At 44.3% G+C, this 110,294-nt stretch overlaps 2 protein-coding genes across 2 annotated transcripts in view; one reads left to right on the top strand and one right to left on the bottom strand.

Annotated features, from left to right (window-relative positions):
- The first annotated feature begins 11,837 nt into the window (after positions 1 to 11,837).
- myo16 (myosin XVI) lies at positions 11,838 to 79,071 on the top strand. Its single transcript, XM_034562370.1, has 35 exons — positions 11,838 to 12,302; positions 16,284 to 16,553; positions 24,836 to 24,906; positions 25,521 to 25,667; positions 31,235 to 31,343; positions 33,307 to 33,431; positions 33,533 to 33,658; positions 36,675 to 36,750; positions 38,741 to 38,891; positions 39,006 to 39,156; positions 39,689 to 39,799; positions 41,784 to 41,849; positions 43,260 to 43,387; positions 44,751 to 44,856; positions 45,815 to 45,932; positions 46,453 to 46,600; positions 46,677 to 46,794; positions 48,462 to 48,579; positions 49,243 to 49,314; positions 49,686 to 49,827; positions 50,429 to 50,501; positions 53,117 to 53,269; positions 53,843 to 54,049; positions 54,648 to 54,723; positions 55,852 to 56,048; positions 56,945 to 57,025; positions 58,373 to 58,578; positions 63,575 to 63,677; positions 64,365 to 64,461; positions 64,547 to 64,820; positions 66,489 to 66,871; positions 66,973 to 68,223; positions 70,277 to 70,432; positions 70,934 to 71,019; positions 78,876 to 79,071. Exons 1-35 carry the CDS (start codon positions 12,278 to 12,280, stop codon positions 79,044 to 79,046), a joined length of 5,892 nt encoding a protein of 1,963 aa, XP_034418261.1. The 5' UTR covers positions 11,838 to 12,277; the 3' UTR covers positions 79,047 to 79,071.
- A 23,904-nt stretch (positions 79,072 to 102,975) lies between these two features.
- The window catches only part of irs2b (insulin receptor substrate 2b), a 12,569-nt gene continuing 5,250 nt past the window's right edge, over positions 102,976 to 110,294 (bottom strand). Inside the window, exon 2 of the mRNA XM_034561237.1 lies at positions 102,976 to 105,517. Coding sequence (XP_034417128.1) covers positions 105,513 to 105,517 — 5 coding nt within the window. The 3' untranslated portion in view covers positions 102,976 to 105,512. The remainder of the gene's footprint in view (positions 105,518 to 110,294) is intronic.

Genomic DNA, 110,294 nt, shown 5'->3' with positions numbered 1-110,294 from the left:
CTGGTTAAGCATTCCCTTTTAAAAATCAATGCTTTGATCTATCCAAGAAGCCATGGGGGGAGTTTACGCCGAGATGAAAGATAACGTCTGGCTGTGATATGTGCGTGTGTGCTTGATTTCAAACATATCATCGCTGACATTCAAGCCAAATCAAATTAGGTCAATACTTAATGGGGCATGATGCCCCCCTTTTACAATGCTATGATACTCTCCTAACTACTATCGGGCTATTCTCCTATGGATCCCTGTCAAACTGTGTCTACAACGCAGGGGATGAGAGAGTTGGAGGATTTGTGGATGAAAGAGTGAGGCAAGAAGCACAGAGAAATAGACTAACACAGCCTGGCTGGTTTGACGGTGGAACATAGTGATGGGGGAAAAAAAGGAGAGGAATCTCGCTGAAGGGCGATGTGATGAGGAAGGGACGATAAAGGAATGTCGTATTCTCTGCTCATTTCTGTGAGGGCAGATAAGCGTCCTGAAGAGAGGTAAAATGTCTCCGTAAAGCAACAGCTCTGTAGATTACAGGGTGCGGGCGTGCGATTTGAACCACTAATCTGGTAATTTCATTCCCCCGATGCACCTCATTTCAGAGATGTAATCCCCTAACTTTCCCCACCTCTCTTTATGTGTTCTTCCACTGTCTCCATCTTCCTTCTCACTGCCCATCTGCCAATTTACCCTATTTCCAGAGTAGCTGGGGTTTAGCTCGACCAGAGCCACGGCCTTACACATACCCCCATGTAGATACGTGAAAGGAAAGTGTTGTTAAATCAAGGTTAAGTCTGTTCTTTGACCTGGCGTTGCAGCCCGGCTACAGCTAGAGCTCCGTGAGAGTGACTGCCTAGTTATTTGTATATGTTACCAGTTTGACTCTTGGCATTAATGTTAGTATTTGCACCAGGGCAGACACATTAAGAGACTTCTGTATGTTGAGTTTTAGCAGTCTAAACTAAACTATTCATTTAGAAAATGTATGAAATTGTTCATCATAGTCTTGCGGTGTGCTGAGCAAGAAAATGTGGGTCAAATTCCTCCAAGGGAAATTGCCCGTAAAGCAGAAGGAGCATGTATTCAAATTTAAAACTTTTATTTGACATTAGTTTATGATGTCAGAATACATCCGTCAACAGCGAAATTGAACCATCGCTCACTTTACATGCTGAGATGCTGGTTGGGTAAAACCACTAATTATGTGTGAGAAGCAACAGATGGATTAGGAATGACGAGCGCGAGATTGATACAGACAGATGGAGAGATTTTCCAGGAGCAAAGCAGGAGAAGCTCATTAAAAAGCAGATGATCTGTGAAGAGATCCCTGTTTATTAGAGAGAACCCGCCCTCTTTTTCGTTCTTTCTTAGGGCTTCTTGATTTACTTGGTAATTTTGCAATTCCTTTCATAACCTCTGCCTCTGTGTCCTTTATCCCACTCCAGACCATAATCTCCTCAGTGACCTTCTGACAAGTGGATGTTTGAAGTCATTACCGCTTTCTGTGTCTTCCTGTTCCCGTTTTTTGATCCGCCCCTCTTCCATGTGGTTGAATATCTTTCAGCGGTTCTCTCCGTCCTGCAGGTGAAGATGAAAGTAGGCAGGAGGGGAGATGCAGATGGGAGATTTGAAATGTGAAAACAGCAAGACGTCGAATAGTAGGAGGGCAGGGGGAAATGGTTTAAGCGAGGCGGAGATGAACGTCTGATGCCTGCAGAGGTTCTGAAAAAATTAACTTGCTGGGTGGCGGTTTCAGACAGGATAGTGGTGTGTGTGTGTGTGTATGCGCGTGTGTCTGTGTCTGTTTGATTTGTCTCTGTGACCACATTTTCCTCCCCCCTTTTCCAAGGTCAACATGGAGTATTAGCAGAGAGGCACCATAGTAATTATGGCGCTGGTCATTAACTATTCATCACCTCACACCACACTGCTTGGCCAAGTGTGTGTGTGTGTGTGTGTATGTGTGTGTCTCAGAGACACATCTCTGCCTCAGCATTTAGGCTCTGTGTTGTGTTGTTTTCCTATTTGTCTGTGTGCAAATGAGACAGCTGGCTCATATCAAAACAAGAGATTTCCAGGAGCACCTATTCAAGGGTTGTTGTGTCTCCCTTGTCGTCCAGTTCTCATTGTCTGCCAGCTCTGTCTTTATGGGCTTGACAAATGCACACCCGTTTGACCACAAACTCTTCAGGGCGTGTTCGCTCCCATGAGGTGGATCCAGGCTCCTCCTCTTTCTGTGTTTTGTTCCCTCCTCCTCGTGTTTTTTTTTTTTTTTTTTTTTTTTACACCAGCATTGTGATAGTGGAGATGGGGGTGTAACTGTACCCCCTCAGATGGAGCAAGTGGGCTGGGTTCACCGGGGTCTGGAGAGGGGGAGGGACGTTGACAGACGGAGAGAAGGAGAGAGAGAGACATATGTAAAAGAATTAGCTGCTCCAAGCGGCAGAGTTGCCATGGCTACGGGGGAAACGGATGAATGAATGACATCACAGTGGCGGGGAGGTGAGGGAGTGTGAAATTGATTTGGTGGCGGCGCACGGGGAGGCGGCTCTCGGTGGGCTTTCGTTGGGCAGACACATTTCTCTCTCCTCCGTACTCTGGTGTCTCCTGTGGACGAGCCAGCACCGGTAAGGCTCCGCTTTCTTCTCTCTTCCATCCCTTTTCATCAGAGGGAAGGCTGATTTTGTGGATGACGAGTGTAGTTGGGATTCTTCACTCTGATAACTGCCTTGACAACATGTGAAACGGACATAGAGAAGACTAAATGTGCGTCGTTGTGCGTAGTTGTTATGTGGTTTCTCAGCGTGCCACTGTGAATGAAAGGAAAGGCAGATGTGCAGTTGTTGTGGATATATATATATATATATATATATATATATATATATATATATATATATATATCTCATGAAATGTTTAGTGTGGAAGAATGTGTGTGTGTTTCAGGTTGAACAGCTGATTGTGCAAGAATGATTTCAATGTGCGATGAGCTTTAACGATAATTATTATCTGTGTATAGGTTTTCACACTTCAGAGCTGTACATGATCATGAATCTGTTTGTGTGTGTGTTAGAGACACACACACACACACCTTGTTGCGATGTTGTTGTCAAGCAACTTGGAGTGCTGATGTCCCACAGGGAGATCAAATCACATGATCAAGTCATTGAACGGCACCTTTGGAGCTGGTAAAGTCTTGCTGAAGAACACTTGAGCACGGAGGCTGGGTTTCCTGACACTGGAGCGTGTATCTGGCTCCTCTGATTAAAGGGTGGTCTAACTCCACATGGCACTACCCTGCTGCCCGTGTGATTTAATTACAAAGTTGACCCGGATTGACCCCTGTGGGACAAACGGCCGGAGGTAAAAGGTGCTGGAGGTCACGGCAAAGCCAATCAGAATGCTTAGCTCAGTCACTCGGCCAGCACCCAGAATGGATGCAGATTACACGGGGGATCAAAGGCTCAAACATGTAGGCTATATTTTGAAAACGTAATCCATACTACAACTATCAACCGGTCTGCAGATCTTTTGGAATGCGCCCAGTTTCACAGTGTGGAGGTGAATTTGGGTTGGTGGTTGGCTGTACATCTTCTCAGTGGCTAATGGCTACCATCATGGCGTGTAATCTTCGGACACTATACTGCAGTCTGCAGGCAATCTACCATCATGGCCTTCTGTGGCAGGTATATTTGAACAGTGCTATCTGTTTGGTTCAAGGGAGAATATGAAAATAGAGACATTCCTAACTAAACTGTCTTGTTCTATTCAGAAAATCACAGCAGCCGGGTACGTATAAGGTTCAAAGCCTTTTACAAGACATGTAACGCATTTACCTGTATACTTAGGGATGATGCATGTTGCCGTTAAGGCAGAACGTTTAGTTATTGTAAATGTTATTGTTGCTATGTGAAAGGGGGAGTGAGTTGGCTTCAAACCCAAGTCCACATTGTGGCGTCATTGCAAGGTTGAGTTTAGCGGAGCAGTTGATGCTGTTAAGGTGTCTTTGAGAACGAGTGAGGCGCTAGAAGTCAATCTGTCCGGCATCAGCACAGGGAGGGGATGAATATACATGAGGCTCTTCATACAGATTACATTCAACCCGTAGAAAAATGTCCCTGGCAGGAGTGGGAAACTGCACCGTGTGTGTGTGTGTGTGTGCATAGTCCGTTTATACACACCATACACATCACACAAACTAGTTGACTTGTTTTATGTATTGTGAGGAGAAATAGGGCTCCAGTACAGACACTACAAAGCAATGCTGGCATGTCTTTTAAGTCAGCTAGCTGAGTGAAAGGCTGTACGTCTCTCAGGTTTTTGGATGGCATAGTTGGGGGCACAAGTGGGTCAGCCATTTATCTGTTTGTCTCCACTCTGAGAACAGAACTGCCCTGTAGCACAACTCAAAAAAAAAAATATATATATGTATTTGTTCATTGTTGAAAGTAAATAATCTGAAGTCATATCAAAGCCACTCCACTCTGAGCCTCTGATCCAACATCCTTTCCTATCCTTATTTATTCTTGTTCATGACTATAGCAAAGGTGGAGGCGTTTCGACAAGGTTGATAAGCTCCATGAGGAGTGTGTGTGTGTGTGTGTGTGTGTGTGAGTGAGAGCTGGTTGACAACGCAGTGGTCTTATATGGTTTCTGGACCGTGACACTCCCACTCCCACATTTGAACATGCCTACAGACACGGACTGTGTGGAGTGGTTTGGCATGTAGGTCTACTTTATGAGTTAAACAGAGGCTCTGTTATACATTACACTTGTTTCAGTAACCTTCACTGCACTGTATGTACTTGTTGAAAGGGAACCAGATGGGTATAGTAACATCCTGATTGCTGTGGCGTGGCCCTCTGGTCATATGAACTCGGTGCCATGAACGGTCCTCAGATTAACTGACGCTCTCCCTCCCTCTCTCTTTGGCTCGTAATCTCTATTTTATGTGTCCTTTTTCTGTTTTCTCATGGCCCCTTTCACTGCATATCTGCATGTATACATTCTCTAGTAAAGGAGCTGGAAGGCTGGAAAAGCTCGTGACTGGAAGGCCGCCCTTTTGGAGTCCAGTTTAATTATCTCATTGAACTGAGTAGTAATGTTGAGTGTCAAATGATATTCCCTGAAAATATTTCAAATGCAATTTCAAATTATGTGCTTGCTATCAATTTTGACAACGTAATTGTGCATCATGATATCTCTATGCATTATTACTTGAAATACGATAACGGATGATTTTGAGTTCAGCCCTATATTTAGCATGCGAGTGCTCTGTCTGTCTGAACCTTTGTGTTCATGTAGTGGAGACGGTCTTATGCTCCTGGAACAACAACGCATTTCCTCACTAGAAACAATGAGGAGGGGGGGAGTACAGCAGCAGCATGCATGGCAGAGACAAACAAAGGAAGCGCTTGAATACACTGTCATGTATATGCACGTTACAAGTGTAGGCATTTAATTACCTTTCAGTCTTCACTCCATTTCTGTTTTGTAGGCTGTAGTTCTCGACACTGAAACGTCTTGAATGGAGCATTCAGTCAGTCTAATCATATCCATAGAAGAACTTTGGATGGGAATTGTTATTAGGGTTTTATTATCATATAATGTAATTGTTTCGGTACTATTTGTACTGCTGAGTTGTGATGAATTGAGATAAAACGTGCTTCTGTTTAAATGCAGTTCTGTACTAAAGTAGAAAAATAAATTATTCAACAGATTTTCTTTCAGGCTCCCTTTTCTTCCCTTTTCTGCACAGCAGCTTTTCCAAAATCGGTTTAGAAGTCACGCAGTTATGGAACATTACATTATGAAGAATGATAAACGACTCTGTGCTGTTGTCTAGTCCTTGTGCTTCAAACAAATCTGTCACTTTTATATTTAAATGAGCATGAATATATCGACATTTAAAATGCTCGCACTGCTCATAGGAAAAGCCTGCGTATCAAATCAAGCGCTTCCTAAACTGACAGCCAGCCACCAGGGGGCGATGGAGTCGTTTTGGCTGCTGCAGTTTCCTGAATGAATGGTGAAGAACAACCTGATTTCAAGTCTTATTTTCATGCAACTATACGACATTAGCAGGAATATTTAACCAACATGGAAATTCTCGGTTATTTAAAAAATCTGCAATATTTTGTCCCTAAAATGTATGAATAGAACAAGCAGCTGGTTAAGTATGATTGTACAGTGTGCTCACATGCACAGCAGGTATTTTATGAAACATTGGTACTTGAATTGGAGCAGCTGTGAGTGTGGCATGATGACATAAGCAGAACGGTGATGTGGGTTCACTGTGCGCGTGCATCTGTTGGCTCTCTGTGAGTCACTGATACAGTGTGTGTCACGCAGTGGTCATGGCTTTCACTCTTAAGTCAGCCGAGAGCAGAACAAGGCAAGAGGCCGCCGCCTCTGTGCCGTGTGGCGCTTTTTAGTTGGGAAGCGTCTCTCACGCAGGACCGGGCTGCGCTTTTGTTTGTCTGGTTATTGATTGTCTCTCGCCGGAGCTCGCAGCCAGCCTTTATGTTCCCATGTTGTCCATTGTGCCCGTTGCTTGAAACTGTGAGCTCGGGGAGACAAAGGCAGAGAGAGAGAGAGAGAGAGAAAGATGGGGTTGACGAGTTGAGCGGAGGTGATTTAGAGGGAGAACCATAATTATAGGCAGATAGTAAGTCATTCTTGAAGTGTGAGTGAAGAGAAACTGGCTCATAAGTTATTGATTCTTATAGCTCTTTGTCTCACACTGCCTTTGTTAGATTCTAAGTTGCTTAATTTTGTCTGTGAATTTGTTCTGACCAATTTTCTTTACTTTACTCCCCCTTGCTCATGATTCCATCATGTCCTTTTTCTTTCTCCCCCGGGCCGCAGCAATAATGTGCTATATCGGTCTTTTAGTGCTCCGTTTGTAGCAATCTGGAAGATGCCACAGATGTTATCTCTCTGTCCTCCCCTCACCACCTTCTTCCTTCCAGCTGTTGACTCTTGAACTGTGAAATTAAAAGAAGTTCATCACGACTTCTCCATCGTCCAGCCGATTCATGCCTCAATGTAGGAGGATACGCCTGCCATCTTATCATGTTGCTGTTGGCTGTAACACCTCAAAGATACAGGAGGAATTATGATTAATCACTTCTAGCCTTTCTGTTTCTTTGCTTTTGGGAATCTTGGTAGTCCACCTTTTTTTTTTGTTTTGATTGTTAGTTTGCGTGACAAATCTTTTCGAAGGTGAAATGATTACAAAGTAAGTTTCGGGAGCTTTTTGCCACGTTTCAGTGTGCATGCAGCAGGAATGGTCTGCCATGACAGCGAGTGTTTGTTGTTCCTCATGTGTGACACGACTGGAGCTGAATGAAGTCTGGCTGTCCCAAAGCAGGGAGGTGGTGGAGGACAACAAGTGTATATACATATTAAGATTGTATTTGCAATCGTCCTTACTGTTAGGGCAGTGTATCATTTGGTATTTCTCAATACTATTGCCAAGACAAAACATTTATTTTTATTACAAAATTACAAAAAGAAGCCAAACTACTAAAATGTTAATTATTGTCGTAACACAAGGAGCCTAACAAAAATACAGTACAGTCTAAATGTGGTACTCAACACTAGGTTTTAATAAGTTTGCGCTACAGACACTAAGGAATGTAGTGAAGTTAAATACCCATCCCTTAGTGGCTAAATGTCTACCTGCATACAATTCGTTGAGATGGAGCTTAGTGTCACTTTGCAGCCACAGGATTAACAAGTAGAGCTTGTTCGTGTGTTTTTCTATTTGAAACGAACGGCGAGCAACGGGAACGTCGCCTCCTGCCGCGTGTCGGGCATGAAGCAGATTTGTTCCATCAGCCTTTGAGCAGTTGAGAGCAACACTTGGCTTTTTAACAACTGTGAGCTTCACCGGCAAAGCTCCAATATCTCTTTAGTGCTGTTGTTTTTTTACACAGATGTCCTTCTCCCCTTCATCTGTCCCCCGGTTTTCCTGTCATGTTTTACCACTCGTGCATTTAAATGTGTTCTGCTAATGGGAGTGACTCAACACTGTGACATGCTGAGCTGGAACTGGAGAGGAAAGACGACTCCATTGGGATGCATGTTGCTTCATTTTCTTCTCTCGATTTCATCCGTAGGCAGTTGTTGTCCATAAGAACTGTATAAACTAATATTGTGTCAAGGCTATAAATTGGTTGTGAGTTTCTCTTCACCCGAGTGGTCATAAACTGCACCATGCTGCTTTAATTAACATCGATATGGACCTGGGCAAGGTCCATAAACCTCTATTTGATTCTGTGGAGTTTCTCGGTGCTCTGCAGCATCATGCAGAGATGCATTTAAATCGTTCCCTTGCAGGCAACAGTCCACCCTGGACTCGACCAATATAGCTGCTATTAACTTGTATTATGAATATTAGGTCGTAATCCCTGCTGCTCAATATTAAACCTGGATTGAGCTGCTGTTTTGGATGAATTGTGGTTGGATTACAATATAATCTATTATAAAGGGTGATACACAGATTATTAATAGATTGCACACAGAAGTCTCAGTCTGCACTAATAGAAAACTGTATTTGTAGTTTTTTTTTTTAATATAGTAATTCAGCATTTGTTTTGATTCATGTGATTTAACATCTAAGCAGGATTGGGGATATGTTCAAATTCACTACTTATACTACAATACCTTTTGTGTGTTTTTAAGATAAGTGTACATAAGCAAGAGGCCATATTAATAATAACTATAATTGAGCCTGAGACAACTGGCACCATACCTTACGGCAGTGGTTCCCAAAGTGGGGGTCGCGACCCCTAGGGGGGGCGCGGTGGTACTACAGGGGGGTCGCGGCTTCATCACCAACCCACACACACAGACGCACACATACACCGGTAAAACAATATGGGGGGGGGGGTCGTCGTCCAATGTTCCTATATCATCAAAGGGGGGCTTGACAGAAAAAGTTTGGGAACCACTGCCTTACGGTGATGTAATGATTCAGTGCATTGCCTGAGAATAGTTAAACTTCCAATTAAACACTTAAACAAAAAAAATAGACCATCTCGCATAAAGAAATAAACAATGGTCTATTTCAAAGTGTTTCGTCAGTAGCCTATTTAACAGAAACAACAACTGTGTTATTGGCAATGTAAGAATAAAACCCAATGTAGTGACAAAAACACAAGCTGTCACCGCAGCTTAACAACCACAGCAATGTGTATGGCAGCAGATTTTATATAGTGAATTATAAAATTCACTGTGTATGTAAAATGATACAACATGAAACAATATAAGGTAGTGTTGTTCCCCACAAATCAACACATTAGGTTTAAATGCCTCTAAATAGCGTGAATAGCCTTATTGTCGTGCTTGAGATCGGTCTCAACATGAAGGTTTGTGTGGATGCAGATGCTCTTCAGCCATTTGCATGGCAATGTAAAGCATTACGTAATACATGCAAATAGTATTCAACATCTTGTAAAATAAATAAATATTTATTTGTGTAAATATCTCACGTTTGATGAATAATTAATCCAAAGATCTCTTTTCATATTTAATGCATCACACGGCAAACTTTCCATGTGCCTTTGGCTTTTCCGTAATTGGGAAAATTTCCTGCATCAAACATGCCGCATTATTGGCGCTGGTTCTCTCATGCGAGCATACACACACACACACACACACACACACACACACACACACACACACACACACACACACACACACACACACACACACACACACACCAGAGCGTTGACCAAATAAATCACAGTGGTAACGCAGTCGTAGCAATGACTGGCACCTCAGGGTGTTGATGGCAGAATGATGGCGGTGTCAAACAAAATGACATTTGTCATCTCCTGTGGGACAAAAGCTGCCGTAATGAGTTTGTCATTGTGGCGTCGAAGCGGCGAAGCACAATCTACCAGCCACCAATCGCAGCATTAAATCTGATTTCTAAACGAGCATGCACAGATATTGTTGCACACGTTTTAGATAATGACATGAATGTAGTTTCTCCAGTAACGGCTGCATTTCTAAGTGGCCTATATAATGAACCACTTCTCTCTATTATTTAACTTGAGTTTCTTCAGTGTACATTATATAATATTCTCTGTGTACCTCACTGTTTAGGTGCCTGACATGAATGTAGTTTTAGAGGGGTAGAAACTGTGAGGACGTGACTACAGGCCCGTTACCCCCTGAGATGACTTTCCTTCTCGCAGGGTGTCTTTCCATATTGAGACCTTGTGTTGCCTTCTGTCCCGGGGCTCCTCTGATACAGCACGGCACATGTCTATAGCTGCAGGCATGGAATTTGAAGAAGCCATTGATGCTTCGCAACATTCGGCTGAAAGAGCACGACGTTCTCATGTCAGATCCACTGCTGTGAGGTCTGGATGTCCCGGGTAACGCGTCACTGCGGTAGTCGTCGTGTAATCCTTGATGAGTGTTGACTAAATGCGTGTGTCTGCAAACCGCGAGTGGTGTTTAGCAACGACTTATTTAGTAGTCGGGTATAGTGCAGTTTTTGCAAGCATTCGGACTCGGTATGCACACACACACACACACTCACACATGCACGTAAACCTGGCATCTTACTTCCCTCAGGTAGAAGCTGGAGAAGTTACTCCGGCAGAGGTTTTTGCTGAAGATGCAGCGAGTTGCTTCGGTGACCTGATTTCCTATGACAGGAATTACTCGAGCATTCAGTCTGAAGCACACATACATTCAGGTCCCACTCTCTCTGCTTTCCTCTCCGTTCGGTACCCTCACAAACCTCACCTGCTTCTCGCGTCCTTTCATCCCATCTCCACATGCCCGTGTTTGACAAGCAATGGGAGATAAACGCTTGAACCCCTTTCACCCCCCCCCCCTCAGAATGTGCAGCGTGCTATATAACCTGCAGATGTGAGAGCACCGTGGCACAGATTTCTCAAATGTGTGTCACAATCTTGCTTTACTTCATTAAGCTGTTTTTCGCATGCCTGCAGTCTTACTGGCTATCTCACTTGGATCTCTTTCTCTTTCTCGTCCTCTTTTGTCTGCAGTTCTTTCACGCTTCTCTCTCCCGCCTTTTCTCTCTCTCTCTCTCTCTTCTCCTCTCTCACCTTCTCGCCCTCCTCGTGCAAATCCTCTTTCCAATGCAAAGCTTTGGTATTCATATATGCAAATCGGCCTTCAAGCACAAAGTCGCAGAGATTGCCCTACTGACACTGCAACCACATAATGGATGGTGCGTCACTTAATACCGTGTGTGTGTGTGTGTCGGAGCATGATAAACGCATGATGGAAAGTGTGTGTCAATGTACTGGTCGCAGCGCCTACCATTCCAGTGAACTATACTCATCAGTAGTTAATTTGTAGCCATTGATGAGCACTTAACCTGTCACCGCACCAAAAGCCGCACTGCAGCAGCTTCTCATTTTCTCTCTATTTAGCTGTCGTTCTATTCAATTTAACACTCTCCCTCTCTCTTTCTCTCCCTGTCTTTTGCTTATTTTTCTTTCTCTTGCTCCCCCTGCTGTATCTGCATTCCCTCAATTTTCCTATCTTCTCTATCCTTCGGTTTTCTCCAATGACCTCCCTTTCTCTCTTAATCCCTGTCCGTTAAATCTAGTATAGGAAGATACAATGAACCCCCCCTTCCCCCCCCCCTTCCTTTTTTTGTCTTTTGGCTGAGATAGTAGAGGGTAGTCCAAAGAGGTGTGCATCCTTATGAGTCACTACGTGTGTGTGTGTGTGTGTGTGTGTGATAGAAGGAGACGGGGACGGGGGTGTGTGAGGAGGTGAAGAGCATTGCGTCATTGGGGGTGTGTTGAGCTGGAGGTGGGCTGAGCCGGCTGTCAGTCAGTGACGCGAGCGGAGCACGTGCGCCGGTCATGGCTGTGAAGACGCTGTGCGGTGGTTATCTGGCTGTGGGCGAGGAGAGCTAGAGACACTGCAGCTCCCCTTGCCGACGGGGTGATTGAGGGAGTGAATGTCTGTGAGTGAGTGAGTGAGTGAATGAGTGTGTGTGTGTGTGTGTGTGTGCGCGTGTGTGTGTGAGTCTGTGTCTGTGCGCATGTAGATGCTGCATGGGCTGCAACTGGAGCTGCTGCTTTTCCTGCTGGCGAATAATGCAGACAGGGAAGCAGAGTTCGGATAGCATGCAGGGAGCCAGATTAATAATGCATCCTGCCGGGTTACGAGCTCTGCATTAGTTGTGCTGGAACCTGTAGCTGCCGACTGTCTGCCAGCCTGACTTACTGACTTCCTGCCTGCCAGCATTTCTACCTGACTGGCGGACTGTCTGACTTAGTCAGAAATGTCTCACCATTTCATCAAATGCTGTAAGTAGCCATTCACCAGCTTTTTCTCTGTGTGTATGTGTGTGTGTGCGCGCCTTGGCTATCGGTGAGTGTGGCTGTTGTATCGGCACTCACTATATATGCAGTGTCATCATCCTGATTATATTGTGAGTTTACATGCTCAAGAATTCTGGTCACTGGCTGCTGTCAGAGCAGCACAATCTAAACGTTGTGTGTGTGTGTGTGGGTGTGTGTGTGCGCAGTATGTGTGTGTGCGCGCGCGCAGTATGTGTGTGTGCGCGCGCGCAGTATGTGTGTGTGCGCGCGCGCAGTATGTGTGTGTGCGCGCGCGCAGTATGTGTGTGCGCGCGCGCAGTATGTGTGTGTGTGTGTGCGCGCGCAGTGTGTGTGTGTGTGCGCGCGCGCAGTATGTGTGTGTGCGCGCGCGCAGTATGTGTGTGTGCGCGCGCGCAGTATGTGTGTGTGCGCGCGCGCAGTATGTGTGTGTGTGTGTGTGTGTGTGCGTGCGCGCGCGCGCAGTATGTGGGTGTGTGAGGTTGCTGCAGAGTGCTGCTGCAGATGTTTGAAGTTGACCGGTGAATGCGGCAGGTACTGGCAAAGGGAAAGACGGATAAAATAGTCCCAAAGATGCAGATCCCATGAGCGTCTGGCATATTCATAACACAGTGACAGACTGACGGAGAGAGAGAGAGAAAGTCATTTCAGAGAGAGAAGGACAGATGGCGCGAAACTGAGGGTGATTTAGTGGAGTGTTGCAGAGAGGGGAGGGGATGGCAGGATTGGGGAAATGGAAAGGAGGCGCGGATGACATATGAAGAATGTGGTCAAGTGGTGCAAAGTATGATGAGCAGATTCAGGGAGAAATCAGGGACAGTGATGCTGATAATTGAGAACAAAGTGAATTCTATCAGAGGTGATGCATGCTGCCACAGAGTCCCTCCTTGACTCTCAGAGCCCTACCTGTCTCACCCCGAAATCTGTACATGCATATATATTTTGCGTGTATTCCCGTGTGGCCCCACATGTGTATATGCTGTTTTCTAATTCACAAGCTCCTGCAGTGTTTCAGTGCCTGGATGGGATGTTCCACATTGAATCAATAACTGATAGCCCGGTGATGGGATGGCAGGAGAAGAAAGCTTCTGCTTTCTGTCCTTCTATCTCTCTCTTTGTGTCTCCTCACTCACTCCATCTTTCTCAGATTCATTCAGCCCTGTTTCACGTTGGCTCTCCTTTCCCTCTCTCATTCCTATTTCATCTGTCCGTTCAGAGCCATTCATCACACCATAGCATACGTGATTATTATTACTATTCCAAGCAGACATTGTCATAGTCTTTTATTTATATATATATATATTATTATTACTATTCCAAGCAGACATTGTCATAGTCTTTTTTATTTATATATATATATATATATATATATATATATATATATATATATATATATATATATATATATATATATATATTAGTAGGAATGATGTGTCTTTTGAAAAATGGGAATTCAAGTATTCATTGGCTGAAGGCAAGTTCGTATTGGTCTTTGCTGTCAGTACTGGCCATATTTGATGTGTTCATCTAAAATCGGAAGACAATGAAATGCTCCTGGGAATGATGTACATTCACAACAACTTCAGCCACATTGCACGTAGCGCAGCACTGCATTAGTAACAGAGTTTGTCATCACCACATATCACAACATGTAGTGCCACGTGTGTGAACTGCTGTGCCGTTAAAGTGAACCCTTTAGCACACTGAGCATACATCATTATTTATTAAGACAAGTGTTTGTTTCATTCAGTTCATTTACTAACAAAATGGTTTTTTTTACGCTAGGGTGTTAAGTTATTCTTGATGATCTTTTTTTATTTATTCATGGATATCCCTGTACTACATACTGTATGCTTCGTGAGTGAATCTAGTTTATGGGGGGTCGATGCGACCGTAGCCTTGAATGCCTGCACAGTAGATGATATATGAGGTTGGCAAAGAGTGTGAAGGATATGGCCAAACCAAGGAAGAGATGACAGTCACAAAGTCAAGGCAGAGATGGAGACGTACAGTTCACCATATCTACATCGTGTGGGGTTAAGCAGTCAGAGCTAGGGTGGTTTATGTATATGCGTGCACGTACACATAGCCTTAACCTCTTGGTGCTCTGTACTGTAGCCCTGCAATGAGCTATGTGTGAGCATACAATAGAGCAGGGCAACATATATCAGTGCACACCCTTGTAAAGGTGTGCACTGTGAACACGGACTACTACTGCAAGTCACTTATCAAACTGGGCTGAATAGAAGAGGCGAGCAGAGGGAGAGGAAAGGAGGCAAGGAGGCAAGGACAAGGGGCCGGAGCAAGCTGGACTGTGGAGAGATGGAGTGGTATGATATTGGTAAAAGCAGTAGGTTGAGTGTGTTCGTATGTGTGTGTGTGTGTGTGTGTGTCCGCTCAATGTGAAGGCAACATGAAATACAGTCGAAGCAGACACCTGGCATGAACGGTACAATAATGACCCCCGTTGTCTGGAACCTGAACACAAAAGAACCTTTTTTAAAAGTCTAACCAGAGCAGATGGCACTGGTGTATTGTGCAGTGTGTGTGTGTGTGTGTGAAACCAGGGTGTAAGGGGCAGGTGTTTGAATAAATGTGTAGATGAGAGAGGCAGCGCCTCCATTTGTCTGCCTGGACGGCTTTGTCTCTGCCCGATAAAGATCTAGTTCAAACACACCTCAGCCCCTGCAGAGAAGAAACACCAGTGTATCGTATTAAGTAGACACAACATGGCAACAGTCCTCCAACGACAGACAGGCGGGGTTGTGGGACAAGATGTAGTACTTCAAAGGTGTCCCTCTAACAATACTGTACACTTGCTAACAGACTGACGTGCGCTCCGTCACCCTACAGAGATGAAATAGAGATATAGAAAACCACTGTAGATCAATGGAGAGACAAAGATACTCCAAGGGGTTACTAGGGGAATGAGAGCAACAAAGTTGATTTTAAAAAAGGAAGAGGGATGAGTTGGTGAGTCAGAAAGGAAAACATTGTTATATTTTACTTGTCCTCGAGGGTGGCTGTGACCTGAATTTATCAAATTGTCTGGGCTATAAATGCCAGATTGATGCACATCCTTTACGTCAAACCTATCTTATGTAATATGTATATTTCTTGTTATGGGTGTCTGGTGATTTTTACTTGCGTACACTTGCGTTGCGTGCATTACCCATACAACCATACCACTAAGTTTACCATACGCATATTTAGTGTGTCCCAATATAGTATGTCAAATGCAGCGCGCCAAAAATACCAGCATTTCCTATTGCATCCGATGGCATTTTGCATTCTGCAAGCCAGCATTGCTTTTCTGGCTATTGTGACCCACAATCTTCTGCACAGACAGGACAGGACCGCTTATTTACAGATATCACGTGTATCAGATATGTAAGCAACAGGGTCAGAGTTCAATTATCAATGTTATGACTAACACATGACCTACAGAAGGGCAGCTGCAGTAGCTACTAAAAGCAAAAGTAAAAACAAAGTATGCGATATGGAACGCAGCCTCAGTGAAACTCTTTCTGAGCCCACCGACTGCACAAGCCCTGTGCATCCAAGCAGACCATAATAGGTTTAGCAGCTGCCTGGGATGAGAGCTGTTTGGCTAAGTTCCACCGAGAGGCAGGGAGATTATGCGGAGTCAGGAGAATCACTGCGACAGGAGAGACGGCACACACAATGCTCTGACGCTACCAGAGGCTAAACAGACATCAAATATCCTTTAGAGTAAATATACTAAATGCCTGCCCACACACACAAGTGCAGACACGCATGTAAGCATACATGTATGTACACACCACAGTTTAACACAGCGGTGCCTGGAGATGGAACTGACAGCGTCTGTGTGTTCTTTCACTTTGGTCCCGTCTCCTTAGTTCAGTATCAAAGTGAGTAAATGCTGTGAACTGCAACGTTTTGACTGACTTCTCTTTTGCCCATCAGGTTGTTTCCAGCTATGTAATGTCTTTCGTCAGAACATGGAGATAGACCAGTGTCTGCTGGAGTCTCTCCCCATTGGCCAGCGCCAGCGGCTGGTCAGGAGGATGCGCTGTGACCAAATACGGGCGTACTACGAGAGGGAAAAGAGCCTTCAGCGCCAGCAAGGTGGAATCAGGGTTCGAGCGCCGCCCGCCCACCGCAAAAAGCACCGCGTCCGCTTCGGCCTCGCCGACGCCATCCAGGATGCCGTCATTCGCCAGGACGACAAAGAAGGTGGGTAGAGCGAATGAGGTTGCATGTGGATGCAGTAAATACACACACACACACACACACACACACACACACACACACACCAAAGCAGAGCTACGGACTGCAAGTCCCACACTTTGTTCTGCAGGAAGCGGTCCACTCAACTGAGGAGAACAGAGTGAAGCTTTTTACCTTCATACTAACTGCTCTCAAGGACAGAGATGTTGAGACTGAGACTCACTTTTTGTACCTGGCTGGTTTATGGTGTACTGTTTGTTTTCATATTTGTGACACAACCACAAAGTAATGCATCAAAACTAATATTAGCATGTTAAAATATTAGCCCAGGGGAAATGAATACTGGCCATTGTTTCAGCCATTTCTTTCAAATAAGTAGGAGTTTGCATATTCTGGGTGTATTTGGCTGATTATTTATTTCATAAATGCAGATGACAATGAAGACCATAATCGTCAACATACATTCACTTATCCTCCGTCAACTGTGCAAAAGGACTCTTGAGAGCTGTCCTCAGGTACGCAGTAAATCATATCTCCCCTCAGGCCTCGGCTGAGACTGCTTGTCTCCCAGTAAAGAGACACTGGACTACTCAAGCTGTTTTTGCAGGATCAAATAGTCAATGAACTCATAAGATTCAACAGGTCCTCACACTTTACTCTGCGGGACATTGATTTCTGTTATCCAACCTCACCGTCTTCTTCATGTTGGCTGTGCCAGTCATATGCCAGCTGTCCGGGTGTATCTGTGTCATTCCTACCAGCAGTCTTTGCAGGTCATTGTGTTAATTTCTGCTCTCCAGCTGCCAAGGAGCTTCAGCTGGGCTCTGTGGGTGCAGCTGGTGGGCCATTGCAACAGCCAGACTGAAACCAGGGTACGTTGGCTTGAACAAGACGGATCTGCCACTCTGCATAATGCCTACTTACCAACCAGGCGCCGCTGGGGCGGTGAACTGGTACCAGGCTACTGTTGCGTTGGTATGGGAAGACCTCTTGACAGTGACACATTCATTTCTAACGGACTCCTTGAGTCAAGGGACTGCTTGAAAGCTTTATGATCCATTTGAGTTCCCCTGTGTCGGCCCGTCTTGTTCTTCTTAAGTGTGGCGGTGTCTATCTCTTTTGAGTGGATCCGTCCAAACCACCTCGACGTAACACTTGGTTACGAGGATCAGCACTTTCCACATCTTGACAGTGGTTCTCGAGCTTTCCTGACTGGTCCTGGTTAGCATCGTGCTAGTAGGGGTTCTCCCCGTTGTTGGCTCTCTTTTCCTTTTTGTACAGAGTGATAGGATTTGCCTCAGGCTTGGACTTTCCCCCGGAGTAATGTGTGAGCATATCTGAATCTTTCCCCCTTACTACAGAGGTATTTGAAGTAAGGATGAATTGTGTACACACACTCGTTGCAATGAGAGCCCAAGGGTTGATCTGGTTAGATCAGAGTAAAAGAATAAAAAATTTGCATTTGACTCATTGTCAATGCCAATATTCTCCAGTCTGTTGCCTGGAAAGCAGACCAACATAAATATTAAACAAACATATGTGAGTGCTGATTTCCTCTTAGTGATGCAAGTTGTGCCCTCACCTGTGTATCTGTTAGCTGCAATACAATGATGTGTTTTAACCTTGATGTTATCGTGCCAAATTAGTATTCAATCTTCAAAACCGTTTCCCTCAGTTGGTGATGATTAATGGAAATAAATGGATGGAAAGACATTTGTGTTTAAGAACGTGTGTGTGTGCTAAAGAGAAAGGGAAAAGATTAGCCAAAATAGGGCCTGGAGAAAAGAACACAAAGAGGCCGAGAGGGAAATGGAATGAGAGAGAATGAGTGAACCCTTATGTCCTAATTAAAGACGTTTTTTCAGTGAGTAAGAACTAGATTCACAGAGAGCAGAAACTCAGTCCGCTGACATACCGCCATACAAGGACTTTTGTTTTATCCAGGAAATATGATGAAGGAGAATTAAATGAAGCGCAGCAGGGTGGAGAACAATGGAGAGGTTGAACATGGTGGGAAAATTGGAAAGCCAGCGAAATTGAACGGCAGCAGAAACGATTCATCCGGTTAGGAAGGATATTGTAGGGTTACGGTGAAACAACTAGCAAGAGCATACAGCCCTCTATATATATATATATATATATATATATATATATATATATATATATATATATATATATATATATATATATATATTAGATCGGAGCATGCTATATTTCCTATCTGTCATATGCAAACATCTGGCTCACTTGCATTTTGACATTTGGTGAAATTGCTTTTTCCCAAACCAATCTCTTAACTTCATCAAAACAAGGCACATGTGGAACAGCAGCAGCTGTTCCTTCGTAGCCATGAAACCGACAATCTCTTTTTACGATATCCTCCTCCTTTCAACACAACAATGATATTAAATATGACATTTTGGTGTCCGTGGCTCTTACTGAGCTGACGATTCCTGGCAAAATGCAATGTGATTAAAATGTTCAAAGTTGATGCAAATGAAATTTGAAGTCGGCGTAAAGTAAAGACCGTGATCTGTTCCATCCCATTGTGATGCCACACGCTGCTTCAGACGCAATTCATGAATCTGAATCATAACATTTCTAAAAATGGAAAGATTTCTGCACCATGTCTCGTGTTGTTCAATGTGCAGCCATACGTGTTGATCGCTCCCCGCCTCCACATCAGTGCAGCAGAGCTTCTGCGCACACAGAGCAGCATACTTTCTGGTAGTTTAAACAGGCCTCGAGCCCCCAAATGCCTCCTAATTCAGAGAAATTCTGCGACGAGGTGCCACTGGTGCTCATTCTTCTCCCTGGTCCTCAATATTTAACCAGGATCAATGTTTAAATCATCATGGATACATATGTTGTGTTGTGTGTCTATCAAAGGAAATGATATTCTCTAAAAATACTCTCTCGTTAATGTAATGAATGTGCAGGATGGCACCATAGAGATGGGGAAATGGGTGAATATGGATGTTAGAGGAATACATTCATATTTCTCCGCGGTTGAGCATGCTTGGATTAAAGGCCTGTCGTGTTTTTGACAGAACGGGGCCTCGGCCCACACAGGTGGGAACAAACGATGTCACGATATCTTTTACTGGAATCCAACATAACACCACAGCGCTCCCTTTTTGATAAAGCAGGGATCCCCGTAATGTAACTGCATCATCAGGCAGCTTATTGAAACTGTTCACTGGCAGTGGTGTTGAGCTCAGCTTCTAAAATTAATCCTTTGGTTCACTTTATGACTCATCCGTGTACCTTTTTTGTTGTTGTATGAGGGGGATCAAAAGATGAATGAGACGGTGATGTCGCTAAGTACGCATCCTGCGTCTGATGTGTTAACATCCCGAAAGTAAACTCTCTATGGATGGTTACAGGGGACGCCCCCTTTTTCTTTTTGATAATGCGTCATGGTGAACAACAAACACGTGCTGAAATAAAAAAATATATATTTTAAAGTGTAGTCGCCATAATATCTCACTTTCAGATTTTTTTATTTTTTTTGTTTAATCTTCAGATTCACACTCAACATGAACACAACCATAATAATAACCGTATAAACATCATGCATAATACCCTGGTGTATATGCTGCAAACATTGTACGACATTGTTTTAGACTTTTAGCACCTGGATTCAATAAAACTTTATCTTTTCTAAGAACTTGCCATACTATAATCTACATTTAGAGTTCATCTGCACCTTTTTTCATCAGGTTTAAAGCCTTGGAAAAATGTCAAAGCTCATTTCAGAAACGTGGGTTAGTGAGGTGAGACGGTGGCTCTGAATGTGTGATGAAGGGCCAACGAGACACGAGCGCTGAGGGTTTTGAACAGAATCTCATGCGAGGCTGCCAAGGAGTCGCGCTGCAGACGGGACGAATGTGCCTCGCTAGAAGAAGACGATTCCATATTGTCGAGAATTCATTAAAGGGATTTTATTGAATTCATGGAATATCACTCGTCGTGCAACAGTTCATAAAACTCCCGGTTCGGATCGTATCACGGATCAAATCGGCACTAAATTTACTTTAAAGATCCCGGATTACATTTTTTTTTTGCCGCCAATACAAATTGCAGATCATTGCTGAGCCGTATTGTCAGATCCAGATCTCTTTGTTGTTTGATTATAGTAGCTGGTCTACAAGGCTCCAGAATATTCTTTTTTTTGTTTGCCACTGACACTAAAACAATTTAAATTGGTCTGAAGTCTGTAAACCATGAGATATTCTAAATGCTATTCTTTTACTTTGTTATAATCATCTATAGTGTTTTTTTTTTTCTTTCTAAAAACTTGATAAGGAAATAAAATATTGCATTCTTATGGATTCAAACAAATGTTGTCATTTAGTAGTTTTTTACGTTGTGTTATAATGTGTAAACGGTTCATAATTCAATTTTCGTGTTGTGAAAATGTTTATTTATTCAAGTTTCTCACCAACACTACATCTTAGGAGGTTACATGTGAACACATAACGTTATAATTTACCTTCGCCAAATTTAAATTTTCCCTGAACAGTGCCTGAACGCATCATGATGTAAGTGAACGGGACCTTTTGTTCGTTAGCCGTTAGCGATGCTGCCGCCGTTAGCGATGCTGCCGCCGTCCTCAGTTTGTTAAATTATTAGAGATCTATGAAAAGCATAAATGACAATGTCCTGATCGCATATTTTACTGAACATTAGCGGATAACGATCGTCAGTAAAACTTAATTTGACACACTGATGGTTAACGTTAAACTTTACGGATCGACAATCGTCCGGTACAACACTAAATATCACGGTCCATTAAAATTAATGAAAGCCAAGACCCAAAAAGAGAAGCTGAAGAGATGTACAGTTAATCTTTTACTGTGTCCTCAGATCATGCTCATACAGCATGTGCACGATATCTGCAATATATGAAGTGCAAATGTATTAGTTTAACTCTCTTCTGCGTAGGAGTGAGGAGCTATATTCAGGTACACGTTACGATACACAGACACACAAGGACTGCGTGGATTTCGAGGCGAGCGGATGGGTAGTCGGGAATCCTAAAAGTACTAATTCACTCTTTCTTTGGCTGTAGAATGTCACGTGCCGATCAATCTGTATCTTATTTAGGTTTCTCTCTCTCTCTCATCCCTGCTACCAGTTCCTATCTGGTTGCCATGGAAACTCCACATACGTCTCGAACAGCTGTTGCCACAAAATGACAGCCGACTGCCTCACGCCCACTCCCCGTTCCTCCTTCAGTATAGCCTAATGGTAGAGGGTCACACACACACACACACACACACACACACACACACACACACACTTGAAATCAGTGTACAATCAAACACCAACTGACAAATAAAGATTTAGCATAGAGAGAAAATGACTGTTGTTGCCATGGGAGTAGCATGCTGTCGCTGTTCTAAAGATAAACATCCTCATGATGGCCGGTGCTCCTTTTCCTTTTTGACTACTGTAAACCTGCAACACCTCCTAAAGACACTCTGTTGCTCCCGATTAGACAGTTTTCCTCATCCACGTTCTTGGATAATACGATATTTTCTAGTTTATCACTAAAAACCGTACGGTATGATAACTTATTTCTAACTGTAGAAATGCCACGTTTTTTTTGTCAGATTTGTTGTCCCTTTTCATCCGCTTTAGAGCTCGAAGACAAGGGAGTCATTCGTATCCATCCTGGTGACCTGCTACTCAACATGCGGCCTGGTTTTGTCCTCCCATCTCTTGTTGTATGGGAGGACATATGTTCATATGGACTACTGAATATTATTTTAAGACACACATGACAACTATGTGAACATATCCTTTTAAGTTACACTAATCTTAAAAGTAAAATTCAAAGGTTTACCTCATACAGCTGTCAAACCTCCTACTTGTGCAAAAGCCAATTAGACACAGTGGACACAAATTAGAACAGTGGTTGGTTCTGACGAGTCCGTCAATGGTACATCAGTACTAATTGATTCCCAAAGGGCCAAACCGCAAGACAAACGCCTGGCTTTTTATTTCTCTACTGCCGGAGGGTCAATATGTAGGTCGTGACCTCCGACCTCTCTTTAGACGCATTCAATAATGTGCTCTCAAACTCTGGTAGGTTTTTCTATCACAGACTTTTAACTGGTTCTAAAAGACGGGATGTTTTACAGTCCTGACCACTTTCACTCATCAATAGTTTATTTTTGTGTAGAAGCAAAGCATGCTTCAAGAACGCTGCTCCACATTCACGTATAAGCAGAGCTATGATTTACTGTTAGACAGACAGGAAATATCATAATCTATTCCCTGGTAAGGACTTCAGTGCTAGATGAGCCTTGATTGGTGGTTTACAGCCTGAGTCCCGACAGTATATGGAGGAGACGGGAGGTAATTGTGCTGATTGACTGAAAGGTTGGCCAGTTTGTTTCTCATCAACCATTTAAAGACCATTAAGCACTGAAGGCCTGTGTGTGTGTGTGTGTGTGTGTGTGTGTGTGTGTGTGTGTGGCTGCATGTGCTTTCCAAATGATTAATCGATACACTGATTAGTCAACCGACAGAATAAACTGATGACGGTATTGACAAATATGAAAGTCATTTCTCAAATAAGAATAACAATACCTGACATTTGCTGGTTGCAGCTTCTTAAATGTTACAATTTGCCATTTTTCCTTCATTCATATATTTTCGTTATTTCTTAATTGGTCAGACAAAATACATGGGATTGCAACACACTCACAATTATTTATATTATAGATTTAGATTAATAGTTTTAGTCATGAATTCATTGTTTAGCTGATTTAAAATTTCAGAAAAAACTGATTAAATTTCTTGTTTTGTCAGACTAACAGTTTAAAACTACGTTGACTTTCACATAAAATATAGAGAACGGCATACGCTCAAATTTTTATGTCCTCCTAATTAACAAATAATGTATGCATCTGTGTGTTTTTATTTTTAACATCTATTATTGTTTCAACTCTCAACATAAGCTACTATAAGCTAGTCCACATGATGATGATGATTTTCAAAATTTCTTTGAAAAATAAATACTACACTTAAATATTTAATACATATTTCTATACTGAAAACAAGCCTTAATGTATTCTATAGTGTAAGTGTGTGAATATGGGGGCTGGGCTTTTGTGTGTAATGTTGCTACGGCACCTTCCAAAGCTTGTTTATAAAGGGTATGTATTGTAATTATTGTGTGTTTGTTGAAATATCTGCTTTCTTTTTTTTTAGGTCATATAGTGGTTTTGTTGTATTGCATTGTATACTGTTATGTATGAGCTCCAGTTATTGTTATCCTCTGTATATAGTTATAGTAAACATATTTATTAGTAGTGATAGTCAGTTTGTTTTACTAACCAGCATCTACTGTATTTAAAACATGCTTTGTTGTGTGTGTGTGTGTGTGTGTGTGTGTGTGTGCAAGGTGGGATTAGGTTATTTAAGCATGCCTGTCTTCATAATGACCCTTTTAAGTGAAAAGACCTCATGGGGGTCATCAGCAGGTTTCATTAGCTTGAATTATTACCGCTATAATTACCATGGTTACTGTCCTCGGAGCCATTTGCTTGGCTCAAAGACTCCAGTCTTTTGGGTGTGGGGGGGGGTGGGATGGGGGGGTGCGTGACAGTGGTGGCTGCTTAGCTGGGAGAAGGTCTTCCAGAGTTTAGTCGGTATCCATCTAGTGCCGTCAGTGTGAGTATAATCACAAATGTCCAAACCACAGCGCTCCACCAACCTCTCTTGTTTGTCCATCCTTCTCTCTCTCTCTCCCTCTCTCTCTCTCTCTCTCTCTCTCTCTCTTTCTCCCCCCCCCCCCCCTCCCTCCTGTTGGGGTCTCATTCATTGTTGGTACATGTTGAATAAATGATGCACGAGTGGTACAGTAAAATCACTGATCTTTTTTAGACCCAGACTGTCTACTCGCGTGTTCACGGCTGACTGTGTGAACGTGTTTGTCGTTGTTGTGTTCAGTCGATCTGTGTCAGTGTGTGAGTGGGTTGTGCGGCTCACTGGAGCTTACAGTGTGTGTGTGTGTGTGTGTGTAAATGTGTGTAAACCAGAGGTTTTCTGACCCGCTGCTGCAACAAGGAGCTACCAAACACACACACACACACACACACCCTTAAGACGGATCCATGCCGACATGTCAAGGACAGTCAGAGGACACTTGACACATTAGTTTGGATCGTGACTGGCACAGGTCAGTGTGTGTTTTCACTGTCTGCCCAAGGCACGCGTCTGTCTTCACACACAGCAGGTGTCGTTAACATTATGGATGTTTGTTTTTGTTGCAGTGTTGCGGCTCCTGAAGGAGGGAGCAGACCCCAACACTCTCACTTCTTCTGGGGGATCCTTGCTACACCTGGTAAGACGCACAGTAGTATACATATAATACTATAGTCCCCACAGCTTGATTAATAGCCCCTCGCACAAATATATACGATGCAACAGTAGAAAATGTTTTGATTAATTTGACAAACAAAGGAGAAATGTCTAAGAAGCTCTAAAATCCTAATCTGCAATATTACTTTACTCTACAGTTGATGCAGCTACATTGAATCTGAGTCAAGGTTTCTGTACTCTTTGCACACAGATGTGTCCATTATTTATTTTTTATATTGCAGCTGGTCCACCTGCCTGACAAACCTCCCGTCTAGACACGTGTCCCTACAGTAGCGCTCTCTCTCCCCAGTTGATAAGAAATGCAAAAAGAAAAACTTGAAAATGTCACGTCATTAGGTAAAAATACGATGATGTCCTCTAACATGATGCAGTCCCAATAGCTCCATGCTTTTTTATAGTTCATATTTTCAGCCCCATGGCAATACAAGTAGGCCTATGTAATTGTTAATATCATTGAACAATACCCTTTTCACACATGTCAATTAGTGACCTCACGTGTGCCGTTTATAGTTAGCGACGCTTCAGGGAATATACATTTCTGAAAACCCACAATAAGGACATCTACTGTGATTGCAGTGTGCTCGCCATGACAACGTGTTCGCGGCGGAACTTCTGATTGAACGGGGCCTGAACGTCAACCTCCAGGACGAGGACCTGTGGACCGCCCTGCACGTAGCGTGTGTGTGTGACCACGCAGACGTGCTGCTGCTGCTGCTGCTGCTGGTGAGAAACGCAACGTGAATGTGAACCCGCGCTATATTGACTCAAATATACACACGTTCACATTTGCACGGACACACAATTTGTACATTTTCTCGTTGATCCTCGCGATTACAAATTAGATTATTGTTCTTGAATACGTTGGCAAACTAACTCCATGTTTCAGCTTTGGACCAGCGGCTGTGTTCACATTAGTCATCCAGAATCTTCTGTCCAAGTGGAGTGTTTTCCATTCGCGAGGGGTTTTGGATTAAAGGGGGGAGGGGGGGGTCTGAAACGCAGCTTGCCATTTTCTCACAAACCAGGCTGAACCGGTAGAAATGAGAACATTTTGAATTTGGGCATTAGCATGATATCAAAGAGAGAGCGCGCTCTTTGGAGGATGTTTCCCGATCTCGTCGGGTCGTTGTTGACGAGCCGCGGCCGCACTGATTAGGGTAACGAGAGCAGGTCCAGCTGCAGGGGAGGGCATGCGCACCCAGTCCAGTCGCTCAGTGGGCTGGTCTGCTGGTGTTGATTGGACCCGCGGAGGGGGGCTCCGTAGAATCCAGTGCAGCCTGCTTCTCCTGATTGGGTCCTGAGTGATTTCTGTCTGTGTGCGGGGCCGGAAAGAGACGTTCCTGAGAGGCATGGGATGCGTTTGAAGAGCTGCCAGGCAAAGGAAGCGTCAGCCTGTAGTGAATGTCGGTTCACGTGACTGTCGGTTCACGTGACTGTCGGTTCACGTGACTGTCGGTTCACGTGACTGTCGGTTCACGTGACTGTCGGTTCACGTGACTGTCGGTTCACGTGACTGTCGGTTCATGTGACTGTCGGTTCATTGCATATTTGCATGCGTTTGAATTCCCTCAAAGCAAAAGATTCATGCTGGCTGCCTAGTTTGTGGAGCACGGGTGTGATATGGATACGGCAAATGCGATTTATGCCGTGAGCTATGCTTTCGTGACGGGCAATAGCATGAGAGGAGAAAGATTTAATACTGCTCCCTGGGAGGCAGTAACTAAATGTCTCCAGTTCACTCCCAAGACACAACCAGTCTCTCAGAAATGAGGTCATATTTCCACAGAACTGAAGAGAGCAGGGGTTCAAGAACAAAAGAAGGAACATTTCCAAGAAAATTATTCTGGCTTACTTAAGCAACGCCGAAATATGTCTTCAGCGTTCACAACTTCAAAGTCCTATCCTAGTAAGCGCTAACTTATTTGACTGAATGTGCCCTTGTGGACGCTTGTGTGGCCGTGAGGAAACTAGACGAGTCGGAAAGGATACTTGAAATGTAATAATTTCCAGAATCGTCGACATTTGCATGCAGTGTTTTTCTTTCTTTTTTTTCCTTCTTTACGCTAAAAAAAAGCACTACTTTTCCTAGTATAATCGCTTCAGTCGAGCCACACTCCAGATAGAGATGCAACCCCCTCTTTTTTCTTCTATTCATTCATTTTGACACACGTCTCCTCAGCCCGCTGCAAGCTGCATCCTTATCAGAGCTGTAAGTGGGAGATCTTTCTCTCTGAATATAACGAGTTTACATTTTAATGAGAAGTGGGACACTGGTGTTGACTGGCAGCTTTATCTTTGATTGGCACAGGAAGGAATAGCGCTGCTAATATGTACTAATCTATGGCGTCCGACTCCTCCATCTCTTCCCCTCCCCTCGTCCTCTGCTCATGTCCTTGATTTCCTGTCTCCAGTTCCTTCATCGAGAAGCAGAAATGTTTTTGCTGACGGAGACGCTACCGCGCTTGTCTTGTCGGGGAGGGGGGAGGGGTTCATTGTTGCTCTGTGGCCGGATTGGCAGTGATGTTTACTTTCTTATCTCTTGCCTCCAAAACAGCAGGAGAAGCCATTTCTAAACCGTCTGATTCCCGGCCCATTCCCAAATACACGCCTAAGCCATTCCTAGCTCAAGCTCTGGTTAATGGATTAACTGTCAGTTTAGAGACACAGAGGATTGTATATATATTTATATATTTCAACATGGTCCCGTGTAGTTAGACTTGGCTCCTACGCATACGTCAGGAAGCCTTAGCAGAGGTTATTGATCTCCATCTTAGCTTGGGATTCAAAGCCACAACCCACAAGATACTTATCAAATTTAACTTCTTATAGTGGCACAATTATGTCTTCCTAATTTGGTTCCTCATGAAACTCTGAACGGAGAAGATTTGAGAAGTGATTAGACTTAATTGCATACTTGCCCCAATTTTGCTTCAGTGTCTCCTTGAGAGAAAGTACAGTGCTCTTGAACCGTTCACCACCACAACGCACTTCGACTGATTTGTTTTTGTTTTGTATTGTTGTTCTTCCTTTTTCTTGGTTGCCATATCGTAGTTCCCTGTGCACTACTCTCTTCCTGTGTCTCAACTTGTGCCGGGGGAAGCTGTAGAAATGCACTCATTTGATCCCTGAGAGACGGCTTCTGTCCCAAAATATTATTTCTCATCTTCCAGTTCAAACCGGGGTTACAGTTACAGAAGTGACCCACTTTCCGTGCTTGTAAATGATGAATTTGAAGCTTCTGAACTTTGAGTCCTTTGAAGCCAAAAGCTCCCGGCGGCATTTCACACCAGTTGAATCTTTGTGGATTTTCTGTTGATAATGTGAACCTCCTCTTCTAAACAAATCAAGCAGCTGCTGCACGCTCACATGCTCGATACAATCTGCGTGAATTGAACTCCAAACCTTCAATTAACTAACAATTCACATTTTCATTCAAAAGCAGAATTGTTCTGCATAACTCTAGCTCTAACAAAATCTGCTATTTATTGATCGTAATGGCCGTGTGAGTGAAGTTATGACGTAATGAATGGGTTGGTTTTAGAGTGGTCAACAATGCAGCACGTCATCTTATCTCAGAATTAGTATCTGTCATTTCATCCAAAGCAAGTATATAATTATATATTTTTTCCGGCCGCCTCTGCTGTTTTTAAAACATAACACAGTGGCGGATCACAGCTGAGCAGATGTTGTGTGCAATCAGTTGAGAAGAATAATTGCTCAGTGGCCTCTAGTTCATCGTCTCTGGATTGCAATTTTTGGGAACATTTTTTGTTTGAACCTTTTGTACACATCTGGCTTAGAAAGACGAGATGGGAGATTTCAAATAATTCATCAGCAAACACAACGGTATGAATTTTAAAGGAGACCTATCATGACACAATCACTTTGTCAGTGCCTTTGCGCGTACATTATTCAACAAGCCATTCAGATTTGGCTGGAGATGTCATATGCAGGCTCATCAGAATGCGTATCAATTATCGGTTTGTAAACGCGCTCTTGTACAAACCCAAAATACAAATCAAAGTATGAACCTGAAAAGGAGCATGATATGTGCCCTTTTTTAAAAGGACCCCTTGCTTTGGATGAAATGACAGGCAGTGTGGCGGCCCCGGGGAATCGTGCATATCGGCTGGTGGTTATTGATTCTGTGTCAGTTACTGCGTGTAACAACTGTCACTATAACCCACGTGCAGCGCAGTATGAACAGATTTCCGACTCCGGGACGTCCGAGGTGGATTCATCATATTGTGGCTGGGGGAGCGTATCGGGGTCAGAGGTCAACGCGTTAACCCCTCGCTGCCTGCGTGGCTGCCGGCTAGCGCCGACTCGTTTATATCTGTCAGCACTTATCATGTTGCCCCAGACACATGATTAATGTCTCTGGATCTATTGTCCACACATCATATTTCCTTCGCCATAATCCGTCTGCTGGTCTTGGACTCTAGTGTGCCATTGAAAGATCTTGAATTATTCCTGCAGTGACCCGTTTGTTGTTGTTGTTGTTATTTGTGTACAACTAGGCTCAGGGGGTCTAGTAGAGCATTTTCAAGTGAATTTAGCACAGTTCATAGTGCATAGTATTATGTTGCCTACTCTGCTTGTGATTTGTTTTCAAGCACAAACGATTGCGTCCTGGTGTAAAATGTGACAAAATGTCACATTTTTACAGAACAATTTTCCAAGCAATTCATACTCTGCTGTGTTTATGACGCAGCTGAGGGAAGGCAGGTAGAGGCGACGGAGCGAGGACCACACCCCTTTACTCCCCACTATACACACACACACACACTAATGCACACAAACCCACGCACAACAACACACACTCACATGTTAACGGAGGCACCCTGAGTGGAGCTGGCGGGTTTACGAGGAAGTTGATTACCGTTTGGGAGCAAAGCACAAATCTGAGGAATGTTGATGGAGTAGGCCACGTTTGACAAGGGAGGGGTGGAGGGGCGGCGGGGGGCATGATAGGATGCACTCTCTCCGTCTCGCTCACCTCATCATTTGCTCATCACAAGCTGCAGCTGATAGTTGTTAATGTTAATTAATTCCCTTTGTTAACCCCTAACTAACCCCCATCAGGGAGAAAACGCTCCCACTAGATGACACAGAAGGCTGCACAATGAAACCGCCCCGCTCACCAGAACACATCCTCTGATAACTGGAATTGACAGCAATGCGCTTTTCGCACTGTAATTGCTCTGCATTTCTTGAATTAATCGTTTCCTTTGAATATCTTCAGAACGTTTTTCACTATATTAAAAACAAAGAAGAACGAAAACCTTGTCTGTTTTTATAAATCAATTTATAATTGCAAGGTTGCACTGATGGTTCCAGGCTCGGTGTCCTTGTGGTCTGGCTGCTCGGTTTCCAGAGCGCTAAGGTTAACGCTTCTCGTGTTGCTCTGTCGGCCGGCTCCCTCCTCGCATTCACGCCCTCTTCCTCCCATTTTTCCCTTTCCCCACCCCTTCCCTCTTTATGTACCTAAGGACGTGGTCATAAATCTCTTTGCCGCACTTGAACTCGGCCGTTAGAATTCTATTAGCTGTAAATATTCAATAAGGATCTTCACTTAGAGTCCCCCTGTCCCTGTTATCAGACCTGGTCCAGCTACACTCGTTACACCCGCTTGTCTTTTACGGTCAAGCCAAACAACAGGAAGGGATTTATGTCTGGATGCTGACAATGTCCTCTTGAAACGATGCATGTTACTTTTAGTACCCGACCCCAAGGAGGGGACCATAAAAAAGGAGAAGGACAGAAGGAAAGTCCACACGAGTACATTTTGCATGGCTTGTACATATTTCTGCTTTAGTGGTGAAGCACAGCAACATTTTCACAAATAATAAGTGCAGTGGCGTTCCTGCAAAGAAGAGCAATTAATCCTAACAATGTGACCCACGACTGCGCTGTCAGAGTAACAGTCATTAAAAGGAGCCCGAGGGAAGGCCTTCCATGTTATCTCGTAACAGAAGACGGCTTCGCCGGGGTCCTTTTAAGTCCACACTCATTAATCTTTACACATGCACACACACGCTCACCCCGATGAACCCAGGTACCGGTAACCAACGCCCTGGCGCTCCACTAGCCCCGCCCCCCCAGGCGGTTATTTAATGAGTTCTTTAATTCACTGTATTGTCTGTTAATGTCTCCATGGTTCTGCGCAGGTAAACGCCTCAGGGAAGCCGCGATAATTGTGCCCACTTCATCATCGATTTCTAGTCTTGAGGAATAAAACTCTTTTTCTTCCGTCTTCTCTGCTTTCTTCTGCTCTCTGCGTGACGAAGACCGGGGTGAATGTTCTGCTGCAGGACGTCAACGGGAACATCGCTCTGGAATACGCCTCCGAGGGAACCGAGACGAGCTACATCCTCCGCAAACACCTGGAGGAACATGGTAAAGCTCTGCGCACCTCATTTGTTCTGCTCTCGCTCAACGAGAGACCGACGGCGACATTTCACATTTCATTCATCATGGGCTCCATGAAAAGTGCGATTCAATGAAATACAGTGGCCCAATTCCATGTTAATTCCATGGCACAGACTTTCAAAAAGAAAACAATTAAGCATTGCGAGAAAAAGTAAATGTTTAATTTTATTTATTTAGGAATTATAGGGATAGTGTGACTGGTTCCTATGGCAGTAAAACAGGAAGTGTTCTCTCTCTCTCTCTCTCTCTCTGTGTGTGAGTGTGAAGTACACCCACAGCCCTAATGATTGGGATTACGATTCGGACACTTGTCTCCCACAGAGAACGGAGAAGGTCAACACAGGGGCTGCGAATAACAGATAAAAACACGGGAGAGTCGGGACGCACACAAAGACCGACGTGGTGGAGACACAGACGTGGAGTGACAGCGGGAGAGGCAGAGAAACACTAAGAGACACGCAGAGGGAGGGGAACGGGGATCATGCTGATAGAGCTGGACAGGAACAGGTGTAGACGACGATGGAGGGTCTTCCCTCATCCGTCTGCCATTGGCCTCGAGTTCACAGGACAAATTGAAGATTCTGACGACAGACCGCTAACTCATCAAAGCTCAGACCACACACACACACACACACACACACACACACAGGCTGACTCTCTGACTCTCTGACTCCTGAGCTGCAGAATATTTTGAGACTTTTCTCTGCTTCTTTCTGCCAGCCCCTTTGGTGATCTCTCCCTCCTGATACCCCCTGATAGTCCCCCCCATCCCTCCCCCCGTCCCCCCCTTCATCATGCTGGGCTTTGCCGCCATGAAACACACTCTTACTCACACAGGCTCACTCTGTTGCTATAGCAACTCGCTGTACGCTCTCTTTCCCCATCAGGTTTGTGGGGAAAGAGAGACTGTCCATGTGTCTCTGCACCAGGGAGAAAAGGGAAATTGTGTTTTTCTTCTCACTGTTGCAGCCGAGTCATTTATTCTTCATGTGATACTGGATTCTTTCAAGTATTGGCACTGTAGAGAATAATAATTATCTCCTGTTGTGGTAATGTTCCTATGAGCATGTTTCCAACAGCTACACACCCTCAGGCTCTCATTTGTTTGTAAAGACAAACTTATTGATTAGCTACTCCAACCTGTCTACCTGGAGAAAGTCCCATTAGTTAGTTCTCGAGAGCTTATCAGAGTGAAATATTGATTGATTGATAATCAATCCACGCTATTACAGCAACCAAAGTCAGATTCTTCTGTGTGAATGTGATGGTGGAGCAGTGCATTGACCTTCATAGTTTGGTATGGATGCCCTTGTAGACCTCTGTTTGGCTGTGTCAGTCAGTCTGTGTTAGCCTTGCTCTTTTTACGAGTATTGGATGACCTTTTTCTTATTGGAGTGTCATCCTCATCAGGATTATTTTTGGCCATCACTGGATTTGCCAGGCTTTGGTTTGAGCGTGAGGTTTCCTGTGTGCTGTCAGTTTGAGGGTGTTTTCTCTGCCAGTGCTGTACACGCATTGCATACTCTGGTTTTGTTGAGACTGCACAACCACTATCGGAGAGCGCCATGCAGAACTCACCCCAAATCCTATTGGGAGATTTAGTTCTGCTAAAACTGGGGAAACTTTAAAGGCAAAACATGTCCGAACCTCGTACTTGAATGTAACGCATCCCCACATGGTGAAAAACTCTGTTTTAAACAATGTAAACATTGAATCCAGGAAGTCGCTGCTCCCCCCAGCCAAGAAGTCCAGCATGTAATTCGAGGTGGAGGCCAATTTCCTTTAGAGACAATCTAGCCGTTTCATCGTTTTTTTTCCGCACAGATATAAGTGCCATAGAACGTTTACAAAATTAAACTTTCTTAAAGCATAACAAATAAATGCTTACCTTAACATCTGGGTCTCAATTGTGTGTGTGTGTGTGTTTTAGGTGTGGATGTGTCAACCGTGCACGCCATGAAGATGCAGAGGCGCAGCACCATGCTCTCTGACGTCAGAAAGCTTGTAGCCACAAGGGGAAGCCTCAACCAGCCCAATGATGACGGGGTCACGCTGGTAAGGACGGCCACATGCGTTGACCTCGCTCTTCCCCTCTGGTCATGAGTTGTTCTTTCTTCAACTTTTTATTCTCTCTCTCTCTCTCTCTCTCTCTGAAGCTCCACATAGCGTGTGCCAGTGGTTATAGAGAGGTGGTGTCTGTGTTGTTGGAGAGTGGAGCGGACCCTCATCCAGCCGACAACAACTTCTGGACCCCTCTCCACCTGGCTGCTAAATATGGACAGGTAACTCCCAGCTGCTCACCAAGATGTCACAATGTCATGGACATTAATTAAGAACTCCCCTAATTTCCACTCATCTAGTGGCATTTATCTGATTGAATTAATGAAATAAGGAGGAAGTTATTGATGGATGAGTGCCTCCTCTGAAGAAGTTGCCTCCAGCTACCCTGCACACACTCAGATAAGATGCTCTTTTTTGGCCTATTGATTAGGAACAGACAAACTGCTGGCACAGAGCAGTACTGCACATGCATTTGTTACAGCGTTTTAGATGAGCAGTTTAACGGGCTCTCTTCCAGCAAAAGAGATTGATTTCCAGATGCAGTGGAGGTGAGTTGTTGGAGCGATGAGACCTGGTGGTTTTGGAGGAGTCCAACTATGAAGGAAGGGAAGTGAACACGTTCAGATCTCGCTGACCCAACTGGATACGCAATTACATGTCTCTGCTGTGTGCTTGGGCTGCTGAAAAGGAAAGAAGTGTTTGGTATTTAGAGTCGCGCTCTACTTCCTTGGTCCCTGAAGACATGTTTTCCACTTTTAGAGTGGGTTTTAAAATGTTGTGCAATCTTCTAAATGGAATAGTAACCTCCTTTCGTCGCTTTGTTTTTAAGTGTGTGTGTGTGTGTGTGTGTGTGTGTGTGTGTGTGTGTGTGTGTGTGTCATAAGTGCATCTGACTTGAGAGTGGCATCCTAGAGGATTGGAGAATCGATTAGTTTCCCCTGCAGTGCTAAATCACCTCAGCCATCGGCTCTTTACTGGTGCCAGTGCTTTGCCTCCTGCATACCAACGACTCCCTGAGCCTTCTGAACACTCGCTTCCTGTCACCGTTCCCTTTTACTGACAGTGACGTGTCAGTAGTCGGGATCTTACGGGTTCAAGATGCCGCACAACTAAACTACTGGTCCCACCGAGAAGAGGCTTTGCTTGATGTGAGGCAGAAGCAAACGGTTGCCTGGAAACACTGCAACGCGAGCGGCAACGTTAAAACCCAAAGACCCCCGTCTGCAGTGCGCCGTACGTACTGCACTGACCCTTTAAGAAGATACATGACCCTATTACCGCAGCTAATTAAGCCTCCCTCTCAGTCTTGTGATGGGTTAGACCCTGGCTCTGGGTGTCCTTGATTTGAGTCTCGGCTCTTCAAGATGTGCTCTCTTTGGGGAAGCATTTTTAATGGTTTGGACTCTGGATTTTCCAACAAAAATGTCAGGATATTAAAGTAGAGCCCTAGTGGGGTTGGAATAATTAAATCAGTTTTCATAATGTGAAAGTCATGGCAACATAGCAACCCCCTGAATCCGTTTCATCTTCTAAAGCTTTAAAGTTAATCTCGAGATGTATTTGTATGTATTCTTTGAATGGATAATTGGGCCTTTTGTCTATCTGAATATGCATCATCACATTTGCGAAACCCGATGTGATGACCTTTTCCTGATTCCCCCTGAGCGATTTAAAGAGTTAATATCTTGTGGTGCCACTGACGCGTCGTCCATATTTATAGGGTGTGAGTACAGCTGACGGGGTTTGTGGACAGAAGCGATGCTTTGGACTCGCAGCCGAACAGCTGTTGGCGTTCGTCAGAGTCCGCTGAATGTGCTGAGCCCGTCTCCTCTGTACTGCAGCCACTCGCTCTGCTGGAGTACAAAGAAGTTCTACGACTTTGGAGCGCTCGTTTTTACACAGGCTGCCCCGTTCTGCCTAAGATGAATAAAATCCTCTTGATGTGTAAAATGATCCTTTTTATTGTTTGTTTTTACTGAAAGGTCTCTTTCAAAAAAGGCTTTTTTTTGTCAAGAATCAGTAGCAGATAGTTTTTAGTTTGTTTTACCAGCTGACTGGTAACTTAACTTAGCCCAAGCATGATGATGTGGTGTATTGCTTTTTTTAATATTCTCTATTTACAAGCAAAAATAATGTAAATGTTTTAGGTGTCCTAAATTTAACGGAAGTTTTCAAGCTTAGTCTTTTAAACTGTTGCTTGTTGCATTGTAGCTAAATGTTGCACTCTAATTAAAGTCTACGTAGGGAGAAGGATGGGGTGGATGGTTGAGTCACAGGACTTTCACCCAGGAGACGGGTGTTTCCCGTGTGAAACCATAACAACTTTTACTGAACATGTTTTGTTGCCTAAACTTTAGCATAATGTATGTTTGCGGCCAAAAGCGTCACAAGCAGTTAAAACACTAACTTTGATGTACACTAGAAATGTTGATATGAAACATATTTCTGGTTCAGAGAACTTTGAGATTCAACGTATCCGTTGTTTGCAAAGACGTACAATGCCAACGTTTTATTCTGGTCAAAGCTCTGGTTGAGGTTCTCCGGTTTAATTATCAGCCACAATAGAGTTTTTTTTATATTTATTTAGCTGCTGAGACGGTTGCTGGGTCATGCAGTACCAAGAAACAATGAAGATTCTTTTCCAGTGAGGAAAAATGAAGTGACGCTTGGTATTCACAGATCACATAGTGCAGCACTCGTCTTGGATTCTTTACAGTCGAAAGACCACGGAGTCAAAGAGGGGCGTTGACGGAGAGAATGCAAAAAGAAGATGAAGGGGCAATGAGAGGGAAAGGAGAACAAATCTTGACTGAGAGCCTGACAGCCTAGAATAAAGGAAAAAAAACCTTGACGGAACAATAGAGGACAGAGGTGACAGCCGTCACATGTCACCCTGTGTAAAAAATAAGTGGGGTTCTTCCACTGTGACATGTGATGAAGATACGCTTATTGTCGAAGGATAGATCGCTTGTATAGACCTGTCATGTGTGACATAAATACGTCGTTCGTCTGTGCAGTATATCCCACATTTACATCTATACATTTACACTGTAGCAGCAAATGTGAGAATATATATCTCCCATGATCTGATAAAAAATCTGCTATGAAATGTTTCTTTTCTTTCTTCTCGCTCTGATGGTTTAAAAGTTGCTGCAGTTAATGGTGCCCTAGAAATGTTAGATTATTTTCTGAGGATCGAATGAAAATGGATGTGGGTGTTTCTCCCGTCTCTCGCAGACGAGCATCGTTAGCCAGCTCCTGAGGCACAGAGCGAACCCGACTCTGTTGAACTGCAACCAAGACAAGCCCTCAGGTAACGCATTAAGACACTCGCACACACAACTATGTGCACGTACACACACACACGCACACAAATGTTGCTGCTGGAATCGGAAAACAAGTTTTTAGCAATCAAGAGTTAATGATGCAGAGAAGCGGAGAAATGGATTTTGACTTCTTCAGCTGCGAATGCATTAGTAATCACTGTGATGAACATAAAACACACGCTCGTAAACGCACACACTCGGTGTGCACGGGGCACGAGGGTTTCGTCACTGCCGAGCCAATCCGTGCTCATCAGAGTGCATCTGCGAAAGAGAACTCATTCATTAGTGAAAGAAAACTTTAACACCGGACTCGTGCCCGTACGCACTGGTTACAATGAGGTGTTAGCGGTAATCGAAAGAGGCTTGTGTGATTAATTTGCTAATGGGCATAAAGGTATCATCAAGAGGCATTTATTCATTCTTTCTTTTTTTCTTAATAATTGAAGCTTACAAGACAGAGGAGATCTGAATAAAGACTATTTGCACTGATATAGTGTGGATGTCTAACAGGATTCTGTCCCACAGTTAAGGGAAGACAAAAATGATACAGCGGCCATCTGAAATATGATACCAACTAGTATTAATTCTAGACCCCCGTTAAAAACCATACCCTCTAAAATTAAATCAAAGGTACCCGTCAATAGTTTTGACCATCAGAGGTGCTGAGGAGCGGAGTCAGAGACAACGATGATGGGAAGTGAGGGTCGCTCGACGCAGACGACTGCTCCAACTCCCTCGGCTTCGGGCTAGAACGTTAGCAAAGTCAGGCTACAACCGACCTGTGTAATCTGCCGTTAGGTTCATATGACTGAACTATGAATACAAATACTTTTTAATTGAATTGGCTGTATAGAAATCGTGTAGGCTGTTAAACAATCTAATTTATTGTTTTGTTTTGGCACATAAGTCCTATCTCAGTCGTATACGCTCACATTCCTGCCAGTTGCAGAGTGCGGTAATGCAACTTGTTGTACATGCAGGGACATAATGCATGAAGAAGATAAACAAATGAAACGCCTCAAACAGACTGGAAACATCTCATCAATTGTTAGCCAGGCCTGTTAACTCAAGTGAGAATGGAAAAGGCGTTTGTAAGGCCCTCTGAGATGCACACAATGCATTCTGAAGAGAAATGTACGTATATTCTAAATTCCCCTCCCTCCCCCACACACACACACACACGCACGCACGCACGCACGCACGCACGCACGCACGCACGCACGCACGCACGCACGCACGCACGCACGCACGCACGCACGCACGCACGCACGCACGCACGCACGCACGCACGCACGCACGCACGCACGCACGCACGCACGCACGCACACACGCACGCGCAGCAAGAGTCTTATGAAGTCATTCTAAATGTAAGCGTGATGGTGATGAAATGTGTCATAAGGAAGAAGGGCTTTGAGTTCCTCGCCATCGTGGAATAGCATACCATACGCCTCTAACCATTTACTCCCATGGCTTCAACACGCCTCTGATTGCCTTACTCCGGCCTTAATCAATAGCTCCTTCTCACATGTAGGCTTAGAAAAGATGTGAGACAAGTCCTCAGAGACTGAGACAATCCCCCTCTTTCTCACTCACAAGCCACGCATCCCTCCTTCAGCGGTCACATGACGAAGGAAAGCCAGAGCAAGAGATGGGAGTCGAGGGGGTTGTCAGTCAGACGAGGATGAAGACGGGATGAAGCCCTGTTAGGGGGATGCTCTGTTAGACCTCATTACAGATGGGGGATCTCATCTCCCCCTTCCCCTTAAGCACAGTTGGATGATCCACACTGGGGTTCACATTGTGCACCAGTGCAGGCTCATCCACACGGATTGTGAAGGAGGGTTGGCATGGTGAGAGGCCAGTGAACAGAAAGGCGTACGTGGTTGTTTTAGAGTGTAGAGTATTATGGTTTGTGGCCAACAATATTACCAATATTATTATTATTATTTTTTATTGATTTAATTGTCACTTTCGCAGACATTTCCCCGTCCGAGCCTACAGCTGATATGCTGCTGAAAGCAGAAGAGAGCTGGCTGCAGAGGCTGAAGGACCCGTCCGCTCCTCTACCCTCCACCGACCAGTGCTATGATGGCGGTTCTCACGACCTCAACACTCCTATCAAGAACTTGTGGGTTAACAGTTTCATGAGCACAATTTTTTTGTATCCCCCCCCCCCCAAAAATCTGCTTCCTGTCCATTTACCTACTTTTCCAACACCGTTGCCCGTTCACCTATCGCACAGGAACCCCCTGGGGCTCTCTATCTCTAAGCGGGACAGTCTGCTGGAGAAGTGTGCCATGTTCAGAGAGGCCGGCGGAGCACTGAGCCGACAGCCCTCACAGGACAACGGCCTCGATGGACACTTTAGCTCTGGCGCCGGCAAACTGGAGCAGGTACCTTGTCGTCTTGAAGCTAATGCACCATAAAAACACAGTCGGGCAGAGAGAGCGTAGATAATCCCAAATGTTTTTAGAGATGAAGAAGAGGCTTGACGCCAAAAAACGCGGCTCTGGACCAACCTTTTTTGTCTATTTCAAATTAAACTTGTTTTTGTAAAATTCCATGCATAGCATTTCACGTCTGCTTTATCAGTATGTAATAACTCTTGTGTTTCATAGACGTATCCGAATAGACACAGAGAGGTTGGAATCTGACAAATGTTATTCAGCAATGATCAAGTGTGTACCGGTACTAGTTAAACAATAAAGTGCATTTGAAGCCCAAGTAGATCTTCTCAAATGTAATGTTGGAAAATAGAGGAAATACATTGGTGAAGAACTTGATTGGAGCAAAGTGCTGCAATATCTTTGTTCCTCCAAAGGAATTCAACTGAAGACCACGGTCCCAGACTTTTAAATTTGTCATGTAAAAATACAGAGAGGCCGCCTGATGGTCTTCACTCTCAGCTTGCAATGCTTTCCTCAGGTCAAGCTGATGCCTCCCGCTCCCAACGACGACCTGGCGTCCCTCAGCGAGCTGACCGACAGTAGCCTGCTCTACGAGATGCAGAAGCGCTTCGGAAACGACCAAATCTACGTAAGACTGAACCAGGAAGTCCCACTCGGCATTCAACATGCTCAACAACACAAAGCAGTCGCAGAACAGAGAGAAACACACACACACACACACACACACACTCTCTTAGGCATAACTACAGTTAATTTGTAGTGGAGTGTTGTGGCGTTCACGGTCTGGGGATTTCATAAAGATCACACCATCTTCATACCTGTGAGCACCGCAGTGGGTTTCCCTCCAGCATGTGTACATGTGGAGGATTCTTGTGTCTGAAGTATAAACGGTGCATTGCAATACTGTACCTTCTCTCCTGAACACTATTGTGCGGACCATATTTATATTTGTGAATAACGTTAAATCTTTTTAGCCTGCAAAGCCCTTTTTGTGTTTATTAGCTGAATCCCTTCCCCTCTCTGTTTCAACCTGCTGAATTGTAAGAGGGGAAGCTCATTCTAACACACACAGACACACGCCTACACACACACAAACTCACACATATACTTACACTGGTGACAATTGCAAAATCAATACCATTTAGATCGATTGGAAGATAAATCCATAACTATATTCAGGAGTAAAGGGGCTTTAATCTCCAACATTTGTCCATTTTATAGTCCTGTCATTTTCTCCCTTCCTTTTAAAACTGTAGTCTGGCCCATGCTTCTCCATGGGGGGTCAGAGCTCTATAAAGACTGGAACCAGATCAATGTGGAGCTATCTGCTGCACTCTTCTCTGTGAGGAAGCGGTAATAGTCGGTTATTATGGAACTCCAGATGGGTGACAGACAGCAGGGTTAGCCACAGCAGGGGACAACTGATAAGGGGTTGACAAAAAAAAAAAAGGCAGCAGAGATGGTGGCTGAAGAAAAGAGAAATTATAATAATTCAGAATAGCGAGGGGCCGGACTTGAGGTGCAGTCCAATTTGAAGAAGACGAGGTCAAAAGAAAGGACAAAGTGCAGCATTCGTGGGGACATTGGATCATGAGTTATGCGCCCTTCTGTTAATGGCGAGGATATTCCTAAATAAAGCCTGGAATATGTTAAGATAACGTTTTCAACATAGTATTCATCTTCTCTAAACCTTCTTATTTTCATACTTACGGTATGACCTTATGCTCATGGAGGGGGGGAGGGGGGGGGGGGGTGCATTTCAAGAAAGAGGTGAACAAAGCAGAGATGTGATGGAGGACAGAAAGAGGGAGAGGACAAAGGCGGTGAATGCTCCATATGTTCCCAGCAGGGTGGTCAGAGATGGGGGGGTGGGGGGCTTTGATGAGTGGTCTGCTGCCTTCTGCCAATATAGAGAGCAGCAAGGACCTGGGGAAGGATGTGACTGTTTTAATCTTGTGACGTCCCGGTCAAACATCCAGCCTTCCCCAGTCAGTGTTTAAGTTTTACTCCGTTTACTCGGTCACTTTTAGTGTGATTTTTGCTCTGTGTCTGCAACCAGTGGGAGTTGGTTCAAGTCATTAACCTTGAGCCCCGGCCCGAAGGACAGAGCAGCGTGTTACAGAACGTCAGCAATGTCTGCGTTCTCCCCGGAGGAAAAGAGCGTTGGCTTTCGAAACATCCTGCAGGGCTGAAATGGGACTCCGGAGGGCTTGCGGTTCAGTGGAAAGGGTCAGGAATCGAGTGTTGGTTAATTTGATCTAAATGGCCTCGGGGATTGTGTATACGTGGCGTGGGAGGGCGGAATCTTTTTTTTTTTTTTTTTTTTGCTTCTTTCTATTGGACAAAGGTTATTGCTGAGGTTATCGTGTCGGAGGTCCCTTTGTGACCTTTCTCTGCCCTGAGATTACCATATTCTTATGTTAATGGAGATTGTCACTGCCATGAATTCTGATGTAAAAAAATAAGACTGAGACAGCACTTTCTTTCCAGTTCAGTGTTATGTTCAGACAGTCTGTCGGTAATTATAAACCAGCTTCAGCCTGTTTGCATGTCAAAATGGTCAACCTCAAATAATAAATGTCTTACATGGAGCTTTGTCTTTACTTTTGTAGACGTACATTGGACACATCCTCCTGCTGGTCAACCCAAACAAAGAGCTGCCCATCTACTCCACTTTGGTAAGCAGGTATTTAGATGACCTCTAGTCTATTTCACAAAGGCTTACATTATACGACAAGCTTTCTCTCTTAATATTTCATTTTTGCGGGTCTATGTACGATGATCCATTCTGAAAACGTGTGACTTTACATTTGATAGGCTCCGCATTTCACATGCATAATATAAAGGAGGTTTGCTGTCTGATATTAATGCAGGACATGAACAGATGAAATGAACCTTGTGGTTGATAAATTATGCAGTCTTCCTGTCAATGATACACAGCACAAGGCTGACTCTGCAAGGGAAGGGAAGTATCCGGTTTAGCTAGCACACACACACACACACACACACACACAGAGACATACTTTAATATCCTACCTCACCGCTTTCAAGAATTCATTTTAAAAACACTAAATCTAGTGATGAAAAGCGGCACTCAGTGAGTCTGTCAGTGAATGACTGACAGACTTTGATGTCATTTGTTTTACGTTGTGATATCAGTCAACAACAGTGTGTGTGTGTGTCACCTTATTTATAGCAGTGGATAACTCATTTTGAAATAGCTGAATTGATGCCAGCTTAGCGCTTGCCCGTGTGGACCCAGGAGTAGTTGGATGGTGGGCGGAGACGTCTTCTCCTGCCATGACAGAATGAAGCCAAAGGCCCCTCGGGCTGTCCCATTCCTGCCTGCGTCTGGATTCACTCCAGGCGTCCACACTTGACTGAGAGGCTGTAGGGACGAGCAGGGAGGAGCCACCGTGAGAAGGACATATGTCGCAACATGTGTGACCTGCTGGCCGTCTGTCACCCCCCCTTTGGTCTGGTGGTCCACAGACCACCCTCCTTTCCTTTTCCACAGACACCAATGCAGTACTGGCACACATCTTGTTTAGAAGGAGGGTGTGAGACTACAGTCACATCACAGTTCAGTTTGACAGACAATGGAGGGCATCCAGTCTGTCTTTCTTTCTTCGGCATACATTGTGCAACATTTAAAATATAGTTTCTGTTCCAGGTTTCAGTGCAAGATTCAGTTTGTCAAACTAAACTGAGAGAACTAAAATATACAGATCAGAACCTCCTTAAAAAAACGTTTGAAGAGCAGAACCTGAGTGACATTCTTCAAACACCTCAGTGGACTAAAGCCTTGGAGTGGAGTGCGAATGGATATTTCGACACTAAACTGAACGCTCCAGACAGCTGATAAAATATAGAACATGGAAGAGAAAAAAAAATAGATATAATTTTGGCACGTGATGCATTATATGGGTTACACCTCTAAAACGACAGAGGAAGAGGGACGCTTATTACTTCTTTCTATTACAATGACGTGGCCTAGTAAGTCGCTTTGGATAAAAGCGTCAGCTAAATGACATGTAATGTAATGTAATGTAATCCAATGTGTTGGCGGGCCTGTCTTTCTCTCACAGGTCAGTCAGTTGTACCTGAGCTCCACGGGTCGTCTGTGCTCCTCTCTGCCGCCTCACATCTTCTCCTCTGCAGAGAGAGCTTACCACATGATGCTGCAGGAGAGACGCCCGCAGTGTTTCATTGTGAGGTACGGCCGCCAAACTCGACACGCAAACACACTCTCACAAACGCCGGACTCTCCGCCTCGGGATTATGAGACAGAAATCTCAACGGAGCGAAATAATTGCGCCAAATTATCTTGATGTTCTGCTGGCCACCTGGTTGGTCCACACCCCTCCCCGCCACACGCCTGTTAAACGGTCCCTGAGGGATTAATAGCGCTCAGCCTGAGCCGAGCTGCGGACCTGTTCAATGTTCACGCAGAGATGGAGGTTCGCTGTGAGCTCTGAAGCGTCTCGCTCTTTGTTCTCGGCTGGACGTACAGCTCCCTGACTGCAATTAAATGACACTCCAGCAATGCGGTGACATTCCCGCTGAGTTGTAACCAATCTGGCTGAGTTAATGTGCCCTGGCCACAGGCTATCCGTCTCACACACACAAACACGCACATGCTCGGACATTGTACAATGCATCCTGATAGGCACGCACCTTTTCCCTTCGTTCTTTCCCTGCTACACTCTTTACTCACACTTTCTTGTTCGTCCACGTTTCCTCTTCATTTCCTCACACATGCACCAAAGAACACGCGTTCACACGTTTACAGGCAATCTGAGGCCATTATCCCCCGGAAGCTAGTGCTATCACAAAATGCCCTTGAAATCTAATAGAAAAAAAAGTGGTAAATGAAAAGACAGCGGAAAGGCTTTTGGACTTTGCACTCAGCGGGGCAGTAAGTAGGAAATCGAGTACCGCATACATACACACAGACACGCGGTGCGGCACACTGCGGTCATTAGTGAGGGCTTCTGACCTTCTGAAGCCATCTGCTTGGTGCTACTCTAACTGTCTCAGCTCTCTGCATATCGGTAATTGTCGGAGCATGTACTGTAGAGGTACCTTATGTCAGCTTTAATATCCACTCAACGCTATTAATTCATTAAAAACGGGCGCCCACGGCCAGATACATTGTGGCCGTAACAGCGTGTGGAAAGTGGGGATCAATGGAGCAATGTTAGTCGAGTCAGACAGAAGGAATAGATTTCAATGGGTGGGGGTTCCTGAGGGGGTGATGTCAGGTAGGTGGAGACACGTAACCGAGGTGACGGATGTGGGAAAGACCCCGATGACTAATGCGTTACACCTATTCTTCTGAGAATGGCAACACACACAGAGATGCTTGATTTTTGTTCTGATATGTTTGCTTTTAACTCTTAAGCGTGATCAATTTGTGTAGTATTTCTTAATGTCCAATATGAACACAAGGAATGATCACAGCAAGCTAAACCTGTCAATGTTCATATGTGGTATTGTTATGAAACAAACATAGACATAAAACATTATAGGCAATGCAAACTAGTAAAACAATGATATCATTTTCTTTCTGCCTCTAGTGGTGAAAGTGGTTCTGGGAAAACGGAGGCCTGTAAGCACATAGTGAGGCACCTGACAGCTCGCTCCAGCCCCAAAGGCTTTGCGCTGGAGCCCAGAATGAAACATGTAAGTCTGGTCCTGATACTCTTCTCTTTTTTTTTCTTTTTTTTTTACACTTCAAACAGTCACCGGGTCTCTTGGAGGCTTAAGTGGTGAAGGAATATCTGATGTAACCACACTGTCCTGGGCATGAGTCTTGACTCCAGGGTTGCTCTCATGCTCTTGTGTCTTTACAAGAAAAATAATGTTATGGTAGACATCTTTTGAATTTCAAATTCAATGTGCAATGCGAATTCACCGACTGGCTCGTACATCCTTCTCTCTCCCCCCCATGCGCACGTCTTTACTGCGCTTCTTGTTCCCCCTCGCATGTGTCATCTCTGATCAAAAATCAGATGACACACATTGTAGTGAGACGGTGGTCATAGCTGCGTAAATGTCTCCCGCGGTTCTTCTGGTTGCCGTGCTGGAGGAGAGAATAGGCGTATGGATTAGCGGACACAGGAAGGGCCTTTACTGGTCCTCTTTTCTCTGCTCGACAGCATTTGAGCATTGAGACCCTGTGTTGTATTGCATCATCAAGATTTCCATTAAGAGGACTTCATTTAACAAGAAAGAAAGCACTCGCATTCCTGCCTCTTCGTGTATTCCCCATCGTGTAGACGTGGTTCATGTCGACATGTTGGTGGTGTTCAGCACACGATTCACGGCTCTGCACTCAGTCTATCAGTCTGGTAACAAAGCAGTGTGGAGCCAGGGACCGCAAGTGACGTGTTTCTGATGAAGTCATCGTTATGTCGTCGATATCTGGGTCAGCTCTCTCTGATCATCCTGGGACACGTACAACACCGGGTTCCCATATAACAGGTGCATATCGACATCTAGTGGTGGAAAGTGGAATCTTTTGATTCGAGTGTAGAGAGAGATGCTTTGTGTCGGTGGATTTCATTATAAAGGCACACATACTGGGTGAGGATATTCCAACTCACTTTTAACATTTCCTCTGGTTTAATAAAATGTGCAGGTTAACTGCATTCTGGAGGCCTTTGGTCATGCAAAGACTCTGAGGAACAACAACTCGAGCCGCTTCATCAAGTTGTTGACCATCCACTATTGTGACAAGAGGAGGACACTGCTCAGAGGTGAGCTACGTTTCTCTCAATGGAAACTGATTGATGGTATTGTCTGTATTTCCCATGAGTTTGTCTCAAAGTGTTAAAACATTCTTCTTAATTCTTTAAAATGTCTATATTCTGGTTTATTGACATGTTTTCTTAACCGATTCTTTTTTTAAACAACATTTTTAGTTTTTTTTAATTTAATTAAATCGAATATTTATTACCAAAATAGGTGAGAAAATAGTCATTGTTTTCTTTAGTTTGGATCGCTACTTCACAATATATCTACAGCACATAACTGTGATGACTTGCTATGGGTGTGGGTACTCAATAGTGAACAACCAGCAGGGGGCAGTATAAGCCTATGAGTTTACTCGTACACGGTTCAATTTGTGCTCCATTATTTAAAGTCCTGTTTACCTTATTTTACCCCAGTTGGTTTAATCGGTCAGCATCCATTTAATGTTCAGTACGACTACTACCGTCTGATGAAATGTAATTCAAACGCACTTTATTAAAGTACTAAACAAATCTGATGTTTAAGCCCGTGTGTACACCCACATGCTGGAGAAGTCTCGCCTGGTCCACCTGCCTCCTCACCAACACAGCTTCAACATCTTTTATATGATGGCTGGAGGCCTGTCACCTGAGGAGAGCAGCGCACTTAACCTCAGCAATGTCCTGGCTCATAGGTTAGTGTCTGTCAGCTGCCGCATGTATATTATACATATATGTGTATACATAAATACATTTCTGTCCTTACTCCAGGTATCTTAGCGGAGGACTTCTGGGGGAGAACCCTCCAGTAGCTACAGCCTCTGCCCAGAGCAGGGAACGCCTGGCAGCAGTCAAACAAGCCCTGCGAGCCCTGGGCTTCAACAAGCAGGTATCGACTGGCACTGCATGCGGCTTCTGTTATTGTTCCTGTTCATTCAAAGGTTATCGACAGCACGGATCATTCAAAGTCTTGATGTTGCAGACCCTGAAGTAGCCACGTATTTGTCCTGACACAAACTGAGTCCATGGGCCGGATCCTCCAAATGATGCGTCTCTAACCTCCCAGACGGCAAAAACCACTGACCCCATTCTATGAGATGTTGTTCCATTTGTAATTGTCAAAGCATATGACTAGAATGTCATCTCTGTAATACCTGGTAAATAATGTCCCGGTCTAAAGTAATGTTCAAATCAAAGAGGATTGATCCATTAAGCAATTGACCACTGCATAATGGATTGAGGGACACTGAGTGATGCAAAGGACACAACGGTGTGTCCTCCCACTCAAGTATTTGAAATGAGACGACCATCATCGGTTTCTAACAACATATTTGGCCTTTTTAATGTTTTGATCTCTTGGGATTGGGACTCATTTCCTATTATCCATCTAAATATCATATGACAACATTGATTTGTGCCTGCTGGGTGCATGTAGTGTGCTCCAGTGTGTGCGGTACAGTCCGTCCTGTTCGCCACCAGCTGTGTTCCCGGCCTATTATCAGATTCTATTCTTAGATTCCCAGTCAGCATCTGTCAGCCGTGAGTGTCCAGCACCTCACCTTTTAATCCAGCAGCAGTCAATACACACAGGCATGGCCTAAAGGCCTGGCGGGGATAGAGCGATAGATAGGCTTATATCAGAGGGCACTAGTGTCCACTGGATAAGAGAGAGAGTCCCAGGGACAGAAAAAGGAGCGGAGGGGGTAAGAGTGGAAGTGATGGACCACCCATTGGTCTCTGTCTAAGTCTAATCGGGGGAAGACTCCCAGCCCAGACCCAAAGGTCAATCGTCATTAACGCTCCCTTTTTGCTCCTTTCCTCTCCCTCGCTCTCTTTCTCCTCCCTTTCTAAGCAGGGGGAGTCTGTCTGTGTATAGAGTGTCGGACAGAGACTAATGCTTGTGTTTATCTCCCAGATATCAGCTCCAATATCCGTGTGTGTGTGTGTGTGTGTGTGTGTGTGTGTGTGTGTGTGTGTGTGTGTGTGTGTGTGTGTGTGTGTGTGTGTGTGTGTGTGTGTGTGTGTGTGTGTGTGTGTGTGTGTGTGTGTGTGTGTGTGTGTGTGTGTGTGTGTGTGTGTGTGTGTGTGTGTGTGTGTGTGTGTGTGTGTGTGTGTGTGTGTGTGTGTGTGTGTGTGTACATATACGCACACACCCTCAGACTCGAGCATCCCCCTCTCAGACATTCAGAGCAGTGGGTAATGGGGTATTCCATTAAGCGTCCTCTACTCAAGGGCACAGAGGAAGGGAGAGTGGGACGGAGCAAAATAAGTGTGTGAATGAAGAGAAGAGGGGTTGATGCGTGTTTCCAAACCGTTGGATTTTCTATTTGTGTATTTCTTTATTTTTCATGGCATTAGTCAACTTTAAGATAAATATAGTATATATATCGCCAGTCCCAAGGTTGGATTTAGGATCATGAAACCATGTCTTCAGCATTTCATGTAGTGCATGTTGGTATTACGCAGTGGGAAAAAGGGAAATTCCTAACTCCAACTTGTAGTTCATAAAGGTTTCCTCTCTACCCCCCCACTCTTTTCTCTCTCTCTCTCTGCTAGGAGGTGGACTCGGTGTTTATGCTGCTTTCTGCTGTGCTCCATATTGGGGACCTACGTTTCACTGCATTGACGGATGACGATACAGCCTTCCCTTCTGACCTGCAGCTGCTAGAGAGAGGTCAGTGCCCTCCGTCACATGACCAGGGTCACATTTCCCGCCCCGGGTGGGGGGGGGGGGTGTCAGTAAGGAGAGGGGAGCATCCCACCCAATCGTCGTGTTTACCTCATCGTCACCGCTCCTCCCTTTCTCTGTATCTTGAATCTCGGCTTGGCGGCTTGCCAGCGCGAGCTAAAGGCCAGACAATCACCTCTTTGGTAAGCCATGTGTTTTTGCCAAAGCGTGAGGAGAGATCCCTCTGAAACCCGCTATTGGTGTCTCTGTTTATCTCTATTTCTATCTCCCCTCATTCCGCAACCGCTACATTTGGTCCTGTGACCCCTGACCTTTAGTGAGATGGTAAACAAACAACATCAGCGCCCGAACGGGAAAGCGCCAGTCGTTGTCAGGGAGATGTGATGTCATGATCTAGTGACGTGAGCGAAGGGATTCTGGTGTTTTCCGTCACCTGTTTCTGCTGCTTGTTTATGGGTTCTGCTCAGAAGTCCACTGATGACTAATTGCTGCCGGCTCTGCTGATCGATTAGATTGCCTCAGCTCGTTGCGCTGGCAGCGGGATGTTGTCGTCAGAGTGGGGAAGAGCACATTTATTTCTGGGATGTTATCAGAGCAACCTTTCTGTCATCCTAATATTTTATATTCTGACTGTTTCCGATCTTACAGTTGCTGGATTGCTGCAGGTGTGCTCCAGTGACTTAAGCACCGCCCTCACCTCTGACGTCCAGTACTTCAAAGGTATCCACTCACCAGCCTCCGTCGTCACTAGGCCTCTATTCTACATGCATAAACGGATTTAATCTGTCACTATGATTTATCATCGGATTAATCTTTACGACAAAGACATGTAGAAGATGTACAGGAAAAACCTGAACCCTCTTTAAGTTATAAATGCATCTTTTAATAAGGTGCAGAAACTTACATTTCAACAAGCAGGACAACCATGTTTAAAACACACTCCTCAGTGTCGTCTTGCAGCAGAAAACAATCACTTCTTTTAAGCATTAGGGACGTAAAATCCCCAAATGATACTTACAGATATGGTTCCATCACTGTGCTATCAACAATAATCATCAAGAAATGTGGTTGCAATGTCCTTTTTGTGTCAGGTGACTTGATCACGAGGGGCCAGACAGTGGAGATGTCAGAGCAGTACAGAGACCAGCTCGCGAAGGTCATCTACGGACGCCTCTTCAGCTATCTGGTCAACAGTACCAACGACTACCTCCAGGGACAAGAGGACAGCATTGGGTATAGCTGTGTGTTCGTGTGTGTGGGTTGCTTTCTTTCATCTGTCATCACATCATGTCTCTCACTCAGGGCCTCTGCACTGACGACACTGATATTGTGACAGACACATAGTTTAGAGTGAAGGTTTGAAATAGTTTACATTGCATAACATGCACAGATAGGCAAGTACACTGAAATGAAAAACAACAAGGTAGAGGACACACCCAAGGTTTCTGTGAAGGTCTTGCGCACAACAACTTAAAAACACACACACACACACACACACACACACACACACACTCACGCTCACTCTTAGATGGAGGCCAATGGATCCTATGTGGTGTTGATGTTGTGAGGTCTTATCACACTCTGTCAGATAACTGGTGCTCCATCTTCTGGAATGTGTTTGTGCTTTGCCTTGTTTACACACCAACCACACAACATCATTTATCTGTCAACCACTCTACCTGCTGCGAACAAACCCTCTTCATGTGTGTTATTGCACACACACACAAACATGATAATTCCTGTCAGTGTGACGCAAGCAAACAAGTCCTCACGTTGATCCTGGAGTCAAAGCAATACGTAATACATTTGCTCTCCATCTGTTCTTTCCTTCTAGCGATCCTGCCTTGGAAATTAGGATTTTGGACATCTTTGGGTTTGAAGAAGTTCAGAGGAATGGATTTGAGCAGGTGGGAAAATGTCTACTTTTATTAGATTTCAGTAAATCCCAAAGACGCGCGTCAATGTTGTTTCCCTCAAGCCGACACATTTCTTCTCCTAATCAAGCCAAATGCATTCATGGCATTCCCTGATTAGCATCATTGGCTGAGAAGGCTGCCCCGAGCTATTGGAATTTCTCTGAATAGTGTGTGGTTTTGTAGTTTCAAACAGATCTTAATCAAATTGTGAAAATATTTGGGACTGTTATCTATTTTAGCCGAGACATTTTAGTCTGTAATTGCAATGAATGAGATGAGGTCTGTGTCTGACTGTGGCGTGATGTTCAGCTGTCCTTAAATGAACTGAGGGCTGACACAAAGGCTCCTCTCTCTGTGTGTGTGTGTGTGTGTGTGTGTGTGTGTGTGTGTGTGTGTGTGTGTGTGTGTGTGTGTGTGTGTGTGTGTGTGTGTGTGTGTGTGTGTGTGTGTGTGTGTGTGTGTGTGTGTGTGTGTGTGTGTGTGTGTGTGTGTGTGTGTGTGTGTGTGTGTGTGTGTGTGTGTGTGTGTGTGTGTGTGTGTGTAAAATTATTTTATTTATAGGTGGAGAAGCAATAGCATTTTTTTTTTTTTTTATAGGAATCGGAAACTTGACTTTCTTTCTGTTCTTTCCTTTTTTCTTTTCTTGACACAGCTGGCTGAGCGTGTCTACGATGCTCTGTTGTTTTCCTCTTGTCCGCGTGTGTATTTACATTGCATAGTATACAGAGTACAACATGTGCAGCTCACTTGTTATGGGCTGTAAATCTGTCATGTGCAGAAAAGTATAGACTGTATTTCACCACACACAAACACACCTACACCTACACACACACACACCACAGAGGCTAAGTGCTTGTTCCTTCTACTCAGAGCTTACGTTTGCTCCCTCAGGAACACCCAATCTCCTCACAGCCTTTATTAAGGCCAGTGTGTGTTTGTCTTTGCTTGCATTCTCGTGTGTGACTTTGGTTTTCGTGTGTGTGTGCGTGCGTGACACTAAGATGTCAGCGGTCTTAGTCTCAATATTCTCTAATCTTAGTGGAAGCGAGGGATCGCGTGACCTTTCCTCTTTCAGTCACAGAGAGTGCAAGTGCCAGAAGGGAAGAGAGGGGCGGGAGGCTAACAAAATAGAAGAAACAAAGAGACACTATATCTCTGGCAGGCGGTGGCGTTGCCCACCTCCCTTTCTCCCAGACATCTCCTCCATTGTTGATGGCGAGCTGCATTCTTTAATATCAGCCTGTTCAAATCTCACGCGTTACGCACCCGGAGGAGAAGCGAGGTCTGGATAAACAAACTCCGATGATCTTTTACAGTAGCTGTGGCACATCAGTGACAAACAAGCACTCGCACTCTTGACATGTTTGTACACACGAGCAGATTCGTACTCGGGCAGGCTCCACATGCGCAGCGTGATCTGGGTCATTAGGGCTTGTTAATTAGAGCTGTGTTTTTCAGAGGTGTGTTGTACCTGCTCAGCACTTTGCTAATGAGCTAACTCAATCAACCACCTGCTGGGACTAAGCCTTTCCTCTACGAGACTAGCGTGAAGACAAAGAAGAGACAAACACTGATGGAGGAGAACAGGACGGCGTAACACACCTCTCGATCAGCACTTCTCAATCAGCCAGCCGGGAGACGAAATGTGGGTCATGTTGTGATTGTTCTGATTCAATCGCACAACGGTGCCCAAAGAGAATCAGTGAATGGATAAATAAATGGCAAATAACATTACCCCAAAGCTAAGGGCTGCCAGGCTTTACTTGGGCACTGAATACAACATGAGTAGTTTCATTCTCACTTTATTTGTGAGCTGGTCCTTGTTTACCTGACCCTACAAGATTAATGTTCTTATCACATGGCTGCATTGGTCTGGCATCCATTTTTGTGTCGGTGACAAAAACTAAAAAAAGATGCATCAGATCTTGGGTTGAAAACGGGGACAGGGACTCACTGGAGCGCAAGAATGACGAGTTTGTTCCTAGACTACACCGCTGAAAGAATTTTTTATTTATTTTTTTGCGTTCCACTTTGTGACACATTTGGGTTCAGGAGAAGTTTAAACAGGCCTGCCGCTGCAGAATGCTGTCCTGCGTTGTTCCACTTCATATTCTGTGTTCCTTCTCATTACGTCAATGTGACAAGTCACACTTGAGTCCCCCCCACACACACACACTCACCAGACGCACCAGGCAAACCCCCATTTGATTGACTCCAGTGCTGTGATTGGTCGACTGCTGGGTTAGGAAGAGTTCATGTGTCTCAGCAGGAACACTTTGACCATATTATAATGACATGGAATAAAGGCCCTACATCGGGACATGTATTACTATGTATACTGTTGCACGTGATGTCCCTTTGAGCACCTCTGGGGTCTGCTTATATGAGTAGTCTGTTCATTCGTGCCCCATTGACTTCCCCGTTGGTGCCACAGCAGGTTGCGTTCCAGGTTGTGTTTGTGCATTCATTTGCTTTAAAACTAAAACATATAAGCTTTGTGTCCCTGAAGAGGAATTTCTTAGCACGTACACTGAAGTGTGAGTTTACAGCTTGTGTGTGTGTGTGTGTGTGTGTGTGTGTGCGTGTGTGTGTTGTGTGCATTCCAGCTGTGCGTGAACATGACCAACGAGCGGCTAAGGCAGTACGTCTCTGAGGTGCTCTTCCAGCAGGAGCAGGCTGAGTGTCTGCAGGAGGGCATCGCCATGGAGACCCCTCCCTCCCCCGGCAACCAGCCAGCCGTTCTGGACTTCTTTCTTCAGGTACTGTACACGGCTTGTTTAAACCAGTCCGGTCCAGTTTGGTGTCTCATGACGTAATTCAACATTGCAAGTCCATCCAGAGCGTTGACAAAAAGCTTTTAAATCACACGGATCTAATTCACACTTTTATCACTTAGTTTTTTCCTCCTTTTTTTTTTTAAGGTTGGAAACAATTTCATCTAATTTAATAGCTGTTGAGTTATTTTTTTGTCTTTATTTAAGTTTAATTTAAAGGTTTCTATACAACAAACATGTGACGTACATAAAGGCTGATTGTGTAAAAAAATCTAACTCCAAACTGGATTATTACTATGAGGACTGAAGGTAGCCCAGTGGTTACAACTTGCCTGTTGTTCAACCTTTACGGCATGTTCCCCTTTCACCCCATGTTTCATGTCTGTCTATAATCTCTTATCACTAATGATCAAATAGTTACGTAAAATCAGAGGGATAGCTACACCCTGTAGTGATCAATGAAAGTGTCGTAATGAAAACGTTGCATCACTCTTGTTATCAAGAGTTCTTTGTAAACATGACATAAATAACTGGAGCTTCTGTTTGTTGATTCTCCAGGAGCCTCAGGGATTGCTGTGCGTGTTGGATGAGGAGAGCCAGAGCCCGCGGCCGGCGGAGCAGGCCCTGTACAAGAGGCTGTCGGCCCAGCTGGACTCCAATCCGACTCCCTGTCTCTCTCTCTCTCTCACAACCAAGGATGGCAACGGAAACCCACCGCCCAAAGACCAGGGCCCAGCATTCACCGTCAGCCACTATGCCGGACAGGTCTGTCTGTGTTACTGAAGAATGTATATATTTATTTAAAGGTGGGAGGGGCTGCGTGGTATAACATGAACTCCATCACGACTCATTGTCATTGCAGTAGACTTCTAAAAGCCCACCATAAACCACAAACCTCAATCACAACTTAATGGACAATAACTCAAGTTGAGCCCCTGTGCTCCACAGCTGAAAACTAAAATCTTAACACCATTATTCTCTTTCCACAAACAAATAATATATAACTAATTCACTGAATGAACCATTATTATCTTTCCCAAAAACAACTAATATACTACTAAATGACTGACCGTTGGGTCTAAACTCTGTTACATTACATTTCCTTACAAATAAGGAGTTGGTGCGTGTGTATTCAAACTTAAAAATAAGAGAGATTAAATAAATAGGCTGCAGCTGGAAAACAAATCTATGAAAATGGAGGCTAAGTTTCAAAATGTGTGCGTTCCAAGCACTTAAGCTCCTGGCCCGATTTTGGTGTGATCCCATCGCAAGATGGTCTTTATTCAAAACTATTTTATATTGTATGTAAGATTAAAATGCATCGTTTAAGTGGATGTCTACGTATGATTTGTTTTTCCACCAGATTTCATATGATCTCACAGGATCGCTCACAAGAAACAAGGACTCTCTTCCTCAGAACCTCCTGTTTACGATGAAGTGTAAGTACCCAATAGAGAACACACGGATGACCGCATTGTGGCGTCAGAGCAAACTCAATCACACAGAACCACTCTTTGTCTAAAAGTGTGGTTGTTTTTCTGGATGCGTGTTGCATCCCATATGTAGCAGACGGCTCCGTCTGTGTGTATGTTGTCTGCAGAAGGTGCCAGATGTGGGGTGTTGTGGTTAGCAGGACACAGGCAGTCGTTGTGTGACTGCCAGGCTAGCCTCGCATCCAGCAGCCTAATTGCTATAATTTCTCATGATGAGGCTAATCTTCTAAAGGCTAGCCCTTCACTCACACTTGGCTGTTGTCCCTCCCTCCACCCGGACCGAGACGATGCGTCGTTGCCATTCAGCCGCACACATTAGCATACGTTGTTTCCTCTTAACGTGTGTCATCACCTCCCTGCTTAAAGTGTAAGCCTTAAGCCAACAGGAGAGGAGAGGGATCTACGTAAGTCTATGTTCAGCTGGTGAATGAAGAGACAATTACCCTCGGAGCCGTGTGTAGTTAAGTCCTGAAATGAGTCCAGGACTCGTGTTTGTTTTTCTTTGCTTGGTACGCCTACCTGCCGTCATACCTTCTTTCTTTCTTTCTTTCTTTCTTTCTTTCTCTCTCTCTCTCTCTCTCTCTCTCTCTCTCTCTCTCTCTCTCTCTCTCTCTCTCTCTCTCTCTCTCTCTCTCTCTCTCTCTCTCTCTCTCTCTCTCTCTCTCTCTCTCTCTCTCTCTCTCTCTCTCTCTCTCTCTCTCTCTCTCTCTCTCTCTCTCTCTCTCTCTCTCTCCTCCCACACGCCCACGTTCACACACATGATGTTTGGCTCACTGAATGAGCTCATTGTTGTTGTGGACCGCTCCACGTGTTGGTCCACCCCCTCTTGTTGTCTGACTGATTGTTTACATGGAGCCTAACTTAAAACCTCCTCTCCACACTTCTCCCCTTTTCTTGTTTACTTCATCCCCACTGTTCCTTTCTTCCCTCTTTCCCTCTTTCCTTTATGTCTTTCATTCATTCTTTCTTTGCTTTTCCTTGCTCCCCTCCACCACCCTTTTTTCCACCAATGCTGTTGCTTCTTTTTCTTTCTTCTTTCTTTCTCTGTCTCCGTATGTGATTTGTGCCCGGCAGCCAGTGAGAGTGTGTTACTGCAGCAGCTCTTCCAGTCCAAGCTGACTCAGACTGGTTCTCTGGTGCCAGCAGCCCATGGCCGTGCTGGGCTTAGAGGGCCTAAAGCTGCCCTGTTGCTCCACAGGAGGCCCTCAGCCTCCCCTGTCACTGCCAACATTGTCCCCCAACAGTACCGGAGGTGCTATGAACTCACCAAGGTACAGTACGCTTTTCACAGAGTGGTGAGCGTTGAATGATGTTGAAGGCCGTGGTAATTTTTCTGGTCAACAAAAATATTCTGTCATTTGGTGGTTTACTCATACTAGCTTTTGAAACTAGAACATTGAATACAGGAATTGATGAGCTGAACAAATCCGATCAGTGACAATCAGTCCCAAGGTCTTTGTTCCAACCGGGCTACCGACTGCTGTGCCGATCAATGGACACACAGCGATGGTAATTTTAGAAGATAAAAAACCCAACAATCGAATTCAAGCTACTTCCCAACAGAGTGCTATATATATATATATATATATATATATATATATATATATGGGAATTGGATTAGTTTCAGATATAAACTACACAAGCATACAAACACATGCACACAAAGTCATGTAATCACACACTTTATCTTTTTTTTTTAATATTTACAAAGCATATTGCATTGGTACACATGTGTAACTGGAAAGGCTTGCTGGTTGCATAACCTCCTGGGGGGTCCTGCCTGCTGTCTCTGGCTCATAGCCATCTAGAGAACAGGCTTACACTAGACTCCTTTCACCTCCCTGATCTGTCCCAGCAGCCTTATACGGTAACATTGGGCCATATTGCAGAACCACACTGAGTGTAGAGACGATTTATAACACAATAGAAGACAGTAATGGGCCGAGTTGGACTGTACAGCATATGAAAGCGAGATATTTGGGATTTTCCGAGAAGTGGTATAATGTGGTGGGTTAGTGTGCTTTGCAAACATCCTCCACACGGCCTAACATGATGTTCATACGTGATCATTATGTGGGCATGGTTCCTTATTCCTCAGTTGCTTCTTGAATTAAGATGCAGATCTATCTCGTAAGTGTTTCTCTCCATTATCTCTGTCCAATGCTAGATCTTGAAGAAGAAAGGCTCGAGCTCCTTCCTCCAAAGGCTGGAGCGCTGTGGGCCCAGCACAGTGGCTGTCCAGCTGAGGGTAAGAATCACATTCGTAGTGGGCCTGATTATAAGTCTGAGTTATAAACCATGATGTTTGGTGCTTTTTTCCATAATAGCCATTAATGAGCATGTTGACTAATTGGTTAGCACATGTGGAGTTTGAATGTTCTCTGCTTGGGGTTTCTCCCACACTAATGTCCTCCCACAGTGAAAATGTGTGCAGGTCAGGTGATTGGACTCTAAATTGTCCATAGGTGTGAATGTGTTTGCCTGTCTGAATATGTTAGCCCTGTAATAGCCTAGCGTCCAGCTGACAGTGCCTTTTTGCCCAGTGCATGGATTTTGGAGTTCATTGAAGTCTCTCAAAAAAGTAAATAAATATGAACAAAAACTGAATCTTGACCAGAATACTGTTGAAAAAGTGTTTGTCATTATCTTAACAAGCAGTTTCTATACAACAACCCTCAACGGTGTTTTAATGCCAATCAGCCAATACCAGCATGTTCATGTGACCTTTCCCTCTATTTTACTGAGTACCCGTTCCCTACACAGAGTACCTGCAAGCATCCGGCTCAGATCTCCAAATGAATACAAATATTTGTTAATGAAACTTCCTCCTTTCAAGAAATCACTGCCGGGTACTGTGATTTCATAACTATATAAAGCAACAATACTATTCAGTCAGAGGAAAGTAGTTCAGTGTCTGCTGGTGACGCAAAGGGGCTGAAATGTGGCTCGGTACCTTTTGGGCTCTTGAATGAAGCCAGTTTGTTGCACAATCAGAGTTGTGGGCTTGTGGTAGACAAGTCCCTCAGGGAAGGAGAGAGTGGGCCGAAGAATGATGCTGTACCAGGCCAAGCCTGAAGCCCTTCACATGAATGAATGAACAATGAACAACTGCCACTGTGTGCCGTGCGCACGTATTTGTGTGTGTGTGTACATGCACGTGTTTGGACAGCAGCAACGTAAGTGCCGGTTGTGACTTTGAAGCACGAGGGGTTGATTGATCATTGTACCTAAGGGTGCGCCAACGCTAGACTGACGTCAGTTCGCTGTGTGTGTGTGTGTGTGTGTGACCTTGGATGCAGCATCTGAGTGAAAGGCTTGAAGAAAAACTCGTTCGCACTCGCACACCCTTCGAAAGAGCTCTTTGTGTTTCTGCTTTCTCCAGAGGCGAAAAAAGAAAGAAATCAGACCGCTTTATCTCCAACACGACGTGATCTCACTGCGGTCACTGGGTCTTGCAAATCAAAAGCAAGAAGCTCCAGAGCCCTTCCTCCGTGGTTAAATCAAAGCGCTACATATTGCTCGTTCCGTCATGATCCTAAAATGACGAGTTTGACCATAACTCCTGTTTATCTTTTTTCCCCCCCCCCTCTTTCAGAACTCGCTGTCAGAAGTGATCAGTAAGCTGCAGGCGTGCACTCCTCACTTTGTGGAGTGTGTGCGCCCCAATGCCAGTGGTCAGCCAGACAGTTTCGACAGCATCCAAGTGTCGACCCAGCTGCAGCACATCGGGGTTCTCGAGATGGTGCGCATGATCCGTTACGGATACCCCGTGCGCCTGTCCTTCCCGGGCTTCCTCAGCAGGTCAGTGTCGGAGCGGGTTTCATAGTCAAGATAACTCATCCTCCTGAAGGTATTGCTCTGTATGCTGATCCATTCCCTTCACAGCCCACCCCTCTTCTAGTTCGGCTCCGTCTCTCGGCGGATAGATCTTTAAAGAGGACGGATTCCTGCACTTCCTCCCGCTGATGCGAACAGTTGTACAGATGCATTACCCTCCCAGCAGGTCACCGTGATCTGTCAGTTTATCTGTAACTGGGCGAGCAGGTCAAAGTAAGCCCAAAGCTTGGCAGCATATTCCTCCACTGCATCTGCAAATAAATGCAAGGGCATATACTGGACGGGATCATGTGCTCACATGCAGACTGACACATTAGCATTGACGAGTCGCGCCAACCCTTGTTTTAGAAGGACGACGTGACCTTTTTTTTAGTGGATAACGGGAGTCTATTGCAGCTGATGACTGCCACTATCAGGTTTTCCGTGTCAGCCCGACACAAACACACACACACATTAACCAGACAGTTATGTGTAAGGTCTCTGTGCCCCAACACTTGAATGTCCATCATTATTTCTCTCCATCACCTCTTTTTCATAACTCTTTCACCAGGTTCCTGGCTTTCCTGCAAAGTGGTAGATCCCTGTTCCCCACTTAAACTGTGAATCCACAAATCCATCTCATGTCCTGATCATATAATCTGTTGCTTTTCACTGTCATCTAGCTCTGTGAAGTCTGGGATTAACACATCTAATTTCTTAAAGTTTTCCACTCCAATATAAAAAAAAAAGCCTAAAATTCCTGCCAGATGATAGGAGAGGACAAAGCTGGTCACATGACCCCCCCCAAAAAAGTTTCCACTACCCTGCTGTATATATCATCACCCCACACAAACACATACACCATGACACACACACAATGTCGTTGTGTGTCCACTGATGTCTTAAAAAAATAATGCTCGTCTTAACTCTAAAGATTAGGTATTGTACATATTGTGCAAAATCTGAATCGGAAAAAGATTTATTGTCATTGAGGTTTTCACATGGAATTTTGGTGCATAACAGTCAAAATAATCATAGTAAGAGAAAAGAAGACAACAAGGGATGAGCTGTGCAAAATATACAACCAAAATGTGCAATTGTTCATAGCATAAAGAATATGTGCGAAAATGACGTGTGCTGCATTTGTATTGTCTGACACTTAATATTATCCGGTCAAACATAGACCAAGTGAAATAGATCATTGAATCTCATATATGATAGGTTTTCATAAGAGAACACCTGGACAGGGAATTGAATCTGTTGAATCCAATATAGATTGTAGTGTTGTCCGTCTATAAGCATCTGTTTTGTATTGATACACGCTCCTGTTGTTCAAACTGTAATTGAAAGGTTCCTGCTGATGGTTTTTTGAAAGCTGTTTGTTAAGCCGTGTGCACGTGAGTCATATTCATTTAGGCCTCAATGTGTGTGTGACCAGCAGATAACTGAGCTTCAAAAGGGACCGCTTTTCTCCAGGAACTAAGTAACCGTTGCTGGGTACAAACCACATTGTAAATGTAAAGTTGTTTGTTGGCTTCCTTCTTGGATCTATCTTATTGCCAGTGGACGGCCGGCTCCAGTTCATCTGACATGTCCGCTTCCGAGTGGTTGAGAGTGGTCTGGAGGAGGTCTAACCCAAGCGAAGGCGTAGCATTGCAGCAAAGGCAGGAGGCTGACATGAAACTCGCACTCATCAGGTTTGGTACACTTATTATTTTTGGAAGTATCTCAAAAGTCAATAAAATCTGTTAGGCAGCTGAGAGTGGAGAGAGAGCCGAGACCAGAGAGGAGATCTGTTGTCAGACGTGTGCCGGCGGGGTGCAGGCTGTTACAGTGAGATGTAACGTTGAGCAGGTTTACAGAGTGTGATTCAGCAACAAGACGCACTATGAATAGTCTCAGGTTTATATTTGAGGCCGGTTAGTTGACACACGGGGGGGGGGGGGGGGCTCTGTTCCTCCACTTTACAAGCTGTGCAGTCAACGTGCGGATTGTGCAGAGCGAGACGCAGTTTGTCAAGAAGCTGCATGAACGTGGTCCATCTTTGGTCTGGTCTGGTTGTTAATGTCGTTGCACTCGCTCGGATTGTGTTTATCAGGCTAATGCTAGAAGATGGAGATCAACAACGTTTCGGTGGCGAACTAAAGAGAACATAATTCTGCTTTTAAGAGTTGTAGAAATGCCATGTGTATTTGTTTAAGATAAGATTCATGGTGTTTAAACTGTATCCTGAACATATTTACTGGGATTAGAAACTCAATTTGAAATGGTAATCCTACTGTCAGTGAAAGAGTGATCCCAATTCTATGTACTTTATTCAGCAGTGCGTTGCTGTGTGCGTATGTGTGTGTTTTTGTGTTCATACAAATGGACCTTTTGAGTGTGCCTTTTGTCTGACGTGTGTCCCCGTTCTGGTGTTTATACATGAATGCCATGCTTAATGTGAGTGGCCGCCACTCACAAAGACACCAGTCAGCCCAAGTGCCATTCATATCTCTGTGTGTTTCTTCCACTGAGTTCAACACAGACGTGGCCGATGAATGAACACAGACTTGGCCAAGGAGTGTGGGTGGACTCCACCGCTGTCTTCACGGAGCTCTTTCTCACTCACTTTCTTATCCTTTCCTCACAAGCTCCTTCTTCTGAATCGCCATTTCCGCAATTTTTCTTTTTTCATCTTCATACTTTTCTTTTTCCAATTTTCTTTCGTCACAGTTCTTTTATCTTTCCGTTTGTTCTCTGCCCTCTTTCTCTCATGCGCGCACACACACACACACACACACACACACACACACACACCCACACACACTCCATTGCAGTCTTTCCATTTGTCAATCTTTCCAAAACGAGCCATGGCCCTTGACTAATCAAACTGACGGGACAATAAATCACCTGTTAATCTTGAGGTTGCTTTCTACTCGTGAACACAAACGCACACACTTGCCCACTAGAACCACGCGGGGCCAGTTCACTAAGTCATAGTGGCCGCCTGAAGCAAATGACATTATTGTCCTAGTAACCCGAGTGATTTACGAAGAAATCTATTTCACCGTTGTTTTTTATTTGTCTTTTATGATACTCCGTGTGTTTTGTGGCGGGATTTATTTTGTGCCAATGTGTAAGGTCAAATACTGCCACTTGAACCTTGTTTCCTTCCTAACATCTTCATCCTTACAAAGTGGATGAGAAAGAGGCATCAGTATTCATGGAGCATGTCACACATGCAGCTCCCGAGCACACGGGTCATGATTTCTATAAGCGCACGCATTTGTAGCTTTATTGAGTTACCTCCATCATTTCAGACTGAACACTGTGATGAAAATCCACGAGTAAACAAAGCCAACACGAGAGGTGCGGCAACACATTTATTTGTCCGACAGAAAGGAGCCGCTTCGGGGGAGGAAGCGAGCGGTTTAAATTCAAGCTGCATTGCCTTGACCACCTTTTTGTCACGCTCACTCACAGCACTCTGATGGCCTGTTGGTCACAGAGAACCACCTTAACCGCCCGGTCTCCGTCCATTTAAACCTCTTATCAAAGGAGTTGTTTCACTTCTTTGACTCCATGCGAAGCCTCCTGGGGTCTTGTAAAAGTAGAGACCATCCATGGTTTTCATATCCTCATAGGGGAGGTCGTGGGTTTACAGAGTTCCTTTGTGCTTTATGGCCCATGGGGGTCAGTGTGTGCTGTCTGCAGGACGTGTATTACCATACACAGAGAGGGTGAGGGAGAGTTCAGACGGACCCCACTCCTGCAAATCAAACACATCCCACATTCACGTGCATTTACTTAGTCACTATTGACAACACAAGTGGTTTATGCTTCCAGACCATCTGCTTGTTACATTTTCCTCATATGTGTGACATCATCAGCTCGCTCTGCGTCTCATTGATGTTTATTTACTTGGCTGATATTCCCATTTCGTTCAGAAATGGTCATGATTTCAGTGCACAGTATATATTATCAGTAAAGCAGCTGGAGATGCATTATGTTATACAGCAGTACTCTTGGGAAATACAATCCTATACTTTATTTATGATTAATCATCTGTAAACACGCCTATAGTATTTATTGTGCATAGTATTCATAGCAATGTTAAACACGGGGTTACCAGTGTTACGTCCTGGAGACGTAAAGGTAAACAAAGAGGACGCCACGAGGGTGTCCAGCCTGGGAAATTACATTTACTCATAAACATTAAGGATTAAAGCAGGAACATGAAAACACATGAAAGCAGTGGAAGAAGATATTGCAGAGATTTCTTTTTCATCGAACATTACATTTTTTTAATTTACATGGACAAGTAAATAGATTATTTATTTGAAATTACCTCATCTTGTGAGGAAAAAGGCCTGGAAGACATTCAAATCAGGGAGGAATCTCCTTCCTTTTCTTTTTCTTCCTCTTCCCTGTATGGCTGCTGACTCTTCCTGGAGGAGGTGGAACAGGTCTCAAAGGGGCACTTAGGAAGTAACTGCTTATGAAGGGGGGAATGTTTTATTTTTATGTCACTTTTTTTTTCTTTTTTTTTTTTACTTGTGCTGCAGGCATTAAAATATTTAATTGACTTGATAAGCCAGCTTCTGTCACCCTGACGGTACTCAAACATTCATGTCTACACATTCAGAATTTGCTGATAAAAATATTCTACAAGTTCAAACGTCTACAGTTATGCACTTATATCGAGCTGTATATTTTCTATCGTTTGATTCTGGGTCAACATTTCCCTTGCTCACTCTCCCTTTCAGCCCCACCGTCCCGGGCACAAACAAACCACCGTGTCCATCCAGCTGACCATTCATAGCAACAGTTGCCTGGGGCAACACCAATAGAAACAGATGCTGTTTGGCTGGTCTGCCGTACGACCCCACTGACCCTTTAACCCATTTTTTCTGAAAAGAGGTGTTGCTATGTACCGTCTCAGTTTTTAATTTTAGCATTTCAGCTCTGATGTCTTCCGTTTGTATTTTGTGTGTCTCAGATATAACGACCTTGTCGTCCCGACTTTGGGAGACAAGAAGAAATTGTCACCAGAAGAGAGATGTCGCTCAGTTCTGCAACTGTCCAAACTCCAGGGATGGCAGGTGTGTGTGTGTGTCTTGCCACTTTTCTGTCTCCAGCAATAACAAAAGATTTGCCAAATAACTTAATCCCTGACCCTCTATTTGAAAGATCCCATGGAATCTTTCACAACTCGCTCCAGCTGTCCCACCTCATCATCATTCTACTCACACACACACAGCAGTTGTGGACCCGTCCAACCCCCCGCCCCCCCCTTCCCTGTCCTGTCTGCCACACTGCTGTTGTGTCTGAGTGTGTGACCCCACAGGTCACATCAGCTACCGCCTCACACACGCATACACACTCCTCCACAATGCTCCGCAGACACCTTTTCATGCAGTTCTGCTCGACACACACGAACCACTCCTTCAAGTAGTGTGTGTTGGAATGCATCGTGTCTGTTGAAGTATGTCACCCCCACAGTTCTGTGCACCTGGTATCGAGTGGCCTGTGACGCGCCCCCAAACGCCCTCTAAATCCAGGAAGTTAATGCAGTCAACAAGCGAACCCCCATACCCTCCCCACCATCCACACCCACTTATTGTCATACATCATTGCTACATCACTGCTCTCCCAATCCCTGAGCTAGCAAGTCGCGCTCTTCTCAAATTCTCATCAGAAGGACAGCTGGACTCCCAGAAGCTGATGATGATGATGGCAGTGTAGAATATAACAATGATTACTTGTGTTGTTGTGGTGTGTGTGTGTAGATGGGCAGCAGCAAAGTTTTTCTGAGATACTGGCAGGCAGACCAGCTCAACGACCGCTGCTACCAGCTTCGTAAAAAGATCATCACCTGCCAGAAAGGTAATATAACATCCAATGTTTCTCTTTTAGGTCTCTTAAGTGTGTGTCTTACCCTGACACCTCTCTCCTCTTCCCCACGTCTCAGTGGTGCGAGGCTGGCTGGCCAGACGGCGCGTTCGTCATCGGCTGTCAACGCGGCAGAAAGAGGAGTGCAGTGTGCAGCGTTTCCTGCAGGGGGCAGAAGACATGGGGCTGCGAACCTACGACCAGTTGGTTATCCAGAATGCATCCGACATTGCACGAGAGAGCGACCGCCTACGCTGCCATGGCAACAGCCTTCTCAACACCCTTAGCAACAGCCCACCGCTTGGTGAGAGGCCCGAGCCGGTGGGCAAGGAGGAGGATCAGCCCGTCAGGAGGTAAATTAGAAAATACCCTCTCAATTCGAAGGTAAAGGTACGAGAGCAATATCCCCCATTTGTTATTTGTATTTCTGATGTTATTTTGTCCCCGTTCTTGCAAAAATAATCATTTGATTAAAAAGTTATTTGGATGATAGACTTCCACCTTTCTGCTGATTACTTCACACTAATGCGACCCATCAAAACCATATTCTAGCTGAAGTGGGGCTTTTATTACTACCGACAGTAAAGTTAATTCATTCAACAATCTGCAGTTACTGTCATTCACAGGACGTGTTATGTGAAGGAATCATTTGCATTTGTTTGGGTGTGTGTTTCTGCACGAGTGGGCCCATGTCGGTGCGACGCGTGTCAGCTCCATTAATGATTGTATCCCTGTGCGCTGTCGGCTTTTAATTGTACCCTTTGTGATGGATAGTCAGATAATGAGCAACGTTATCAGACTGTATTAAAAGTGTGTTGCACTTATTGTGTTATCCTTACCGCCACCTTACCTCATCCTAATATAACATACCAATGCCTGGACCAAATAGCATAACACTAGAGGGCTGAATCGCAAAGGGTTAAATAAAAAGTAATAAGAAACTCTTACGGGGTGCTAAATGATCAACCTTTTGAAAAATGACTTGTGTATGGTAATACCTGAAATATGACTTATGCATTTCAGCCCTGATAAGCCTGCATACATGTGATGTATTGCGTGTGCTCCATGGCCCACTGCATAATTAATGCATTTATTATTTTAACACCATGTTTTTTCTCCGCAGAGGAAGCATTACCATTTGTTAATATTGACTTTCATCTCGGCCTGACAACCACTGGTTAATAATATGCTAATGTCTCAATACGTTTTGAGAAAATATGTGTTCGCTAAACTTTTTAAAGATTTGTTGTCTGACTCGATGACACATAAGTGTTTTTGCTTCTCGCTAACGTCAACTTGAACCTGCCTGTAAAAGTGGAAAACGACATTTTAATGCACAAGTTGAGACACATCGGCGCACTGACACTTTTAATATGGTTTAATGAATAGGTTAAGGGTCTAGCGTTAGGGATGAGGCAATACATCCAAAAAGATGAAAAGAAACATACACACGCGTGATTTCCGTGTCCTCTACGTGTCCTTGTACGTGGAGCATCTGGAGAACAAAAGACAGGAGCTTAGGGAGGCTTCCAACAGGACTGGTGTCAGTAGCCGGACTGGGAGAGGAGTCACGGTTGTCTCATTGTAGAGGGGATCATATTCATCCAAACTCACCTAATTTCTCTGCAGGTTTTTAAAATGCCTTCCTCCCCCCCTCATCTACACACATGCTGCCCCTCCCCCCCTGCCTACAATCCTGGGACCAACAGATGGCTCATACAGATTAGCAAACGAAATATCAAACTTGATGTTATCACTGGAAGGAGATTAGATTTAAAGCATAATCTCTTTTGTCTTTATCCTCCAATTGGCCTCCTTAGCTCATATTTGTGGCATGACAGCTGAAGAAGGCCCGCGTTGAATTTGAGCATACTGATGATCTAAATTACATCATTAACTCAATCTGGATCAGAAAACCATTGGGTTGTGCACGTTTCTTTTATGCTTCCTTTGGAAAAAATCAAACCCAAGTGATGGAAATAATAAAAACGGTCAAATACTTTTCTCTTTCCAATTTGTAGGGTTGTGGAGAAAAGCGGGAAGGTCTACGAGAGTCCTGTGAATGGGGGCAGTCTAGTTATTCGCCACTTTCGGTCCAGCTCCGTACCCATCCCCCTCGCCATGGAGAACATGGCCCATTCCTTTGGCAGTATATCCATCAAACCAGCCCTGCAGCAGGTAGCTCATACCAATGAGGACGCAGCAGGCGGGGGAGGTCTTTCCTCTCCCCGGAAGCAACCTCCGCCCAAACCAAAGAGGGACCCCAACACTCGTCTGAGTGCATCCTATGAAGTCGTTAGTGCAGGGTTGACGATGGCGGCCAAAGAGTGCCCCACTCCAGAGGGGTATGGTTCGCCTGCTGGAAGCCCTCCCAAATCCCAGCTGTCCCCCACAGACCCTGCGGGTAAATCGCCTCTACTGGTCTTTAAAACGTGCAACAGATGATGCTTTTCCGTGCCTCGACTTTCCCTGTATTTAATTGCTTCCTTTTTATAATTTCCTCAGCCCTGTCCAAACCCCGTCCCCACAGTGATGACTACACAACCATGAGGAAGGTGCCACCCCCCAAGCCGAAGCGCAGTCCCAACACTAAGCTGAGCGGCTCGTATGAGGAGATCAACGCTGCAGCCCCTCACATTCACCAGCTTCGCCCTGCCGATGTAAAGCTGGCCTTGCTGTCCCGTGCCGGTGGATTTGGAGGGTTTGCTGGTTTGCTGAAGAAAGCAGCCTCTGTGGATGCTCCACGAGGGTTAGGACTGAGCCTGTACCAGGGCCAAGATGAAGAGGACGTGTACATCGAGATGTTGGGCTCCCAGGCGCGGGCTCGAAGTCTCCAGGAGCCCCCTGATAGTCCAGAGCTGGCTGACTCCGAGGCCGTCTATGAGGAGATGAAATATTTTCCTCACGAGGATGGTGCAATGCCTGCCACTGTGGTTAGCAAGGCAGCCAAATTGGAGGCACTGGGCTTGGGCCTGGTAGGATTGGGGGCATTTCACGCTCAAAGCGGGGACACCAAACGGATGGCAGCAGGGCTGACCGCTGCCCTGGACATTGCTCACTCACAGAGCACGTTCAACACCGGAGTTCCCAAACCTCAGCATGGCAAAGATGGCAGCTGTGACATCCCTGCTCCCTTCCCCAACTTGCTTCCCCACCGTCCACCTCTCCTGGTGTTTCCCCCCTCTCCCGTCACCTGCTCTCCTGCATCAGATGAGTCACCCCTCACCCCACTAGAGGTTAAGAAGCTGCCTGTGTTTGAGACGAACCTGAACTATGCTACTGGCCCCGACAGCCCTCTGTCCCCACAGTATGCCCGCCAGAGGGCTGACTCCTCCCCTAGCCTTACTGTGCTCATGCCAGAGAATAAGTCCACGCCTCCTCTCACCCCTCCACCTCCTCCCCCCAATGCCCCACCTCCCCCCTACAGACCTCCCTCATACTTCCCCTTCCCACCTGAGGCTAACTTCCTGGCTCTGACCCGAACAGCATCTGTTACAGGGAGCTCGGACTCCCCCAAAACCTCGTCCTCTCATAGGACAAGTGGGGAACCACTTGGGAAGCCACCTCCCTACTCCCCCGTGAAGATGTCGCGTCCTGAGCCCCGGAGAGCACACTCGTGCTCCTCCTCTCCCCTGCTGTTCAACCCAGCCAATGGCAGACCCCTGACCAGCCCCCTGGATGAGCTCAACACTCTGTTCAGCTCTGGACGCAGCCTGCTCCGGAAGTCCAACTCTGGGCGCAAGAAGCGAGATGGAGGTTTGTCAGTAATGTACACACACACACACTCACACACACACACACACACACACATCTAAATCACTAGCAGAGGAAATGCATCATTGGTCAATGGTCAATTTGCTGTTGGGATAACTTGGGGCGTGTGTGTGTGCACATTTACACACACACACACACACTCTGTGTTTGAGTGGTCAGGAGGTGAGATGGAGGCAGCACCCAGCAGCCGTTCTCATAAATCCCCCTTCTCTACATTTAGAAACTCCTTCCATTGATCCAGGTGTTGTAGCCACCCTCCGTGGCCCATTCGAGGCAACCCATTTGTTACGGTCTCCAGTGCCGTGCCCTTTGGCCGCTGCAGCTGCCTTCTAACATGTTACCTAATGAGCTAGCTGTGTTGCCCATTTAGCATCATGAGGAAAAGCTAGCTGGGTTTGTGTTGTGGCTCAATGCGCTACATTCAGAGCACATACAGGCTCTCTGACATTGATGCACGCCTTTGCAAAAAGAGGCCAAACATATGCGTCACACTTAGTCAAAGAAAAGGGAGGATCCTCAGGTCACAGGTTGCAAACACACAAATAGATTACTTTGTAGTGCCTTTTTTTTTATTTAGTCACGTCCCATTGATTCTTCAGCTTGAGAAAGCTCAGGCAAATGAGAGAAGGTACAAGCTGTGTTGTCCCACTGTTTTTGTCTGAGTCTGTTTCCTCCAAGTGTATTTGTTGTGGCTGGCTTTAATAATACATGAGCAGTCGAATGATGAGGACGGGTATCAAATATTTAACAGCTCATTCATGTTCTACTGAAAGCAGTGTCACTGCCCAGCAGCAGTAAACAGGACACCCTGAACAGTTGCAAAAGTACTATCTAGTGAAAGTGTTGGTGTCAATAATCAGTCATCTTGCTGGAATCTCATATTACTGTGGATCTGCTTAATTTATACCGGACAACGTTGTGCGTCTCATACATCTATTAACTTAAGAAGTTCACGGGGCAGGAAGCTGAACTCCGGTGAGAGAGACATCTTGCTCTTGCGCTGGCGTCGTGTAACAGACAGGTGAACCTGGCACTGGGGTTCTTAACCTTGCTGTTTATTTTGAGTGGGCAAAGCAAGGCGGCGCCTTTTTAGATCAGAGCGCAGAGGGATGCCGATCGGCTTAACGGGATGGCCTACTTCCGCTCCCTTTCGGCTGTTAATGTGATACCTGACGCTGTGGGAGTGGCCAGGGGTTACAGTTGCTATCCCAGACATCTCTGTGGAGAGCAGCTGCCTTTCACTCCTCCTCCCCTTCCTCGTCCTCAGGGAATCAGAGAACCACAGGAATGCCAGGGGAAGGTTGTCTTCAGGCTTCAGGAAGTTACTGTCGACACCTCCGTGCCTCGACAGCGACGTACAAATCTGGCCAAATTGGATAAAAGTCAAACTTTTCCCTCCATTATAGTCTTTTATTGTACAAATCCAAATGCTCACCGTGTCTCGTCACGAGCGTGCAACGCTCACGTGGGAACCCTCCCTCTACCTGGCCTTTTGTGCAGAAACACACACCTGCCCCGTGGGACCGATAGTAAAGTTTGCTGCGGTTATATTTAGGCGCCTTGTGACCATGGGGGGACCAGGAGGCACACATTCTCAGTGTGGGGCGGCAGCTGACGAATTCCCATTCACACTTCTGTGCACATATGTACCCACAGTCTTTGACTCATTCGGTGTGTCACAGCATGTGAGCCCCGAGGAGCAGCAGCAGGGCCAGAGGCAGGTCATGGGGAGTCACCTTCCTGCCAGACAGAGCAGATGAATCATTTTTAAAAGGCTTGACGGGATAGGAGGAGTTGGAGTAAGTGGTGCGAAGATACGGGAAATTAACACATGATTAGCTGAATTATTAAATTGTAATATATTACCAAAATTTTTTATATAATAAAACCAATTTAAAAACAGACTCCCAGTGCTGTTTTATAATCCCCCACAAATACTATGCATGATTTAATCTAAATCTTTATCTGATGTCTCGTGTGTATATAACATGTACTGACATGTATTGTGTTGTCCTTTTGACTATATTTTTCCCAGGATTCAATTCTAACATCAATCTGCCAAGGAGGGAAGATTGCGGCTCTGCCCCCACTTCGCCATCTCTGCAGCTACAGGACAAGAACGCTAACAACCACACACATCCTCACTGCCCAAGCCCCGCCCCCGTAGAGAACGGCAACCAGATCTCCAACGGTAACAACTACGCATATTGCACATTAACATGGATAATTCACTAAGAAAGAAATGATCAAGTCCAGGTTGAATGTCTGTGCAAAGATAAGTGACTGTCCTGTGGAGTGAAGAAAGTAGCTGTTAGCTCTCATTTTGCCCTTTTGCCCATGTCACAACATAATTACATCAGCACTTAGGGATGCTGGAAATAAAAGCACTGCACGGTCACTGAAGAAGCGGAGGAGAAGAATTGCGTAACATAATGACATGATCTGAGAAGTAAGGAGAGAAGACCACAGATATCATAATGGATGACCCCTAAAGAGTAATCAATGTTCTTTAAATGCTCCGAGAGAGTGACAATCGCAGTGTCTTTTCTTGACATTTGGTCCCACCTGAGAAATGCCTTTTCAACCCTTGCTTGTGTTTGCACATCCTCCCACACACACACACACACACACACTCGCCCATCAGGACCATTTTTTTTTTCAATGTAATGTGCTTTTGATTATGTGTGTTCAGGGTCTCTGGAGGATGAGAGTCACAGCAAGTCCAACTCATCCACCTCCAGCTCTCTGCACAGACACATGGACAGCCATCATACTCAGGTAAACACGTAGAAAACAGGCACTTAACAGCTCAAACGCACACTAACGCACAGACAATAACAACACGACTATATCAGGTCTATATTTAGTTGTGGGTTGGTCGACATTTTGAGTGGACAGGAAAGTGGCCTCCTTTGAACAACATGTCTCACTCGTGACATTCGATCTTTCTCTGGCTGTGTAGACGGGTGTATGGTTACACACAAGCTCTCATGCAGAAACGCACACACACGGCCATCAGAGTTCTTTCAATTGCATTTATCAGAAGTGGAAACCATCGTGAGTTAAAGAACCTTTTGAAACCATCATTTATCACCACAAACTGATGAATGCATGTATTTTAGAAAGCCTTAATAATGTATAGATATAAACATCCAGCTTGATCACAGTCACATGACTAACATAGCAGGCACTAGCTCTTCAGGGACGGCGTCACAGCATAGAGCCACAAAGCTCTCATGACGACTACCCTGTGCTGCACCCTCACCTATAGACATTCAACAGGATTGTTTCTTATGAACAAAGGTCAGCTTCATATTCTCTTTTGATCTGTGGTTTAAGTCGTATCACCCACCCTGAAGAATTAGCTTGGTCAGCAAATAATTCTGTATGGGATGTATAGCTTGAATTGTTACCACCAGAGATCTGGTTACAAATGATAGCATCACTCCTGATGTACACTGGATCCGACTGCTTCGCTATCCGGCTCCATCACGGCTGCTGGAGACAATCTGCTGCCATAGTAGCCTGTGTAGGTGTGTGTGTGTCTCTTTTGCCCGCTCAACTATCTTTACACTAAATGCATTTGTATGTATGTTTCCAGCTCATTATTACTATGCTAACCAGCAGTCATTACCGGCAGCTGTAGATAAAATCATAAAATCGTCACAAACACGGGTTAATGCGGTCGGCTTTTTATACATATCTCAATATGCTCCAAATGTGTTTCTAAAACATGAAAGATGTGGGCGAAACAACTTTAAACTATATTAGAAATGTGGCTGCTGAGCACGGATAACACACACACACACACACACACACACACACTCAAACTTCCACTCTGCTTGTTACTAAGATCATGTCCACAGGCTGAGCAGTGAACCCGCAAACTCCGACAGGAAATTAGATTTATTTAAGACACCGGCTGTCATAACAACACTCGATCTACAGATGTTGCCATCGGAGCCTTGACTGCACAGCTGCTCCACCACCACATTGGTTTCATCTGGAAGTCCAAATGAACGCAGGTTGCACACAAGGTCAAAATTTCTTGCATAAACGGCGTTCGCAATGTTAATGCTCTGCTTAATATTCTGCGTCGCCGCATCCTGTATTGCGGGATCCGGCTGCGTTTCGTCCAGTTCTATAAAAAAACGGATTCGGATTCATCACCGACTGCTTCGGTCGAGGATTTGGTATCACTGTCAGCGGTGTGTGAAGCACCAGAATGAAGAAAAGCACACGGTGTCCCACTTCCAGAGAAGCTAAGGACATTCGTAAAATACTGCCACTAGAGATGCACACAATGTACCCACTTCACAATTCTCAGGTTCCCTAAACATTGGGGGTAAACTCAGCCGTTTGAGGCCACCAAAGAAGTCTGAAGCACATTTTATTCTTCTAGTTTTCCAAGTTTTCACTCAGAATATGTGTTTTTACTCAGATTATTGGGCTGTATGGAAATGACTCTGACTTTTCTCTCTCGTCTTCTCTCCCTTTTTTGATTCTAATGATCTTGGCTTGTTACTCTCACTCCCTCCTTTATCTTCCAGAGGGGTCATCTCAACTTTTCTCCGTTCGGTGCGGGGGCAGCCCTCTAAAACAGCGAGGGGGGTCAGGGGGGTTCACTGGAAGACCTGTTCACATGTAGGGACGTGGTGAGTGTTTGTCATTCCTCGCTGTTCTCCACCCTCAAGAGCAGTGTTTTTCAAAGACCCGGTGCGTGATCATGAAAGTAATGATCCTCATCATGCACCTAAAAAGAGCCTCGGAGGTTTTGTCTGAGTTTATAGTAATACCCAAACGTCTGATTTTAGTATGAAGGACTTACCCTCCTGCCTCATGGGTAACGGAGGCTGTGGTCATCTTTAATTCATTTCAGTTGCATGTGATTCCAATAATAACCTGTATTTAAAGGGACAATTCACCCCTAAATACTTACTTACCTGTAGTGCTATTCATCAAACTAGATTGTGTTGGAGAGATGTCTGTCCTCTCTCTTATACAATGGGCGACTATATGGCACTCGGCTCGTGGTACTCAAAGTGCCAAAAGAAATACAAACAGCAATGTCTCTTTCCAGAAATCATGACCCAGTTACTTCTGATAATTCACAGACAGTGTTGTGAGCAGTTTCATTGAACCATGGTTGAAAGAAAATAGTTCACATAAAAGTGCTCTCGCAACACGGACGCCTGTACGGCGAGATGGCAACTCGCATCAAAACAATCTAGATTAATAAATAGCAATACGGGTAAGAGGGAAAAATGTGTGTGTTTTTGATTTTGGGGTTGAATTTCCCTTTTTAAAATTGGTGGTTGTTTTAATCCAAAGATTCAAATCTTCTGGTAATGTGGGGCCCTCAGAGGACAAATCTTGAAAACCACTGCTTTTTAGCTTCACCAGCTCCCCCTTGTTTACTGTGCTCTTTGTCCTTTAAACACTGGTCTGGAATCAGCCCAGCGGGTCTGATCCGAGAATCTGTGACGCTGCTGCTTTCCCCCTTGCTTTTCTCATCCCTCATTTCTGTCAGGAAACTGCCGCTCTTGGAGCTAGCTAGACTAGCATCCATCTGTATACCTGCTCATCATTCTTTCCTTTTCATTCGAGGCCATCTTCATTGTTTATTGTTCACTGAGACGCTTTTTAAGCTGCTAAAATCGAGAAGATCTCCACGTCGGTTTCTCCATGCAGAGGGTTCTCGTGTGAGAGGATGCGGTGCACATGATCGGTCAGCATATCCATATGACAAGATATTATTACATTGGCACTGATATTGCACCAGCCATATCAGGTATAGGATGTGGATGATTCATCTTGTAATTACAAGTGCTCACGTGTGGTTTACATGTATTGGAACTCTAACCTACTATGACGCTGACAATAATTCTTCAGTTTGAATACAGCAAATTTCTCCCATATTCTTTATTGCTTTTTTAGTCAATATATTTTTCTTTTGACACAACAGGACAGTCAGCATCTTACTTCAAGGTTGCAACTGCCTGAGGAAGAAAATGCAAGAAATAAACATTTTCTACATTTAAGTCGAATTGCTTTTGTTCTAAATTATTGTAGAAAATGCAGTTTATTAGATATTGTGATATCTTTTTTAAATATATTGTGCATTCCTAAAAACGACAGGTGTCTTTAGGAAGACCTTTGCTGTCACTGGTGTTACTGCTCACTAACTTCAGAAGTCATCCTCATGACAGTAAACACACATCTGTAAAAGTGTGGTCACTTGCCGTTATCGTTGTATCTTGGTTCCTTACTTCAGTAATCTGGCGTGTTGTCTGGAACAGGTTCATTACCACGAGGTCATTCAAAAGATGGGAACAACTCTGTGACCCAGAATGCCTTTCAATTAGCTGCATTCCAGACCGTGTTTATATAGGATTAGCGGATCTAATGGGATAAATGAAAAGGAGAGGATGAAGGAAGAAGAGGGGGTGGGCAACTCCATTAGGAATGAATGGACTGGCTTGTTTTGGTTCCTGTAGTTGGTAGTCAACAGCAGTCTAGACTAGTCATCTAAAGAATAGGTGGACTGTCTGCCAACTGAATGATTGGATAGTACAGACATTAATATTGTCAGTTTTTTCTTTCCTTCAGACAAAATTGAGGCAGAAGTAATTATTTTTTAAAGTGGAAGAAGGACTGCAACATGATTGCTACTCAGAATAACGTCACTACGGATGGGAAGGACAGACAAAGACGGAGTGTTGGTGTCCCACCCATGACTCCCCCACGTTTGTGGGAATAAGGTGCCAGAGTAGCTTCTCTGAAATCCCCACGTCACCTAACCCATCGGGTAATTTCCAGGAAAGAGCTCACACATAGGTCATCAATGGCCATCGATATCTTGACCTCTAAGCAGTCCCATTGCTTTTTACTCCTCCCATCAACAGTCTGGGTAAAAGGGTTCTAGAAATACACACTACTTAGTGAGGTCTCTGTTCTAGCGTCTTTGAAAAAGATGGAGCGCAGGTATTGGTTTTTTTGTTCCCCTTGCCTTGGCGTTGTAATGATTATTAGAGGCACCGACATATTGTAAATGATTTCTGTTCTCTGCAGAGTGCACCACATGTGCACGCATAAGGAACCATCAATCAGAAAACATACAAGCATGTCCTGTGTTAGTGGGGTTTCTGAGGAGGAGCTCAGAGGTTATTGTCACACTCTGTGGCCTCACGGCGTTCTGAGTGACAGCTTGGAGTGACCACTAGTCTTCAGACATTACCATATTATTAACATAACATTACCAAGTCATTAACATGTTGGTTTGGATATGGGTTCCCTGCCCCATGAGCAAGGGCGCGGTTAAGATGTCCGATGTATCGGGATGTTTCAATGGAGGAATGGAGTCTGTGTTTCCTTATAGGGATGTTTTTTTTCTTATTTTGGCTAATTGTTACAGCAATTTCATATTTTAAATCGCTCGTATGAGTTTTGGTAGATGAGATCTTATTGAGGAATACAAGTAGAAATGCAAGGGGCTGGTTTTGTGGGGATGGAGGTGGTGTTTCAGGTACCAGTGGGACAAAAAAAATAAAATCTGTATAACAGATTTATGAGTTTAAACACTCAACAAAACACTTTGAATAATCTACCAGCAATGTACATATATTTGATTGGCCAACACAGCACCTTGTTAAAAACCTTGACCTGGGCCCATTTAGACCTTTTAAGCCCCAAGCTATTTTCTAGGTGTAGCTCTGCAACCACAACGGCTATTTGAATAATGTTGGTGTTATAATAAAGGCAACACATGTGGGCTTCTGTTCAGATGTGTACATATTAGTATATATGTTACTGGTTAAGAGTAAATAAAGATGAAAGACAGCAAAAGTTGAATTTCCAGGTTCGCCTAGAAAAAAAGCACTTTCAGGATGATTATCTCTTAGAAGGATGCACAGAAACAGCAAAGCACATTAAATATCATAGCACAATATGTGAACAGTCTCTCTGCAAAGTTTGACTTTGAAAAAGTAAAGCAGAACAAAGTTAGAGAGGTTTTAGTACAGATAAATTAGGCGAAATGGGTATTTGGGCAATTTGAATTTTCTCATGTACCAAACCATATATTTCACTTTCATATTACTTATGGTGTTCAATACATCCAAATATAGCAGTCTTTGTTGATTTAGAAGAAGAACAATTATTTTTTTCCCAAAAAAAGCCAAAGATAAGCAACATTTGTGACTAAGTGCTAAATCGATTTCATGTTGCTGTGTTCTTTGGCTCATATCTCAGAGATGCTTTGGTGCAGAAGAATTTTTTTTTTTTGATGTATAACATAAATATATTTGCTCATGTTTACAGTCTAACTATGATGTGTAAATCTGCGCCGTGGGGCTTAAAATGTTATGTGGGGGCTGTTTTGTCGCAAAAGAAATGGCGGCTTGGCATACAGCGATAATTCCACTTTTATTTGTAACGCAGACCCTAACGTCAACGTGACACACTGCCGTATACTTTTGGTCTGAGGCAGTCTTCGCTGGTTTGGGCTAGGCTCCTTAGTTTGAATTTAAATAATTATCAATGCTGCGGCATACAAGGAATCCCTTATTTAAGGAAACCACGTCCATTAAGACACGGCTGCATGAGAGCAAATCCCTGCTGCCAGTTTCCAAGAAGTTGTTATGGCAGCATATTATTGCCCGTGGTTTTGGAATGAGACGTTCAACAGCCACACATAAGTGTGATGTTCAAGTGCCCACATACTTGCCATAAGAGAGAGGTTTAAGCATGAGGGTAAATGTGACTTCTAAATGCAGCAATGCCATCTTACTGTGACACTCCAAAGATGAGTGACAATTATGTACTCTATATATTCAGGCTACGAGGTGTGTGTGTGTGTGTGTGTGTGTGTGTGTGTGTGTGTGTGTGTGTGTGTGTGTGTGTGTGTGTGTGTGTGTGTGTGTGTGTGTGTGTGTGTGTGTGTGTGTGTGTGTGTGTGTGTGTGTGTGTGTGTGTGTGTGTGTGTGTGTGTGTGTGTGTGTGTGTGTGTGTGTGTGTGTGTGTGTGTGTGTGTGTGTGTGTGTGTGTGTGTGTGTGTGTGTGTGTGTGTGTGTGTGTGTGTGTGTGTGTGTGTGTGTGTGTGTGTGTGTGTGTGTGTGTGTGTGTGTGTGTGTGTGTGTGTGTGTGTGTGTGTGTGTGTGTGTGTGTGTGTGTGTGTGTGTGTGTGTGTGTGTGTGTGAGAGTCTGAGAAGGACACGGTGTTCCTACTTGTCTACTGTTCCAGTAGCTGGTGTTCCTGCTGGCGCCAGAGCAGAGAATAGCCTGGCAGGGAGGTGTAAATTATGGATTAGGTCGCTGAGTATCGTGCTTGTGCTGGCAATCAATGTGTGTTTGAGTGCATGTGGACACTCACAGGTATGGGGTTGTCCAGATATGTGCACGTGATCATGCCTATGTGTGCATTTATTGGAGAGAGTGTGTGGCAATGTCTGTGTGGAATGCATCACTAATGTACTGTATGCTTGGCAATATGCAGAGAAAATGTGGCATTTTATGTACCGCAAACTTGAACTGCAGCAGAGATTAAAGAAGAAGGGGAAAAAAGTGAAGGGGGGGGAGAAGAGAGGAACGGCCGTTAAAAGAAACTAATTATGAGGGAAACTGAGATCACACCACCGAGTCAGGTTTTAATCAGTTTTATGAGAATTTTGAAAGATATGGCTGGTGATATATTTTCTAGAATAAAACTTAAATCAAAAAAGTATTTCTACTACTAACAGTGTGTAGGATACAATGCAGCCTGTCATAGAGCATCATTGTTTAAAAAAAAACCACATTGCACTGGATGACATCACGATGAACATGGTCACTGTAGTTTGTTGTGACTCGGTTGCACAGCAACGGCCATCAGCTGTAATCACTCACCAATGCAACAAATGTGCATTAATCCTCTGCTGAAAATAGTCTGTGACAAACGTACCGGTTGCTCGCTTGAGTCACATGTATTGAAAACCACAGTGCTCATGTGTTTTAGGAAATTACTGAACCTTTTTTTTTTTAATGAAACTATATATTCATGTTCTTTACACAGAATGATAACCGTGTGTGCACCTTTTGGTCATTTGACCCCGAGTGTCTCTGAGAACGAACAGGAGCCCACTTGAGTCCCTTAAATGACAATAACTTCTTTGAGGGGATTTCCAGAGGGTCCAGACACAGAATATGGAAATGAGTCGCTGTTAGAGCTGTCAGTCAGAGAGGGGATCCTCCCCCACCCACTGCTTCCCTCTGTATCAACTGTCTCATGAGATGGCCTGGCGACGGCTCCAGATTCAGCTCCGTGTCCTACTTTGAGAGGAGAAAACAGCCCAGTGGCCGCTGCCTCTTTCAAGATGATGGAGCAGACAAAACGGAGCGATTTCTTCTGGCTCAGCAGGTGGTCGTCTTCGAATAGAGACATGATGCTATTTGAAATACTTGCTTTTGCAATGGCAGTGAGATACTTTTTTTCTTTTTCTTTATATAAAACCACTGCTTGTCATTCACACTTCCCTCCGTCCTCCAATCACAGCCTGGTCATTTCAGCTTTGTCATCTGCGTGTCGCTCCGTTCTGGAGAAATGTATTTGAACGTCAACGTGCTGAGTCTCTTTCCCTCGCCTCTCCTCTGCTCTCCAGGTGTTCCAGCGGTTACGTCTGTCCAACAGGGATGAGAGTGCCACCCTCGGGGAGCTTCTGCGATGGCGGCGAGCGCAGTGTGAGGGGCGGGGTGACTGGAAGCACCGTCCTCCTCAGACCCCGACCCTGCCCCCCACGCTGCTCTGGACCAACAGGAAGGCCTCTCCATGACAGAGATGACGTGATGCCCTCACATGTTTTGGCCCTGCTCTTCTTCTTTTCTTTTTTTTTATGTGGACCATGTGACCTCAATGCCCAGGGGCTAGGTCGAAGCTCCAAGCCTCGTCCCTGGGCTGAAGGTCCTGCCTCCGCGCCTCTTGACCTCGACTGTGGAGGATTCCTCAACCTTTTGTGGTAGAAGATCAGCTCTCTGTAACACGGACACGGGTTGTCTACGAACGAAATGTGGAAGTCAGACACAGTAGGGGTCCACGAGGTGCTAGTTCTGTGATCAAAGATGTTATTAACAAAAAGAGACAGTCAGATTATTATTTATTTTCTGAGACCATATGTATGATGTCCATCAATGGGAGGCTGATTTAAAGATCAGACGAGCAGTGTTCTCATAGTCAGATATTAAATGGCCCTTTTAGTCTGTCTGTATCACGTTGTTCTGCACACAGAGGAGTTCCACCCCAGAATATGGTGCTGATTATACTTGATGTGCTTTCCGGGGATTTTCCCACAAATGCTTGTGTGTGTGTGTGTGTGTGTGTGCGTCACCGAGTCTCAGACCTCTCTGAAGTTTACATGTCAACCGACGCCTTCGTACACCTCCAGTTTTTAGCATCAGTGGACGGGCTTAGATATGGGACCTTTTCATCAGGTACAGCTCTCACTTAGCTTCTCGTGTTTGGGCTCTTAAGTGCTACTGCGGCCCTGGCAACGAGCAACCAGGGGTCAGGGTAACCTCAGTAATATCCCATGGTGCACTTCTCTTCCCCATTGTTACCACCAGCCTTTGAGGAATAAAATCCTCCAGCTAAAATGCAACCTACTGCGCTAACCTTTAACAATCCCGCTTTGGTTTAAGGTATGAAGGTAAAAGCCAAAACCACGTAGCTTTAGCTGACGGGTAAACGGTTCATGTTGTGGACGTAAAACTCTGTGCCAAAGTGACACACCTTGTGAAGGATATGTCTAAACAACAAGTATAGTTATACAATCAGACCTATACAAGTAGTCCCCATATATCGACATGTACAGACTGACATAAATGACCAAATCATAGCTGTCACTGTGATTCAGTGGCGAGTCAACAGTCTGTTTTCTAGATGGATCTGAAGAACATGGCGAAAAGAGGAGGGAGAAACCAAGTCTACGTGTGAAAGGTAACGACTTGACTCTCACTGCGTCTCAACACCTGAACAGTCTCATGTTGTTCAGGTCATTGTGCAGAGCTCAGGAACTCGACCACTACAGACGCCTCCACCGAGGCACGGACCGACGTCACCTTCCACGTCCTCCCTTTATCTGCTTTCACTCCCTTGACCCCGAACAAGCAGACCCCTTCTCCCCCCCCCACTTGGTCTTTGACCCTCCCCCCACCTTCCTAATGGATCAAACCGGCTCTACGGGTGTTTCCATGGTAACCGCTTTGTAAATAGTGACCAGTGTTGTATGTTCTAGCTTTTACTCTCGCAGAAAAGCACAGGGATTGAATTAGAAGATGAGGAGGAGATGAGATAATACTGTCTATGATGGTGAAACTGAGATTTAAGAATGTCTTGGGTTAGATGCAATGACTAAGGTAAAGAGAAGAGGTTTATTTTAGAATGTGAATATCTTTTCCTTCTTCAGAATGATTGTTTATGGTTATGAAGTTCTTTATACTCTATTCATTATTAGTTGTTTTGTTCCCTGTTGACCCAGTTGTTATGTTCCTATGATGCAATGCAGATGTTTTCATTGTATATGGATGTTTTATTGCACAATGTTTATGTGGTGTCGTGTTGACTTCTTAATGGGCTGGGCGTGTCTCGACAAGCTGTTTGATCTGCGAAGATCGTTTTGGATTGTTAGAGCCACAAAGTATCAATAGCTCCGATTGATTTCTCATTCCCACTGATCACCCACAATGTGTCTGATTGATTCAGCCTTTACGAATTAGCGGCCCCATCACAGGGTCGATCTCGGCCGCTGTCGGTGCGCCCGATATTCAAGAGGAATTGGAGAAGATCGACGATATTCACGAGAGATGGCGACTCGGCCGAGCTGCGTTTCTTTTTTGACTGACTGGCTGAATGTATAAATGCAAAGTTTTCATCCACCGCCTGAAACCCCGTGTAACTTATTACTGGAACATGCGCCTGTAGCTAAACGGTGTACCTGACTCCTTTTTAAATGTGATTATTGTCTTCAGAAGTTATGTATGCAGTTCTGTTTTTAAAGCTTGTTAATAAGGATGCGGCATTTTTGATAAAAGTATTGATTTGCGCCACACCTCGATTCACACCTTGTGCGCTGCGATTGGGATTGCATGAATAGTGCAGTACTGCAATGCAGAACTATGTCCAACGTTTTCATCATAGTAGTTTTTTTTTTTTTCGGCTCACTCACACGAGGATTCAAAATGTATCTGTGATCAAGCAAAACAGAAAAGGAACCAAGATCAAGCTACTCAACCTTGCCAATGCCAATGAAAGAGAATGCATAGCCTCTCTATTGGTCCTTTTATTATGATCAGGGTTCTGGTTGCTCGTGTGCATTATGGATTTATCTTTTGCCATGTTTACTGAAATCATGAAATGAGGAGATGAATGTTTTTTTAATTAATTTTTTTAAAAGCACATCAGTGCTTTTTTACCTTGCATGGCCACATGTTGGGCCCGGCCCTTTTTATAATGTGCTCAAGCTGAAAAGGTCCAAAAGGCTGTCTAATGTGAAGAACTGCTTCTCCCTGCACTGTGAATCATTGCACTGTCCCCCGTTTATCCATCTACGTCCACCTTTTAACCGGACCGATCTGCGCACATAATCGGCTCCATCACATCCGATGCCCTGACGTGGCTCAGTCTGTTGTAAGCGTTACTTCACTCCGGAGTCACTGCTCTGAGATCAGCTCTCTGGTGCTACAGCCAGTGCAGATTGGCCATCTTATTGTCCCCAGTCCATGTATAGTTGTTTGGAGACACAATATTTAAGCACCTAAACAGGGGCATCTCACTGCCTATTCATAGTGTTGTTTTTTCTTTTCTTTTTTTTAAATTGTAGTCTTTCTTTACACGACATCCAATATATTTTAACCGGCATACATACGTGTTTGTGGAAAGAAAAAAAAAAAAAAAAGATTGTATGTGATATTTCATCATTATTATGTTCCCAATGTTTTATAAGTACTGTACCTGTACAGCAATAAAGCACAATTGTGTCAATGCCCGTGTTAATGTGTTGAGCGTGCACATATGAGAATAGTGCATGTGAGCTCCAGGACTCTGATGTATTAAAGAGTCTGTATGCTTTGTGTAGAGTTTCAGATCCTTTCATTATCATTAGGTGTGACAGGCGGTGGTTACTCTTTATTATCATTCTGCTGCAATAGAAACTTAATTCAAACTTCAAAACATTCTGCTCAATTAATTAGGACATTATTACTTTTATTATTCATATCTTTCCTCACACGGACATATTCCATGTTTAACTTGGAAAAGTCAGCATTCAAATAAATGAATGGAAACTTCAGACTTTAAGCATAAAACATGACATTTCAATTGCAAGTCAACTTGTATGTGGTCATTCATACTTTCAGCTAGAAAATCTACATTTGGCTTTTTTTCTCTCATGATGATAATAATATTTGGGGCGATTGGACACCACAGACACCATGGCAACCTGTGATTGCAGCTGGAGACACACAGCTGATTGATATGATTTTTAATTAGTGCAGTTTTAAAAACAAATATACCAGACTTGGAGATTGTCCCACTCCTTCAGCGGCTTGTTGACGAGGAGGAAGAATGCATATTAAAAAAAATAGTTAATGTTAAAGCATTTGAGAACTATTTTAATCTGAAACGTTACTAGGAACCTAAGTTGTCAAATACATGTAGTTCAGTAAAAAGTGGTTCAGAAATACAAAGTATAGCATACAATGTAAATTACTTAATTTGTAATGAGAGCTGGACAGTCTATTGCACTCGGCTGTACTGTGGCCAAACTTCATTTCATCATTGTTTACAAACTGTAAGAGGCTCTATACTTGAGTAAATATACTTGGCTACATGCCACCACAGGCTTGATGTGTGTGTGTGTGTGTATCACTCATAAACACTCACACAAAGTCATACATACAAATTGCCATGTGTGGAGTAAAATCAGCAAAACAGTCGTAGCCATTAATGTTTTACAACATTGAAAACTGGATTTTCATGACATAACTCTCTGGTGATTCTGCTTTATTTCTTCAGACTTTGGATACTATTTCTAGACTATGGCATCGCTAGTGAGAAAAATATGCTTCTATTAAATTGAGTTAAGTTGAATATGTTTGCAGGGCTCAATAAAAAAGTCAGCGTGGAGTGACATTTACCAGAATGAGGAGGCTCCTGCGTCTCCCAGTTATTTACTAACCTGCGGTGGTTTCTGTTTGGAATCGGGTCCAGACAAGCACAAGTCAGCTGGAACAACGGTGTCTTCCCACATTGATAATCCGCTAGAGTAACTGAGGAATGTTTGTCCTGAGCAGTAGTCACTGGAAGTGTGGGAGTTTGAACTTTATCTGCTGTGTGTGTGTCACAGTAGACATCTTCTCCCAGAGGGTGTGGACTCATCCGCACCCAGGTGTGTACAGGGTTCGCTCTGACCTTTTACCAGATTAATACAAATTTAAGAGGTATGAAACTGACCAAAAAAAAGAGTTTAAGCCGTCAAGTTAACAAGATTGATTGACGTGTTTATATTATAATAAAACTTAATTTCCCATAAAGCGACTTCCTGTGTCATATCTGGGAGATTAACAACCTGGGATGCCACAATAATCAGCTCTTAAACTTTAAATAAACCCATATGATTCATTATGATACCCAGATATTTACAGCAATGAACAACCTCTTCACTGCAACAGACGAACATACAATTGCTAATATGAGTTTATTTATCTGCACGCTGGTTATAGGTACTCGACAAGCTCAGCAAGTGTAAATATGTGTACTACTAATAACTGCAGGACATGTTTGAGGCCTGCTGGATTCATTGGGTGCAAGTTGTTCTGTACAAGCTCAAGAACATAAGAAAATAAATGTTTAGTGTACATTGCTCACTAATGAGAATCCGTCAGAGGAGCCACTGACTTAACACAGCTCCAGGAGATAGCTGGCATATGTTTGTGAATATATATATAGATATATATATATATATATATATATCTATATATATGGCTGATTTGGGAGCAGTGAAGTGCTGTGGGGGAAAGAATCTGATCCAGTCTTCCCATCGCCACTGAGGCGATGTGCTTCTTTCTCCGGAGGTTGTTCCTTTTCTTTAATTCCCTGTATCTAAAACAAATATTCCCCAGATTAAGTGCGTTACCTATAATATGGACAAATAAAAGAAAGATGTCATCCCATTGGCATGAGTCTGCAGTCAGAGCCGGAGGTTGTTATGTGTGGACCCCTGCTAGATCTCCCTTAAGCCTGTTTAAACCTGTGCAGTCTGTCTCCCGCCGGATTGGTTTCATGTGCAGTTGTAACAGTATATAACACTTGCATTACTTATTTTTTTTTTATATCATTGCTACTTGCACTACTGATACACCTGCCAGTGTTTATTTATTTTGTGAAACATTGGTTTTCTAGTTTAAATCAAATGTAATCATTGGCACTTTCTTATTTTGTCATCACTTTTATTTACTTTGACTACGTTCCTGAAACAAACGCTGTGCAGCTGCAGCAAGACAATAATGCATAACCACATACAGCCACACATGTCCCAACACAGCACAGCGTGCTTTTCTTTCCTTGTCTGATTTTGATGATCATCAGTTTGCCTAAATTCAGATTTTTCACAATTTAGTTTCCCATTTTCTCAGAATTGAGAAAATAGTAGCAAGATATCCGTCACTGAGTGTAGTTGGATGCAGATTTCAGATTGGAAATGTACTGTAACAGTTTCTGTAAATTACGTTTTACATTTAGAAGACTATAGTCAAGTCTCATCTGCACTGTACAGTGCTCACAACGCTTCCACTTACACAACAATTGTTTTTCTCCTTTTACAAAAAAATCCAATTCCCTTTGAACCACCAGCACCGGAGGAGGGTTGTTTCTTATTGCACCCCCACCACTAGAAATGGCAACGGGGCCACTCTGTCATGTGACCACAGCGAGACCTTGTCAGTGGCCGAGAGGTCATTTGGACCAAGCTGCCCGCTGATGCAACACCAACAAGCCTTTGCTCTACATCCTCAGCTCCTCCTGGTTCTCTTTGGCCTCCATCACTCCCTGAGGGCTGGTTCTCCTGTTTCTACCTGGGGGTCTGTGTTCTTAAGAACTGAACAACAACAAAAAAGCATTCGCTATATTCTGGAGTGTTGGCGTTCTGACAAATGTATTTATCACTGGCCAATCGGTTTGAATCATGTCGAGTTGTTATTGTTCCTCGGAAAAGCACAGAGCGGTTATGCCCGACACAGTGGGCATGCGCCATGAGGAGGAGGACGCGGCGAGATATTTTATCACGCGCTCGAGCTTTGGCGTTCGAACCACCTTTAAACGAACACACACCGACCTCCGGGACTGTTTGTCTGTGTGGCCACACGTGCATGTGTGTGCTTGACAAAGAGAGAACAGCATGAAAGCAGCGGGAGCCCTCTCCATCTGAGACACGTCAAAGGCCACGGAGCACCGGAGTAAACACGATTCCACCCCGCTATTGATTCCTCGAGCACTGGTTGTAGTGTTTGTGGGTTTGTGTTGACGTACAAACAGCCTGCAGACTGGCTGGCTGTTTGTCTGATCGATGCGGCAGAAAGAAAAGGCACAGGTCGGAAGGGTCGTTCCCTTCGCTGTGAGCCTTCACTGTGAGCCTAAGATGCAAAAGATGGTGGCTCTTTATCAAGCATTTAAAGGCCTCATAATGTCCATCTTTCCCCTCATGATCTCTTTCTCTCCTACTCTCGCCCTCTCTAGTCCTCTTCCTTCACCGCCCCCCCCCCCCCCCCCCCCCCCCCCCCATCCCATTTCTCTATCCTCCTCTGACCCCCACTGCTGTTTCCTCATCACCTCTTCACCCATTGGGTACGGACTTCCGTACACTGCTCGCTAAGAGTGTGGAAATCAATAACAGCATCTCTCAACACTGCCTCAATTTTCAATTAACGACTTTGAGGTCCGTCTCCCAGACACATCCATCACATCCCATCAGATCACCTTCCAAGCACCAGATTAGACATGAACTCACACAAGCCGTGAATCTTGCACACACACACACACACACACACACACACACACACACACACACAAGCACACAACCGAAACAAAAAAAACTACAATAGTGTTCCTAAAGCCGCACAATGTGTTAGAAAAGCAATGGATCAAGGCTATGTGTATTATGAAAAGGGCCACGAGCAGTTACAGATTATTATCTTCCAACTCTGCGTTTATTCTCATCTGTCAGCGTTTTCAGCATTTTGGTTGATGTGCTGTGATGAACACATAACAAGTAAACAACTAACCATAGTGGAACAATTAGCTGCTTTAGAGCCAATTTAGTGGAGACAAAGCTATTATAGGATATATACGATAATGAATACTGGACTAGGATTCCCCAGGTGATCAGAAATGACTCCAAATACTCGCTCAAGTGTTTACAAACGTATCAATGTTATAAGGTGACAACAGGTCTGCTGTGTTTTCACACACTTACTAATTGTATGTGCAAATGAGTGCATTTCCCTCTGCAGCGTATGGTATTTGAGTTATTGTACATTATCACCTTCCACTCGGACGACTGCCCCGACCAACACTGTTGTCGTCAGCCCCCGTGCAGAAGGCTTTGTTGTGTCAATAGCTCAACAGACATATGCACTCTCAACATTAACCAACATGAAAAATGTCCTTCCCCCATCCGAACTGGATGAACAGCCGGCGGACTCCCTTGCTATCTGCGTCTTGATATAGAACCGCGGCGATGCAGTGCTCATATGCTTTTAGAACAGGAAAAACAAAGTGATAAATCATTGACAGCAGATCAGTAACAGAAGATGAATCCTGTAAGCTCCGCCCCCCCCCTGAATCCAGAGGGAAGCCAGTAAAATCATCCTTTTATTCAGTTTTTTCCTCAGCAGATTGGCAGACACTGCTGCGGTCTTTGATGGTAAAGCTAATTAACGTGGCAATTAACGAAGCTCTATATTGCTGATGAGGTCAAACGGACCGAGACGTTAATTTTTCCTCATGCACATATCTCTGAGGTAGTGTACTCATTGGGGGTGAACGGTAATGAGGTGTAATTGTGTAGAGAAGTGCAACAGAAACCGACCTCGACCACCAATCCACAGTTCACATGTTCTTGTACGTAACGGTAAAAGAGTTTGGATGTCGCATCGGCTGCTTTGCTGCTAGTCGCTCCGACATGAACAAAAATGATCTATATGTGGGATTCCTGGGAACTCTCTGGAAATTATGTCAATAACCTCTGTGTCGTTTCCTTGGCAACGGGAGGCCCTTGTCAGTGCAGCGTAACCATTTTGCTGCAATGCTGCTTTTTACCCCTCGGGGCGTCTCTTTAAAGATCTCTCTTTTGCTGTATGTCATGTTTACATTAACAACCCACGCCGGCCCCAAAAGCAAACATATGGCACTCTATATAGCGTTCTATAGACTCGCTTGAGAAGGAAACGCTATACGTCATCCTAGCTTGTACGTGTACTCAGTGAGGGTTTGTGAAACTGATCAATTCCATTTATCTGTGCATTAGTAAGGGATATTTCCCGGGATATTTCGGGAATATGCAAATGCACAGCGAGCAACACGGGCCCGGTCAGGAGGGAAGATGTAAGAAGTTGCTCGGCTTCGTCTCGTGGGCCTCGCCTTTGTGTGGTGGCCACGCTCTCCCTTCCTTCATTTGTTGCCGCTGTCAGCGGAAAAATGAAAGATTGGAGAAAACCCCAGACAATTTATACACTTAACATCTGAGGGAGACACGGTGACAAATGGAGAGAGGAAGAAACGCCCTGCCATTTTCTTTTGATCCTCTGTATAAATGGACCTGTGTTTATTTTTAAAAGATCTGAGTACCCATCATGCCAACCCGCCTCCAAGTGTGAGTGACAATCAGCATTGCAGAGTGCTGTAGCACCTTTTCAAATCAAGCATTGGTGGACTATCTAATCAAGCACTTGCCAACCAATTAAATCTCATAATTGCCCTACTTAAGAGGTATCAGTAATTTAATTAGCATGAGTTGGCTCCTCTAGATGGGTGAAAGAGGAGGTGTAACAATAAGACGCGTGGTCCAGCCTAGTTTTCCTACAGCCATCTGCATTTGTTGTCTGTCAAGAAAATTAAAGGTTTAGACCTGACGAGCACACAGAGAAACACGTGGACACGCCCACAAATATGCACCAATCAGTATTGTTGGTTGTGTGTGGAATTGGGAGACCCTATATACGGATATGTGTTCCCATATTGAATACGCATTTGAGGCAACGTTTTTTAAATGAGGGATAGTATTTATATAATACACATTGTGTGTAGGTGGAGCTGCTTAGAGGCAATTAGAGTATTTGGCAGAGAGGAAGATGTTTGTTTTTATTTGTTCCAAACATGTTATTGTAATTAGAGACAGACAAGTTGTTGACGTGCAGCAAACGCCTCAGAATAAGACTGGGAAAACATTAGCATTGACCACGTTTATCAGAGTGTTTGCATACACAGCATAAAAAGTTATTTTTGTCCACGTAGTCATCAGTCTTCCATCCCCTGTTGTGTAGGTGTGGACGAGTACGAGCTCCACTCCAGTTCAAGTCCTCTGAGTTGATGGTTCACATCTCCTCATCGTGTCAGAGTGGTCTGATCCCAATCAGCATATCCCCACTAGATATTTGTATTAGTATACAGCACAAGGCTCTTCTGTTACAAACAGGCAGAAGACACACACACACACACACTCAAGCTATATCAAATCCTCTGCCATCTAATTTCTGTCTCATTGTGATGCCTGCTCTGGGGTATTGGTATGGAAAAAAACATGACATACTTGGGTTTTCCATATTGTACATATCAAAATCATTACAAAATAATACACAAAGATGGAGAGGATCCAGGGGTTGGTAGAGGAATAAAAATGTGAATAACACATTTCAGTAAATGCTAATTAATTTAAAAATATTTGAGAGTTTTGCTTCCGGTATTTCAAAATGTTTAATATTTGCAGGGATGAGCCATCCTCTAGCATGTAAAGTAGTTCAGAGAGACACAATGGAATAACTGTTAAGATCACAGTTGGCTGTTGTGTGAACGCTCACTTGCAATGGAAATTAGCATGAGTGTCTCTTTTTTTTCTGGATATTGCAAGCCAGACATTTTGACAACTTCCGCTCCACAGTACACAAGACAGAATATCAATCAGGAACTCTGTGAATTCAACTCAGGGTTCAATCCAGGTCTACGATGACTTGTTTTGATCCTCTTTTTGTGCTTTGCCGTGGTTGTGAGTCGAGTGTTGAGTGGTAAGGATAGCACCGTCATGTCCCAATATTGTTAGTTAGGCAAGGTAGTTAGTCTAAACTGTGCAGTTAGTCAAAATGTAACTCATTATAATATACCCGTTTTGTCTTTAAATGACAAATATGTTGATTTTCTTTCAAAAATTGATTCAGAATTGAGACATCTTAGAGGTCATGTAATGAGTAAACAGACCACATCTCTCACTCTTGTAAGCTGAAAGTCAAGACCCTCCCCCCCACCTTCCTTCATCCTCTTCCAGTGCATCGATTGGACAAGACCTTGTTCTGTTGTTCTTCCTTTCTCTCTCCATGTTAGGTGTTGGTCAACCCAACCCCCGTCCACATTCCTGAGCAGTCCTCAGGCCTTAGCTCCATCCTTCAGCCTGGTGTTCTTGATTTACTCACATACATTAACTTATTTGGCGGGGGGCTTGATGTCTTCTGGATTCCTTCCACAATCACCTAATACAGACCATAATTCTAACAGCTCCTCCACGTTCAACTGCATAGCCAGCGTGGCAATAATAGGCTGAACTCCCATGAGCTGTCGAAACACTAAGGCTAGTTTCTGGGCCCGTGGCCACATTCCTAAAAGCATTAACATGTTTGCTCTGTTTGCATGCAGTCCTGCCTGTTTATAGCCCCTCTCAGACACACACTTCATTATTTAAATGTGCTGACAAAATAAACGTCTGAGTAACAATGGCGGACCTCGTCAAATCTCACAGTGTTCCTGTATTTAGTTGTTTCCCGAGAAATAGCTCCCCAGATGTCTTGATTGCTGGGGTTTCCATTCAGCTGTTGACCAACATGTTGAATGTGAAGGTAGTCGTATTTTATTTGCAAAGAGCAAACAATATCCCCTCAATAAAATGTGTTATAGTGTTGTGGTTGTGGCCTTGTGGTGGACTATTACCTATTCCGTTAGCTAACTGGGTAGCCGGCGTTAGCTAACGTTATTCTGAGCTGTCAATGTCTGGAATATTCACCATTCGAAAGGCCCAAAAGCCATTATTTTTACAGATAGATATATCACACTTTTCAACAAAAAAAAAGGCTCATCCATCACTTTTCTCCCTATCTCTGTCTGTATATGCCGTTCACATGGTAACGCACACACACTTCATTCACAAGGAGAACGTTGTCCTCTCAGGGCTTGCTCACATTGCTGACATGACAATAGTGGGTCACCTTGCCTCTGCTGCAAGAAGGTGTTGAGAAGCACTCAAACTTCTGTTTGCCAGTGTGCCAGGGGGCTGTTCGTTCCCGGGACGGGAACAGGATGTTACACAGCTGAAGGCAGGTTTAATTTGGACTGCTTCGCACCTTGAGTACCCCCGGGCTGTCAAAGCGGTGTGGAGAACTTCCCTTTCTTTCTTAGCTGAGGAACAGAGTGAAGCATTTACCATGCACACACACACACACACACACAGTATGATTACACACATAGAAAGACAGAATGTTCCTCACTCAAATACCAGTTCATCATAGACAGAAAAGTTTCTGCTGATCAGTGAAGACATCTTTTTTTTCTTTTTTCACACAGAGTACTTCTTTTTATAGAGGTGCCGGTGAACTCAGTGACACGTTCAGTGAGAGTAATTCTCATTGCATGAATTTAATTAAATTTTTCCTCCTTAAGAATTCTGTTCACGCAGCCTGTGATGCTGCCACTGTGTACACACACATGTATGAGTACCCAAATACACACATAAACCAATTGTACTACAATTCATAGTCATGTGCTTTCCATAGCTGAAGAGTGATAGCACACAGCCTTATCTGTAACCATGACAGCGCACCGAATCCACTGCGAAGCCCTGCGACGCCTGTTCTGAATCGGCAAAGTGTCGTGAACGGCGTTTTAGATAGGAACAGAAGCCCGCTGCTGGGGGGAAACTGTAAGATAGCGGGGCCTTTGATAATGTTCCAACCCAGAGGGATTCTGGGTGCACCTTAAGGTCTGATGACCTTGGATTGGATCGTTTGTACGGACCTGAACACCCAAAAAGAATAGCTTCCTCTAATGTGTACACGATGACCTGTATGAAATACAGAGTAACATGCAGAACATTCACTCACGAGCTGCAGTGGGAGATAATGTGACATCTCGGCTGTGGCTGACTTATGCTAATAGCAGTATGTGTTTGGACCTGAAATTTTTATTTTTTATTTGAGTTAGCCCCCTCCTCCCCCCTCACCGCCTGCCGTCCTCTACAGACAGAAAGGTCAGCCGGAGAGCACCATAAAGAGGAGTAGAGCGCGGTCATTGAGTTCCTCTAAAGTTCAATCAGATTCAGCAGAGGCCCACCCCTCTCCCTCTCTGCCGGTTCTTTTTGTGGCTGTATGCGTGGCTGTGTGTGTGTGTGTGAGAGAGCCAGAGACAATGAGGTTTTAAAGATTGTATTTAATAAGCACAGGGGGGTGGATACACTGACCCTGAAGCAGACTGACCCCGGGGTCAAAACAACAGGAAGGAAGTCACATGACCCATTCAAACTCCCGTAGAGTGGAGGGTGAAGGGGTTTTTGGGGGTCCACAGACAGAACACAGAAGAAGAGAGAGCGAGTCGAGGGATGAATGGGCGGGATCTGTTCTTTTGACTTGTTTTTCTCAGGTCTGACGCAGGTGTCTGCAGACATGCTTGGCGCCTGTCCAGGTGTAGATTACAACATCAAGACCCCTACAGGGAAAACAAGAAGCAGGGTGAGACAGACCAAGGAGCGAGTGAAAGCGACAGACTGAAATAGAAAAAGCAAGGCAGAATTATTCCGCCTTTGCATAAGTCTTTTGCATACTCCCTGTCACTATTAAATAACAGTATCTGTTACCAAAATACACGTCATCGGCAGTAACAATGAGGAGATGAAGCTGCCTAGCAACATGAAGCCTACTGTAAACTAATGTCTGCACGGAAAACAAGATGGTTGGTACAGTCATGGGGTTGCACAGTGGAGAGAGAAGGGGAAATGGGTCAATGCTCACTTCCTTTCTTCTTCTTTTTTTACGAGAGATGTCCAGGTCAAGAGGCAGGATGAACAGTGGTCATTAATGACACAAGTTATTGGTCCCTCAAGTCCGAACTGAGTGGTAGTGTGATATTGAGTCATATGAAAGAGGGCTGTAAGAACTGCTGGTTTATAACAGGCTTGTTAAACTCTGGCCTTTGTTTTGATGTTTGCTGTGTGAGATCACTCACAATTACACAACAATAGTGGGTCTACTGTTGCTGCTACCTGTTCATGTGTATCGCAGCTGCTCATAAAGATATTAAAGATATGGCTGGTGTTATTCATCTTCTTTTTTTTTTTTTTTTTTACTGTCGACCGACAATGCAAGTCGTTCCTACCGGAGAATCTTGCATACTTTCTTTTTTTTTTTTTTTTTAAAGGCCAAGTAATTTCCTGTCGAGACAAAACAAAACCATGCATATACCATCCCCCACACGTAAACTGGTATTCATAAGAACAGAATGTTCTCTGTGACGGTATGCATACTTCAGACTGGAGAGAACGCTTTCTAAAAGGGAGTCACGGGTGATGTCAGGCGGAGAAGCAATCACTCAAGTAATAAAACAATGGTTGATTCAGGTTATTAGCAAGTTTTCCTTTATCCCCTATTTGGTTGTTGTTGTTTTGTTTAGTTTTTTTACGCCTAGTGTACGTGCACACACATGGGCTCCGCTGGCCACCACGCTCTGTGTCCAACACAGGAAGGAGATTATTAGCTTCCCGAGGAGCTGATGGGACCGGTGGCGGGACAGAGTGGACAGGATGAGGTCAGCAGCACTATGGATTGGCTGGTCGGAAGCTCCCAGTATCAGTTACAGCACAACCTCGAGACATTTAGAAATTGAGAGGGGGGGAGGGTTGCGGCAAATGTAGTGGACTGGGTGGATTAAAAGACAAAAATAGGGATGAATGATGGGAAACAATGAGGCTTTTGAACCGCAAATCAGTCACAGTCATTCTTGGAGAGTGATGGCTTTGGCTTAGAGGAAGGGGAACGAAAGTGATATTGTTTCCAGGCAGGATGTGGAGGTCAAGAGGCTCTCTGAACCAAGGATAACCATGGCCAAAACACTCCATTAAAACGGGCCTGACCTTCAACCTGCCACTTGTGTCAGAGAGACTTGGACGGCGCCAGTATGTCCAGCACTCCTCTTATCAGCTGTGCGATGATAATTATGTTGCGCACAGCCAAATATGTGCGCGTGTCTTCGTGTGCCGTTGTCCAGCGCGTATGTTTGAACAGCGGACACCTACCTGAGAGTGCATGTAGCAAAAAACAAGGTCACGGTGGATCTGGGGACGTGTCTGTGACCTGGAGTGCACAAGAGAAATGAGACACGTTGGACAAAATGCCAATAATGGCAGGCAGAAGAGAAAAATGTGAGCGGATCAGAGCCAGCGGCGCTTTTCTTCTTAACGCGCGTGTATTTCAGGTCGTGCGGTCGGGACGGAGGCCGCGCAGTATGCTGTCGGTGGTTGAGGGGTGAGCTCGTCACGCTGCCATTACCCACAGAGAAAAACAAGGAGAACCCACATGCGCACAGATTCATGTAAACACAAACGCGAACCCTCTCACTGTCTCTTTCTCTAATGCACAAACACATTTTGCTCAGTCCTGCCCTCAGCACAGCTTTGTTCCAGCGAGCAAGTGGATTTAAAAACAAATGACGTGCTTGGCCTTTTATTATGTTCCGGACTGTTTTTCCTGAGGCTGGAATGCGGACAGGAATGTGTTGTTGCTCTGCTAGCGCTCAGAGGGAGAAAAACCTATCGTGCTTTCATGCTCAAGGAAAAAAAAGAGAGAAAGACGGGCGAGAGAGCAGAGTGGAGCAGTGATTTAAAGAGAGAAGGGGGTTGGGGGGGGGGGGTTGGGAGTGGCTCAGGCCACAAGTAGTTGCAGAAAAACAGCTTGTTACTGTTAAGGGTAAACGGGGGGGTAGTGAATTCTCCCTGGTGTGGTTGGGGTTGTGATGGGAGCTTTTTACTGGCCTACTCTCTCTCTGTCTCTGGTTTTCATTACAGCTGTTATGATGCTCTGTGCTCGGGCCAGGCCAACGCTTGCATAACACTTGCCTGTGATTGGCCTGCTCGTCTGAACTCCGGCTCCGATTCTCTTCTACTTCACCGCGGGCCTGGATGGAAAGTCAGACAGACACTTACAGACAGTTTTTTGCTGCAAGGCTTGCACATACCAAAAAAGTGACGGCGGTAATTGTGAGAAGAAGTACTAAAGAAGGAGGACGTTTTAAACCCTCGTACCTCCCTGCACACCTGGTGCACCGCTGTGTGAAATGGGTGTCAATGTCGGCTTGTCAGTTTCGGAAAAATGCAAGAATTTATCTATTCCGACGTCAAATAGGTCTGGAGGGGAGGGGGGGGGGGGGGGGGGGGGCGTTCGTCCGTCCGTTAAAGCGTACCGACATGTTGTCGTCCTCCCAGTCGACTCCACGGGCGAGAGACACGAGGTGTCCAGTGCTGTCGGCTCTCGTCTGCTCTCCTTTAGCTGCCGATTCAGCTAATCCGAAAAAAAGATTAGAAAGAGGTTATTGGATGGCTGATCAATTGTGAAACATTGATTCATCAATTTTGTGATTTTGAAAAAAAAAGTAATTTAGTGTGAAAATGGTTGCCTTGTTTTGTTCACCTCCTCATGTTGTTGTTGTAGCACAAATACTTACTTGGGTTATTCCATGCAGAATGTATTCAGGCAGTTTGTTATTTGGTCTGTTTTGTACGTGATTGGCCAGAGAAGTCAGAAGGTATTAAAAAACAGTGTTTTTGTCTTTAAATGAATCAGTGAAATGTAGAATAGCATCAGCCTCATGTAGCAACATCGGGGCATAAAGCTTCGTAAAGTGATGTTCTTTGAACCCAGTTCCAGAGTGGCGTGCGACTGCAGACAGGAGCGGCGTTGTGCTCACTTTATTTATCATTCTGCCTGCATGGTGCTGCACTGTGACGAAGATACCGTGAAGACAACATTTTGTTTTGTTTGTCATTCCACAATACGTGTCTTTAAAGATAAAATGGTGTGATCCATGTGTAAACAGCCAATAGGTTCATGGTTGAAATCATTTGAATGGTGCGTATTGCCGCAAGAAAAACATTACTTTCCATGCGACATGGTTTGTGTTGTCCACATAAAGGAAACCACTGTAGAGGACATCTGGCTAAATAAAACACGTAGTAATGGAGCCCATGCCTGCATTCATTAACATGGGAACCGAGTTTGAACATGAGAGTGCATTCGTGAGAGAGAGCAAAGAACGAATTAGCAACGAAACAAATAAAGTGTCTGTATGTGTAACGCTCTCACCCTTCATACAGGGGCGCTCGGGGACCTATTTGTCCCAGCGGGGAGTGGCGAGTGAGGGATGAGGTGTAAAGCCCCTCGGCTTGTCCGGTGCCCAGAGCAGTGCAGGAACACCCAAGATGGATGAGAAAGGATGGCTAAACGAGAAGAGGTGGATCAACGTGAAGCGGAAGAGAGAACATGAGCGAGGACAGGATAGATGGTCGCACGGGGGGGGGGAGAAGATGAGCGACGGGTGGACACTCTTTCTTTGGATCCAGCATTGAGTGATGCTCCATTCAATCTGTTGACTGAGACCACCTGGGGGACTGTGGGGGAGGCTGCGTGTTTGTTTATTAGCGCTGGGCGAGGGGGGGGGGCATCACTCGGCTGTAGATGGCTGTCAGCCTCCCAGCCGTCCACATTAGGGTGATTGAAGGAAACTGATGGCCCACTTCCAGACGGTGTCAATGTCTTTGGAGCGCTCAGTAAACCTGCTGTGTGATCTTCAATGATGGAAAACAGCTTCCATTACACTGATACAGGAGAAGCCAAACAACACAATCTTTTGTAGCTTCAATCCCATTTTTGTTACTGTTGTCAGTGAAATCCATCCACGCCTCAGTTGTACGAATGTTTCTTTTTCCTCTGCCTCCATGTTTTATCTTACTTTGCCTTGAAAAGAAGGAGCCTTGTGTTCTTCAAGCCTGTGTTTCACCTAATTGTTTATTTATCTTCCCTTCATCACTACACCGCCTCCATCATTCATATAATAATGTGGTAATTCCCAAATGAGGCTCCCCCCCCCCCCTCACTGCTCCTCCCACTCTTCGCTAGCTCTGCTTTCTGCTGCCATCCACCTATCCTGTTTATCACTTGCTTGTGTGTTTTTGTGAGTGACTCTCTTTCTCTCTCTCTCTTTCTCTCACACACACACACACACACACACACACACACACACACACACACACACACACACACACGCACGCATGCGTGACCTCATGCAGGGGTCAATGCACAGGCTGCATGTGTCCTTTGTGACCATGAGGTGTTATCACTCAAAATGTAAACGTAAACAATGATGGCATTTTCCCCTCCGTCTCTCATTCTTGTGAGTCATTTCCTGAGATTGGTGACATTGTCTCAGCGCAGTGTAGAAACTGCATGTCCTTGCTCCGCACTGTGCGTCACGAGAGCGGCAAGATAAGACATGAGCCCTGAGATATCTGAACATTATCAGAGATTAAGAAAAAAAATGGAGCTGGAGGAACTGAAACATGTGCGGTCGTCAGTTAAAATGACAAATACATTTTTTAAGCTAAAGAGAGTGCTGAATGGAGAGATTAGCGGTGCAGATCATTGAGACGAACAGCAGTAAAAATACGTACTTTACCATTCATTTCATTTCTAACAAATTCAAGTCTCTGAGATAAGTAATTAAAAGTTCCACTAAACCTGAACACTATAACATTAGTTGTTCTTCATTAAAAGTCCTTCCCTTTAGGATTGTGACACTTTTGACTGCTAATAATGTGATGTTAACAACATCAACAAGCACACCGCAGGGTTCTCAGCTCAGCTGCACTGTTCGCTGTCAAACCTTAGACAACAATGTCAATCATACATCATACGACTGTTTATTGTAACATGTATGCCAAAGGTAAGAGAGTGTAGAATCATAACTGGGTTTTATGTGTCTCTTTGATGAGGGATCTGTGTTTTAGTGGTTTGTTAACATTTAAAGATGTCATTTTTTTAATGAAACACACACTTGGTCACTTTAAGATACTCTGGGATTTAACCGTTATATATTTATCTGGCCTGGTCTAACCATTAGGTTACGTTTTCTAGTGTTACCTGAATATAAAGTGATTTCTCAAAGATATTGCTATGAAAATAAACTTATTATTGACAGTTGTTTGCATTTTGTTGAACTCTCCTGTCCTTGTACCCCTGTAACCCTATGGCTTAATGCATGTCACATATAAACATTTTATTAGTTTCATAGCAAAAGTCAAAAATAAAGTAAATATACCTTAGCAAGAGTCATGTTTTTTTGTTTTTTGTTCGCTAGTAGGCCATTTAGTCCCAATTCCCAGTTTCACCTTCATTTAATTGAACTTAACTTGAAGCTGATACTCATTGCAGAATGAAAACAAATGAGTGAGAATCACAAGTCATGCCCAGAGGCCTACTGGGTTATTTTCTTGTCAATAAAGACATTGAATAAAAACATTTTGTTCCCTGATCTTGACTTTTGGATATTTGACTCATTCATCAAGTCAGATGTTGGATATTCTTTCAGAAAGGAGTATATACGCTCATTTATTCAGAACACTGGCACATTGATACAAACTAACCATGAGTTAGACCTTTTTTTTATGTATCTATCGGATGCTCCAGATCAGAACCCTCTCGTTTTAAATGGATGATTAAATGCATAGCACTTTTTAATTTGGAGTCAGACTAAGTACACTCTTATTTACACACTCGCCAGATGGGGCAATAACACGCAGAAAGTACCCTAGAGGGCTCTTCATCACATCTTCTCCATTGGAAGGTGCAGTTTTTTTGAACATGAGGGGCACCAAAGGTAAATAGACACAGGTCATATCTGAGCCGAGAGTTTTAATACGCAAAATATACATAATCACCAAATGAAGTCCACTCGTGCAGCTCATTGACACTGAGCAGCCAAAGGGTTTTACTTAATAGTCTGTAACTGTTTAAACTGATATAGCGTGTTGTGTTTGTTGTGATGTGTATGATTGTATTTCTATTTGCCAACTGATTGTTTGATGTCTTTGTTCATCATCGTTGAACACGAGATACTCCCTCACTACATCCCAGAGTCTTAAATAAAGGTTTGAATGAAAGAATGAACCAAAAAAAAGGCAGACGGGGTTTCCTTGTAAGGAGCTGGTGGCCGTCTCCAACAACCACATCCATCACTTTGAGGGAAAAAACAGGGAGGGGAGCAGAAGACTTGTATCAGGGGCCCACCCTTGGGAAACCTCTCTCTCATGGATGGAGGCGGTTACTTTCAAGGGACTGCATACTCAAGAGTTTTCCAAATGTGCAATCCTTACGCCATACACTCTGCGGGGGCTATACTGTTTTCTGATTTTAAAAGCCTGTTTTTTTTCTGTTGCACCGTAGTCCCTTTATTTGGCTAATACAGAAACAAGGCTGTTGAAACACTGGTGTGATGAATGGCTCTACCTGTGCTTGAGGAAACATGTTCCCTCAGCAGTGTAATGAGGACACACCCAAAGCTGATCCGCAGCTGTAAACACACAAGCAGACGCACCTGCTCGGCGTGAGTCACGTTACGGTGGGCGGGGCCGGGAGAGCGGATGAGCGCATCGTGTCGGTTCCCGCACATTCCCACATCTCCACCTCCCACGTGCCACATTCCCTCTGTCTTTGTTTTTCCACCTCTCTTATCTGCCTCTTCTTGCTTCTCCCTCTTCACCTCTTTACTTGTCCCATTCCTTCTTGTGTGTGTGTGTGTGTGTGTGTGTGTGTGTGTGTGTGTGTGTGTGTGTGTGTGTGTGTGTGTGTGTGTGCTTATTGTCCCCTGTCCTGTCTTTGCTGTGTGGGCCTCTCTATCATCATAAAACAGGAAGGGGTGTGTGAGAGTGTGTGAGGTGGGTTTTTGTTTACCTGGTGGCCAGGTAAAGAGGCGGGGCCGTGTGTATGCGTGTGTGTTATCTGTGTGTTCTCGCTCTGTTTGTGTGTGTGTGTGTGTGTTTGTGTGTGTGTGTGTGTGCGCGCATGTGTTGGAAGGGATTACAGTCAAAGCAGCCAGCGTGAGAAACAGGAGATGCACAAGAAGCGTGAGAACACTCTACCTGGAAAACAGCTGTGAATGTCTGCGTAACAGGCTGACCAAACACACGAGCACACGGTTCTTGGGAACACATGTAAACACACACTAGTTCATGCAAGTGAGCAACATGCACTCCCACGCTTTTCTGTACAACACATAAAGACCCAAGTGGGACTTCCATACAGACTCATTTCTCAAGGATCGTAGTTTTAGGGCCCTTGTGGAGAACAGAAGAGTTTGAAATCCTAGAAACCTGGAAGATTAAATTGTAATCAAATGTGAAATGCAAATTAAGCATGATGTTTGAGAACATTGTCACCATCCCATCCTGTATATTTCATCAATTAATATACATTCACACAGCCATTTTATTCTTTTAATACATACTTTGTTCTCTCAGTTAGGTCTAATATAGCCGGTCTTTGCTCATGTATGTACAATATACTTATTTAGGCAATTGAGAGAGAGAGAGATATAAGCTGGTGACAGTCACAGTCGCTGGAAACTCATACATATAGGAAGCTCTATTTGAATAGCTGCACACAGTTAAATAAAGATCTGTTACACACACACAAGACAAGAGTCGAATGGGTGTGTCAGGGTACGTATGGAGCTAAATCAATGCCAATAGTTTTGTTCGTTTGAAAAAAAGATTTGAACCTTAAAATTCAAGTTTTGGTCTTGAACATTGAAAAATTCAACAATGTATTCGAAATAAAAATAAGTGTATGAAAGGTTTTGTTGATTTAAATATAATTTAGATTCAGTTATATATTTTTTTCGAATAAAATATATTTTTTCATTTTTCAAGTAGCACATTTTATATTTTCAACTTTCAATCTTTTTTTTCCGGGTTCAAATCTTTTTTTCACTTTCAGATCGTTTTTTTTCAGGTTCAGACTTTTGGCCGGGATGTGGCGTGGGGGGCGTGGTTTCAACTACAGGGGCGTGGTATCATGAGTGACAGCTTAACAAAGAAGGCTGACGACCTGCCTCAACTACATTGCCTTCAAGAAACGTGGATACTGCGAAAATAATGACTCACTCCTTTATATACAGCATATTCACATGATTGGCAGTAGACACAGTTGTGTTTAGCTGTTCTAGACCATACTTGGCATGAATCGCAGTCAAAGAGCAACACACTTTGCCAGGTTGTGGCGTTCAAAAATCCCGCTATAATATCTGACGTTTCGCACTTCCACACACCACCTTGAACACAGTGTGATTCTGCGATGGCGTCTGCTCCCCCCGGTCCGCCTGCTGGCTCCAACGGGCAGGTAAGACATTTAACGTTTTTTGTATCGATACTAGAAACATTAAAATGACGACTGTAAAATAGGGACACGTTACAAAGCATTAACTAGATTTATTGAAATGTGTTTTTTGCCAAAGCGGAAATTAAGTATAGTGCTAGGTAGCATTCAATAAATCTAGTTAATTTGAATGTTTCTAGTATCTATACAAAAAAACGTTAAATGTCTTACCTGCCCGCTGGAGTCAGTGTCACTGGCGTCAATTGTGTCTACTGCCAATCACCATAGGTACGCTCTCTCTTTCTCTATCTCGAACCTGTCATCCATTCTCTCCCACTCAGAATATATTCAGGTATGGTGAGAACAATCCTGTATGCCAAATGTTTGCATTCCTGCTCGTTAGATCTGTGGGAAATGGCTGCAAACCTGAATATGAATGAATATGCGAGGCACTAGACCACATCTGCAGACGGTCTTAGGCCGTCCAACCAATCGGGGAGACAATCATAAGGGAAATGTGGTTAAAACGGAGTTGAAATATAATTTACACATCTCTCTGCTTGCATTATTTCTTTTCTTTTGTTCTAATTTAAATTGAAGCATTACGATCTACTCTTTGCATTGGTTGCAACTTCAGACATCTCTCACAATTTGTATTGTACCGTTGCAACCAAGAATTTATCATGCAATGAACCTGCAGTTATTACGCCGTATGGAGGGGCGTAACGTCTTCCCTCGTGGATTCTCTTCAGTCATCTGCTATAAAGAAAAATACATGTATTTGTGTGTATGTTTACAGTCTGTTATCTATTTGTGTTCAAAGTGGCCTTGCTAGTGCACTCTAGAAAAGATGTTGCACAACGGCCGAGGCCGGGCGCACAAACCGACTGAAGACTGATTGTTGTTGTTGTGGGGGACATGCACAAACCCTTTCAAAAGCACACACACATACACACACACACACACACACACGCTGTGTGACTTTGCATTATCTCACTGTAACAGTGATTGCACGTTACACGGAGGCTATGACTAGTCATTATCTTCTGTTTATCTCTTTTAAAATACAGTAACGCAGGTATTATAATTGTCCTTTTCCTCCTGACCAGTGTTTGACAGTGAGCAGTGAAGGATAGAGGTGACAGACAGAGAGACTAATGGCCTGCAGCGTACTCTCTACCCCTTCTTTACTATTTAATGAGATCAATTAGAGTCTTTAATTAAACTTCGGGAGCAAGGGGGAGAACAGGTGCAATGAGCAGACCAGTGATGGATGAGATTTGGTTTACAGGGAATATGTCATGCTTTGATCTCTGATTCTGCTCTCTCATTAGCCTCCTAGATCTGTCTCATGGAAGGGAACTACCTTCGGGCTACCATTCTGCCCTTATACGGCAGTCGACCTGCACGTTTCTCCACTGTCCCTTCTTTATAGCTGTTCTCGTCCGCCGCTTTCCATCTGCGCTGCTCACATACTTAAGATTTAAGCAGAAACAAGTCATATCCCTTCCCCAGCACATGCAACCTAAAAGCCAGGCCCCCCTCCCATCCCTCTAAGAACACTTAGAACAATATCTTCGCATTAATTACCATTTTAATTAGCAAGGCTGTGAGAATGGATAATCTGACAGCATATGGCTACGGGTGGAACAATCCTAATCTTACCACAATATTATTTATTCCCTCCCAGTTCCAGGGGCTGTCTCAACACGCTGGTCTAATTACTATTGCTGGGGGTGGGAACTGGGAGCGAGGCGATGCTAATGCTGGAGGCAACGCTAGGTTAGAGCTACACCCAATTCCTAATGCACTCTTGCTCAATAGGGAGCATGGCTTTAAACACAAGGAGGGACATGGGAAGTGGAAGATAATCTAGATGTGTCCTCTCTTTCCTCATGAGGGTTTTCTTAATGAAAGAGGCAGGAAACCGAATTGAAACATCTGCTCCGGCGAGTGCCTATTGAAATCAAAAGATGAAAAGCGAGGGCTTGTTTGTGATGTGATGGAGAGGAAAGAGGGCGGAGAACGGAAACAGAGGCGAATGGCTTTCTTAAATAACATCATTATTTATTGCATGTGTCTATAAAGAATCAATACAATCTAAAGCAATGAACTAAGTTTTAAATTATCATCTCTTAGTAGCATCACAATATGCAAGATATGAAATATTCACAATGAAAGACACAGCAAGATAAGCCCACATCGTAACCTTTAGATGCCGAATAAAAACTTGAAACATTATCCAAATGCAAAAAACACTGCTCAAAACACCAAGAGGCTTGATTAGCAAAAAACAAACACAAAAAAAAAAGTTTTCATTTCAAATTTGGAGAAAAATAATGCACAAACAGCAAGAAAATCTGATTTTAAGGTTTAACAAACATTATTAACAGTATTTATACATTTGGTACGTCTTGTAAACTAATTTTTTTCAAAAGTGTAAATATTGCATATATGCCATTTGCGTTGTACCTAAATAACAATAATTAATTTTTGTGAAGTATTGATGATTTCTCTTCAAATCTTTTTTTCTTCTTCAGAATTACAGCGTTAGAAAATGTCCTCGTAGTGGCATCAAGACTATCCCATGACAGTTTAAAAATAAATCTAAGCCAAACCATACCGGTTAGCCTATAACTTAATTAGTGCTTTTGTTGTATCAGAAAGTTCACTCAAACACATAATATGTACAGTACAAACAACATAAGTTATTTAACTTAACATCTCTCAAAGTCTCTCAGCGTTTTGCTTAAATGTAATTTATCTGTCACTATTTACAGTATATAGGCCACGGTTAAGTACCAGTGAATTCAAATGAATCAAGAGAGGCTTGTATCTGCGTCTCAGCTTTCGATTCAGTACCTCTGCATGTGTCGTTGTGGTGGTTGTTGTCGTCGCAGTCGCTGCGGTGTTTGTCGGGTTGCGTGTTTCCGAGCCCGGAACACAGCGAGTACTACATTCAATGTGTCTTGTGTTACAATCTGGATAGTTTGTAAGTGCAAGACCATGCATTAGCTCCGGCGTGTCCCGCCCGGCTCTCTCTTAGCTCAAAGTGGTGTCAAGCTATCGAGCGGCTCATTAAAACAGCCGGTCGGACTGCGTTCGCACGTTGGTCCCCCCGGCGCTGCCTGCAAACGCCGGGGGGAGGGGGGGCCAACCACGCGGCGTGACAGAGCTCCGCGATGAGGCATCAGGTGAGAAAAACTTTTTTTTAAGATTCTGAGCTGTCGAGTCACTTTGTATAAACAACTTCAAACATTCATGTCCCCGGTCCCTTTTTCCTGTCAGGTCATAACTTCCTGCAGGGCGTGTGGGTGTGCAGGATATCACAGGTGAACAGTGGCTGAGTAGGTAAAGTGTATAAAAAGGTGCCGAGACTTGGGGCTCAGACAGGCCACAGATCTGGTGGGCAGGTCGAGTTGGACCTGGTTCATGCTGCAATGTTTGGATATGTGACACCTGCATGCATCTGGGGGGGTTTAATGCAATGTCAAGTATTCCTCTAAAGTCCTCCGATACTCTTGTTAGTGTAGGAATCCTCCATTTCAGGCATATTAATAAATATATTACTCTGGATCTTTAATACATAATCCTGTCATAAATGTTAGATGGGGAGAGGAAGAACCTAATCTCAGAGAGGCTGTCTCTCATTCGGCTCTAATGAACATTCAGTCTATAAGATGATCGGTTCAATCTTTGATATACTGCGTGTTTATAGGTCCAAACTTAAAAAGGTCCATCAGATTGGGGCTGATGGCTTGAGTAAGGCTTTGGATTGGTGATTTAAAAAAAAAAACAACAACAAAAAACATTCACCTCTGAAAATAAATATTTCATAGATTTCTATTGTGTGAATTTGTACCAACCTGGGTTTTGCTGAGGTATTTTATTTTATTTGTTAGCAAAATGTTAACTTTGATTATTAAATATGTTCATAAATGCCAGTTATTTTTGCAGTACAATCTGTATAAAATTCTCACACACACACACACACGTGCACACACACACACACTTCATTAAATGCATACATACATGATAAATAAATAAATAATTATATGTAACCTGTATGCATGAAGTTTTTCTTTTGCGTGTATGTGTGTGTGTGCACACTTTGCTCTCTAGGTTTGGTTCACAGGTTTTCAGGTGAAGGATCTGGTAACTATTGGTTGAAGCCAAAAGACCAGTTGAAAGTGTATGAATGGTCATAATAACAATAGAAATAAGTAAAATAACATTATACTGCAGAATAATTTAGCAGGCCTATGCACAGAGATAAATAGTAACCTATCTAGAGTTAATAGTCCGTTTAAGTTATTGTTATTTGTTAAGTAATCTAGTACCACACCAGCATTAGGGCCTGAATGTTTTGGTGCCGAGAAAAGCGGAGGAAAAATGTGGGGCAAGGGTCAAGTGTCCGTGTTGCCATGGTGATGGCCTTCCCCGTGACCCTCAAAGGCGGCAAAGAGGTCAAAGGACATCCATCGACTGCAACGCACGGTCCAGCTGTCGCTGTGGCAACCTCGTCTCTCGACTGCAGTGAAATCCTACGTTCGCTGGAAAGAAAGGGAGGAGAGGGGTAGCCTTCATTCTGAAAGAAGAACAAGGAGGAAGAAACACACGTGAGTTTCTTGTCATGTGATTTACAGACATGAAGTTTAATCTAACTGAATAAAAAAAAATGTAGGGTTAAAGTTAAGTGTGTGTACATACAGTATATGTGATTTATTATGGAGCAGTTGAGACAGTGGGGGAGGGAGAGTTCACCCCCACTCTGTTACCAAGTAAGGAAAAAGTGCTCTTCAAGCAGCTTGCCTTTGTGTGTGTGTGTGTGTGTGTGTGTGTGTGTGTGTGTGTGTGTGTGTGTGTGTGTGTGTGTGTGTGTGTGTGTGTGTGTGTGTGTGTGTGTGTGTGTGTGTGTGTGTGTGTGTGTATCCCTCAGCTGGTAGACACTGAAGTGGCAGGTGCTTTCAGGGCAAGGGAAAAACAGAGTGGCATTTAGCACTGTGCAGCTGACACAGGGCAGTCTCCAATGACGGCAAAAGATACAGCAACAACACTCCCACACACACCGACAAACACTCTCTCTTACACACACACACACACACACAACCACACAGGTGTTCTTGATTGCATACCTACTGAAGTCAAATAAACAAAAGAATGCCAGGTTCTCACATGCGATAAACTCCGGGTCTTCAGCGTCACATTTCTCCCAGTGGAAAGCTGTGCCGACCCTTGCCCCGGTGGACTTGTTTGTGAGGTTTCATTTGCATGCAGAGCTATCAAATGAGAGCGGAAGCCTTGGCTGACGCTGACGCTGACGCACACACACACACACACACACGGCTTCATTTCTTCCCTCATTTGCCGTCTCCTCTCCCTTTTCCCCAGCCACGAACAAGAGCTGTTTTCACAAAGCTGGATGTGATGGTCATTCTCTAAAACAAACCTTTCATTCAGAGTCCTCACTATTACCCCCTCCTCAACTACTCCCTCCATAAACACACACACACACACACATCTGTTCTTTGTCTTTGGCCTATACATACATGCTGTAAAGGAAAATCCGAGGCTGATGTCAACACTTAGGCTTTATAGACACTTGACACGACACTTACTGATGTCCAAAACATCACAGTGGGAAAAAATAAATAAAAATCTGAATAGGATGGTGCGTTTCCACAGATCCTCGGGATGTCTGACGTGCAAAAATATGGAACAACTGAGTTCATTTGAAAGATGAAATAGCTGACTTTCCTCCTGAGGCTACCTGTGCCGGCTTAGCCTCTCTTAGTCGTCTCTCCATTGGGCAGAAGAAAATAGAAAACACCGGGGTTGGAAAAACCACAGTAACAGAATCAACCTGACAGAGAGGACTGGGAATGCAGTGAGATCATGGGACCGCTGGTCCATAACAATCTGTGTGTGTGTGTGTGTGTGTGTGTGTGTGTGTGTGTGTGTGTGTGTGTGTGTGTGTGTGTGTTTCTGGGGGGGTTGGGCCGGGCATCGGCCTAGAGAGGAAGACACTTGAGTGATAATCACTCCGATGTGCCGGGAAGGAGAATTGAATCACCAACGGCTTAGAATAGCAACCAGGTGTAGCCATGTACATATAACTTTAGCATTATTATTGTACGAACACCCAATAGTGCAACAAGACAATGTGCCGCTATGGAGGCTCACCACACACACACACACACACACACACACTGCTATTCAAACACATGCTGATTGGAGAAAACTGTGGGCGAGCTGAGAGATTTGGGGGTGGGGTTGATAGAAGGAAGCATTTGTCCAGTGGGGGAAATGAACCCAAAAGGCTCCTAGCGCCTCCTCTTTTTGGAGCACATGCACACACCCCTCCCCTCCACAATCAAGCTCTGTTCATTATTTATTTAGATCTCGCAGGCTAAATTTAGACATGCTCCATTGAGGATTAGGAAAAACACACACACACTAGCAGCCTCTCTGCGTAAACACGCCCCCATGTCTGCTGACGCATCACCTGCTCGAGTAGTTCCGTGTTATAAATTAATGAGCTTATGTGGAAACTTCTCCAACTGTATTTCTGAACAGCAACAAAAGAGCTTTGTGAGGTACGCGAGAAAATGAGCTTCTGCAAGCCACAAAACGGATGTTGCGAGCGGGTTTCTTCCTGCAGATCAGCAGGCTCAGGTGTGCTTTGTTTACATTCCTGCCCCGCTGGCTCCTCCCTGATAGTGCTCCTAGGAACCAACACTGGACTCTTCACCTCTGACCTCCCACACCTTTGATTGAACCAGCAAAACAACAACAACCACTGTTGACTCTGTTATCCTGCTGGCTCTTTCCAGACAATCATTTCATTCCCATCTCGTCTTTAAACCGTTTTGCAATGATAGCGTGGCTTTTTCCCCCTCAGAATAAAATCTGAGTTATCAGGAGGCAAAGTTGTTGAATTGAAATGTTTTGTTGAATCTGACCAACAGGGTAAAAAAAAATATATATCATCATGAGCAAGAAAAGCAGCAAATCCTCCCAGTTGAGAGCTAATCTTAAATCGTCCTGAAGCCATAAGACCCGTTATGTGCAAGTAATATATGACACGTGCACTCATATCACACACAGACGCTCCATCTCTTCCTCAGCCATCTCGACAAAACAAGCCACTCAACAATGTCTAATCCTGAAGTGAATGTAATCCTTCTTAACTCCAAGCTAAATTGAGGATATGGATGTTTGACTTTTTTTTTTTCCCTCATCTAGGACTGGAACATCCCGCCCTACTTTACTCAAAGAGTTATGTATCAGACGGCCAGGAGTGCTTTGTTTGTGTGTGTACCGGTGGGGGAGGGGTGTACAAAACAGGTGAGGACAAAGACTGAATGTTCCTGAAAATGAAGTATGTAATCACATAATCAAGGTAATTGTTCTAGGCTTAAAATAGGCTTAAAATAGGCTCATGCACCGCACAACTAAAACCTAACCGTATTATTCAACTAAAGAAATGTACTTTCTACAGTTCATATTGTGATGATTCGTCCCCAAACTCTCGTATTCATGTGCTTTTCTGTCAAATATCAAAACGTGAATATATATACACACACACACACACACACTGTATATCTCTATGGTTCCTTCTTGCATACATTGTTTTTATTGTTTATCAGCCAGCTCCTGATTCACAACAAAAGACATTTCAAGGGCTGCAACTATTAGTATTATTTGACTATAATTGCTTCATCAATCCAACAGTTTAGTTTTTTTTTAAACGATAAATCAGTCATCAAAAAGAGAAATAAGCTCCTTCTAGTTGGAATATGGATATAGAGTGGATGTCATTGTTGTTGGCAGTGCGAGTTAAACCAAGCAGCAAGAGGAGTGAGAGTCTTGTTACTGGCTCTGATCAGATATGATTAGCTAATTATGTAATGCATCGTTAGACAGCCCTCTATGGCCTCTAGTGTGAAAAGCCAACGTACACTGAGGTCAGATAACAACGGGAAAAACACAAGTGTAGAGAAGGTGTGTGTGTGTGTGTGTGTGTGTGTGTGTGTGGGAGGGGGGTGTGGCTTCTTGAAAATGCCTTGCCACACCCCCACCTTCTCCCTGTTGTTGTTGTGGCAGATGGTGGCCAGTCATTAGCGTATTGTCACTCTCCTCTGAAGGGCCTGATAACCAGTGAGCACTGCTTGGGAGGGCAGGTGCAAAACCCCTGACCCCCCCCCCCCCCCACACACACACACACACCCTCCTTCCACCATCTGCTGATGGCTGTGCAAATGTGCGCACACAGAAGAAGAAGAAGAAGAAGAAGACGCACAGACAAAGTGGGAATGAGTGCGTGTGTGTGTTCGGGTGGTGTTGGTGGTGGTGAGGCAGCCTGGACCCACAAATGAAAGGCATGGAGAGTGTGAGTCTTCTCCTCCCCCCCCCCCGTCTGCACCGCGAAGCCAGAGAGCGATACATTAGACAGAGGAGGACCGAAGTGGGAGAAGCAGGCGATAGGAGGACGATTAAGCGGCTTTAATGGAGAAAAGAGAAGTGTTGTGAGAGATCTACTCTAAAAAAGGAGAGGTGCGATGAGGACAGCCAGAGAATGGGAGTAAGAAGTTGTATAAAAATTTAAAAAAATTGTACACACGCCTCCTGGTTTGTTTTTTTCCTTATTGTCCTGATGGCAATAACCCCCCCACCCCCGCTCAGAGTCCCTCACACATACACTAGTTCAAAGGTCAAGTAACTGACATTGTCGATGGGGCCAGAAGGCGTGCACTGAAAGCTAAACAGCCCCCTCCTCTCTGGCCCCAATGCCTCCCCTCTCCCAGCCAGTCATGTCAGGGCCAAAACCCAAACAACAGTGTAACCTCTCCACTAACGGACTCAACTATTCCATCTCTCCGCGATAACTTCAAACAATGGATTTGACTTCCTGCTGTTCCCGTTTCAAATTGATGCACCGGATGTAACTAGTTCAGTCAGTGGTAAAGAGAGAATGTGGTAGAGCCTGCCACCCTGTAGTAAACAGTCATGCCCTCTTTTTCCCTCTCGCACACGAGCAACAGAAGTGTGTTTTGTGTGAGAGTATCAATGACATGCCACATTGGTCACATCCTTGATCAAAGAGCAGAGCCATTGACTTGAATTCACAAGGATGTTTGTTTATTAGTTAGGGCTTATGTAACCCGAAATGCAGTAGCAACGGCCAACTCTTACCGGAAAGACACTGATCTTTATCGCTCTCTGCGTTTCTTTTCTTCCTTTCCTTCTTACTCCTCCCCCTCCCGACAGCTCAATTGTCTACTCTGTTGTACATGAAAAACAAAACAAGTCATGCATCTTTCACCATTGTTCCTCGGCTCCCTCTTTCCTCCTCCCTAACGCTC

This window comes from Cyclopterus lumpus, chromosome 21 (genome assembly GCF_009769545.1).
Source record: "Cyclopterus lumpus isolate fCycLum1 chromosome 21, fCycLum1.pri, whole genome shotgun sequence".
In the NCBI taxonomy this organism is placed as follows: Eukaryota; Metazoa; Chordata; class Actinopteri; order Perciformes; family Cyclopteridae; genus Cyclopterus; species Cyclopterus lumpus.
The sequence above is the reverse complement of the archived record's forward strand: the minus strand, read 5'-3'. Positions and strand labels throughout refer to the sequence as shown.

Bases quoted from the DNA above. Each gene is read 5' to 3' on its own strand.
- myo16 (XM_034562370.1), top strand. From the start codon at position 12,278: ATGTCTCACCATTTCATCAAATGCT. The intron at 33,659-36,674 runs GTAACTCCCAGC...CGTCTCTCGCAG, and splicing joins TGGCTGCTAAATATGGACAG to ACGAGCATCGTTAGCCAGCT. The intron at 39,157-39,688 runs GTACCTTGTCGT...TGCTTTCCTCAG, and splicing joins GCGCCGGCAAACTGGAGCAG to GTCAAGCTGATGCCTCCCGC.